This window comes from Schistocerca americana, chromosome 7, assembly GCF_021461395.2.
Source record: "Schistocerca americana isolate TAMUIC-IGC-003095 chromosome 7, iqSchAmer2.1, whole genome shotgun sequence".
Lineage (NCBI taxonomy): Eukaryota > Metazoa > Arthropoda > Insecta > Orthoptera > Acrididae > Schistocerca > Schistocerca americana.
The window spans coordinates 248,767,108-248,911,286 of NC_060125.1; positions in this window are offsets into that span (position 1 = coordinate 248,767,108).

Below are 144,179 nucleotides of genomic sequence, written 5' to 3' on the forward strand. Positions count from 1 at the left end.
TTTTGTTTCTGTTGAATTTTCTTTCACTTCCTTCCCCGAATCTCTGTTCACATGGCTAGAAAAGTGTGGGACGAAAGTGCACCCCTCCCCAGAGCAAGGTTTAGCCAAGCCTGGTACAGAACAGACTGAATCCTATAAAAAGGGATCTATGCTCTTGTGAAGGTCCTCAACTTTACATTACTACATCACCTGCCAGAAAGTTAAGTACTCGGATGTCAATGTAACTTCATGCACACACTACCACCAGTTGGTATTTAAATGATTACAACCACTGTTCTGTGTAAGAGGTAGAACGGCCACCAGGATGCATTAGTGTCGTTCGTCTTTAGTGCTCTTACCAGCTCTGGTAGAGCATATAAGGACGTGCAGGGCTTGAGATGTTGAGTCATCGCTGCCATGTACTCGTATTAGACAGCATTATCAGGACCTAACAGAGTTTGAGACTTCGATCTGGGGCTCCAAGTGGACTTCTGGCCGACTCGAGCAATACCCAGATTGCTGGGGCACTTGGATGTGACAGCGGCCCATTATTTGACTGCATAGAATCGTGAGGACAGGCACCGTGCCAGTTGACAACAGCCAACCACCACAAGAGAGGATCGCCATATGTACGCCAAGAACATCGTAACCCCTTCAAGTCAGCGAACAAGTGATGGACTCCCTGCAACATTTTTCATTACCTTTGGCTGGAGATTAGTAGCAGGCATACTAGGGAGTTATCACCATGCGCGTAGCCTGCCGTCAACACTACAACACATGTGGCTGCGTTTGGAGGGACGCTGTAACCAGGAAGTGTAGGGTGCTGACGAATGGCGTCGCACCGTGTTCAGCGATTACTCACGTTCCTAGACTACCCCAATGACCATCCTCGGTGAGTACGGCGGTGACATGAGGAGAGGTCCTATTTATCCGATGTTTTCGAAAGGCATGGCGTTTCTAGTTACTCATGGCGCCATGGTGTGGGGAGTCATCAAGTGTGACATCAGGTCATGGTCGACAGCGATTCAGAGAACTCTGACAGCAAAACTGTACGTCACAGACATCCTGCGTCATCATATGTTGCAGTATCAGGAACCCAGTTTTCAACAGGACAATGCTCCTCCACACATGGCACGTGTCTCTATGAACACTCACGGTAATGTTGAGGTATTCCTGTAGCCAGTCAGATCCACGGATCTGTCCTGTTGCAACATGTGCTACATAAACTCTGTCCCACCGCCAGTATCCAGGATATCAACGGCCAGTTACAACAATTGTGAACCAGTTTGCCTCCGGAGAGGCTTCAGCGGCTTCTAGACACTCATCCCTACCGAATCAGTGAACATATCCAGGCCACAGAGGATACAACTTCATATTAATTAGTGGGCTAACACTTCAAAGTTCTCTGTAAATTTGACTCGATTTTGTAATACAGATTCTCTAAGGAATCGAACTCCCGTGTATAAGACAGGTTCAAACGTATTATGATTTACAAATGAGTTGATCCCTTAATGCCAAGTGTCGCGAATTCGCATCATACCAATGCTGTGTCATCAACTGGAACGTTAACTGTTTTTGAATGCCAGTGCCGGTAGATACTGATTCTTCATGAAGCTACCAACGCTTCTGACAACTGCTGCACTCTCTTGAGTGTTTCGGGTCCCTCTAAAGCATCACGATTTTTGATTTTTATCTTCCATTTACAAATTTATTCAGTCATTAAGGGATTAATGTGTTAAATATTTGACGTTAAACATGTAGGCGAGTAGAATTTTAGAAAAAGTTTCAAACTTTGTTTGAAATTTTTGGAAATCGCCAAGTGCTCTCACTATCAAACACTGTACATGTAATTTGCGCTCTGCTTCAAACAAAAGCTAATTTTTCACACATCTCAATGTTTATGACATAATATCGTCTGAACTGTGTGCCGTACTATTATATAAGTTTGGGTGTACATTTAGAGGTATATGTAGATACTACGTGTAAAATTTGTTGCGAATGGAGTCATAAATAATAAACTAAAACAACATGCTTTATGATAAAGTTATACTGTATGAAGAGCAAAAATGTAGTGAGCGATATAATTTTTTTTTTCCTTTAATCATTTTGTGGCGGATGACAGTGAGAAAAGCTCTCGTAAAGTTTTGAAATTAGGTGTCAAGTTTGTTAAAACTCATTAAGTGCTTTCACTATCAAATACCAGATGGAAATAACATAACTGCCTGAAGACATATACATAGGACTGCTACTCGGAAAGTAAAGCCAATCGGGCACGAAGTGTAAACCACAAATCCGATGACACTTTGCACAGATGGGTTGGGCAGTGCCTCCAGAATGATCGTCGATTGCGTCACGCTGTTCTTTTCAGTTCTGAGCGCACATTGACCACGTAAGGACGCATAGAAAATAGTGTCTCTCGCCAAGTATGACTGACCGTTGAGAAATTTCGTATGATGTCATGTAATCTCACTTAACGTAACTGTCATGAATTTCTTTCTCCAAGACAATTCTCGGCAGGGGCAATGAAGACGCTGCTGCAGCGTTTTCCATGGGAAGTGTTTAGTCATCCACAATACAATCCGTAATTGGTTCCCTCTAAGTTTAATCTCTGCCCACATAAACCGCTCTCTATGAAGACAACATTTTGGCAGAGACAGCGATCTGTACACCAGCGTAGAGAATTGGAGGGAAAGCGCAAGTGCCTGCCTTCTGTAATGAGGATATTTGGAAGTAGGTACAACGAATGTCAAATGTCTGAGTCGGAGCGGTGGTTATGTTAGAAGTAGATGGAAGATGTAGCTACCTGTTTCAAATAAAACATTTTTAGTTTTCACAATGGTTTCGCGATCCCCACTTACTTACCAAAAAGCCCTCGCACATCCTAACTGTAACACTTGTGTTGAATCTTTGACATAAGGTTATACCTCTTAATGAGTGGATTATGGCAGCATTGTAATTTTAGAACTCGGTCAATAATTATGAGAAATATTGAAAATCGCATTTTTGTTGCCTCTGGAAACCACTAGATAGGCAACCTGCAATAAGGACTTTGGACCAAGTACTATGAACCATGATCACGAATGGTGATAGCCGTTCAGGAATACAGATAAGCTGCATTGTCCCGTTCATAATTAGGCACGCAGCACTCTCTACTCCACGGTCTGAGAATACCATTTTACTTTTACCTCCATTACACAGCTAGTTATATGTGGACATAGCAAATTGTTGTGGTCAAAAGACCATTGGAACAGGTTGCCGACAAAAAACACACAAACATTATATCTCATGAAGGTAATATGAATGGTTTCTTGAACATTTATTAAAGCTATTTAAAATTTGTCTGTGCACCTACACTGATCTCCAAAACTTAAGGACGAAAGTAAGTTTCGCAATTTGCGTCACTGACAAGTAACATAGATCGATGAAACTGGGACCATACGTAGAAAGAACTGCTACAGTGTGGTACAGAAGGTAACTCAGCGTAATAGCAATGAGACCATCAGAAATGTCGCTTTTATTCAAAGCCATTAATTACACTGAAGTCACCACTATTTGTGGTGGTCTACCAGATATTGCAAAAAGCAGAACATGGTTCTTAATAGGGTGCGTGATCGTCACGGACTGCACTGCATCCTCCGCACAGTGCTCCCATTCTGGTCCCAAGGTTGGGGAGGAATTCTTGATGTAGGGCGTTCCATTAGTCCACCAACGCGATTCACACTGCTGCATGGACATTGGTAAATGTGGACGTGCTGCAGTACATGTCCCCAAAGCATCCCATACGTGCTCGAAACTATTCAAGTCGCAGGAACGAGCACGCCAGTCCATTCGCAGAAAATCCCCTCGTTCCAAAATCTCCTTGCCGCAATGGATACACCGGTTCCCGTGAGATCACCGAAGTTAAGCGCTATTGGGCGTGGCCCGCACTTGGATGGGTGACCATCCAGCCGCCGTGCGCTGTTGCCATTTTTCGGGGTGCACTCAACCTCGTGATGCCAATTGAGGATCTACTCGACCAAATAGTAGCGGCTTCGGTCAAGTATACCATCATAACGATCGGGAGAGCGGTGTGCTGACCCCTTGCCCCTCCTATCCGCATCCTCCTCTGAGGATGACACAGCGGTCGGATGGTCCCGGTAGGCCACTCGTAGCCTGACGACGGAGTGCCAAAACCTCCTTCATCTGCACTGTTCGATGCGGCCACGCATTTTCATCCATCCAAGTCAGGGTTGAATGCAACCCTGAAAAGACGCACGTAGGCAAGATGCCTATGTGTTACAACAACATTGACCTCCGAATGTACCGTGTTCAAAGGTCTGGCGGTCAGTACGCCCGTGCAACATTATGCCTGCCACACTATAACATCTGGACCATCAAATGACCGTGTTCCTCTGTGATTCTGGGTACATTGCGTATTCCCACCTCTCGCCACAAGAGCGTACCTCCAGATTATCTACTCAGAATGAATCTACTATTATCTGAGAGGAGCATGAGACCCCATTCCTCGTTGTTCCAATACCTATGCTCTCGGCACCATCACAAACAGTGTCGCCGATGTGCGGGTGTCAACGGAACATAACGTACTGGTCGTCGGGAAAAGAGACCACCCCCATGCAGTCGTCGTGCCACTGTGGGGCGTGACACTGAGTGCCTTACGGTTCTGTTAAATCTGGTTGCTATCGCAATTTGACGTAGGTCTGTTCTTGCCCGCTGCACAATGTGGCGGTAACCTGACCGTGTCGACTACATTCTGTACTTTGGGCAGCAGTGCCTATGGTTCGAAACGCTCCCCACGGACGTGAAACAGTGCTGTGGACAATTGCAAACTTCTGGGCTACACTCGTCACACTCCGTTCTTTTTCCAGTTTTATATCATTCTTCCCCGTCTGAAGTCTCCCAGATGTCGTCCTCGGGTCAGTAATGAACAGCGCCACTACTGTGCACCGTAACTGCTACCTGACTGACCCTCACACTGTCTTTTCCCGTTCCTTCAACTGATTCGTGTTGGGGGCCAGTCACATTTGGCGCCGTTATCACGCTGATATCATCCCATATTACCTCCAACTTTCTGTGGGCGTCTAGGAGACACCTGGCAACGTGCATCCATGCGTTCATTCATTTCCACCGACTGTTATTTTATGTAACTCGTCCTTTACTTTTGCAGAGCAGTGTACTAGAAAATGCTTATTTACACGAATCAGAGGTCCCATATCATTCCAACTGCACACGTCTCACATCACTACAGAGCCTTCACCAACTTCAACAGTCTCCTGTTGACATGCAGGGTCCATCCGTACATGCCCATCCTCTCGATACAATCTGAAACGAGACTCGTAAGACTATGCAACATGTTTCCAGTCAGCGACAGTTCAATGTCGGTGTTGACGACCCCATGCTAGACGCAAAGCTCTGTGTCGTGCAACCAAAAAAAATGGTTCAAATGGCTCTGAGCACTATGGGGCTTAACTTCTGAGGTCATCAGTCCCCTAGAACTTAGAACTACTTAAACCTAACTAACCTAAGGACATCACAAACATCCATGACCGAGGCAGGATTCGAACCTGCGACCGTAGCGGTCGTGCAACCGTCAAGGGAACACGAGTGGGCCTTTCTCTCCGAAAGCCGAATGGTTCGCACACTGACACTAAGTGATGGCCCAGAATTTAAATCTGCAGCAATCTGCGCAAGGGTTGCACTTCCGTCGCGTTGAACAATTCTCTTCACTCATCGTTGGTCCCGTTCTTGCAGGATCTTTTTCCGGCCGCAGAGATGTCGGAGATTTGATGTTTTACCGGATTCCTGACATTCAGGGCACACTCGTGAAATGGTCGTACGGAAAAATACCCAGTTCATCACTACCTCGGAGATGCTGTGTCCCATCACTCGTGGAACGATTATAAAACCACGTTCAAACTCACTTAAATCTTGATGACCTGTCATTGTAGCAGCAGTTAGCGATGTAACATCTGCGCCAGGCACCTGCTGTCTTATATACGCATTGCCTACCGCAGCGCCCTATTCTGCTACATATCCCTGTATTTAAATACTCATTCTTATACTAGTTTCTTTGGCACTTCAGTCTATATAACTATTTACGTTCATTTTATTGATACAAAACATCGCCAGTAGTCTACAATGAATCATGTTTACACTATGCGTTTGCTATCTTGATTTAAAAATATTCTTTACAAAAGATGGGGAGTAATGTTTACTTGCGGCATTTTCTGCTTGATTTTCGCTTACATCAGGAAGAGTCATATGCTTGCACAGTTTTGAGGCGGCTGTTTCTGCGTTCGACACTAATGTTTTTTGCCTGATCTCACGTTCTTTTGCAGCATTACGCATTTACTCACGTGAAATACGACACTGTATGGCACCACTCTTGTTTGTGTGTATACTCCCGGCTAGTCGTCTCTCTGTGTGCCTTTGTGTGTGAAGTGTTGCCAGCTTAACATCTATTTTTGGTTTTCACTTGATCTACAAACGTTATCTTCATCTGTGATTTGCCATATTTGCTCTATGTCGCTTTAATTGTGCTAATGTTATTTAGTAGGTAAGTAAAATGTACACAATTACAGCGATGTAATACTGACTGAGAAACTATGTCAGCGAGCTGAAACTCATCAACGATGTACACTACGTAATCGAAAGTATCCCGACACCTGGCTGAAAATGACTTACAAGTTCGTGGCGCCCTCTATCGGTAATGCTGGAATTCAGTATGGTGTTGGCCCACCCTTAGCCTTGATGACAGCTTCCACTCTCGCAGGCGTACTCTCAATCAGGTGCTGGGAGGCTTCTTGGGGAATGGCAGCCCAATTTTCACCGAGTGCTGCACTGAGGACCGTATCGATGTCAGTCGGTGAGGCCTGGCACGAAGTCGGCGTTCCAAAACATCCCAAAGGAGTTCTATAGGATTCAGGTCAGGACTTTGTGCAGGCCAGTACATTGCAGGGATGTTATTGTCGTGTAACCACAGGCCGCGCGTTATGAACAGGTGCTCGACCGTGTTGAAAGATGCAATCGCCATCCCTGAATTGCTCTTCAACAGTGGGAAGCAAGAACGTGCTTAAAACATTAATGTAGGTCTGTGCTGCGATAGTGCCACGAAAAACAACAAGGGGTGCAAGCTCCCTACATGAAAAACACGACCACACCATAACACCACTGCCTCCGAATTTTACTGTTGGCACTACACACGCTGGCAGATGACGTACGCCGGGCATTCGCCATACCCTGCCAACGGATTGGCACATTGTGTACCGTGATTCGTCACTCCACACAACGTTTTTCCACGGTTCAATCGTCAAATGTTTACGCTCCTTACACCAAGTGAAGCGTCGCTTGACATTTACCGGCGTGACGGGTAGCTTATGAGCAGCCGTTCGACCATGAAATCCAAGTTTTCTCACCTCCTGCCTAACTGTCATTGTACTTGCAGTGGATCCTCATGCTGTTTGAAATTCCTGTGTGATGATCTGGATAGATGTCTGCCTATTACACATTACGACCCTCTTCAACTGTTGGCGGTCTCTGTCAGTCAACAGACGAGGTCGGTCTGTACGCTTTTGTGCTGTACGTATCCCTTCACGTTTCCACTTTACTATCACATCGGAAACAGCGGACCTAGGGATATTTAGGTGTGTGGAAATCTCCCGTACAGACGTGTGACACAAGTGATAACCAATCACCTGACCACGTTCGAAGACCGAGAGTTTCACGGAGCGTCCCATTCTGCTCTTTCACCTCTAACGACTATTCAGGTCGCTTATATGGAGTACCTGGCAGTAGGTGCCCCTAATATAAAAAACGTATGTGTTGTGGGTGTCCGGATACTTTTGATCACATGGTGTACGTCATATGTATGTTTCCCTGCGAAATATTTTTTTTTTTAAATTCCGTGAAGTGTTTAACTTTTTAAGAAACCTGTGACAAGTTCAGTTATTAAGTTGCATCGATTCTGCTTGAATCCAGCAACCTTTGTTTCCGCTTCCTGCAAATAAATAGTTTAATACTCATTTTCGTGGGTCAATTTTTCTAACCGAATTCTGTTACGAATATTCACCCGTCTGTGTTATGAAACTGGTCATCAATCAGCAAGCTGAGACATTGCGTAGGTCGGGACTGCTGAGTCTTTATCGTCTGGGAGAGTTCTTTCCACTCATTGTCAGTTGTTTTCGTAATGACCGCAACGACCGCGTGAGCAGTCGCTCGCGTGTATTGCTCCCTTCTAGCCACTGCCTTGACTCTGGTGTCCGCTTATTGGAAGCCACTTGTGTCATACATTTCAGTTCTGTTTATCTAAAACTTCATAAACACTTACAGGTTTACCTATTTCAATATTTGCGGAAGTGAATCGCGTAATGAGAGAACAACTGAAGAGGCAACGGGAAAATTTATGGATGTCCCTTTTTTGTCGAAAATGAGTTGCACTGTATAGCTGAAGACACGTAGAATGCACATACGGCGTTATATTGCAAGAACACTGATAGTCGTTGTGTAGTAATGACCTTAATATGGTCTGTGAACGAAAAAAAAAATGTTAGATGTCAATTTTGGCTCAGTGAAAAGAGTGACTGTCATTTCCGCATGTCCCCGAGTCTGCTTTATCCTATATTCCCTGCAAACTCTATTGGCAACGCTGCTTTTATTGTTCCCAGTCTTTCGTTTTCATAATTATTGTTATATGGATGTGGTTTATTTGCAGGACGACAATATGGAATGTGTGGAAGATGAAGTAGATATCATTCAAAATGTATCTAACCCAGAGGAGTCCTCTAAGAAGAGAAAAAACTACGGCAGAATGTTCGGGATAATGAAAACACCGCGTTTACTATCTCACGAGACCGGACCAGACCGTAAGTGTAAGAGATTAAAACGTTTTGAAAATTTATCTGCTGAACAGACGTCACAAATTCTTAAAGAATTTAATCAATGAGAAGTTATGACGAGCAGGATTCCTACTTATTTGGACTGATGTCTATAAACTCAATAATGCAGCGTATGCCTAGACAAGATTTGCATCACGAAAGGTTCAATTGCAGTGACTATTCTTATAAAGTGCGTGTCTCAGATGGTCAAAACATGACCAAAGTATCTGTCTGTGTTAAAGCCTGTATTGGTATTCATGGTGCCACGTTGCAAAGAGCACAGACTTTGCAAACATCACGAAAGACTCTAGGTGCAGCACCGAAAATTATGTGTAAGTAAGAAACTGTACCTCCCTGCAGAGTTGGATATTAGAAAAATGCATCAGATGTACAAAGAAAAATGGCTCCATAACGCATCTTATTAGTATTACAGGAATGTATTCAACTCACAGTTCAATATAAAATTTGTTTTCCTATATGCGATCCCTGCAACACTTCTGATGGATTTCAAGCAGGAATGCAAATAATTACCCAGTGACTGAAGAGCACTACAAATTAAGAAGCACAACTGAAACATCAAAGAGAACAAATCCAACTGAAGACATAAAATGATGTACAGAAGACGAAAGCAGAAACATTCTGGAGAAGAAAGAAAGCCGCAAAAATTAGGGCTACGAAACAGAAAGGTTGTTGTTGTTGTTGTTGTGGTCTTCAGTCCAGAGACTGGTTTGATGCATCTCTCCATGCTACTCGGTCCTGTGCAAGCTTCTTCATCTCCCAGTACCTACTGCAACCTACATCCTTCTGAATCTGCTTAGTCTATTCATCTCTTGGTCTCCCTCTACGATTTTTACTCTCCACACTGCCCTTCAACACTAAATTAGTGATTCTTTGATGCCTCAGAACATGTCCTACCAACCGATCCCTTCCTCTAGTCACGTTGTGCCACAATTTTCTCTTCTCCCCAATTCTGTTCATTACCTCGTCATTAGTTATCTAATCTACCCATCTAATCTTCAGCATTCTTCTGTAGCACCACATTTCGAAAGCTTCAATTCTCTTCTTGTCCAAACTATTTCTCGTCCATGTTTCACTTCCATGTATGGCTGCACTCCATAAAAATACTATGAGAAAAGACTTCCTGACGCTTAAATCTACAATGGATGCTAACAAATTTCTCTTCTTCAGAAACCCTTTCCTTGCCATTGCCATTCTACATTTTATATCCTCTCTACTTCGACCATCACCAGTTACTTTACTCCCCAAACAACAAAACCCATTTACTACTTTAAGTGTCTCATTTTCTAATCTAATTCCCTCAGCATCACCTGATTTAATTCCACTACATTCTATTACCCTCGTTTTGATTTTATTGATGTTCATCTTATATCCTCCTTTCAAGACACTGTCCATTTCGTTCAACTGCTCTGCTAGGTCCTTTGCTGTCTCTGTCAGAATTACAATGCCATCGACGAACCTCAAAGTTTTTATTTCTTCTCCATGGATTTGAATTCCTACTCCGAATTTTTCTATTGTTTCCTTTACTGCTTGCTCAGTATATAGATTGAATAACATCGGGGATAGGGTACAGCCCTGTCTCACTCCCTTCCCAACCACTGCTTCCGTTTCATTCCCCTCTACTCTTATAACTGCCATCTGGTTTCTATACAAATTGCAAATAGCCTTTCGCTCCCTGTATTTTACCCCTACCACCTTCGGAATTTGAAAAAGAGCATTCCAGTCAACATTGTCAAAAGCTTTCTCTAAGTCTATAAATGCTAGAAACGTAGGTTTGCCTTTCCTTAATCTATCTTCTAAGATAAGCCATAGCGTCAGTATTTCCTCACGTGTTCCAGTAATTCTAAGGAAGCCAAACTCATCTTCCCCGAGGTCGGCTTCTACCAGTTTTTCCATTCGTCTGTAGAGAATTGGGGTTAATATTTTGCAGCCGTGACTTATTAAACTGATAGTTTGGCAATTTTCACATTTGTCAACAACTACTTTCTTTGGGATTGGAATTATTATATCTTATTCTATATTCTGGAATTATTATATTCGTCTGATGGTATTTCGCCTGCCTCATATATCTTGCTCACCAGATTATAGAGTTTTTTAAGGGCTGGCTCACCCAAGGCTGTCAGTAGTTCTAATGGATTGTTGTCTACTCCTGGGCCTTGTTTCGACTTTTGCTTTTATTAAAGTTCATGACAGAAAGATTATGAAGATATTATCATGGATTTTCAGAAAAGTCTCAATATGCCAAGCTTTTTCACCAATGAAGCGTTTTACAGGCGACAATTATCTCTGTATTCGTTTGTCATTCATATTCTTTCTAATAGTGACTCTTGTTTTCTACTGTTACGATGAGCCCGTTGGAGAGAAAGAATCTGACGAAGTTGTATCTGCGTTGGTCCACTTTACCTGATATATTCACAAAGTTGGCACCAGATGTTAAGCATCTGGACACATTCTGTGATGCATGCAGTGAGCAGAATAAAAATTTTACTATCATCAGAGTCTTGCTTTAAGTTGACAACAACTCAAGAAGACTGTACTGAGTTACAGGAACTTTTCCCGTTAGATGTCACTCTCATATGGAGTGTGAGCTTAATATGGCCTTCATTAACAATAACATACCCGCTGAAATTCCTGAGCACTGCCTGAGCCACTTTTCTGCAACTAGAGTGTAACTTTTTTCTTTTGATGTCATTGGAGTTTATCAAGTACTTCTCAGACCTTGGACCCGTTTTCTATCACCTCTGTAAAAGAAGAAGTGTCGTTTTGCAATTCAGCCAGTGAAGGAGCTTTTGTTACAACAAGAGATGGGATCTCTTGTTCAATTCCGAAGATCTTACAACGGTGCACGTGAGAGTTCATCAATAAAGCAGCCTCTCCGTGACCCATGTTCCCATGAAGCTGAGCGAACAGCTAGTGGGCTAAGGAGAATTCATCCTTAAGGTTTATTTGAACAAAGGTAAGATCGTTACTTTCATTTCACGCTCTTAAAATAGAACAAAATATCTGGCAGCGTGGTTTTAATATTAATCTTTCATGACAAGAAATCAGTTTTTTTACTTATGAAGAAAATAATATCCTTTACCCTCTGTTGCGGATCTCATCCCATTCTCGTTTGAAAAGTTTAGGGACCTCCAACACTTGATGCAGTTTTACGGCCCAGCAGCAAGGGATTTATACACGAAACAGCCATTTTTTGAGACAAAAAAAAACAAAGAGAAATTGTTAGAAAGAAGCGCAGAGTATTGGGTCAGGCAGCGAGAACTAAAGACATCGCCTTAAATGTAACATAACTAACCTTCATCGTTATTTCCAATAACAGTGTGAACCAAACATTGAAAATTGGACATAATGACCATAATATTAAAATCAAAATTACGAAATGTATTAACAATTTGAGACAATAAAATACTCTAACTACTTGTGCACATAACTTCACACTACATACCCAAGCTCTCCTCATAAAGCGTTTCGAACTTTAAATTGCTTCTCCTTAAAAATTGATTCCAAATGACATCTATCTTTCTAAACGTAGCCTCTTCAATTCAAACAAAAATCTATCCATTCATTTTAACTCATCACTTTGTCGCACCAATTTAAACATTATCTACTTGGATCTTTGACTCCTATCAACATCATTATGCAACCACGTATTCAGCATCAGCCCTAGACGTATTTCTCCTCCTTTCCGTTTCACACCTCCACCCACCACATCTGTATAGATGCAGGCAACTGGGATCAGCATTTCCATACTTAAACTCACCGTACAAACTTTTAGATACCTCCAGCGACCACACTCCTCACTTTGCGGAATGTAAAGGACATATAATGATTCGTTAAACGTTCCTGTACAGTCTGTAACCAAACTGATTCTACCCTTTCTGTCTTTGTGGAACAGGTAAACCTACATCATCAACATTACAGGGTTATTACAAATGATTGAAGCGATTTCACAGCTCTACAATAACTTTATTATTTGAGATATTTTCACAATGCTTTGCACACACATGCGAAAACTCAAAAAGTTTTTTTAGGCGTTCACAAATGTTCGATATGTGCCCCTTTAGTGATTCGGCAGACATCAAGCCGATAATCAAGTTCCTCCCACACTCGGCGCAGCATGTCCCCATCAATGAGTTCGAAAGCATCATTGATGCGAGCTCGCAGGTCTGGCACGTTTCTTGGTAGAGGAGGTTTAAACACTTCACCATTAAGAAAAAATGTTGCTTCATCACTGAAAACAAGTTTCGCACAGAAGGCATCCTCTTCCATGAGCTGTTGCAACCGCGCCGAAAATTCAAAGCGATTGACTTTGTCATCGGGTGTCAGGGCTTGTAGCAATTGTAAACGGTAAGGCTTCTGCTTTAGCCTTTTCCGTAAGATTTTCCAAACCGTCGGCTGTGGTACGTTTAGCTCCCTGCTTGCTTTATTCGTCGACTTCCGCGGGCTACGCGTGAAACTTGCCTGCACGCGTTCAACCGTTTCTTCGCTCACTGCAGGCCGACCCGTTGATTTCCCCTTACAGAGGCATCCAGAAGCTTTAAACTGCGCATACCATCGCATGGAGTTAGCAGTTGGTGGATCTTTGTTGAACTTCGTCCTGAAGTGTCGTTGCACTGTTATGACTGACTGATGTGAGTGAATTTCAAGCACGACATACGCTTTCTCGGCTCCTGTCGCCATTTTGTCTCACTGCACTCTCGAGCGCTCTGGCAGCAGAAACCTGAAGTGCGGCTTCAGCCGAACAAAACTTTATGAGTTTTTCTACGTATCTGTAGTGTGTCGTGACCATATGTCAATGAATGGAGCTACAGTGAATTTATGAAATCGCTTCAATCATTTGTAATAGCCCTGTATTTACACTTGGCAAACCACAGTGAAGTGCGTGGCTCAAGTTATTTCTCTTTATACCAGTTAGTAGTGAACCTGTCAGTGCTTTGCAATTGCGAAATATGTGTGGGAATTTTATTTGTATATATGTCCTTGAGCCGTGCTTCGCTCGTTTCCCGCCATCATGTATTTTACACCCTGTTTTTAACGTACTTCCATCTCACTACGTTAATTTAAATTACTACTTTCACTAAGTTGCTGCTTTGCCTGACCGTGAGCGGCGTTAGCAGCGCGTATCGATATATCTCCTCTCGTAGTATCTTTGAAAGACTGCTGCTACTTCCCGCTCGCTGTCTGTCGTAAGGCAGTTCGGGTTGCGAGTTCGGGTCTGCCAGTCAGTTGGAACGCGTCTGAAGCGCAGTCTGGACCTGCCAGTCGGAGAGTTGGAGTGCGGCCCTAGTGCAGTCGGGTTGGAGCAGCAGTGAGGTCTGCGTCGACGTGGTTCGTCCGACCATTGCCGCCACGCATCACTTGAGCCGGACCACGGTCTTGGTGGATCGTCGGTCGGTCGTCCTACCGGAAGACGCGTTTTAGGTCGCCGATCTTTCGTAAGTCGGCTGTGTATGTGTGCATCGACTCCCGATTTGTCTTCTTGCGTGCTTAGTTACTGTTGGGTATCGCTCAGGTCTTCGTGCAAGTGTTTGTCAGGTTGTGTGTGGCGTTATTCCCACTGACGACTATTTTAGACGTTGTCGGCATTCTGAGATAAGTCGGTCGGTTGCTGCGGACCAGCGAAGTTATCTCCGTGCGGTGCAGTCGGCTGGGTCCGTTGGCGGTCCTTGCGCAGTGTCGGAGCGTATGTGGAGCTGTCCGATCGCTACGAGCTTCGTGGTTCACCGACCTAGGACGTCAAAGTTGGGTAGTGGTTTCAAGTACCCAAGCCATGTCAATTCATGTTGTGTGGTTCCTTTCGGTGGTTCGCTGTTGGGGAGGTTTTCCTGTGAGCAACACCGAGTGTTTGTATTGCTGAAATTGAGACGCCATGCGGTGGGGTTAACTATATTGGCTGACTAAAATTCAAGTGCACCAGGGGAATTTTCTGCCTTATGACCGTTAGTGTTCCGGTTACCTGCCCAGGCCACTAACGTAATTTCAGGCAGTGTCCTTTCCTCACCTGTTGTCATTGTCCAACACAGTGCATAGTTTTGACAGCTTAATACATGTACATATCTGATTGTGGATAATTACGTCCGTAACATTTTGGTGTTTGATTTCTCATGTACCGTTTGGAGGCAAGCAAGTCGTTGCGTCAATCGGTCCATGGTTGTTCCCTGGTTGGGTTCTGACAGATCAAGTGTAGTTGCGCTCACCCCCTGTCTCACCTAATTGAACGAGGGCAGACCGATCTCCCTAGTGACTTCTGAGTGCCGTTCTTTATTGTACTTCCCACCGGTGTCTAATTGTCTTTTTATAATCTATCATAGCTAATCATTTAAAGATTCTTGTTTTTACTGGAGCTTATGTACTTTCGTATTTTGGAAAATCAATTGTGGGCCCTAAGCCGCTTAAAACCTTATTCTTGAAATTACCCTTTAAGCAAAAACATTGCGACCTTCTGCCTTGAAAGATTATGGTAATACATTTTAAAATTTTAAAATTTAACACGTTCGTGGGCAATATTATTGAGCAGTTTTTTTAATGAATGGAGAGCAGATAGTAGTCAGCAGATAGGTATATTTATCATACAGAATATCAAATTTGCTCCAATTGTGAAAGTGATGTCACACAACAAGGTGGGAAGTATTCTTCCCATTCTTGGAGTTAAATGACAAAAACAACTTTTTCAATAAATGTCATATTTTTTTGATAAATTTACTTCTCTTGTTACAATGATTGTTCACAATTACTTGCCATGAAATTTTCTGAAACATGGGTCTATGCAAAGTGGTATTTGACAATATGTACACACACAGCGAGTGCTCTTTTCCGCAGCTTTGGTACTACAATGACGGCACGTCCAGTAGGTTTCTCCTAAACTGCGTTGATGCTCCCCTACAGCCACATGACGAAAATCTTCAGGTACTTTACCCCTTTTTGCCAGAAAGACAGGTTTTTGTCTACGTCTTATTTGGGGTTAGAAGCCAGTGATCAATTGTCTGACTAGATGGATCCTGTATGTGAGCTGATCATGCTGTCCACTTTCTCTTTTACTTATTTTCCACAGGATAAAACTGTTCACTGCAGCAACGTCCACCAGGAAATAAAATATCTGTGCCACCATTTTACAGAACGTCTGCCAAAAGCATACCTTTCTCGTAATTGATCAAACTTATCGACACCACCCATTATTTTGTTGTATTCTGCCACAACTTCAGGACAAGAAATCTCTGTACTAGTACCATCCTTGTTTTCCCTTTTCACTGTGGCTGTTCCTGATGGGTCATGAATTGAGGACAGGAAAGTGACTGGACGGTTATCCATACATTTTACTGCAGTAATGGCTCCTTTTGTTTCAAACTGGAATTCCCCTCGTTCTAATTTTACGTTTTCCTTCATAAATTTGGGTAAATCAAAAGTATTTACCTTATACTATAGCTTTGAGGAAAAAATCACAAAATGCCACGCAAACAGCACTGAAAGGCTCCTCTATAGAGCAACACTCAGCTATACAATGTCTCTCCGCGAAGGTACAGCAAAAACGGCGGGAACTTTCGACTGGATTTAGTACCCTATACTGTTCACTAGGTAGTAGCACCATACAGAGGTGGGAACTGTGAATCCCACGGGACTAGGAGCGAGTTCATTGTAGTGGGAAGCATGTTGCCCACGGCTCACGAAAGGGTTAATTGCGGCACTCAGTAGCTATATTGCACCTTGCATATGTTTGTTCTATCTACCTTTGACTTGAGGCTTTCCAGCCTAGCTGTGATACCATATATATTTTAATTATCTTATTTGCTATTTTAACTGCATTTTTTATTTTATTGACTTTTAAGATTTCTTGTTTGGAGGCCCTCAGCCGTGAAATAATTACCTTGTTGAAACTTATAGTTCTAAAGTTTCGGCTATGTGCCGTTATGGTTTAAAGGTGTTATTAAAGTATAATAAATTACAATTTTCAGTGAACCTGACCGACCGCTTATTGGCCCTTTCCACAATCCTAATCAGCTGTTCTGCCCTGCGGGTTTAGTGGGCGTCTCAGTCCTAATTCCCTTCCTCCTGAGCTCACTGTCCATCTCCTCTTCTCCTCTATCTCCTCCTCTAGCTCTCCCTCTTCTCTCTCTCTTCTCTCTCTCTTTCTCTTCCTCTGTCCGTCAGCTCCTCACACTCTCTATGTCCATCTCCTCCTTCACCTATCTCTCTCCACTTCCTGCCCCTCCTCTCTCTGCCTGTCTCTAGCTTTCCCCACTCTATGTTCATACCCTCTCTCCGTATCTCTTTCCCCTCCCTCTGACCTTGATCCTTGTTAATTGTTATAGCCAACAAAGCCCTGATTGGAAATTGAAGTCAGCTAAAATAAATGGGTAAATTGGTTGGGGCCATTGGTATACAGTTTATGAGAGATTCCTCCCCTGCTGCTGGATCTGTGAGGATAGCAGCTTCAATTGCAGTATTTCACACAACTTTAATCTGCAAATGTACAGCCTATCTTTGTCTGAATGTTTGTTAGAAATGTAAAAAACTCGAAACAAATTGGTCAAGAACTTTCCGCCTGAATCGTTATCAGGGTGCTGTGTAAAAATATGAATTAAATCAGTCAAGAAATTTAAGATTTTTTTTTGCTAGCAAATTTTGTATATGTATATTAAAATATATAGCCTATATATGCCCAAATATTTACGAAGATATCGTGCAAAAATTCGTAGGCTCTGTACATTTATTAGACTATCATTTGAAAATTTGAATTAAGTTGGTCAAGATTTTTGCAAACAACCTTTCCCATTTATATAGCATTTATGTTCTTCCATACCATACATTTAAAAAAATGTAGCCTATCACTGTTTGAACGCTTATTAGGGTATCACGTCAAAATTTGAAGTAAAACAGTGAAGAACTTTTCGAGATTCCTGTATACGTTGTATAAACTTATTTATATACTATATAATTTTTAAAAAAAATGTAGCCTACATCCGTATTAGAGCATTGTTGAAAAATATGGAGGAAACGGTAAAGAACTTTTCGATATTTTTGATAACAAAGTTAAAACTACGACTTGTTTTTATATACTACTATAGATGAGGGCTTTATTCCGTACCATTCGCATATTAGGCACAGGCAGAATGTACGATGTAAATAGACTGAGCCTATTTTCGCAAACGCTACGGGAGTGATACATTAGAGTGTAGTATATTCCTAGAATCAAGATGCATGAATGCACGATCTAGCGGTGATACGAATTAATAAAATCTTCTCGGCCTTCCGCCTGGGACCCAGTTCTCGAGAGGTTGAAGCAGGCGCTATGGGTGCAGGACAGAAACATTACCACATTTGGCGAGGAAGACAGCACCAGTGACGTCACAGCCAGCAGCGCGGCTAAAAGGCGAGGACACGGCGACATGGCACTCTTTTACCGCTTGACAACGGCCGAGAGGTGTGCGGTCGAAAGCTCATGGGATTTTAAGCACATGACGCGGATGGAAGCCCCAGAAGATTTTATTAATCACTTAAAAGTGGTTCTCGAAACATCATAAGCAGGCTTTCATGGGCTAGTTTTCGTCTGTCTCCAAGCACCTGCTAGTTCAGTTTCTCCTGTAACTCCCTCACAGGTCAAACATACCTGCGACCTTTTGTGCTGCCATTATCTGTATAAGTTTAGTATCCCATGGTAGTCCTATCTGAATCGGGTGTTACATTTTTGAGTAATATTCTAGAATTGGTCACACCTATGTTTTGCAAACAATCTACTTTGTAGACTGATTGCAATTCCCTAGTATTGTACCAATGGATCGAACCCATGTGATCGTTCCATTTCATATCCATATAAACTGTTACACCCAGACATTTGTATGACTTGATTGATCCCAACTGCGACACATTGATACTGTATTCAAGCGCAGATTTTACATTTTTGGACATTTAAAGGAAGTTGTCAGTTTTCGCAGCACTTTGAAATCTTATCAACGTCGAATGTAACATTTGTGTAGCATTTTTTCCAAACAGAACTTCGCTATAGATAACCGTGTCATCTGTAAAAAGCATGAGATTACAATTAATATTGTGTACAAGCTCATTAATGTACAACATGAGCAGCAAGGGTCCCAACACATTTCCCTGAAGCTCACTTGAATCTACTTCTACAAGTATCGTTGCCTCCCCATCCAAGATAACATGCTGCATCTTCCCTATGAAGAAATTCTTAATCCAGTCGCAACTTTCACTTTCGTATTCCATACCACCGCACTTTCGATTATAAGGCTAGCTGCGGTACTCGATCGAAAGATTTTGAGAAGTTAAGATATAATTTATTTACCTGACTACCTTGATCCATGGGTTTCAACGTGTACGTCCCCTTCCATAGTTTAAACAGGTACGATGCTCACTTTCTTGTGAGCACTTTGATGATTTCCGTTTGGGAGGAGTTAGGATGAGTGTCATATCCTACACTGCTGAAAATTATCTCATTTTGCAAGCGATTCACGGTAAGAATAAAAGTCCCCTTCCTGGGTTTCCTACGTTTCATGCAGACGTCTCTCCAGAAATGGGCTGAAACAATGCATCAGGAGGATGTGCATGTCACCGGAGCTGCATATGCTGATGATGCAAAATTCCATTTTGTGACGACGAAGCGGCTCCTTTCTTATGTATACCTGGATTCAAGGGAGAGAATGGGACCACATTGCCTACATAGCCCCCACCCTCAGTAAACTCACAGGCACTGCGACCGTAGTTGTGGAGTATGGGCAGGTAGTGAATTTTTGGCAAGAGTTCAACATCCATAATTTAAGGGAATATGATGGAGTATATATGAAGACCGATGTACGCCTGCTCGCGGATATTTTTGAGGAATTCTAGCGTACACATTCACACATACACTCTGAATCCTGCCTTTTATTATATCTTGCTAGGGCTTTCGTGAGACACAATGTCAAAAAGAAATTTCATCATCAAACTGTTGACCACAGTTGACTTGCTGCTCTTTTTCTAACGCGACATTTGTGGAGGGGGGGGGGGGGGAGGGGGTATGCAAGTGTGTGCATAGGTACGCCAAGGCAAATAACACGTGAATAGTTGAGGGGGAGTACAGCATCAGAATATTTGAATTACTTGTACACCCTTTATTGGGTGTAAACACCTTATATAGGTACGCGATACAACAGTCTTTGCTGATTGGAGGTTTCCGATGGCTGTCTGACAAGGAAATCGCCAGACTGGGTGAGTTATCGCTGCAGATACTAGTGAAGGATATGCAGTGTAGACAAGCCTTTTATAAGCTACTGATTTACTGATTCACATGACGTATATAGAGACTTGCTGCTTTGTCCAGAGCACCTAGTACCACGCGTGGCTTTATCCCCAAGCTGATGACAACGCTGGAGAATAAACAGAGAAACATTCTGCTTTACGAAACCTCTGGCAGTATCTCAGTTTGAGGATGAAACTTATTACAGTCAGAAGCGCCACCACCTTCAAACACTCACGCTATTGAAGGAATGTATACATGTAAATACCGAAAAGAGGGCTCTGATGACATGTGATTTTTAAAAGGATTTTTAAATGAATGAATAATCATATTTTCGCGAAAACTATGGACAATGTAGGCATCCACCGTGTGGATTGGTGTCATGGTGCACAGGATTACATCGCAGGACCAATTTTTTAAGCAGGCTACTATCTTCAGTCAAGGACTAGTTGCTCTGGAGATGGCTAATATTTCTGTGCTGTTCACGAAGCCTGTCTAAAACTGGACCTCTCCAAACTCAACGTGTACCAATTTCTAATTGTGTCTGTGGGACGTATTTCATTGATCCAGTGTTACTTTATACGGATACGGACAGTTCCGTGTAATGGTTGAAAGACTGTGATCCATCCCAACGAACTGGACACCTATGGGTGTCAGCCAATAATCCTTATGGCATAAACCTCAAAACAAGAACGTTATGGGTCTGATGAAAGATGAGGCGAAAGAGTTGCAGATTGTGGAATTTGGGGGGTCATAGCGAAAATGTACACATACTGTACAGATACAGTTGCAACACAAAGGTGGACTGAGTTAAACCGATAAACCGCGGGGGCAGATTCCTGACTGGAAATAGAGGAAAAAAGGTCCGGTGAACATGTGTCTGGAAAAGTGTCGTTGCCACAGCAGATATGGCGTTCGTGTGTGGCCAAGCAGACTGAAACGGTCGAGGGGCAGCACGGCTATACCAAAACAAGTACCCTCACAGACACCAGCCACATCAAACAACTGCGGGCTTTCAAACAATATGAATGAAATGATAGGGAGGTGTGGTGATGGCCCTCAAATACGTTCGCTCAGACTCATAGAGTTGCAATATTAAAAGTTTTGGCTGGTTTCGTTATCTAGGGGCCGGGGTATGTAGTTGCCGCATCACAGGCCAAATACTGCTGAGTCTACAGTATATGATAAGAATGCACACATGAATCGAATAGTCGAAGCTTCCTATCACTCGGCAATTGCGAATTATGAAAGTAACATATACATTTATAAATGAAAAATTTCAGTTAAATAATATCTGCAAGTACTATCTTAACGATTTTAAATGATGATTACGATCGTTGAAGTACTTTTGGGAATGCGGTATATTTCTGAAAAACCGTTATTGGTGTCGATGGTCCAGCAATTAAATAAAATATAAGTTGAATAACAGGGAAACAATAGATCCCTACAGCACGTAATTAGTTATGAACAACAACACAGCTCGCGAGATATTCACTTCTAAACGCACACTACGTCTTCACTGTAGAAGCCACGGAAGAAGTCTCACAAGTGAACAAGTCGGCATTCCAAAGTATTACTGTCTGCCGCAACCACGTGCTAACCGCCCCACACTCTGCGAGTCTCTGCGGCGACCGAGCGTCCGTCGCGCCGTCACTTCCAGCACCCTCCCGTCTCCTGTGCCCTACCGTCCAGAAGTGCCCCGTGTCCTCTCCGGAGACGATGCTTCTCCCCAGCGTCCATACGTCTCTCTCAGTAACGAGCGCTGTGATTGGCTAGAGCGCTCCCTCCATGTCTCCAAGCCGACATGCACTCACAAACATATTGAAACACATGCCAAATACTGGATTTTCATTTAAATAACTTGAAATCAAATAAATATTCCTACAGCTGGACCATAAACACACTCTAACACACATTATTAAATACATAAACAAATTAAATAAACATATATTGAGAGGCACCCACATGCCTTGCTCATACTGTGGCATCAAGCAGTCAGGCCTGCAAGATGAGTGGTCTGCCAAGCGAGTGGATTCATTCTTATTTATCGAGTAACATGAACTCTAGTACTCACACTTAAGTTACCAGTTATCCTCCTATATGATTAATACGCAACGGAAACACGCATCTGACTACCAGTAATTTACAGAACTCTGACTGTACACTACGCACTGGCAATTCCACATTTTCTTTTTGTCTTTCATTTAACGGCTTTTGTCAACACGTGGCCACCGCACTGAATATGAATGGCGCACACATTATAAATTCGGGACATTATGACAACATACAATTCGAAGGAAAAGTCCGCCAATCTTTTTCTTTTCACTATCTTATTTATTCCGACAAATTCTCTAACCTAAACACACAAATTCTATAACCTACAACAATAACACATGAGAAATTCCGCCCAGTGGGCATGGCTTTACAATGGTGAATCTCTATATTATGGTCTCGTAATTACTTTTAACGCTACAGTGCACTTTCTGGATAGGATGGTGGATCTTTTATTATACCTCACACTTCGACTCTCACAATCATCATCACTAAACTTTCCTCCAGACCGAGCGGTACCGAAGGAACAAGCATAGCCCACTAATCATTTGAAACTACCTCGCTACTCTCCCGTGCAAACCACACATACCCAAATTACATGACATACATCACACTGCAATAAGAAATATAAAACACTAAATAGTCACAACACTATCACTTTCAGCTTTCCCACTTCAATTAGTATTTATCCCAGTTTCACACGACACTGCCCCACTTTGTAATTCTACTTTCCTACTATGAACTCTGGAGATATTTGCACGTCTTCCTGTGCAATGCAAGCCAAGTGGCGTTGCTGGATAGACGGCCGACTCACCTTGCTTCTCTCTCAGAGTTTGAATCAAGCGTCACACGGAATCATATCACGCAAAGTAATGTTAAGAACATCACACACGCGAGTCCTCAACTGATACCATGGACGAGTACTTCTCTTTATCCTTTGTCTCATACACAGATTGAGACTCACACAGTACTCACCACGTGGAAGTACTCGTCTCTAACTTCAAGTCCTGCACACGCTATTTCTTAAATATTTCAACTTATTGTACACACGCTAGTAATTCAGCTTAACTTAAGCACACGGAAGTATTTCAACTTATTGCTACACGTGGTTTCATTGTGACCGTTGGTCACTTCCGAAGATTCCTACAATCCCATTAATATTGCCTGCCTGACATTTCATTCTCCCCACAAAAGTTCCTGAAATAGAGAAATTAATATTTCAAACTACTTTTAAATATTCCACATGCATACCATGTCTCCACTCTTTCGTCATTACGGAGCACAACTAAAACAGTTCTTAACAGCACAAGATCCAGCGGCAGAGTGCTGAAACATGGCTGTTCCTGAGGTTCTCTCCCATCTCTGTCGAGGTGGGGGAAGCACCTTGCTATTGTATTGGTCAGCCACATTTCAGGCGCTCAAAGCTCTGGTAAATTTCATCTCTTTGGTCCCACCAAAGGTGGCCAAAGGATCGACTCAAAGAAGATCATATATTCACATTCACTATCTGCGGTTAGCAGACGACCATACATTCATTCATTTCACAGATCTCACCAAACTGGATGTAGGGATTTACTTTGTGGGAGTGCACATGTGATCAATTAAATAAATAAATTGTCATTCTTTCCCACACTGGTATCCGACTTCGCTGTATTAATTGAAATTGAGTTATTTTACAAAAAAAATGTGTTGTTCTGACAAAATAATGAAGTATTTCGTACCTATTTTGAATGTCGGGCGATATTGTACCCTTTCAATATATCAAAGGAATAGCAACAAAAGGTAGGCCAGTAGCCTACTGTCTCTGTGCTTTCTAACACACAGTAAATATTTAACCAATTTCTTCATGAATAGTATATATCAGATACAAACAAAGACATAGATGAATAAATACATTTATAAGCATACTGCTACAGTTTTTTCGTGTAACTGTGTAGTACTTATGGCCTGATGCAATCGATAGTAATCGGCCACTTTGTCCTCCAATAACTCATGTACTATTCAAGTTATATGCCTGTAATTTATACCAATTTAGGTTTACACTAATAGCTCTCTAAAGACATGTCGATCGACGAAATCGGATGAAGTGTTTAAATTTTGGAAATTCGCTGCTGGGTGTGACTTGTATAATTTACAGTCAGATACTAAACTTTAAACTAATAAAGATATTGAAAATCTGATTACACTATCAGAATCGTCGTGCAAATAATGGTAATGTAGGTGTTTCTTTTTGAGGTATCTTGATTCATCTGGCTGCTATTAATTTCTATACGAACTGTGAAATGTCTGCCGTTAGGGTTTGACAAAGTCTGCCGTCTTTTGCACTCCCGGCGTGTCTCCTTCACTGGCACAGCCGCACCACGCTCTGGCCGCTGTGCGGCATCACGCGCTTGCTAACGAGCCGCGCCTTGCCGAGCGGCCCGAGCGCTGGCTGCCAACTCTGAACTTAGAACATTCCCAGGGCGCCACAACTCGCCCGTTACCTCACACGACTATTGAAGCATCTTTTGGGCGTTTGTGTTATCACAGGGAAGTGGCAGCAATGCGTATACCAGATTTGCAGAACCGGGTTCAACCACGGATAGTGAGACGAACCCTGGTACAAGTCCCAGGCAGGCTGCCTGTCAATATTGTGTAAGCCAAAGTACAATTGTGTGTATCCTGCATGACAGCTGCTACTATCCCTATCACCTGCAATCCCATGGAGGCCACTTTGAACATCTGTTGTGATATGGATGCCATGCAGCTTTGTAGTGTGTTCCGAGACAATTTGTTGGCGTTGCACACACACCGTCCATTTCCAGACACATGTTCATAGGACCTTTTTCGCTCCATTTCCTGTCAGGAATCCGTCCCAACAGTTTGTCGGTTTTGTTAATATTCACCCTGTATGTGCATCTTTAGAGTAAAAGAAATGTAATTTATTGTAAATTTAGTTTGAACATAACTGTAAATGAACCATAAGCCTACTAAACCGCGCAGAACCTCAGCTGGATTCAAAACTAGGCGAATACCAAGGTGGGTTCAGAAAAGGTCGATCATGCGTAGAACAAATCCTTAACTTGAAAAACTCAATGAAATATTTGCATAGTACTTCAAACAAAAGTTACTGCTGTAGTTAATTTGTAGTTATTATCTGTAACAAACTTGATTGTCTCACTATAGTAAAATACCTCAAACGATGAGGCTCATGGAATTGCTCTAGTAAGAATAGGAGGAAGAGGAGTGGGTATCCCTCCACTTGACCCAAGGACAAAAGTGGGGAAGCAGGGGTTTCCCGCCATTTTTAACATACACGATTGGTCTAGATCAGTTGGGAGGGTGATCTTGAATGTACCACATACAATTGCCTTCCCCCAATATTGGGGGAAGTGGCAACAAAACGACTATTCACGTTGGTGTGTAGAATATATGAGTCTGGCGACATACCATCTGACTTTCGGAAAAGCATCATCCACACAATTCCGAAGACGGCAAGAGCTGACAAGTGCGAGAATTATCGCACAATCAGCTTAACAGCTCATGCAGTGAAGCTGCTTACAAGAATAATATACAGAAGAATGGAAAAGAAAATTGAGAATGCGCTAGGTGACGATCAGTTTGGCTGTAGGAAAAGTAAAGGGACGAGAGAGGCAATTCTGACGTTACGGCTAATAATGGAAGCAAGGCTTAAGAAAAATCAAGACACTTTCATAGGATTTGTCGGCCTGGAAAAAGCGTTCGACAAGCTGTTCGAGATTCTGAAAAAAGTAGGGGTAAGCTATAGGGAGAGACGGGGCATATACAATATGTACAACAACCAAGAGGGAATAATAAGAGTGGACGATCAAGAACGAAGTGCTCGTATTAAGAAGGGGGTAAGACAAGGCTGTAGCCTTTCGCCCCTACTCTTCAATCTGTACATTGAGGGAGCAATGATGGAAATAAAAGAAAGGTTCAGGAGTGGAATTAAAATACAAGGTGAAAGGATATCAATGATACGATTCGCTGATGACATTCCTATCCTGAGTGAAAGTGAAGAAGAATTAAATGATCTGCTGAACGGAATGAACAGTCTAATGAGTACACAGTATGGTTTGAGAGTAAATTGGAGAAAGACGAAGGTAATGAGAAGTAGTAGAAATGAGAACAGCGAGAAACTTAACATCAGGATTGATGGTCACGAAGTCAATGAAGTTAAGGAATTCTCCTACCTAGGCAGTAAAATAACCAATGACGGACGGAGCAACGAGGACATCAAAAGCAGACTCGCTGTGGCAAAAAAGGCATTTCTGGCCAAGAGAAGTCTACTAATATCAAATACTGGCCTTAATTTGAGGAAGAAATTTCTGAGGATGTACGTCTGGAGTACAGCATTGTATGGTAGTGAAACATGGACTGTGGGAAAACCGGAACAGAAGAAAATCGAAGCATTTGAGATGTGGTGCTATAGACGAATGTTGAAAATTAGGTGGACTGATAAGGTAAGGAATGAGGAGGTTCTACGCAGAATCGGAGAGGAAAGGAATATGTGGAAAACACTGATAAGGAGAAGGGACAGGATGATAGGACATCTGCTAAGACATGAGGGAATGACTTCCATGGTACAATAGGGAGCTGTAGAGGGCAAAAACTGTAGAGGAAGACAGAGATTGGAATACGTCAAGCAAATAATTGAGGACGTAGGTTGCAAGTGCTACTGTCAGATGAAGAGGTTAGCACAAGAAAGGAATTCGTGGCGGGCCGCATCAAACCAGTCAGTAGACTGATGACCAAAAAAAAAAAAAAAAAAAACAAATGCCTTCAGGGTGTGGGTAGGGCAGGTGGTCCCTTGTGGGAAGAGCGTGGGGTGGGGAGGGGAGTGGGGGGGGGGGGGGTAGCTTTCACAGTTTCCTCAGGTGTAACCCTCCATTATTTTATGACTGGAAGGACAACCCGTCGAATCCATAAATGATACTGCTACCCTATTGACATTGGGTCACAACAGCCTAAAAACCTGGCCAGTGGCTGATCATTGCTTGGCCGGAGGTCATGCAATGCAGTATAATGAGAGTTGCTGCAGTTTCTCGTTACTGGGAATGTGTTATGAACGAATCCACTGAAATTAGACTAATAGTCGTACGAATAGGCACAAGGGCTATCCTATGAGCGAGGTATGAAACCCTGCGCTGAACCGCATTAAAACACAACGTTCTCTATCGCTAGGAGATTTTGACGAACTCTTGCGGCAGAGGCACCTTATTTTCGTTTGTTTTCACAGCCGGTGGCGCTGATAGTATCTTCTGCAATGAAGGAGTGGTGGGGAGCACCAACGGCAGTCCTCTCTACTGACCTATAACTGCACCGGTACTAGCGTAGAATCTGTTTCATTCGATGTCGCGATATGGCGGAGATAGACCGCTAGCGAGCACACAGAGGGTCCGATCTCCGTCAGGAGGACTCGTTCCGCCGGCTGCGCCATCAAACGTTCAGTCTACGACCACGGCTGTGGAAGTGTGAACTACGAGTGCGAGAACAAGGTACGCGGAGATGGACTGTAGGAGAAACAGCGATCTCTCCAATGACGATGGCTTGGGGTAAAACGCGCCAATCGATAACCAACGAGGCAAATCACAGACTCCATCATCACGCGAAGAAATTGTACGACAAGGCGATAAACTCCGATAATATACTAATATGTCGCCTTGGGCGGAGTAATGAATATACTGACCGGTCTACGTGGCCCGTGATGCCACTCGTTCGTTAGTAGCCCCAATGGAAGATGTCAACAAATGCCACCACGGCAACAAGAGAACATACCTAAACAAGCTAATCCAAATAAATACCAAAATTAACTAGAGAGTAATAGGAAATACGGGAAGGTAAAGTACTTTAACACCCACCTAATAGGCCAGTAGCCTAGAGAGAAATAGTCAACGGCTTAGTATCAGTTCGTCGAGACTCAGCAACGAGATCGACCCACCTGAAGACTATGGCCAAGTGGATCGTAGAAATATTTTATTAACTTGACTTAAAGATCCTATTACAAACCCGAGAAGAGTATCACGAGTTATTACGCCAGGAATGCTTACGAAGTTATAATTCTCGTTTGGTTTGATAATCTTAATTTCAACTCCTGTCTCTTCCATGAGTGTCTGTCACTGTCGTTGGTGCCACTAACTGCATTTACATATGATCCCAATTTCTTTGGTTTTTGTTACAGATTTTTTGACAATCTTCTCCCTTGATTGTCACTGAAGCCTTCATTCATTGCTCTCGAGACAGCTAAACACGTATCATCCAGCATCTCTCTATTAATAGCACTATGGTTTGGTTTAAAGTTATTATGCAGTACGTTCTGTTTCTTTAGAAGTTTCTTTGCACTGATTCTATACCATAGAGGGCCCTTCTCACCATTAACTGTTCTACCACGTCGAAATATGACTGAGGTGACAAAAGTCATGGAATAGCGATATGCACATATACAGATAGTGGTTGTATCGCGTACACAGGGTAGAAAAGGCAGTGCTTTGGCGGACATGCCATTATTTTGTATTCACGTGATTCATGTGAAAATGTTTCAGACGACATTATGGTCGCACGAAGGCAATTAACTGACTTTGAACACGGAATGGTAGTTGGAGTTAGACGCATGGGACATTCCATTTCGGCCGGCCGGAGTGGCCGAGCGGTTCTAGGCCCTACAGTCTGGAACCGCGCAACCACTACGGTCGCAGGTTCAAATCCTGCATCGGGCATGGATGTGTGTGATGTCCTTAGGTTAGTTAGGTTTAAGCAGAACTAAGTTCTACGGGAGTGATGACCTCAGAAATTAAGTCCCATAATGCTCAGAGCCATTTTTGAACCATTCCATTTCACAAATCGTTAGGGAATCCAATATTCCGAGATCCACAGTGTGAAGAGTGTGCCGAGAATACCAAATATCAAGCATCACTTCTCACCACAGACAACGCAATGGAGAGCGGCCTTAACTAAACGACCGCGATCAGTAGGGTTTGCGTACAGTTGCCAGTGCTAACAGGCAGACAACACTTCAAATAACCGTATAAATCAGTGTCGGACGTACGACGAACGTATCCGTTAGTACAGTGCGGTGAGATTTGGGGTTAATCGACTATGGCAACAGACTAGCGACGCGAGTGTTCAAATGGCTCTAAGCACTATGGGACTTAACATTTAAGGTCATCAGTCCCCTAGAACTTAGAACTACTTAAACCTAACTAACCTAAGGATATCACACACATCCATGCCCGAGGCAGGATTCAAACCTGCGACCGTAGCGGTTGCGCGGTTCCAGACTGAAGTGCCTAGAACCGCTTGGCCACACCGGCCGGCGACGCGAGTGTCTTTGTTAACAACACAACATCCCCTGCAGGACCTCTCGGGCTCGTGGCCGTATCGGATGGACCCTAGGCAGCTGGAAAACCATAGTTTGGTCAGATGAGTACCGATTTGAGTTGGTAAGAGCTGATGATAGGGTTCGAGTGTGGTGCAGACCCCACGAAACCATGAACCCAGGCTGTCAACAAGAATCTGTGCAAGCTGGTGATGGCTCGATAATGGTATGAGCTGTGTTTACATGAAATGGGTTGCGTCTTCTCGTCCAGTTGAGCTGATTATTGACTGGAACTGAAATAGTTGTGTTCGACTACTTCGAGACCATCTGCAGCCATTCGTGTACTTCATGTCCCCAAATATCAATGACATAACATCGGGCACAGCTGTTCGCGACTGGTTTTAACTACATTCTGCACAATTCCATCAAATGATTTGGTCACCCAGATCGCCCGACATGAATCGCTACGAACATTTATGAGACATAATCGGAAGATCAGTCCGTGCAAAACACTCTGTAGTTTCGTGATTATGGACGGCTGTACAGGCAGCATGGTGCAATATTTCTGCAGAGGGCTTCCAAAGATTTATTGCGTACGCGCCCTGCACTACGCCGGGCAAAAGGAGGTCCGACACGATATTAGGAGGTATCCTATGACTTTTTTCACCTCAATGTATCTGTCCAGTGCGTGGTCAGTTATTCTTTTTACTTGTGTCTCAGTTGTCGTAGTATTCCTGTCCACAGCTAAATATTTCAAGTTCCTGATTGCATGATGACACTACTGCCTCTTTATCTGGTTTGTTGAACAAATAAATCTTTCAACATGTTTCAGACTGCGCCTTGAATCTGAATTTTGTGGCACGTTGTTGTTCCTGCCTGCCAAGCCAGCCGCGGCAGTGCAGCTCTGGCGCTGAGTTTTGGCCAGAGTGCGCGTTTGTCAGAGTTTGGTGCCACACCATCACCGCGCTACATTGTGCGTGTAACATAAACATTATCTCTGAGCAGAATACTGTTGATTTATTGAAAGCTTAAAGTTATCTGATTTCACTGGGTTTATAAGAAAATACTTAGGTTGTTGATAAATGATTTTATAAAATAAGTCCACACCTGCACAACCCCCAAGGCAAAACCCAAACGCCGCCGAAATCCAGAACTACAAATTTCCCTTTGTGTTTTGGGAATCATTGTTGCCACAACTACGACTTGGTCACTGATGACGGTTTCATTGTGGACTTGCCAAAGAGGTCACATCAATTTGTTGCCATTATATCCACTATATTTCCATCATGAGTGGGCTTCCGAACCAGCTGTTATAGGCAGTTTTTAGAGAAGGCATTTAGTAACGTTTCTCTGGATGTCTTGTCGAGACCATCACTTACAGAATTATATTTAACTAAACATTCTGTGGAATGATTTTGGTCCTCTCCAATGAACACGCTATGATCGAGGAACTTATGAACAACCGAACTAAGGTTTTCTCTAAGTTTGCGGTTATATGTGAGCGTGAGCGTGGTCCTCCATGGAAAGATCCTATTACAAGTTTATCACCCTTCACCAACTAGTCTCGAAATGTACATGTCGAAACAACTTTAAAAGTAATTGTGTTAATGCAGGAAGCAGAACAGGGCTTCCACTTTTAAATGCATTCGAGAGAGGGGATACGTGGAAAGAATATATTGAGGGGTTCTACGAGGTCGAGACACTGTCTGATGTGAAAGAAGAAATGGGTGTCCACTTGGAGGACTGCGTGATTCTCAACACGAACTGTCGCAATCGGAATTGATTGTGACTAATTTTTAGCACACTGTCTTAAACAGAAGCGGTTCATCCATGTGGCATATGGCGCACATACCATGGCCCCTGCTTTCCAGGCCAACGAGCTGTCATTTTTTCTTCTTTTTTGTTGGGGAAAAGTGAAAGTTATCAGTTTTTAATAGAAAATAATAATACTGTTTTCGATTACGTGTGCACGATTGTGCAGTATTTAAAAACACTGGCCCATTTACATAAAATTATGTGTGTTTCGAGCGTTTTTAAGAGTAAATTCGATGTAAGCAACAAGCTGTTATTTTTTCTTCTTTTTTGTGGGGGAAAAGTGAAAGTTATCAGTTTTTAACAGAAAGTAATAATACTGTTTTCGATTACGTGTGCACGATTGTGCAGTATTTATGAACACTGGCCCATTTACATAAAATTATGTGTGTTTCGAGCGTTTTTAAGAGTACATTCGATGTAAGCCATTTAATTGAACCACATTTTACGTATTACAACTTGGCACAAGAGTTTTAATATAGTGTGCTATGCATTACTGCGAACTTGCGCGAGAATATAGACTACAGAGATTATTTGCTTCAAATTGTTAGCAAAGTTCGCCTAAAGTTCGTTTGTCGATATAATCTCGGACCAAACGACGTAGGAGATTCAGCGAAATCAAATACCGTCACATAACCGGAATAGTTATTCATCTGAATTAAGATTAGTGATTTAGTGCTGGTTTTTGATACCCAGGTTTAAGTTCATTCCACACGTTTTCATGTTTAACCAGGCGTGATACACTAACGTTCTCCTTCTCTCCTACTGCACTGATACGTTTCCAGCTTCCACCATTCATCACAATTTAGACCGAGCTTTGCCAACCTTTTTGTCGCAATGTCTTACTGATCGTAGATTACTGTGGAGATTGTCACGAGATTTCCTTTTCCCAGAATTATAAACCCTGTAACTTTGTTGTAGACGTGTTTCAATTTTCAACGTGCGCTGACGTAATTTATAAACATTATCGCGACAGTCTGAAGAAGTCAAAGTCAGCTTCGATGACTCAACTATCAGTTCCCCTTCTGGCAGTTCCAGCGATGGTAAAATTCCGGAGCAATCGCTGCCTTACACTTCCCGCTTTGTGAAAACTGGAGTGAGATCACTCTGATCGTTTCGTCAGTGTCATTTTATACATGGTCTACGAACGCAGAGTTACAAACAAATAATTTTACTCTTGCGATGACAAAATTATTCTTTAACAATTCTTTTCCTTTCCTGTGTGAACAGAGCAATCAAGAGTCACCACTGACGAGTAGTTTTTTGTGCCACTAGTAATGTTTATTTTTTTATTTATTTAAGCATTTATGTCACTTGGCAAGACTGGGGCCTTCAAACCCTACCTCACATCTAAACAGCCACCCTTAGTGAGACAACGCTGCAATTGATATACTGCATGAGCAATACCCAGATAGACGAAAGCTCTAAAGCGTATAATTCCGGGAAATGGGAGAGCGAACCTGTCCCGGACCGATTCCGCCTGGCGGGCGAACGACGATGGCTGTGGAGCCAGTCAGCGTGGATGTGGTTTTTGGGCGGTTTCCCACGTTTATCTAGATGATTACCGGGCTGTTGGCAACATCGCGCCTGAGATGCTGGCTACACAACCACTACGAAAACGTTATCACACTTGAACATGAGATCTGCATTAGACGCAAACAGATGGGATACACAGAATCCTTCCACTTGGGAATGGTGGCGTCAGGAATGGTATTCGACCACCAAGTGCCACTAACACAGCCAAACCCATATCTAACAACACCACCCCCGTAGCGAAATGGAAAAAACGCTAAGGGAAAGAAGACCAATAGTAATGAGTACGTGGAATTTAAGGAAAGTCAGTATTACTGACATTACGAAATTTACTCATCATGTTCTTGTCGAATGTGAGTAGTGATATCTAACAAAAACGTGTGACAACAGTGCAGAAGGAAACAACGTGGAGAAGAATTTTACTGGTCAGAGGATGAGAGAGAAATAAACAACAGTGTAAGTTTATCGGATAAAACGGAAGGAATAAAACAGAAATAGAAAGGGATGAGAGAGGCATAGATGAATTATTTTTTTATTATTTTGAGCTTTTCCTCATTACAGAGACTTTTCTCCAACATAATGATTTACTCGGAAATTACTATACAAAGAATAACCGTTCTTAAACTATATTTTCAAAATATTCCTCCAGGTGTTTCGATCTTGTGCGTCCTCTTCCTCTGCGCCCATTCTCCTCATTGTGTGCTGTACATTTTGGAGCCAGGTGGTCATAGGTCGTCCTCTCCTTCTTCTCCCCTCCGGTTCGCATTCCAGTATCAATTTTGGTATTCTGGTTTTCTGCATTCGTCGTATATGCCCGTACCACTGTAATTTCTTCCTATCAAAATGTTCAAATGTGTGTGAAATCTTATGGGACTTAACTGCTAAGGTCATCAGTCCCTAAGCTTACACACTACTTAACCTAAATTATCCTAAGGACAAACACACACACCCATGCTCGAGGGAGGACTCGAAGCTCCGCCGGGACCAGCCACACAGTCCATGACTGCAGCGCCCTAGACTGCTCGGCTAATCCCGCGCGGCTTCTTCCTATCCATTATGTCATATATTCTTTCTTTTATTTCCATTCTCCTAATTATTTCGGTGTTCCTTATCTTCTCTTTCCTGGAGAGTCTTAACGTTCCATACAGAACCACGCACTGTAATATAGATTTCTATATTAATTTTTTAGTTCTGATCATTGCATTCCTGCTCCATAAGACTGAGTTAAGCGTCCCAATGACCTGCCGTGTGCTACTGCTTCTTTTATTGATTTCTGACTCTGATTTTCCGTCGATTTCTAAAAGGGATCCTAAATGACAGAAAGTGTTTATCTTTTTGATTTTCTTTCCTTCAATGTGTAGCCCATCTGAATCAATAATCAAGTATTCTGGTTTTTGGTAATTAACCTTCAAACCCCAAGTTTTGTGTGTTACTGCTAGTTGATTTAAAATGTGGAAAAAAAAACTGGTTCCCTGTTGGACAGAAAGAAAACGGCTGGGGTATGGAGAGAGCGATGCCTATGTTAACAGATAAACCTTTAATCTCCTCTTGAATGGAGAATAGTTTTGGACAAAAGGCAAGTTACATGCTAATTTGTCCACAGTCGTTTGGGTCAAATGGAGAAGGATAAGGAGACATTTGTAGTGTCGTGCAAAGCTACAGCCAGGATGGTACATGTATCCCACCTGGAACTGCAGTTATGCAATGATCATAGCTATCTCAAATGTGAGGTGAAGTACTGAGGACTTCAATGCCTAAGACACCAATTAAGTAAACAGAGCATATAAAAATCACTCCCTGTATCGGGTCGCATCCGACTTAGCTGAGTATAGGTAGGACCACTGTGATGAAAATGATAAAACAAACGGATGTTACAGACATACTTTATGCAAGCGTTCATCGCCGGTTCGAGCCGTCTGGAGTTTTCACTCTCTGTAAACTACAGGATGTTTGCAAACTGTATATACAAAAGTAACCTTTAATTATGAAAAGGCTAAATAACGTACAGAAATGTTTTATACAGCACTGACGAAGTATATTTTCAAGTTTTATTCCTGCCTAACACTGTTAGCTCACGACGTACCAGCTAGGTAGCACGCGCAAATGAGTTATTCCAAAAGTCATTATGGAGTCGTGTAACAGTGCAGAGTGGGTGTAGTGCTGTTTATGATTTCATGAATCCAAATCCGCTATTGCAGTTCAGAGACAATTCAGGACTAAATATTGCAAGCCACCACCTCAAAGACGAACTGTTATTAACTGGTACGATCGTTTCATCGACACTGGCTGTGTATCACATAGTACGCCGGGTCAGGTTCACCCAGCAGTCTCTGATGCAGCAACTGAACGAGCTCGGCAGTGTTCTATCCGTAGTCCAGGTAAATCAACGAGACGTGCCAGCTTAAAACTGAATATGTCTAGCGTTAGAGTGTGGAAGGTATTACGAAATCGTCTGTCATTCAAACACTACAAATAGGAACTGTTTCAAGCTTTACGAGAAAATGTCAAAAGAAAGCGAGCTGAGTTTTGTGTAGAAATGTTTAACAAAATGCAGACTGACGATGTTTTTTTCATAAAATTGTGTTCAGTGGCGAAGCCACGTTCTATAGCTGTGGCAAAGTGAATCGGCATAGTTTTCGGATACAGGCTGAGCAGAAACCGCATCACGTAATAGAACATGTACGGGACTCGCCTAAGTTAACTGTTCCTTTCCCTGTAAGTTGTAATAAGATTTACGATCCTTTCTTTTTTCCGAGTCAGCTGTAACTGGCTATCTGTACATGTTTGAACATTATCCATTGTTTCGTTTACGACAGGATATGGGCACAGACCTCATTTTCCAGCAAGACGGTGCCACCATATTATCAGCGTCAAGCTGTCGCATATGCCCGTAGGAATGCGCCGATTTGGAGTGGACTCTGTGTAACAATATCCTGATCACGTCATTTAACACCAATGGACTTCTGTGTGTGGGGCTACATTAAAGACATAGTGTTTGTTGCTCCCCTTCTGGGAAACGTCCACGAGTTGCGGCAACGGATAACACGAGCACTTGCCACCATACACCAAGACTTGCTTCGTAGGATTTGGCAGGAAGTTGATGGGACATTTTTCGTGTTACAACACGTAGCCACATTAAATATTTGTATACAAAAATTGAAGATATAATGCATTCAGTCCTGTAGCAAACATTTCTGTAAGTTATTTATAAGTCATTTACCTTTTTCAAAATGAAAGATTACTTTTGTATAACTAATTTAGAACCCCCTTTTAGATTGCAGTTTTGGCAAGAATAAACACTCGACTAATATTTATTTGATTTTAGGTGAAATATGTTTCTACATTTTTGTATCGCATATAGACAGAAAACTGATTTCCTGCAGGCTGCAACAGTTTGTTCTACCTAATTTAGATGCCCTTACAAGATTAGGCCTACGTCTTGGAGAACTGTTTCCCGAAAAATCCGCTGGCCAACTTTCGGCATATATGAGGAGAACAATGATTTCTCGGTGTTTAAGATCCAGCTGTCGTGCCCATAGTGATGGCAAACAAAGAAAGTCATTCACGTGTGATACGCTATCAGCGTGGTTGGGAAGGGAGTGAGACAGGGTTGTAGCCTCTCCCCGATGTTATTCAATCTGTACATTGAGTAAGCAGTAAAGGAAACAAAAGAAAAATTCGGAGTAGGTATTAAAATCCATGGAGAAGAAATAAATACTTTGAGGTTCGCAGATGACATTGTAATTCTGTCACAGGCAGCAAAGGACTTGGAAGATGGCTCTGAGCGCTATGGGACTTAACATCTATGGTCATCAGTCCCCTAGAACTTCGAACTACTGAAACCTAACTAACCTAAGGACATCACACAACACCCAGCCATTACGAGGCAGAGAAAATCCCTGACCCCGCCGGGCTATCGAACCCGGGAACCCGGGCGTGGGAAGGACTTGGAAGAGCAGTTGAACGGAATGGACAGTGTCTTGAAAGGAGGGTATAAGATGAACATCAACAAAAGCAAAACGAGGATAATGGAATGTAGTCTAATTAAGTCGGGTGATGCTGAGGGAATAAGCTTAGGAAATGCGACACTTAAAGTAGTAAAGGAGTTTTGCTATTTGGGGAGCAAAATAACTGATGATGGTCGAAGTAGAGAGGATATAAAATGTAGATTGGCGATGGCAAGGAAAGCGTTTCTGAAGAAGAGAAATTTGTTAACATCAAGTATAGATTTAAGTGTCAGGAAGTCGCTTCTGAAAGTGTTTGTATGGAGTGTAGCCATGTATGGAAGTGAAACATGGACGATAAATAGTTTGAACAAGAAGAGAATAGAAGCTTTCGAAATGTGGTGCTACAGAAGAATGCTGAAGATTAGATGGGTAGGTCGCGTGACTAATGATGAAGTATTAAATAGAATTGGGGAGAAGAGGAGTTTGTGGCACAATTTGACAAAAAGAAGGGACCAGTTAGTAGGACATGTTCTGAGGCATCAAGGGATCACAAATTTAGCATTGAAGGGCAGCGTGGTGGGTAGAAATCGTAGAGGGAGACCAAGAGATGAATACACTGAGCAGATTCAGAAGGATGTAGGTTGCAGTAAGTACAAGGAGATGAAGAAGCTTGCACAGGATAGGGTAGCATGGAGAGCGGCATCAAACCAGTCTCAGGACTGAAGACCACAACAACAACAACAACGCAACGCTATCAGCAACGTTCTTATGTTTGGTGCTTTGGTCCGGCGCCCGGGTTCCCGGATTCGATTCCCGGCGGGGCCAGGGATTTTCTCTGCCTCGTGATGACTGGGTGTTGTGTGATGTCCTTAGGTTAGTTAGGTTTAAGTAGTTCTAAGTTCTAGGGGACTGATGACCATAGATGTTAAGTCCCATAATGCTCAGAGCCATTTTTTGATGCTTTGGTACAACTAGGGAACGTCAGCACACAGGTGGTAATTAACAACAATGGAGCACAGATGAAATATCGTTAATACACAGTGAGAGAGGCAATGGACCGTGGACCGAGGACTGGACCATGCTGTTTACCACACGTGTCAATGACGACTTCTCCGACCCACAACTCGTTGATGCATGTTTTGAGGTACCTGTCGAACCACAGTATTGAAACGTTTGGGAAATTCAGCTGTTTCGTTTTAATAAGTAATTATATTGAAATCAACAGTATCAAAAGCCTTGTTGATACCAAGCCGTGTTGAAATGGTCGCTTGTAATCCTCATTACATTGTTCGGATAATGATTGCACGTGAATTGCGTCCGTTAGTGGCTAAAATAGTGAAATTGAATTATATTAGACGTTGATTTCACAAATTATATGGAAAATAACATATCTTGAAAATAAAAGAGTACATATTGCTAAATAGAGACCCGGCAGTCCATCAGTGCTTCGGACGCCGCGCGATTTATTTCTTTCACTACGTGTCATCTATGACAATTCCTTGCTTTCGCAAGCAGCAGTGTTTGTATTGCCAGTAATAAGTGCACACGTCGCACAGCTAATGTGACCTGAAAGGAAAGCCAAATGAAATAGGAAAACAACGACTTTCAAAGATAATCGCGTTGGTTTTGTAGCGTAGAAAACGATAATGTCTCCGTCAGTAACATAATCTTGCGCAAAAAGATACGCAAGCGTCGTAGTATCAAAAGGTCGCCAAGGCGCGAAAAATGGCGTGGAGCAGACGACGGTCGACTGACCCGGACTTGGGGTCTACTGTTGTCATTAACTAACAGCGTCAGGAACGCCTGCGTCAATATAATTCTTACGAGGAATGATTTGTGCACGACAAACATGCGTTATTCTGTCAGTCCACTACTGGATTAAGAGTCCGAAGAACACGGGTACGTGTCCAGTACTCGCTGGGTCTTGCTCGAGTTCTTTGTCCGCAATGGTGTTTCTCAGTCTCTTGAAGTTAACGGCGATACGATAAGCTCTGGACTATCGAAGTGGTTAGGACGGCTGAAGGCCAAAGGAAGACGCGTGAAAAGGTGGGCACATGACGCCTTCACAACTCCTTTGTAGATACTGACACAGAACTGCTGATCTTAGGCAGCAGACTACACACAGAAAGGGGCAAAACGCCCAATCTGTACGGTTGCTAATAAAGATGACGGAAGTTTTCCCGCCCTGGTATAATATCTGGTTTAACAGTTTCAAACATGGCTGTCTCTTAGCTACCGTATATAAGTTTCAACAGAGGAATCTTACAGCCAACCGGTTGAAAATAACTGTTTGGTACATTGACCTAGGTTTCGACACCTATCACAATGAAATTCTTAGAAATCTTAAAGTTACATCGCGAGAAGGCAATGGTTATAGTTCCGAGCACATATGTTTCCGTAAAAAAGTAAAAATTGAACACGATCCATTCTAAAGGCTGCAACGTGTCCAGTTTGCTATAAACTTTGACCATTGCCTTCTCATAATGTAACTTTACGGTTTCTTAAAATTTCATTCTGATGAAGGCATCATCAGAGGTGTCGACACTTATATCAATGTACCAAACAATTATCTGCAACCTGTTGGCTGTGTGATTCCTCTGTTGTGACATATGTGGTTTAACATGAGTATTGGTAGGCTTACTGTGTTCTGCGATAAATGGAGAAGACTCTTACAGAAGGTATCCCTTAACGCAACTGTTAAATAACTTTTTAAGAAAGGTATGTGGCGAAAATAATCTCTCGTCGTCGGCTGATACTCGTATCCGAGTTTTCATTTCTCTCCTGAGATTTCCTTTGTCACGGTTCAGGCGTGGAAGTGTCGTTGATGGCTTAGCAATCCAATCCTAGCGTGGACCAGGCGACCACAGACATTGCAGCTGATGGAAGGAGGAGGACGTGGCTGAGCCTGGAGGAGTTTACATCTCCGGCGTTTGTCATTCTCCATTCTTCGACGTTCCAGCTCAAAGTTTTGAGGAGCATTTGAGGTAACTGAGCGCCAGCGACTTCGATCTTCTGCTATTGTGGACCAGTTACTCGGGTCGATGTTCAAGTTTTTCAGATTTTTCTTGTACTGATCCTCATAACGTTTGAGAGGGGCACCTCGTGGCCTTTTACCTGTGCTCACTTCGCTGTACAGCATTTGGCGTGGAAGTCTGTCATTTTTCATCCGCTGGACATGTCCGACCCATCTGAGTTAATGCCCAATGATAAGAGATTCCATGCTTTCTCAAGAACAGCCGTGTTGGATATGAACTCATCCCATTTCACGTTCATGATATATCTTAGTTTCTGTTGCTTGAAGCGTTCTAGTTTCTTCAGATCACAGCAATATAACGTCCAGGTTTCGCAACCATATAGCAGGGCGGAAATGACTAGAGCTTTGTACACCATCAGTTTGGTGTACAGTGTTAGATCTTTATTCAGGAAGACACGCTTTGTAAGACGTCCAAATGCTACATGGGCAGCACGAAATCTATTCTCCACATCTTTTCCAGATGAGCAGTTAGATGACAGTATGCTTCCTAGGTAGAGGAAATGGTCCACTTGTTCCAAGGGTATATCATAAATGGATACGCTAAAAAAAAAATAAACAAATAAAATAAAAAAAAATCTCTAATATCTCTAATATCTATGATAAAGGATCAAACCACTCGGTGTCTTTCATCTCAGTGAAAAATTGTGTTACATTTATAGTACAGGAAAAGTTTATAAAAGTGGATGGCCTAACAACGAGATGCCACAGTAATCGCCTTAAAATGCCTTAAAAATAAATCAAATGAGGGAGATTATTCCTTATGGTGAACTATCCTTTAGCATGCAATTTTAATTGACCTCTTCGTTCTCTCGATCCAGAAATGTGGCCCTTCGTTCATTAATCTCTAGAAATACGCGGATTTTTCCGCTTATGGAATGATGGTCCACAGTTCTTCGTTTTAACACTACAACGCAGCATCTTGCAGAGAACGATTCGTGTGCAGGTGTAGAGTTGATTGTATGCTGGAAATAGCTGCTTCTACTAACAGGAAACATTTATAAATAATTATTATGACTATATATTAGACTGAGAATCTGTGTTTTTTATCTGAAGTTCGCTATTCTAGATGGTGAGAATTGTTCACATACACGTAAATTTAATTCGTTATTGTGATATAACACATTTTCTGAGAGTCGTCGTAAGTTGACCTCGGGTCATAATGCAGATAAGAGAAAACGAAGTTGCATGATCCACAACCAGAGATGATGAAACTTTGAAAACATGTGAGACGTTGACGTTTGTGAGAGAATTGTGTAATTATATAGATGTCACATTCGTGCATGAAAATAGACTGTGTGAATTTTTAATCATTTTACAGACCATGTGATTGCTAATCGTCGGATAATGTATCACAGACGGTGTACAGTCAATCAAATACCTAAACAGAAAACGTTGTCACTGACTGGCTACAAAATTCATGTTGGCAAAGTTCGAATTAATTACAGATATGTCACGCTAGATGACAGAAAAAGAGTACATTCTCGGACAGTGAATTTCTCTGACAGTGAAGATTTAGATGATGTAGAAAATCTGAATCAATATCCAACAAGAGCTAATTTGCAACCAACTGCAGAAGTTAGGTTTCAAAATTTTGACCATCTTCCAAAATTTCTTGGTGCAAAGAATGTTTTAGAATACAGGAAACCTAGCTGCAGTTCCAAGACAACAATCACATGTATCAATGTGAAATTTATTTATGTATTATGGAAAAGCATTATTTTGAATCTTGTACTAAAAATTAAAGATTTTTTTACTGGCAGTGCCAAATTATTACTTTGTAGAAATTATTTTGATTCCTATATCCTTGCATTTATGGTGGTGGTGGTGGTGGTGGTGGTGGTGGTGGTGGTAGTAGTGTTGGTAAGTTTCTATAGGACCAAACTGCTGAGGTCATCGGTCCCTAGACTTGCACACTACTTAATCTAACTTAAACCAGCTTACGCTAAGGACAACTTTAAGTAGGCTGTTTAGGTTTTTATGTTGGTAACGCCACGTAGTACTCTGTATGAAAATCGCTGACTGTGCTGCGTGCAGTCTGTGACTGGTTGGACTGATTGTTGGAATATTCGCTAGTGTAGCGTTGGGCAGTTGGAGATGAGCCGCCAGCAGTTGCGGATGTGGAGAGACAGAGTCCAGAGTTTTGAGAGGTTACTATGAGAGGACAATCTGGACGTGTGACCGTCAGAAAAAGGAAATTTGTTTAATTGGATGTCACAAATAATGACTTTTGAACGCTATTAAGATAAATAAATTGTTTGTTCTGTATCAAAATCTTTCATTTGCTAACTATGCCTTTCAGTAGTTAGTGCCTTCAGTAGTTAGAAATTTTTATTTAGCTGACAGTATTGGCACTCGCTGTATTGCAGTAGTTCGAGTCACGAAGATTTTTGTGAGGTAAATGATTCATGAAAGGTATAAGTTATTGTTAGTCTGCGCCATTCTTTTGTAGGGATTATTGAAAGTCAGATTGCGTTGTGCTAAAATATTGTGTGTCAGTTTAGTGATGATCAGAATAAGTAAAGAGAAAACTGTCTGTGTACGTTGAGGTTCGCTCAGCTGTTTGAAAATCAAATAACGTAAGAGTTTTTCCAGCACTGTCATTCTTTATACACAAAGGGGAAGTTTCACAACACTCACACCCATGCCCGATGGAGAACTGGAACCTCCGATGGGAGGGACCGCACGACCCGTGGCATGGCGCCTGAGACCGCGCGGCTACCCCGCGCGACCTTGCATTTATGAAGCTATTCCAGAGCATCAACAAAAACCTATATTGAAAATCATACATTTCGCAAATATTAACACATGAATATTAAGAAACCTAATTTCTGTGTACCCCATAGCTTAAGTACCTGACTCTTTCAAATAAAATAAATATTTTACTGTAATAGGATAAAATATAGAAAGCAAAGGTTAGTATTTCACTATAGGTGAGACTTGAGATCCACTCACGTGGACTTTCGTTTATATCTTATTGAGTCGTCATCATAAAGAACTACTGCTTTTGTGTCATTCTTGTGAACTAGTTCGTTGGAAAATGCGAAAAGAAAAATTTCCTGTGAATTTTTTTAACTTCGGGAGTGAAGAGGTTATATCAACCACCGTTTCTGTAGCAACACTTTTGAGTCCACAACTCACATCTTAGTTCTTCCAAATTTTGCTCTTACAAAAACAAAATATAGAGGCGGTAGAGTCAGAGAGAGGCATAGTGTTTTGCGAAGATACACTATCGGATCAGAAGTATCTGGTTACTCCTTAGCAGATATTAGCATATGATGTTTCCACCCTTCACCTTTACAACGGCTTAAATTCTGCTTGGGACACTTTCAATAACGCTGCTGAATGTCCTTGGAGCAACGGCAGCTCATTCTTGACCAAAAAGCGAAACCAGAAATGGTAGTGATGTTGGACACTGGGGTCTGGAGCAAAGTCGACTTCCAAACTCATCCCAGAGGTGCTCCAGCAGGTTCAGGTCGTGACTCCGGCAGTACAGTCCGTTTAGGGAATGATACTCTCCACAAAACATTGTCTCAAAGTTGCTGCCTTATGACAGGGCGCATTGTCATACTTCAGCCTGTTAGTTGACACTTTGGTTGTAGTTTCTTGGAGCGTGTTTTTGACCGCATGGGCAGGCAGTCGGTAACTGTCAGTGAGAGAGAGACAAGAGGCACCCGTGAAGTACGGTGAGCTGTTAACGGAGCTTATGGACCACGATTGTCTACGCGGCCAGTGGCCGACAGAGTTGTGTTGGTTGGCAATACTTGGGCCTAATGTCGACGCAGCCCGTTTACCCTGGATTAAGGAGGCATAGTTGCAGATGTGGGTGTTGTAGTGCTGTTCATTCTTCTGATGCCGCCTGTTCTGCCCTTTGGGGGTAAGATACTCGTTACTTGGTGGTGGTGGTGGTGGTGGTAAGTTCCTACGAGAAAAAACTGTTGAGGTCATCGGTCCCTAGGCTTACGCACTACTTAGTCTGACTTACACCAACTTACGCTAAGGACAACACACTGCCATACCCGAGGGAGAACTCGAACCTCTCACGGGGGCAGCCACGCGAACCGTCGCAAGGCGCCTCAAACCGCGCGGCTACCACGTGCGGAACTCTTTACTTGATTGACGTATGTACTCCCGTGTTTAAGCTGCTCCCGCTACGCTGGAATGCCAGTCATTCTTTGTCACTCTGTCTCAAGTATTAAGTTTACTTTCTTGTGCCTCCTAAATTATCTGAGTGCCTGTCCGCGTCGCCTGTGTACGTGCGCACTGTCGGCGCGCCGCTTCCCCTTCTCACCGTTGCCTCTGAGACGTTGCGGCCTCCTGGCTTGGTACGCCATACCTCATAAGTTGAGTTTCCGTCTCGTAGCAATCAGCCGTTAATTTAACCTGAAGTGCTCGCTGTTGTAGTCATTTTACTCAGACCTGGCCAGCCGTGCCTGCCACTTCCATGTTTTCCCTGCTTGAACTTTGGTTTTAACGTAATAGTTTTAATATTGGTTTAAGATTCCATTTCTTAAATAGTATTTTATTATTTTTCCACGTCAGTAACTTGATTACGCCCAAGGGGCTTCTCTGATTGATCAGATATGGCATATTTGCCTTGAGAATTGTTCCTGTGGTCGTTACATAAAACATTAGTACTTAAAGCGCCTCAGCTCGTCAGATACCTGACTTGTGACATTTCATGTTACCAAACTTCTTGTAAGTTATATTCATTAATCTTAAGCACCCCTTTCGACCAGCCAAACATTGGAATTGTAATCTTTAGCATCATTGCTGTTATTGTTTGGCCAGTGCTAAGCGTGTATTAGTTACATTTGATTGTCTACTTCATTGTTAGTCCTTCCTAAATTTGTGCATCTTGTTCGTTTAAATTAACTAATTAATCATCAATTGGTTTCACTGAAGAAATTTTGGAGTAACCGCCTGAATGCCTTTCCTTAATTATTTTATCTGATTTTCCGCTGAAATATGAGCTGCTGTTCATATTTTAAATCTGTTCAAAAATGGTTCAAATGGCTCTGAGTACTATGGCACTTAACATCCGTTAACATCTGAGATCATCAGTACCATAGAACTTAGGACTACTTAAACCTAACTAGCCTAAGGACATCACGCACATCCATGCCCGAGGCAGGATTCGAACCTGCGACCGTAGCACTCGCGCGGTTCCGTACTGAAGCGCGTAGAACCAATCGGCCACCGAGGCCGGCTTTAAATCTGTCATTCCTTAGTTGCGCCTTGTTAATTATATTCATTGCAAGCAGCTATTATCATTTGTATTTTATTAGTGTTTTTGATATGTGTGCAATAAAAGATTGTTGGACTCTTGTGAAGTAACAAATGACTGTGATAAATGGACTGCACCTTTCCCACGCCCGTTTAGTTGTTCCTTTATACTGGGGTGTCCACTGACATTTCAGTGCTGACGTAAAAAATAATCGTCTCCGAACTATTCCAGCGCTGTATACAGATCAAAAATGCTGTAAAATGTCTTCAAATGCTTCTGCGTTTATTTAATAACGGCACAACTTACTAAAACTCATAGCTAAACACCACCTCCCCTGAACAACATTCGTGACGCAGCACATTGCGGCACGTGATGTTCTCCTGCTGTTCGCGAAACCCAAACCCTCTCCTACTATTGCCACTGACTGATTAGTCTTTACCCGTCATCCACTGTGTAGTGGCGTCCTACTTACACCAAGCGCTGGTTAGCATTCCATTTACTACAGAAATGCGTGTCTCGTGAGGAGCTGCTAGACCACTGAACCAATCCCCCTCCCCCCCACCCCACCCCCACCCTCATTCTTTTTAACTTCCTACGCACGGTTATTGTGCTACACTGAAGCACCAAAGAAACTGGTAGGCGCATGCGTATGCAAATACACAGATGGTAAACAGGCGGAATACGGCGCTGCGATCGCAACGTCAATATGAAACAACTGGAATCTGCCGCACTTGTTAGATCGGATACTGCTGCTACAATGGCAGGTTATCAAGCATTAAGAGTTTGAACGATGTAAGATAGTCGGCAAACGAGCGATGGGTCGCGGCATCTCCGTGATAACGACGAAGTGGGATTTTCCCACACGACCATTTCACGAATGTACCGTTAATATCAAGAATCCGGCAAACAAATCTCCGACATCGCTGCCGCCGAGAAAAGATCCTGCAAAAACGGGACTGACGACGACTGAAGAGAATCATTCAACGTGACAGAAGTGCAGCCCTTCCCCAAACTGCTGCAGATTTCAATGCTAGGCCGTCAACAAGTGTCAGCGTGCGAACCATTTAAGGCAGCGTCATCGATATGGGCTTTCGGAGCCGAAGGCCGACTCGTGTACCATGGATGACAGCAAGACACAAAGTTTTACACCTCGCCAGGGCCCGTCAACACCGACATTGCACTTTTGATGACTGGAGACATGTTGCCTGGCCGGACGAGTCTCGTTTCAAATTGTATCGAGCGGATGGGCGTGTACGGGTATGGAGACAACCATATGAGGCCATAGACCCTACATGTCAGCAGGGGACTGTTCAAGCTGGTGGAGGCTCTGTTATGGTGTGAGGCGTGTGTAGTTGAAGTGATATGTCACCCCTGATTCGTCTAGATACGATTCTGACAGGTGAGACGTAGGTAAGCGTCCTGTCCCACTTCAAACTGTATAGAGCGGATGAACGTGTACATCCATTGTGCTTTCATGAATCCATGGACCCCGCGGGCCAGAAGAGGACTGTTCAAGTTGGTGGAGGCTTTGTAATTGTGTGGGGCATGTACAGTTAGAGTGACACGGGACCCGTGATACGTCTGGATACGACTCTCACAGGTATCAGCGTACTGTCTGATCACTTGCATCCCTTCATGTCCATTGTGCATTCCGACGGACTTGGGCAATTCCAGCAGGACATTGCGACACCCCATACGTACAGAATTGCTAAAGAGTGACTCCAGGAAGACTGTTCTGAGTTTAAACACTTCCGCTGACCACCAAACTTTCCAGACATGAACATTACTGAGCATATCTGGGACGCCTTGCAGCGTGCTATTCAGAGGAGATCTCCACCCCCTCGTGCTCTTACGGATTTATGGACAGCCCTGCAGCATTCATGGTGCCAGTTCTCTCCAGCACTACTTCACACATTAGTCGAGCCCATGCCACGTCGTGTTGCGGCACTTCTGCGTTCTCGAGGGCGCCCTACACGATATTAGGCAGATGTACCAGTTTCTTTGGCCCTTCAGTGTAGATGGACTGCCGGTAGCGCTTCCTCTGATTTCATGCGATTTTTTACAACTACTCCTCGAATGTTCTACAGTTGCCGGCCGGGGTGGCCGAGCGGTTCTAGGCGTTACAGTCTGGAACCGCGTGACCATTACGGCCGCAGGTTCGTATCCTGCCTCGGGCATGGATGTGTGTGATGTCCTTAGGTTAGTTAGGTTTAAGTAGTTCTAAGTTCTAGGAGACTGATGACCTCAGAAGTTAAGTCCCATAGTGCTCAGAGCCATTTGAACCATTTTTTTGTTCTACAGTTCCTGTCAGTCAGAGCGTGAGACCTGGCCTTAATGTTTAGCGTTTCCACTTCAGTCATATCACCAACTGCCGACTTCGACTGCTTGAGAAGGGTTGAGTTGTCACTGACAGATTTGTTACGTAGGTGGCATCCAGTGATTAGACCACATTCGAAGTCAGTGAGCTCACTTGACCAACTTCTGTGGTTACTGCTTCTCTACTAACAACGCAATGTTATACTTGAGGGTTCACATTAAATAGGAGTGTGGAGATACTTGCAAAAATTGTGTACTTCATGTGCCTGCCACACTCGGTTAGCAACTAAGTGCATTTTAAATTATTTAACTGCCTCGTACAAAGAAAAATTCGAAGAGTCACGTGTTCCATTGACCTCAGAGTAATCTCATAAGACGTTTTGCTTCGTACTTTTCTTATCAGTCATTTCTGGACCAGTGTTCCTTACATCATCTTGATACATTTGGCCTTCCCCGTTATCCTTTAGAGTTCGTAACATTTGCACGAAATGGCAAATTTTAGGAAGATTCCTTCGAAAGGTCGCAGTTGTTAGCTCCGTCATCGTCTTCCACCCGAGATAGAGCTCCCTCGGTAATGACTGCGCTGTCGATGAGTCGTAACATCCGCACATAGCCTATATTTATCGGACCAAATACCAAATCTGGTGTCACAACGCTGCGTCCCGAAGTCGGCAATAATTTCTCAAACTGTCGGACATATACCCTCCATGAGCATTAGCCACGTCTTCTCGAATACGACAGAATTTAATCTCGTTGATTCCCAAAAGCTGATCATACTACTAATAAGTGCAGTACTGTTTATTTTTAATTCTGATAGGTTTAGTGTATTCTACAATTTTACCGATGTAAGTGCAGTACTGTTTATTTTCAATTCTGATAGTTTTAGTGTATTGTACAGTTTTACCGGTGTAAGTCTCGTTCGAAACTCCTTTTTTCCCCTTAGAATCAATAGTCCTTTCCACATTCCGTGGTATAAACAGGATATATGCTGAAATCTACCCATATTCAGTTTTTGGTTTGCAAAAACAAGCCTCTATGAGCAAGTTCTCAAATCCGCAGCAGCAGTGGATATACTTACCTTGCGATCGGTGGTTGTCCAGTGTTGCAGATCCATTTTTTCATTGAGGTGCTTTTGATTTTATAAAAACAAACAATATCTACGAGAAATGTTTGTTTATTATTTTTCAGTACATAAACAATGACTTTCGCACCTGATTTGGTATCGCAAATATATTATTAAATAGGTCGAAAAATCAGAATTACTGGCCAAACTAACTTAACACTCCACAAAACTGTCCACAGAACGCCATACCTTCGCCTGGAGCTGCTACTTCTAATCATGTGGTTCGTGACGTCAGACAAGCCGTGCGTCGGAATTGCAACGTGTCTTATGATCCAAATAAAGTTTCACATAACTTTAAATTGTGCTGAAGGCCAATTATACGGCTAATTCCGTGCACATAATTGTAAGTGAGATTCGGAGTTCTTTATAAACTGCCGGTTCTATTCGGATGCAAATTGTATTTATAACACATTTATTGAACCGATTTTAAAAGGGGGTGGAAGCGCTAAAGGCATAACAAAACAAACATCGTAGGCGAAATCTCAAAATGAAAATGAAACAGAATGTTGTTGTGATGTACTGGGTGATCAAAAAGTCAGTATAAATCTGGAAACTGAATAAATCACGGAATAATGTAGATAGAGAGGTACAAATTGACACACATGCTTGGAATGACATGGGGTTTTACTAGAACCAAAAAAATACGAAAGCTCAAAAATGTCCGACAGATGGCGCTTCATCTGATCAGAATAGCAATATTTAGCATAACAAAGTAAGACAATGCAAAGATGATGTTCTTTACAGGAAATGCTCAATACATCCACCATCATTCCTCAACGTTAGCTGTAGTCGAGGATTAATGTTGTGTACAGCACTATAAAACATGTCCGGAGTTATGGTGAGGCATTGGCGTCGGATGTTGTCTTTCAGCATCCCTAGAGATGTCGGTCGATCACGATACGCTTGCGACTTCAGGTAACCCCAAAGCCAATAATCGCACGGACTGAGGTCTGGGGACCTGCGAGGCCAAGCATGACGAAAGTGGCGGCTGAGCACACGATCATCACCAAACGACGCACGCAAGAGATCTTTCACGCGTCTTGCAATATGGGGTGGAGCGCCATCCTGCATAAACATCGTACGTTCCAACAGGTGTTTATCAGCCAGGCTGGGGATGATGCGATTCTCTAACATATCGGCGTACCTCTCACCCGTCACGGTAGCAGTTACCTGCTGTCCAGCGCCATCTGTCGGACATTTTGTGAACTTTGTCTTTTTTTTGTTCTAATAAAACCCCATATCATTCCAAGCACGTGTGTCAATTTTTACCTATCTACGTTATTCCGTGGTTTCTTAAGTTTTCAAATTTATACTGACTTTTTGATCATCCGGCATATCAAACGGTTCCGTTTGATGGGACGATTGTGAAACTGAAACTAGGTTTTATCTATACAAAGCATTACGAGAGTAATCGATTTATCTTTATCGATATTTTTGAACTGCTCTTCTCATTCATATACAAAAAAGAAAATGAAAATATGAGGATTCCCCTAATATTAAATTTCAAACACGTTAAATACAGCACAAAAACAGTCCTACGAATATAGCGCAGAGTCAACAATTTTAAATTCACAACACTTAACTAAACATTATACATCAAATACAGAGGTGTGACCGATAAACACTGTTAATTAGAAGGGATGTTACGACTGGGGCAGCACGCCCCAGACCCCGCATCACGCCATCAGCGGAGCCACGTGCCGTGACATGAACACTGGTCACAGGTCCGTATAGGAAACTTCTAGAAGAAAAACCGAACATACATGTAACAACAAACATAATTATTTCACAGGCGCACAACGTGGCCCGAACTCGAGACTGTGACAAAGTGACTGTAATTAGAATTAACAAAATACAGGGTGATTCAAAAAGAATACCACAACTTTAAAAATGTGTATTTAATGAAAGAAACATAATATAACCTTCTGTTATACATCATTACAAAGAGTATTTAAAAAGGTTTTTTTTTTCACTCAAAAACAAGTTCAGAGATGTTCAATATGGCCCCCTCCAGACACACAAGCAATATCAACCCGATACTCCAACTCGTTCCACACTCTCTGTAGCATATCAGGCGTAACAGTTTGGATAGCTGCTGTTATTTCTCGTTTCAAATCATCAATGGTGACTGGGAGAGGTGGCCTAAACACCATATCCTTAACATACCCCCATAAGAAAAAATCGCAGGGGGTAAGATCAGGGCTTCTTGGAGGCCAGTGATGAAGTGCTCTGTCACGGGCTGCCTGGCGGCTTGAACCAATTTCAGACGATAAGGTTTCATAATTAACCTTTTTCGTAGGACTCTCCATACAGTTGATTGTGGAATTTGCAGCTCTCTGCTAGCTCTGCGAGTCGATTTTCCTGGGCTGCGAACAAATGCTTGCTGGATGCGTGCTACATTTTCATCACTCGTTCTCGGCCGTCCAGAAGTTTTCCCTTTGCACAAACACCCATTCTCTGTAAACTGTTTATACCAACGTTTAATACACCACCTATCAGGAGGTTTAACATCATACTTCGTTCGAAATGCACGCTGAACAACTGTCGTCGATTCACTTCTGCCGTACTCAATAACACAAAAAGCTTTCTGTTGAGCGGTCGCCATCTTAGCATCAACTGACGCTGACGCCTAGTCAACAGCGCCTCAAGCGAACAAATGTACAACTAAATGAAACTTTATAGCTCCCTTAATTCGCCGACAGATAGTGCTTAGCTCTGCCTTTTGTCGTTGCAGAGTTTTAAATTCCTAAAGTTGTGGTATTCTTTTTGAATCACCCTGTATTTTCATAAGAAGCAGTACCTTAAAGTCCAATTTTAAATAAAATATACACGGCGTCATTTAATGACGCCGCAAAATTACTCATTCGTTACATCACTTGAAAAGGCAACATACACTCTAGTAAAAACAGTACGATGGCAAACAGTTGGTGAATGGTTGCTGAATTTAAGGTTATTAAATATGTGTATTTTCCATAAACTCGGCCCACTTAAGATAACTCAATAAAATGGAAGTCACACAAAAGCCTTAATATGGAACTTCACACATATATAAAAATAAAACACGTTTTTTTAAAAAAAGTGATCAGCGCATTGACTTAACAGATTAACATAAGGGTAATAAAACTCAGTGCTGTTAGGAGAAGGGCAAAACACACTGCACAGCTAAAGCACGGGCAATGAACAAAGTTTTACAGACTTGCAGATGCTCCCTCATATCACGCCGCAGCAAAGTTGACTCTCTTCAGGTACATAAAATAGCCTTCCATTAGCGCACAGCGCCTTCCCAATATGATACCAATTAAAGGAGCTTAGCATTGAACGTACTTCACTCTTAGCGAGCCACCAAATGCCGCCTCCAATTATAGTTACAACAGCGATCTCGACCTTCTGCAACAAGGAAGTTCCTTCACGACGAGCGCCATATCTCCATGTCAGTCCGTTCACGGCAGGTTAATAACACGTAACAACATTGCTCGGCTTCCACTGCTCTGTACTTTGCGTTTTTAAGTATACTTCGACACCATCCTAGTGCCTGCCTTAAACGCGACTTCGACAGACACTACATTCCGCTAGCTGGTAAACCACCACATTTACTTGCTTGTCCACAGCTTTCCTTTTCTAACTTTCGGTACCGCAAGCTCGTCACCTCGCCGAGAGGTGAAACTATTTCACATCAAGTGATCTTGGCTTCTAACACTATAAATTACAACGTAAAATAGCTCCAGCAACATCTGTGAATTAAATGCGGGACCGAGCGAGGTGGCGCAGTGGTTAGCACACTGGACTCGCATTCGGGAGGACGACGGTTCAATCCCGTCTCCAGCCATCCTGATTTAGGTTTTCCGTGATTTCCCTAAATCGTTTCAGGCAGATGCCGAGATGGTTTCTTTGAAAGGGCACGGCCGATTTCCTTCCCCATCCTTCCCTAACCCGAGTTTGCGCTCCGTCTCTAATGACCTCGTTGTCGACGGGACGTTAAAAAACACTAACCTAACCTAATTAAATGCGGAAATTTTAAATGAATGTTGCTGATAAATTAAATACGAGTGAAAAGAATAATACTAAAATAATGGATTATTTGAAGCAATTTTATCTACTGGCGACAGTGTTTGTCATGTTACATCAGATCCAACTTCCACCATGTACAATTCAGGTGATAATTTACAAAGAAGTTGTTATCTGAAGGAATCGATTTGGAATGGATACAATGGTAGCAATCGATTTCGGAATTATGAAAATAGCGGCGACTTCAGTAGAATTATATCACATTGTTCGAGTAACAGTCACGTGCTTATCATAACGTGAAAGCGATATATGAGTATATAAGACAGAAAAGTGCTTACTTTCACGAAATCGGACAAATAGAGAAAGTCTATCAGCACCTATTTTCAGCTAGTGCCCTGTCTGTAACTGCCCAGTTGCACTTGTTTTGAGCTGATAGTAGATTTTTATGACTGCAAGTGCTTTGCTATTTTACTTATTCTTCTATTGGTTGATTTCATTGTATTCAACACATGCCTGTTTCACGCTCTTTGCTTAAAACACATCTTGGGATCATTGCTGAAATGCAGCATGTCTACAGAATAAAAGTAGATTCTGATCGCGATTTTCTTCAGTATCATTTAGTGCTAAACAAAAATTGCCCACATACTTCTACATATAAATTTTATCTAATGTAATTAAGGCTTGGTGGATTTTGGGGTAAATACTGTTCGTATTCACAGTTCCGTACAGAACTGCAATAGGAAGGAAGAATGATGAGCCGGCCGCTGTGGCCGAGCGGTTCTAGGCTCTTCAGTCCGGAACCGCGCTGCTGCTACTGTCGCAGGTTCGGATCCTGCCGCGGGCATGGATGTGTGTGATGTCCTTAGGTTAGTTAGGTTCAGGTAGATCTAAGTCTAGGGAACTGATGACCTCAGATGTTAAGTCCCATAGTGCTCAGAACCATTTGAAGAAAGATGTCAAGGATATTAAAGATGGAATGTAATATAATGAGACAGCACAGTCGCCCCATGCGTTCTGTCAATGGAAAGAAAATGATAGTGCCCGAACTCTGTAAAGACATGACAAGAGGAAAAATAATGGTGTTAGGTAATTTCTACGACATTAATCCGTCCAAAGCCATACAAAAACCAATGGCGCGATTAATGGTTTATAAAACTTGTTTCAAGACAGGATACATTTTCGAGAGATAATGTTCATCAGGCATTTTTTACGACGCCTTTTTACTGCAATATGGTTAGTCTGATTTATGTGCAATGATATTTTTCCTTTATTTCCATAGGTGTAACTTCACAATAAACTCTGTTTATGGGAGTAGCGGCGAAAAAATAATTCATGTCCGAAATGTAGCACTTTAGGAGCAATTAAAATTACCGTTACACCCTTTCAGCGTGAGTGTGCTTAAGCTCCGTACTAAAAAGAGACACATTCGAGATCAGAAAACGAAGTCAGAAAAAGGAAAAAAAAAATCCTGCACTCGCTCGAAAATCCTTATACCCCTGTATATTGCGTTGTTTTCGGCGTTAAAGAATCATTTATGCTAGAACTATAGGCTGATTAAAATTATTCGATAGTCGACACTTCATTCGTTGTAGCCGGTTTTCTCCAACCAGTGCACACAACGTCACGCCCGAACCGTTCGCCGTTGCCAAACTAACACAGCAATTGGTCAGTTCTCTTCCAGTTCTTTGTCTGGCTTTCTTTCTTTATGTTTGTGGATCCCGAATCTGTCACTTTTATTTCGTATTTCGTCGCACATGATAACCACACCAAAAACTAAACACACACACACACACAGAACGATGCTTATGAATTACACCAATTTCATACACAGCACCAGCCAAACAATGCTGGATATTTCCGCACAAGACACGATTCAGCGTCAAATATACATTATCATAATCACGGAGACTGTCGTACATTAGATAATCGTCATCCAGCATTGCATAAAGCCAAATTTTTAAGTCTGTAGCTCATTGTTGCGACTACGTCACCACAATCATAAATGCAACGATGTTACCCAACAGTCTGGCGTAGCGCAATGATTAGCGCATAAACCTCCCGTGTAGAAGGTTGTAAGCTCGAATCGCATGAAATGTAGCGAAGTATTTTTTATTTCTAAATCCAACGTAAAGACTATAATTACTATTTTTGTTCAATGAAATGCTTTCAATGCATTTTTTCTAATTTTTTGCTGCATCACTTTGCGTCATCGTACTGATTTTCTTACCTGCTCTTATTTTTCTTCCTATCATTCTGTTTTCATTTGGAATCTGCCTGTGTTGCCTATAACCTGCAACCAAGTGCCAACCAGGACTGCTGATAGGATGGTGACGCAGCAGCGCGTGTAGCCAGTGTGAGGATAGTTTCAGGTAACCAATGACTGGGAGAAACTACAGTCTGCTTTTAGTGCTTAACCCTGCTAGTACCACTGGGGTCAATATGACCCCATAAGGACATTTGAAATATGTATCTCCGTTGTTTTCGAAACGATTATTTTCAAACTTACGACTTTGTCTCTCTAAGTTGCTTGTATGCAATGACATATTGTTCAGTTTTGCATTTACAGCATAAAAAAATTTATTCATAGGTTATGCACTGAGTACCACTGGGGACAGCATAACCCAAATCTAAATTTTGGTTTTGTTTCTTGAATGTAACGTTATGAAAACAGCATGACGATTGTTACGTTGAACATATATTATACGAAACACCTGCAGCAATGAAACTAACATTTACCGCTTATAATTTATACCCATTGTTGCCGTTTCTTGTCTCAGCCGTTGTTGTGTGCTGCTAGTGTTTTGCCTCAGCATGTGCAAGAACTACATTATGACCAGAAAACGTTTGAGTAGTGCTGAAATACAAGCAATTTTGAATGAAGAAGAGAACTTTAGGAGATATATCGTCTGATGACGATGAAGAGATTGGTGCTATTATTTCTGGAGGTAGTGAATCAAATGAAGATTCTGATGAAGATGTTGGAGATTTGGAAACTCTAATTCCTGAAGTTGCTGACATCTCAAATCAGAATGTTTTCTAGTAAGTATTTTAATCTACCATATGTTTTCAACAACAACATGATAGTACTAATAATAATAATATGTAAGTACATATGTAAAATGGTAATCCCATTTTTTTCAGGTCGAGAAATGGAAATGAAACATGGAGAAAAAATCCTGTTAGATCATGTGGGAGACAGCCAGAACGAAATATATTGAAGACGGCCCCGGGTCCCACGGGGCATACTGTGAAGAATGTAAATACTGTGCAGTCAGCATCTGAATTATTTACGAAGCCCAGCAGTTTCCAGATTATTTTGAAGTGGACGAACAAAGAAGGTAACATTACTTTCGGTAACAGATGGAGAGATCTGATAGAGAAGAATTTGAATGCTTTTTCTTGACCGGCTTATTCTTTCGGGAGTGTACAAAGGACACAATGAGGACATAGTGAATTTATGGAACGAAGAGCATGGCCGACCTATTTTCAATAGTTATATGGCTAGGAACATCTTTACAGAAATATCACGCTGAATTCGGTTTGATGAAGCTCAGCACCCGCGACAGAATCATAGCTCTGATGAATTGGCTCCAATAAGGGATTTATTTGAACAGTGGGTAAACACATTACATGATGCATACGAACCACACGAGAATATTACAGCTGATGAACAACTGGTAACTTTTAGGGGTAGGTGTCAATTTCGCCAGTGCATCCCCTCAAAAGCTGGAAAGTATGGTATAAAGATATGGGCTGTATGTGACAGCACTAATTACTATGTCACACACCTGCAGGTGTACACAGGAAAGGGCGTAGGCCAGCCTAGAGAAATCAATCAGGGAAAAAGTGTAGTGTTAGAACTGACAGAATATTTATCCGGGAGTGGTAGAAATATCAGAACAGATAATTTCTTCGCAAGTTTGGAGTTGGCAACGAAACTAGAGCGAAAACAAATGACTCTGCTAGGAACACTAAGAAAAAGTCGTCGTGAACTACCTACAGAATTTATCGAGGCAAGGGGAAGAACTTCAGTTTCATGTCTCTTACGATTCCAGGAATCAGATACAATAGTCTCCTATTTCCCAAAAAAGGGTAAGATAGTGACATTACAGAGTACTATGCATTTCAGAGAGGAAATAGGTGACGGCGAAGCAGCAAAACCTATTGCAATCCTAGACTACAATGCAACTTAATCAGGGGTAGACACAGTGGACTAATTAGTCAGGACCTACACCACAAAACGTATGTCAAGAAGACGGCCCACGGTTATTTTTTATAATATTTTGGATATTAGTGCCATAAATGCTCTTCTAATTTGTCTGGACTTAAATCCTGATTGGAATAAAAAAAGACAACAACAAAAGAAGAGAATTTCTTCTGGAACTGAGAACAAGTCTGGTACAGAAAAACAGAAGTCGGCGCAGCAAGCTTCTCTTCCTTGTCCTCCTCCTTCAGCAGAAGAGCATACGGGGGAAAAACGTGGAGGGTGCTCCCTATGCGAACGTTCAGTGGATAGAAAACACTCAGAAACGTGCAGAAGATGCTTTTCTTTTGTCTGTAAACAACATTCAGAGATTCTTTGTTTCAAATGTAAAGAGTTGCTTTGTTTTAAATGTAAGGATCTATAAGATCAAGGATTAAGAAAAGATCTGTAAGTGCTTATATACATAGTTTACCTGGTTTGAATCAGTAATGAATGCTTTCATGTCGTTTTATTAAAATAATTAAAATACTGCCAATATATCCCGTGTTAATTACTTGGGATCATATTGACCCCAGCGGTACTCAGTGTAACAACACAATTCTAGTAGTAGGAGGTTTAAACTGATTTTTTCTTTTTTTCCGGTCTTGAGCTTGCTCTCAGAGGTTAGCTTCAATCGCCGTGAACAAAGCGGTCGTGATTTTAGTTCAACTGCAGATTGTTAATCGCTCTTTTCTCGGTTACACTGCACATCACGACGTTGTGGTTAGCTTCGCACATGAGTTTAAATTGAGGGTTACAAAACGCATCTTCCGCAGCAAACAGCCATTGGTCACTTAAAAATCAGCTGTCGACAGAGCGTCTCGCATTTTCTTCGTATCTCTACATTGTTCAGCTTTACATATTAACAGACCTTGCGAAGTGACCCACCATGTTTGTGTGTCACCTATAACTGAGCGGTAGCTGGCAGCCGATGTGACAACATTGTAGTGCCAAGTGACAGATGTCAAGTATCAAGTAATTTTAATCCGACTGCGGTTCGTAAACTCTAAAGCGTATACAAGAGGAATGTTATTAATCATAACTTTGTTTCGCAACCTATTCGGCAGAAAAGTTATTTTACCAATGATGACTGAAGAACTCTCCAAATGTTCAGAATTGTGATCAAAAGATGAAAAAATAAGATAAAGTAATGCTAACAATCACAAGTATGCCGAATGTACAATTTATTTACCCCAAACACGACCAACTTATGCTGTTGTTCACTACCTGTCAAGTCTACACTCGCAGACGGAATACTGGCCATTTGGTATTTTAAACGCTGCGCTAGTGTTACAAATATGCATATCGCCGTGTAATCGTCTTGACTGATGATAGACCGTTTTACTTCGAAAGAAGGAGAAGGTTTAACAGAGACAGTTGCCAGCCACGAAATTTATTGACATTCAAATTATGTAATCAAACAACATGTTTCGAGGCATGTACTAGACACACTGAAGACGAAGTTTATATCTCGAAGCATGTCACCGCACTAAACAATTTGAATGTCAGCAAATTTTGTAATAGGTAAGCACTCTGAAAAACCTTTCCAAGTTAACCCTTAATCACAAAAATTGTGAGTGGCTACAAATTTTTCTCGTAATTGTGCAGTCAGTTAAACGTGAAATTCTTGTCTATTGTCACGAACGTATTACAAAAGGAAAATTACTTTTGTATAGATTCAGAACGTATACGACTAGCTGTAAATAGATATATGAGCAGCACAAAATATGTATTTAAACACATCGTTTAGGGAATAGTTATCTCGAGCACCAGCGAAAAGCCTTCTGTAAAGAAACTGAACGTGATTCTGTCCAAAGATATCTTGTTTCCGTCAACATAAACGACAGAAGTATTTGAATGTCAGCAAATTTTGTAATAGGTAAGCGCACTCTGAAAAACCTTTCCAAGTTAACCCTTAATCACAAAAATTGTGAGTGGCTACAAATTTTTCTCGCAATTGTGCAGTCAGTTAAACGTGAAATTCTTGTCTATTGTCACGAACGTATTACAAAAGGAAAATTATTTTTGTATAGATTCAGAACGTATACGACTAGCTGTAAATAGATATATGAGCAGCACAAAATATGTATTTAAACACATCGCTTAGGGAATAGTTATCTCGAGCACCAGCGAAAAGCCTTCTGTGAAGAAACTGAACGTGATTCTGTCCAAAGATATCTTGTTTCTGTCAACATAAATGACAGAAGTTTAAAGATAGCAAGAGTAGGTATTTGATGGGGCTATGGGAAAGGCAGTCGAATGATTAATTAGTAAAACAAGGAAATTGCGTTAGACTGCAATTAATTGCTCTTCTTTTTGATAAAATGGCCTATTTTTCACTAATTTCCAATCAACAACTTTCTTCTCCAACTTTTGTTGACGTCCACCTACATAGGAACAAACGATCATCGTAATACAATAACAGAAATCGACAACAGTAGGAAATGGTTGGCGTTGGGGTTGATTTGGTGGAGGAGACCAGACAGCGACGTCATCGGTGTAATAAGATAAATTTGTGCTTGCACGGAACGATTTAAGTGTTCGTTTCTCCGCGCGCTGTTCGAGAGTAGGACGGTAGAGAAATCATTTGAAGTTGCTTCGATGAACTTTCTGCCAGACACTTAATTGTAGAGCACTCATGTAGATGTGGATGTAGGTTTAGAAAGTTGTATACTAATCATCAGATTTACCCGTTTACAAAAAAACATACGAGTACAATAAGCGAGTGGAGTAATTTCCTAAAGAAGATTAGGCATAGGTTTCGTTTCTGACTGTGACGTGGAATTCTGCAAATGGCGTGACATTCAGTATCCATATCTGTACTCTCGTACTTTATTAACTATATTATTTGCCCTCTTCCCTGTCCCAATTACGAATGGAACACCGAAGGAACGACTGTCGATAACGATCCGTTTGAGTTCTGAATTCTGATTTTCTCGTCACGGTCATTTCGCGAAATGTGCATCCGAGGAACTAAAACGCTGCCTAACTCTTCTTGAAATTCCAACAGTAAATTTCTCCATTCTGCGCAAATCTCTCTTGCAGCATCTTCCACTAAAATTTGGCGCGGATCTTCCTGACATTTTCACACTTCCTAAACGAACTCATGACGCAACACACCGCTCTTATGTGGATGTTCTCTATTTCCTCTCTGGCGAAGGTACTATACTAATAGACAATAGAATCGGTAGGGCAAAATTTGTGTGAGCAACTTTCGTGAGTGAAATACTTAGCATTATTCTTCCAGAGAATGTCAGTCTGGTACCTGCTTTTCCCGCACCTAAAAGCGTGTAGTCGTTCCACTTTACGTTACTTCAGAAGGTTACTCACAGACATTTGACAGTTGTTCCTGCCTCTACCGCTTTATCGCCAGTATTGTAATTCAACAATAATGGGAGATTTCCCTGTTCATTCACTATACATGGTGTTTACTTACATTGAGGGTCAGCATCCAGAACCTGCATCAACCTCTGCAGATCTACCGTCATTAGATTATATACAGGGTGACAATTATTGAACTATACGAAAAAAAACCTAAATTAGTTACAAACTACGGCGTGGACACACTTTATTGAACATGTAAACGTCACTACAGATATTCGGATTTAGTTCATGGCATGTTCGATATGCCAGCCATTATTGGCAATCTGTGGCGCAGACTAATAGTGAAATTTTGCATGACCCGCTGAAGTGTCGGAACATCGATGCTATCGATGACCTCTTGAATGGCTGTTTTCAGCTCAGTTTTTGGGGTTATTTGCTCTACACCTTGTCTTTAATATAGCCCCACAAAAAGGAGTCGCATATGTTCAGAACCGGAGAATATAGCGGTCAGTCGAGGCACATACTAGTGGCCTCTGGGTACCGCAAAGCCAGAACGCGGTTCCCAAAGAGCTCCTCCAAGACATCAAACACTCTCCTGCTACGATGGGGACCGTCTGTATGAACCACATCTTGTCGAAATTGGGGTCACTTTGGCTAATAAGGATACGTACCGTTCTGTAGTCTTCTTGCCACCAAGGAATAAAGCACTGATTATTCCATGATTGTACATTGTACACCACAGGCACCCATTGAGGGTGAAGAGACTTTTCGATCGCGAAATGCGGGTTCTCAGTCCCCCAAATGCGCCAATTTTGCTTATTGACAAACCCATCCAAATGAAAGTGGGCTTCGTTCCTAAACCAAACCATACAGAGGATACTAATTCTCGTCATGCTCCTCGGCCAACCGTGCAGTTTGAACGTTCTGAAGCAAACCGTTCAGAAGTTATGAGGATTTTATTTCATATAGTTCAATAATTGTCATCTTTGCGTTATGGCTTTCCTATAAACGACAGTACCATTCGCAAACAGCCTCACGAGACTTCCAACGTTGTCTACCGGACCTTTATGTACAGGGCGTATCATAATTAAAATGAAAAATTGAAAGTTTACAGTAACAGAAGCATAAACGTTCCACTAAACCTGGAACGCCGGTCGTGGTGGCCGAGCGGTTCTAGGCGCTTCAGTCTGGAACCACGCGAGCGCTACGGTCGCAGGTTCGAATCCTACCTGGGCTGGCTGGCTCTGAGCACTATGGGACTTAACTCCTACCTCGGGCATGGACGTGTGTGATGCCCTTAGGTTAGTTAGGTTTAAGTAGTTCTAAGTTCTAAGGGACTGATGACCTCAGATAGTGCTCAGAGCCAAACCTCGAACACATAGTAACAAGGTGTCAGTGACCTGAGTATGAAGCATCTTCCTAGTTAGGACAAAAGAATCTGAAATGTAAACTTTTCGTGGAGGTTCCATCTAACGAGACTCCAATTTCAACTCCAGTTTCACGCATGACTTGTGATTGGGGAATGTGGTATATGCGAGAAGGAGCGGTGGCACATTTTGCTGGTAATTCCAATGTAGTCCAAGATGGATAGCTCGAGTGGAGTCTGTTCCTTGGCCTCCAAGATCACCTGACCTCTCTGCTTTGGATTTTTCTGTCTGAGATCATCTCAAAAGTGAGAAATACAAATTTTCCGTTGATACTGTAGCAGAACTAGAGCAGCGAACTGTACAGTCTTGTCAAGGTTAACGACATGGTCCAGGGGTGTTTGAAATAATTCGTAACTTATCTGCAGAGACGACTACAGTATTGTATCAGAATGCAAGGACCACAATTGGAAAACCTCCTTTAACTGGCACAAGTGTACCGCTACTTTACAACGTAACGTGCTGAAGCATTATAGTATCTTTTATCGATGTAGGAGGCGAATTAGCTGGGACTACGTTTCCAGCACATCTGTAGTAACTATTACATTATGTCATATTGAAGTCAGTGATAGTTCGTAACCACATTTCCCCAATTGCCTCGCAAACCACTCGTTTCCTGACCCGTGTTCAATAACACGTTTTTGCTTCTGCCATCGAATACTTTCACTGTGTCAATTCTAAAAGTTCATCAATACTCAGCAAGTCACGAGACGGTGTGTGGCATAGGGTACTTCTGGTATCACTAAATGGTGTCCCCGTTTCAGTTCCATGTCGGTAAACCTCCGTATCAGCTCTAATATCTCGGGTTTTGTCTTAGATTAGATTAGATTAATTATTCATTCCATAGACCCATAAAAGAGGGAATCCTCCTGGGTGTGGAACATGTCAGATAAACACAATACAAAAATGTAATTAGAAAAATTTGAGTTTCATTAATTTTAATGATCCTCAGTCAATAAACAGTAAAATTATGTACATGAATTAAATTTAAACTTCTAATATTTACAGGTTTAATACTTAAATCTGCTTTCATTAAATCCATCATTCAGACATTTGCTAGTTTCTTGGCTATTACTACCAAGTATTGTCAAAAATTAAAGTAAATTATTCATTTCAGTGATCCTCAGTTAAGAATAGTCAGATTATGTACAAGATTTAATATTAAACTTCGACTATTTACAGACTTAAGACTTACACCTGCTTTCTAGACATCCATCATTCACACAGTAGGTAGTTACTTGGCTGTTATAACCAAGTACTGTCAAAAATTAAAGTAATAAATTTTCATTAAAATGGTCTGCTGCACTTGTTGAGAAACTCATGGATGGAATAGAAGGAGTTGGTCACCAAAAATTCTTTTAAATTATGTTTAAATTGTGCCTTGTCTGAAACTAAACTCTTAATGGTTGCTGGTAACTTACTGAAAATATGCGTTGCTGAATACTGGACTCCTTTCTGGGCAAGAGTAAGTGATTTTAAATCTTTATGTATATTGTTCTTATTCCTAGATGTATTATTTACAACAAACTTCATTAAGGAATACATATACTGAGAAGCTGTGGTTAATATGCCCAATTCTTTGAATAGGTTTCGATATGATGTTACACTATTCATTACTCTTATTATACGCTTCTGTGCTCTAAAAAATTTTTCTCTGTTTGTGGAGTTACCCTAAAATATGATACCATATGACATAATGGAGTGAAAATAATCAAAATATGCCAGTTTTTTATATTTATATTTCCTATGTCTGACATCATTTGCATTGCAAACACAGACTTATTCAGGTGCTTTAGCAGCTCGTTAGTATGTTGCTCCCAACTGAATTTATTATCAAGTTGTAATACCAAGAATTTTACACTCTCAACTTCTCCTATTTCCATGTCATCATATTTTATAGACACACCAGAAGGAAATCTCTTGGAAGTTCTGAACTGCATATAGTGGGTTTTTTCAAAATTTAATAACACTGAATTGGGTATGAACCACTTATTAATGCCAGTAAAAATTTGATTAGCTGCTCTTTCTAAATTTATATCTGATTTACTATTTATTGCAATGTTTGTATCATCTGTTAATAAGCCAAACTTGGCATCTTGTAATGTAAGAGATGACAGATCATTAATATACATAAGAAACAGTAGTGGACCTAGTATGGAACCTTGGGGAACACCGCATTTAATTTCTTCCCATTCAGATGATGTCTGATTGCCTACTGCTGAAGTGTTACGTAATGGCACCCTTTGTTTTCTATTAGTAAGATATGACTGAAACCACTTTACAGCACTACCAGTGATGCCATAATATTTTAATTTACTTAAAAGAATGCTGTGACTCACACAGTCAAACGCCTTTGACAGGTCACAGAATATGCCAGTTGCCTCTAATTTGTTGTCCAATGAATTAAGGACATATTCGCTGTAAGTGTAAATAGCGTTCTCTGTATCAGAACCCTTAAGGAACCCAAACTGTGACTTTGGCAGTATGTTATTTACACTAAGGTGCTTAAGTAGACGCTTGAACATAATCTTTTCAAAGATTTTTGAAAAAGCTGGAAAGAGTGAGATCGGTCGGTAATTTGACGGCATTTCTTTGTCCCCTTTCTTGTGGAGAGGTATAACTTCAGCATATTTAAGCCAGTCCGGGAATGTTCCTGTGACAAGTGACTGATTACATAAATAACAACTTTTTCTGATCATTTCACGAGACGCGTGTGGGAGAGAGCAACATGTTGCCCACTTTTCCCGGAACGTACTCTTTCAGAATTTCAAAGCTAAGCCCCTCCGTGATGCAAAACGCATCTCTTGTAGCGTCTGCCATTGGAGTTTGTTGAACATCACTGTAACGATCGCACGCCGACTAAACGATCCCGCGACGAAGTGCGCTGCTGTTGGGTCTTCTCCGTCTCTTCTGTTAGTCCTAGCAGGTGAGTTTGCTTTTGATTGCGATACACTGGTAAGTCAAGAACAATAATAGCCCTTCGGTTACACCTGACAACACTCTTACATCCGACAATGTGGTCCCGTTAAGAACGACGCTTTTACGACAATTCGCCGGCTCGTCTGATCAAAGCGGTTCGGCCGCGCTGCGGAGCCCTCGCCGCGGGACTCACGGTCAGGATAACACGGCACGGATAACCCGCCTGTTTCTCCGCGTCCCACTTGCCAGGCGCGGGTCGGTTCGTGCAGAACACGAGTACCGGGTTCGTTGCCCGGTCGTACGCCACGACTACGGTCGTCCCCAGCCACCCACTGAATCCGTTTAACTGGGATATTTTTTATCACGCCCCGCAGTGAACCCCAATTCTTCTCTTCTGCCCTACGTCCGGTGTCAAAGCCACAGAACCAAACCCAAAACTCGTATAATAACGCGCCAGCGTAATATTATCACAGTAAAAAGAGAGAACTTGAGTAGTTGGTTACTTGAACTCGTAGCGTACGTCATTTTACAGTACTCGTTGTCATTCAGAACATGATTTATTGAGCTCATGCATAACTTGTTCGACAAGTAATCCACTGATTACTTTTTTTTTTCACGTTAAACAGAAAATCATTTTCTGTCCGTTGAAACAGATGACGAGCTGTAGTAGCCTTTAACCTTGATTATGTCCTATTTTTTTCTGAACGACAGACAGACACCTTTTCCTGATAAAAAGGGAAAGTGGGGAAAAGCGCACACTTAAGTAAAAATTGTTATTTTGACACTTTCATGACAATAATTTAAAACCAACTGTGTTTAAGATCGTTGCAGTTTCTCTACTTCTTCGTACTAAATGAATTTAAATGAAAAAAATACTACAATGAAATTTAAAGCTTAAATATAACAAAGATGCGATTGCGCATGATTCCCGATTCCATGACGTGATTACTCACAGGGTGGCGAAATTGTGCGCTTGAGAACGGAAGCACATGAGTGAAAATAATCCCAACTCAAACTGTCAGAAAATTTCTCTCAAGAGACTAGAATATTGAAATGACTTTTGAACAGCGACAATGAATTTGCAGCGACTTTCATTTTGAAATGTCAGCACTTTCTAATGTTCATTTTTTTTGCAGAGGAAGTCGTTACGTGCATTGTCGTCTCGGGTGTCTTCTCTAGTACATGCGGCACGATTCCAAACAGAGCACCCAATTCACCTGCACCACAGTTCGTCGCCTGCACACGATTTTCCACAGATGTAACATAACTCGGTAGCTTCTTTAAAAGGTAGGTACTGATTTCATTGCGTCAGTAAAGTGGTTGCTCGAATCAGCGTCATAGACATGCAGGAAATATCCTATAGCTCAGGCGAAGGTTTCTGATCTTTCCACCTTACTTCTGGTTTTCTGCAACTAATTCTCTGGCTGCTTAGTAATGCACTCGCGTACAGCTTTTTCATCCGTGTTCTTCAACCTAGTCTCTTGTTTCATTTCATTCCTTACTGTCTTCTTTATTTCAGCTTCTCCCGGTCTCTTTTCCACGAGTGTGCGAACCTCTTCTCTTTCAGGGTACCATCATCCCGGTCTGTCATTACACACTAACGCGATTAGATTCTGTATGTTAAACTGTTATGCACGACAAAGAAACTGGTATAGGGATGCGTATTCATATACAGAGATATGTAAGCTGGCAGAATACGGTCCTGCGTTTGGCAACGCCCATACGTCACAACAAGTGTCTGGCGCAGTTGTTAGATGAGTACTACTGCTACAATGGCATGTTATCAAGATTTAAGCGACTCTGAACGAGGTATTGTAGTCAGCGCAAGAGCGATGGGATGCGGCATCTCCGAGGCAGCGATAAAGTGTGGATTTACCCGTACGACCATTTCACGATTGTACTGCGAATATCTGGAATCAGGTAAAATATCAAATCTCCGACATCACTGCGGCCGTACAAACATCCTGCAAGAACGGGACCAACGACGATTGAAGAGAATCGTTCAACGTGACGGAAGTGCAACCCCTGCGCAAATTTCTGCAGATTTCAGTGTTGCGCCATCAACAAGAATCAGCGTGCGAACCAGTCTACGAAACATCATCGATATGGGCTTTCGGAGCCAGACATTGGACTGTTGATGACAGGAAACATGTTGCCTGGTCGGACGAGTCTCGTTTCAAATTGCATTGAATGGATGTACGTGTACGGGTATGGCGACAAGCCCATGAACCTATTGACCCTGCATATCAGCAGGGGACTAATCAAGCTGGTGGAGGCTGTGTAATGGTGTGGAGCGTGTGCAGTTGGAGTGATATGGGACGCCCGATACGTCTACGCACGACTCTGACAGGTGACACGTACGTAAGCATCCTGTCTAATCACCTGCAATCATTCTTGTCCTGAGTTTAAACACTTCCGCTGGTCACCAAACTCCCCAGACATGAACAGTATTGAGCATATCTGGGATACCTTGCAACGTGCTGTTCAGAAGATACTCCACGCCCTCGTACTCTTACGGATTTATGGACAGCCCTATGGGATTCATGGTTCCAATTCCCTCCAGCACTACTTCAGATTTTATTCGAGTCGATGCCACGTTGTGTTGCGGCACTTCTGCGTCCTCGCGGGAGCCCTGTACGATACAAGGCAGGTATATCAGTTTCTTTGGATCTTCATTGTATTGAGAAAGTAACTCCAAGCAATGATACTATGAAGTTTTAATTAGGTGGATAAAAGTAAATCAATAACAGCTGTAGCTTACCTTCTTATTTTCTGTTTGCTGAAAATAATAACAGAAAGGCGTGTTTTGTTCGCTAGACACTCACGCCTTCCACAGCTCAAATGGATCTTTGTCTTCCGGTTAATTATAGGATTCAGAAGAAGGTGCCAGTAGTCGGAAGTCGTGAAGCGTCAAATACTGAATGCGTACAATTATCCGCTGCACATGATTTCCCACTTCCCCTTCCAGGATGTCCCAGAAACATTAGGGTCAAAATTATACAGGCAGTAGAGAATTCTAAACTGATTATTTTGACATAACAAACGAAATGGTGTTTGTAAATTGCTTATGATTCATAGCAAACAACTGTCTGTTGCATCGTTGTTACAACCGCTAACACTAAACAATACACAATCGTCGATGATGTCTCCACGATGGTTTGTACCACTGTCCAATAGTTGCTGATTGGTTGTCACAGATGGAGAGAGACTCTTTACAGAAACCTGCAGAACAAACCGTAACAGGCAGTGCCTTCATTCCAAGAAATTTATCACCACGAAGAGCGGCTTACTAGAAGTCGCGTCGTTTGAGGCTACAGAGAGTATTTGACGAGATGATTTTGGGCAGTGTGGGAGATGATTCATCAGTAATCATCCGTCAACTATTTAGAGAAATTCACACTTCGAAAAATATTGTGTGCTGATTACTGGAATGGGATCACATATTATAAACTAGCAGTGGGTTCAAATGATGATGTTTGCAGTTCTGATAATGGACTGTATTGTAATGCTTGCGTCGTATTTAAACAGTAGCTATGAGTTGAAGTTGTTGAGATGAAGTGTAATGTTTTTATATCCCCAAAAGCTAGATATCAGTTACCTAGCATTAGTTCCTTGTATTCTGTTTAGGACAATCTACATAAATGACTTAGTTGACAACATCGGTAGCTCCGTGAGGCTATTTGCAGATGACACGGTTGTCTACAAGAAAGTAGCAACATCAGAAGACTCGTACGTACTCCAGGAGGACCTGCAGAGGATTAATGCATGGTGCGACAGCTGGCAGCTTTCCCTAAACATAGATAAATGTAATATAATGCGCATACATAGGGGCAGAAATCCATTCCAGTACGATTATGCCATAGGTGGTAAATCATTGGAAGCGGTAACGACCGTAAAATACTTAGGAGTTACTATCCGGAGCGATTTGAAGTGGAATGATCACATAAAACAAATAGTGGGAAAAGCAGGCGCCAGGTTGAGATTCATAGGAAGAATTCTAAGAAAATGTGACTCATCGACGAAAGAAGTAGCTTACAAAACGCTTGTTCGTCCGATTCTTGAGTATTGCTCATCAGTATGGGACCCTTACCAGGTTGGATTAATAGAAGAGATAGACATGATCCAGCGAAAAGCAGCGCGATTCGTCATGGGGACATTTAGTCAGCGCGAGAGCGTTACGGAGATGCTGAACAAGCTCCAGTGGCGGACACTTCAAGAAAGGCGTTACGCAATACGGAAAGGTTTATTATCGAAATTACGAGAGAGCACATTCCGGGAAGAGATGGGCAACATATTACTACCGCCCACATATATCTCGCGTAATGATCACAACGAAAAGATCCGAGAAATTAGAGCAAATACGGAGACTTACAAGCAGTCGTTCTTCCCACGCACAATTCGTGAATGGAACAGGGAAGGGGGGATCAGATAGTGGTACAATAAGTACCCTCCGCCACACACCGTAAGGTGGCTCGCGGAGTATAGATGTAGATGTAGATGTAGATCTACCAAACGGGTGTCCAACCGACAATTTGAGAGCCAGGGAAGAAACTCCGGACGAACCTAAAGCGAACGTTTCCCCAAATACACAAGGTTTCAGGCATAATTTGCCGTCGTAGCGTGTCGGGAAAGGGGTGCTATTCATTCCGATGCGTTACCTCATAAACTTTAAAGACACGGACGCTATAATTTTGACTTCATGCACTACGAGAGGTGCTGTCGCGCTGAGACGATGCGGCCTGAAATCTTAAGGCCAAGTTCTCATTCAAAATGCTCGAAAATTTGATTTGTTATTACACTTTTAAAAGGGTGTATGTGTCTAGAATGTTGAGACGAAAAACTTTTTTCGTCCGTGCGTTATAAAAGTTTCTACAGCCAATTGTTCGAAGCAGTGTCATGGCCGCCGTGGGACGCTCTCAGCCGGAGACGCCAGCTCAGGCAGAAAACTTGTCGTGCCGTGACGCACGTTCACAAAATGATTTATATTGCGGTATGCGTGCACACATATTCTCCGACAAAGCTGACGAACAACGTGGGCAGGCTGCCGAATGCAGCTTATCCAGCTCAGCCAGATCAGCTTTTCTCGCCAAGAAGAACGAGCGAAATGCTCTCCAGGAACAATTCGAATTAGGGAACGGGTTGATATACGGTCCTGTAATTGCAGACTAAACGAACGTACACCTCCCCACAACTACACGGAATCCTATAAATTCCACCTTTTTCCAGCGGTTGGTGAACACCCTTGGCCGATTTTAGGTGATCTTGTATCTTCCGTGAGGGTGTGTAAATTACCGTGATGTTCGGCTTTTTCAAAATTTTTCATTAATGAATGGCAGGACAATATTCGATTTCACCTGCGCTTGAATTTCGCTATGATGTCCACGCGGTGGTCTTAATGGTCTTTCCACCTTAGCGAACGAATAACCATCCATGAGCAATGCATTTTAATTTTACGCCAAGCAGCTTTGGTTCGCAAATCTTTCTTGCTCTATTCGCCAACGTTTTTATGATGCTCGCTTTTGTTGTGGGTGGTGGTTCGAATCCCGTTGCAGGTAACGGTATGTGTGCGTGGGTCTTTGGTAAAACGTGTTGCCCAAGTTACCATCTTCTTACTTAAAAATTAGCACATGAAGGAAATTTAATCTTCCGCCTGCCTCCTCCTCCTTGGCAAACTGGATCTTCGCGTTGATCCCGTTCAGATGTTTGTGAAAATAATCCAACTCTCCCTGCCACGCCATCACATCCACGTAACGGAACCAATTATTCAATTTTTTGTTCTCAGTTTCCAATGCCTACTCCTAGAAGTTTTCCACAAAGAAGTTCGCTACAACCCGCCTTAAGAGAACCCCCATAGCGACACCATCCGACCGTTCATAGAACTCTTCGTTCCATTTGAAATACGTGGTCCTGAGGCAATGTTTGAACAATTCTACAACAATGGGAGGAAAAACAGTGAAACCATTGTGAATAGCGACACCACATGAAAACTAACTAATATGTCTACGGCATTTTATTAATTGTGACATTTCCGGACGTGAAAGTTTACATATTACAATTATTTTTACTGTATTATTATTTATCGTAAGGCATATATTAAGTGTTTTTGAATGTCTTCAACTCAGCTCCCTAGCATAATATGTGGTCTAGTCACATTAAAGTGACCACCTCCTCCCATGAACCATGGACCTTGCCGTTGGTGGGGAGGCTTGCGTGCCTCAGCGATACAGATGGCCGTACCGTAGGTGCAACCACAACGGAGGGGCATCTGTTGAGAGGCCAGACGAACGTGTGGTTCCTGAAGAGCGGCAGCAGCCTTTTCGGTAGTTGCAGGGGCAACAGTGTGGATGATTGACTGATCTGGCCTTGTAACAATAACCAAAACGGCCTTGCTGTGCTGGTGCTGCGAACGGCTGAAAGCAAGGGGAAACTACGGCCGTAATTTTTCCCGACGGCATGCAGCTTTACTGTATGATTAAATGATGATGGCGTCCTCTTGGGTAAAATATTCCGGAGGTAAAATAGTCCCCCATTCGGATCCCCGGGCGGGGACTACTCAAGAGGATGTCGTTATCAGTATCTATATCTTTTTCAGACTTCAAGAAGAATATAATAATTCCAATCCCAAAGAAAGCAGGTGTTGACAGATGTGAAAATTACCGAACAATCAGTTTAATAAGCCACAGCTGCAAAATACTAACACGAATTCTTTACAGACGAATGGAAAAACTAGTAGAAGCCGACCTCGGGGAAGATCAGTTTGGATTCCGTGGAAATACTGGAACACGTGAGGCAATACTGACCTTACGACTTATCTTAGAAGAAAGATTAATGAAAGGCAAACCTATGTTTCCAGCATCTGTAGACTTAGAGAAAGCTTTTGACAATGTTGACTGGAACACTCTCTTTCAAATTTTAAAGGTGGCAGCGGTAAAATACAGGGAGCAAAAGGCTATTTACAATTTGTACAGAAACCAGATGGCAGTTATAAGAGTCGAGGGACATGAAATGGAAGCAGTTGCTGGGAAGGGAGTAAGACAGGGTTGTAGCCTCTCCCCGATGTTATTCAATCTGTATATTGAGCAAGCAGTAAAGGAAACAAAAGAAAAATTCGGAGTAGGTATTAAAATCCATGGAGAAGAAATAAAAACTTTGAGGTTCGCCGATGACATTGTAATTCTGTCAGGGCCAGCAAAGGACTTGGAAGATCAGTTGAACGGAATGGACAGTGTCTTCGAAGGAAGGTATAAGATGAACATCAACAAAAGCAAAACGAGGATAATGGAATGTAGTCGAATTAAATTGGGTGACGCTGAGGGAATTAGATTAGGAAATGAGACACTTAAAGTAGTAAAGGAGTTTTGCTATTTGGGGAGCAAAATAACTGATGATCTTCGAAATAGAGAGGATATAAAATGTAGACCGGCAATGGCAAGGAAAGCGTTTCTGAAGGAGAGAAATTTGCTAACATCGAGTATAGATTTAAGTGTCAGGAAGTCATTTCTGAAAGTATTTGTATGGAGTGTAGCCATGTATGGAAGTGAAACATGGACGATAAATAGTTTGGACAAGAAGAGAATAGAAGCTTTCGAAATGTGGTGCTACAGAAGAATGCTGAAGAGTAGATGGGTAGATCGCATAACTAATGAGGAAGTATTGAATAGGATTGGGGAGAAGAGAAGTTTGTGGCACAACTTGACCAGAAGAAGGGATCGGTTGGTAGGACATGTTCTGAGGCATCAAGGGATCACAAATTTAGTATTGGAGGGCAGCGTGGAGGGTAAAAATCGTAGAGGGAGACCAAGAGATGAATACACTAAGCAGATTTAGAAGGACGTAGGTTGCAGTAGGTACTGGGGGATGAAGAAGCTTGCACAGGATATAGTAGCATGGAGAGCTGCATCAAACCAGTCTCAGGACTGAAGACCACAACAACAACAACACCGCTTAGGCTCGATGTCAATGTGCAACAGTCACAGACGACAGGTGGCAACACACTAGCAGTGGCTGGTATATAAGGCGGAAAATCGAGCGATTAATCTGACGTCCAAAAGGGTATGGTCATTGGCCTTCGGGCCAAGGATGGAAACATTTCCGAAACGACGAAGTCTGTAAACTCTCACGTGCGTCACTGGTTAGAGTATACCGTGCATGGCAAAATGGTGCTATCCAAAGCCGGCAACGAGGCAACTCGTGCACCACGCGCCGTAGATTGGAGGTAAACGACGGCTGCGGAGACGCGTACGGGCGAATAGATATTCAAATGTTGAGCAAGTGACCGCACAGATAATCAAGGAGCTGCCAACAGTGTCTCCTCAACGACATTTCAGCGAGCGTTACAGCGTAAAGGCTTTCGCAGCAAGTACGTGGTTCATGCACACATGTTGAGTGCTGTTCATCAGCGTCGAAGGCTGGAATTTGCACGACTTCCATAAAGCGATGACAGATGGCCTCTTCACATGCATCACGTTTTGTTCTCCATGGTACAGATGGCCGATGGCGCATACGATGTGAAATGTCTGAAAGCAAACAAGCACGGAGCACTATGGTCTGGAGAATGTTTTCGTGGCACTTCTTGGGTGGTCACGTCACTGACTAAGTCACAGTAAATCAACATAAATATGCATCTATCCTTGGGAACCATTCTCGGCACGACGGCATCTACCAGTAGGGCAACACAACACGCCATACAGCTCGTAGGGGTTCAAATGGCTCTGAGCACTATGGGACTTAACATCTGAGGCCATCAGTCCCCTAGACTTAGAACTACTTACATCTAACTAACCTAAGGACATCACACACATCCATGCCCGAGGCAGGATTCGAACCTGCGACCGTAGCAAATGGTTCAAATGGCTCTGAGCACTATGGGACTTAACATCTGAGGTCATCAGTCCCCTAGACTTAGAACTACTTACATCTAACTAACCTAAGGACATCACACACATCCATGCCCGAGGCAGGATTCGAACCTGCGACCATAGAGGTCCCACGGTTCCAGACTGAAGCGCCTAGAACCGCTCGGCCACTCCGGCCGGCAGCTCGTAGTGTACATGCGTTATTCGATGTGCACCAGTTTAAATTTACCGTACTGCCCTGGCCTCCAAACGCCCCGGATTTTAACGCAATCGAGAATCTCTTGGACCTCTTTGTTCGAGCTGTTCGCGCCATGGATCATCAACCGAGAAACTTTGTGCAGCTGGCCACGGCAATGCAGTCGGCATGGCACCACATGTCTGTTGGTACCTTCTAGAATCTCACTTTAAACAAAGAGATGGGGCCCCTCCACGCCCGCACCAACGTGGTGACCAAACCAAAAGTTCTACTGTCACCTCCGTAAACATGTTAGTTGTCTAGTATGTGGATCGCAGGATGCTGGGCTGTGATGTTGTCCGTGCGTCTGGGTAAGGCTACGCATTAACACGGTCCATCAGGTGATAGATAGTGGACTCGCACGTCTCGCAGCAGTCCACCATCCAGAAAGCTGTTTTTCAGGATTGGATTGTTTGGGGGAAGAGACCAAACAGGGAGGTCATCGGTCTCATCGGATTAGGGATGGACGGGGAAGGAAGTCAGCCGTGTCCTTTCAAAGGAACCATCCCAGCATTTGCCTGGAGTGATTTAGGGAAATCACGGAAAACCTAAATCAGGATGGCCGGACGCGGGATTGAACCGTCGTCCTCCCGAATGCGAGTCCAGTGTGCTAACCACTGCGCCACCTCGCTCGGTGTTTTTCAGGTTTCTGACAGGTGGTCAAATTAATGTGGTTGGGACCGTGTACAATACAAATGACAAAGGTTATATTCAAAAATCAAAATCTTTTATATAGTTCATCTCTTTATTTGTCACTGTCACGAAATCTTCGAAAGAACGGCTGTAGGCACGGGCGGGACATGTTGATACAACGCGAGCAGATGTCTGTCGTTCCACATGACAGTCAGAAGATGGCGATGAAGATTTTCTCTCACTTATGGAGAGTGTTTACATATGATCTATGAGCTGTTCGGATGCAATTCGGAGTAGTCTAAATTGCCTGAAGCTGGTCAAACCTAGGAAATTTCTCCTGGATGAAGGGTAGTTTCGCCCACCGTGGGGCATTGTTTTGTTAATAGGAGCGTTTCTACTCATCGATGGCACTGAATTCATCTTCAGCAAGAATCCTGGATATGATAACAGTTGAATGTCTTTTTCGCACCACAGAGAAAACACCATTCAATACTGGAAGTTCACGGCTATGAATTATTTTCCGATAATAGCGGAGTAGCGCTGTCTTCAGTCTGATATCAGATGGTGGATAGGTAACCAGTACGCGGGGATTCGTCAGTTACTGTATCTACCTTTTTCCACATATGGATTATTAAGCCAGACCGATGCACAGTACTCTGCTGTTGAGTAGGAAAATCTGATTGCTTTGTGGCACTATGTTCATCATAACAGAATAGAATAAACCCAATGTAAACATTACACCATGTACCCTTGCTCGCTTACTTGAATCTCATGGATTTCATTTCTTGGAAGCCAAGCTATGTCCAGTACAGTCAAGTACGACCATAAGAATACGTTTTATGCTGTGTTACACGCTCACAGACGGAGCGATAATGCCGGACTACAGCTTTACCTGCACGTGAAACGTGGATAGCACTGGCCAGCCAGTGGTCCAATTAACCTGCAATGATGTGTGTAGTTGTAGTTTGGACGTAAAAAAGAGACAAGCAAAGAAACAATATAGCTTCGAATGTCATTTAATTTTAAAAATAATAATAATAATAATATTCGGCAAATCTTCAGTACTACTGCGCTCTTCTTAGGTGACTAGACGGAAAGCATAATACGCTTTCGTTCTTACCTGACACAGTATTCTAATCAAAAACAAGAGTGATGAAAATTCCCATCTTAAACACGGGGTAATTTTTCTGAGCGAGCTATGTGTGATGCAAAAGCATACTGCAAGGATTTCACCGTAGTGTTGAACACTGAAGCCACAAAAGGTATTAATTACAGTCAGTCGTCTCGTAATCTCTTAGCTCCTTCCTTATCGGAATCCGAGAAACACATTTCAGTTCTGGAACTGTCACTTGCTGTACTGATAACGAGTCGATCAACAACAGAAACCACGAAGCCACCCAGGCATTTTCTCCTCTTCTTTTATGACGTGCCGTTTTATATATCCTGCCATGTGAAAAAGCTGCGTGCGTTAGTTCCAGTACATCCGGCAGCGTAACAGTCTTGTTATTTCTCCGGCCGAATCCCTTAACTTGACTCCAGATCGGTTCTGTTGGGTTCATATTGCAATGATACAGTGGAAAATGTAAAAATGCAATAGTTGTATGGTGTGCTCGATACTGTGAAAATGATCCGCATCTGTGATTAAAACAATTCACACAGTCCAAATAAAGAGTATCTGGTTTTTCATTTTTCCATTAAAAAATTAAATTGTTATGTTTTGTTAATTTAAGCAACCTTTATTAACAATCTTTCATAAATTATCGATAATTAGGAACTTATGTTTGAAATTAAAACAGGAATTTCGAGTACAATGTATAATTTGAAACATAAGACGTGCATTATTCATAAAAAATTATGATGAATTTTACAATTACGAGATGTGGTTATTTCAAATTGAACGAGAAAAAAATAACTGAGACGAGACATGTATCAGCGAACCATGTTACCAATCTACTACGGTACCGATTCCGCTATACATCCAATCTGTATCTGTGTCTCAACTGTATCTAATACGTTACCTCTTAAAACTTCGAAGTCGATTATTTCTGTAAATTTATGAAGAAACATTAAAAACAATCTATTTCTTTGCACTTTTTAACAGTGTTCCACACGTGTGTTTCATTACGGAACAGAAAGTAGCCTCAGCCATTTCATACTGCGTATTAACAGCGCGACAATCAGAGCACAACAGTGACTACACGATTTTTTAAATAAAAACTACATAGCTAAAGCGTGATTAAGAAAACCATTGACGGCTGTTAATACCATTAAGATATTAAAGGTTCATTTAACGTAACTTAGTAACAATATATCTAATACATGAGTAGGACCGAACGTAACAACACCAGCGTATTTGGTGCTGCGGCTTCTAACCAATCATCGTGTTTGTAGAATGAAATTTTCGCTCTGCAGCGGAGTGTGCGCTGATATGAAACTTCCGGACAGATTAAAACTGTGTGCCGGACCGAGACTCGAACTCGGGACCTTTGCCTTTCGCGGGCTTGGTTGAGTTACGTCTGGTGCGCTCCACCAACCCCAGAGACGATTTTGTGAAGTTTGGAAGGTAGGAGACAAGGTACTGGCGGAATTGAAGCTGTGAGGACAGGTCGTGAAACGTGTTTGGTAAATCACCTGCCCGCGAAAGGCAAAGGTCCCGAGTTCGAGTCTCGGTCCGGCACACAGTTTTAATCTATCAGGAAGTTTCATATCAGCGCACACTCCGCTGCAGAGTGAAAATATCAATCTGGAAACATCCCCCAGGCCGTGGCAAAGCCATGTCTCCATAGTATCCTTCCTTCCAGGAGTGCTAGATCTTCAAGGTTCGCAGGAGAGCTTCTGTGAAGTTTGGAAGGTAGGAGACGAGGTACTGGCGGAATTGAAGCTGTGAAAACGCGGCGTGAGTCTTGCTTGGGTAGCTCAGTTGGTAGAGCACTTTCCTGCAAAAGGCAAAGGTCCCGAGTTCGAGTCACGGTCCGGCACACAATTTTTATCTATCAGGAAGTTTCATATCGCGTTTGTATTTGTTTGTATCTGGTTTATTCTTATGACGAACGAAGTATAGTTGGGGATCGTAAGCAGAAGATCTTTAAGAAACAGCTACTGGTTTCATCCTCTGACAATTCTGGCATGTAAAGTCTTTGGACACTACACGCGCCTTTGAGCTACCTCTGGTGCACTCTACAAACTCGAGAGACGATTCTGAACCCCAACAGTACAAGCGATTTCGGCTCAGTACATCGCCGACGTACAGATTCGTAAATTTTCTCTGAAAAAATAATCTGCCTGACATACTTCTGGGAGTACGATATACGTCAGGATATATAAACTATTAAACAAAGTACTCAAGTAGTTAAGAATGTCCATCTAAGTGATCACAGAGTGACATTTATGCCACGCTGGGGGTCATGATCTGGTAGCCACATAGGTCTGCTGTGCGTGCCGGTAGAGAGACAGGTTACCCATCTCCTAATGATATAGCGTCACGCCACCTGTACACAGAGTGTGGGAAAGCCCTGACAGTAGAAGAATTAGTCCTTGAGCTAAGAAGCAGCTCCTGCCTCAAAATTGACGGCAACATGCACAGCGCCCAGTAATTACATTTAATACATGACTTACACAAAAAATTGAAGCTGACAGTTTGTAATTGCAATTTCATTTCTTAAACATTAAGAATCAAAAGGTAACAGTTGAATTAGATTAATGAATATCTCGTTGGTGTACCGCGATGTGAACATGTAAGTATTCTAGTTCCATGATCAGAACATGTAATTTGCGATCAAATGGATCAGTTACGTTACTGTCAATATTTTAGTGGCCAGCTTGGCCCTGGTAACATTGAGCTGATAGTAAAAATACTTGAGATACTCGAGATAGTATATGTCATCACAGATCGTGATTGTTGCACTGATTTATGGATTTCAACTGTTTCTCGTGTAGCATTGATTTTGTGATGTCACCAGATATAAGCGTTCCCTTATTTCACTTGGACAAATAAATGAGGTGACATCCACTTTTCTTAAACTGAAGAAAGAGGAATATTATTATATTGACAGTAGCAGCAGTCCCAAAAGCCACGCCGAATTACACAGCTAAAAATCGCAGGGTTTCGAGTCGCGACCAACAGAGAAGCGTTACAATGGGAACAAGGAGATAGTCTTAGACAAGAAGTAAGTAGATCTGTTCTTCAACCATCAACAGACCACCTAGTACAGACTTATAGGATTTGCTCTTGCAGTTAATCGAACGTAAAGTTCCATATGCTACTTCTTGAAAGGGATAACTTAGGGTGTTAGCAAATTTAGATGAATTAACGTACCACTGCAGAAAGATTCCCTCCGTTGATCTTCTTCAGTGCAGGAGACCGAGAGGGAACCGTTACAATCGACCCTGCAGATCCTGCGAGGGAACATAGATTTTCTGTTTGTTCCTTCAGTCAATGTAAGACATTTTAAACCACCTAACAATCCGAAGAGTCTTGCTGCAACATGAGGCCACCTGCGATTGCGTACATTTCGAGGAGTCTGTATTGGAAAAGAGCACAGCTTGAAGCTAAAAAGATCAATGTGAACACCGCCCTGAGAATTGGTACACATTAAAGTACCAAGATAGGAAAATAAATGATCTTAATTTTGCTTCTGAATAGTAATTTTGCTGCTAGTGCGTGAATAATCTTCTTTTAGAGGAAATAAAGTTTAATGGTATTTCATGCACCCACTTTTTTAAATTTTAAATTTTTATGCAGTAAGTGCTTTCAACATTATTTTATAAAGTCACTACTCATGAACCGATAATTTTTTAATCAATAACAAAAATGTCATCGAGACACTAAAACTAAATCCTGTGTCCGGAACTAAATCTATTATCAATTAATCATAACAAACTTCATAAGAGGGTAAATGTATTTTGAAACTTCTGTCAGTGTGCCTGTTTCTTTAAATAGATGGCTACAAACAGTGCGTACACGAATTTCACACGTAAGTATAATACTTTCATTGGAGTAGTGAACATACTGCGAAAAGTTTCCATTGCATGAAAAAATTTGTAAAACATGTTGTGACCCTCCAATATTTATTACGCTCTGTAAGTAACTGTGTGAAATGAATTATGGGCATGACAGCTTAGTCCTCTAAGCAGTACGTAGAAATATAAGTCTTCGTATACTTGAGTTAAGAGGGAAAAGCTCGAAACTGCACGGACAGATTCTGTTTTTCGAAATTAGTATCGAATTTATATCGAGATAAACAGACACTAAACATAACTCTATTTGAAGAATGTGGGTAGAAAATATTTAGTGTATTCTTTGGAGAGGCCTCCGTATGACCTCCTAAAATCTTCTTCTTCAGATTTTGACAAGTCTGTGGTAGAGTCAGCTAACGGTGAGCAGTCGGGCGTCTGCGATTTGTCCATTATTTAAACGCAGTTGAGTGACCGGATGCTCTCAGTAACCACAAATGTCAGTCACCGTTTGGGAAGAAGTTACTCTGTGACTCCCGTACTCCCGTAAAAGTGATGCTGTATATTCTGCATTCGCACTTTAAAGGCTTTTTTATTGTATATGTAAAATATATGGGGAACAAGTCCAATTTGTGCTTAGCCAAGTGCGAAAAACCACCTAAGACCGTATGTCAGGCTGTCCCTTTCACCAAACCACCGGATTCAGACCAGCACTTGTTCCCCTTCCTGTGCCTCGAGGTACAGCATTGTGCGTTAAGCTGCTCCAGCATGTCACGACAACAATGCGCCAGCTCCTTATCCACTCTGGTGTGTCCACACTAGGAATGAGCTTATTAAATTCCAGACAGTCGCCTATCATATTGGCAGAATCGCTGCAAGCAGTGGATTTCAGCGTGAGCAGGAAGTGGTCAGAAACGTGGACCAGCAGTTCCCATGAGAAATATTATAACCTCATAAGACCTGGTACAAGACCAGCCGGTACGGAATTTTGCGAAGTGCTTGGAAGACAATTAACGGGATTCGTACACAAAGCCCGAAATGATGGGGATAGGTTTCATCTTCTCAGTGTGACTGTGATAATGAACATCTGTCTACCAAACACACTTCGAAACTGCAGCATACTAGCCTACCCTGGAAAGCTAGAAGATTTCATTGAAGTGGCATAGGCAGTCCTTGAATGAATCAAAAATTTAGTTTGTAGATTTTAATGTTTTTTAGTTCTATTTATTTTGTAAACTTATGCACTGAATGTATATTAGCTCCAGTTTATGTTGCATATGATAAGTAAGTAAATAAACAACCACCGAAATCACGTACGCGATAGTATTAGATGGTGTTTAACTCATAGCGTTTAATTCATATCTCGTGAACACGGTTTGGCATTTACAAACGCGCCAGTGAAATTTGTGAGATCGTAAGCTATGTGAGAGAGAAAGTTATTTCTAAAAATTACCAATCGGTAATCACTTACGATTACTGAAGAATAGCAAAAATGTTATTTACAGCCGAAAAACTCTACGAGAATGCTGATAAGACACTTCCTGCGTAAACACGACGGCAGATAAGAGCAAGGAGTAAGCGTTTAGGTTAAGCTTGCAAAACTTGGGTCAGATACACACAAACCCGTAAACATGAATATCAGCACGACTACTCTACAGATACCTGAAAGAAAGCCACGTACCGCCTGAAGGTAATATCCAATGGAGGCCTACTTTCCCTTAAAGAGGTCTGAAGCATTACATATATTTTTTTTATTTTTTACTTTGTAACATGCGAATGAGAAGCATGACTGAACTCAGTTAACTGATGCCTTCCCTTTCCTCGGGTCACGTAAATTCTTCACACTTTCTGTGCGATATATCTTGTTTTCGTTAGTCCAAGCCCATTGGCTGAACAAAGGGTAGTACACAGGACGAAATTAGGGGGCGAAGCACGTTTTTGTGAAACCAGTTTCGCGTAAATTATCTCACAGATGATTGTAGACACTACGACACCAGTGTACACTTAAGTTTTGTCGTTTTGTACATGCCGAAGTCGCGTCTGAAATGAAAATTTTATACTTCAAAGGCCTTTGTCTCTAGTGTCTGATATTTCGCCATCATCCCTATGCAATTTATGAACTTTTCTAAATTCATTGGCAAGACATACAATGCCACTTTTTATTTAGAAGGAAGGACGTTCAGATTCTGCTACTCACATTTAATTAAGATTTTCGCACTTTACCACCCGGGACGGTTCTTCTAATGAGTACAGCACCGAGTTCTTTCCCCATCCTCCCTTATAGCTATAGCTTCGTTTGCACTTCCACATCTATACTCTGCAAAAGACTTTGAAATGCACGGTGGAGGATACTTCACATTGTACCTGTTATTAGGGGTTCTTCCCCCTCCATTCTCGTATGGGGCTCAGGAACATTGGTTGCCTAAATTTCTCTGCGTGTGCTGTAATTGGTACCATCTGGTCTTCGCAGTCCCTGAGCGAGCGATATTCAGGAGGTTCAGGAGGTTCTGAGCCCTGCAGCCAAGGAGACTCTGAGCCCTGCAGCCAAGCGACTAGCGCGAGGTTTGGTGTTCTCGTAAAGATAAGTTATTTTAGATTATAAAACACATAGATTAGTACTGATTACGTGGTAAATAAGTGTATTAGTGTGCCGTTTAAGTGTACCATTAAAGGTTTCATTTCTCATTACGTAATATAGCAGAAAACGCGAAAAGACCGTACAGTCGTATTTTCTGTTTACGTTCTGCTGCAGCAAATCTATAGAATTTCGTTTAGTTGTTCCTTGCTCTCTCCAGCAATTTAACTTAGCGTACCTCTTCATTATTTAACTAGCATTTCCGGAAAGTAGCGTAAAGTTTAACTTGTTGTTTCAGAAACTTTGCACTTTTGTTTTTGTTTACACACAGTTGCGTATAGGCCAAATTTGTGTAACCATATTTTCGTGTTTATCTGTAATTTAACTGACTTATTCTTAATAAATTATTACGTTTATCATGAGTGAAAAGTGCTTGACTTGCCGTAGAATTGTTAGGTCGGGGCTTTGGTGTGATGGGTGCTGTAGTTTTTTCCATGTGGGTGACTGTAGTGGCGTGGGAATAGGGGAAGTAAATGAGACTCATCAGTGGTTTTGTAGGATTTGTAGTAGAGATAGGAAGATACTGGAACAGGAGGGGAAAATTGCTGCCCTTCAGGCTGAGTTAGACAAGGCCAGGGGAGATCTTGACAGGTTAAGGAGGGAGAAGGGTAAAGAGAGGTGGGAAGTGGCAACAGGCAACAGGAGGAACAGGCCTAGAACTTTGTCTGACAGCTTTATGGTGAATGTGGAAAATAGATTTGACCTGTTGCTTCAGTTAGAAGCTGGTGAGCCTCAAGCAGTTACAGGTGTAGACAGGGCACAACAAACTTTCAGCAGCAAACTGAAAAGTAAGAATGTAGGGAAATCAGTAAAGAGAAAGAAAGTGTTGTTGTTAGGTAGTTCCCATGGAAGAGGTATTGGCCAACTCTTGCAGGATGAACTAGGATCAGAATACCAGGTCACCAATTTTTTTAAACCTAGTGCTGGTCTGGAGCAGATGACAGAGGATTTAGGATCACTTTGCAAAGATTTCACTAAGGAAGACACCGTGGTTATAGTGGGTGGGGCAGGTAACAGTATTGACAGAGATCCTGGGTACAGCATAGAGTGTGACCTGGCGAAGATTGCATCAGCATCGAGGCATACCAGTGTTGAGTTTGTATCTGTTCTTGGGCGCCATGACCGACCTCATTTGAACTCTTCTGTCAAGAGAGTTAATTTGGAGCTGGAACGGCTGCTCATGTCGGGTGCGGGGTCACACATTGGTGTGGTTCATGTTGATTCTGTCAGTAGGTGGGATTATACTAGGCATGGCCTTCACCTCAACAGGAAGGGGAAGGGTAAATTGGCTGGGGAAATAGCAGGAAAGTTAAAGGGGGGAAGCACTGTCATGAGTGGTAAAATACCAGTGGTTATAGGATTCAGAAAAGACCCTTTTTTAGGGTAGGGAGGACAGAAAGAAAACAAATTTTAAGAGAGGTTAGAACTGAGACAAACCTTCAGTTTGAGAAAGAAATCAAAAAACATAATTCCAGCTTATTACATCAACATAAACAGCCATTGGTTAAGAATTTTCAACTGTCAGCAGATATTTTAACTCCATCCAATTTTAAGTCAGTCAATGTGAAATGTCAGCTATCTTTATTGCATCAAAATATTCGAGGACTGAGAAATAAAATTAATGAATTAACTATCTGCATAGATGAATTAGAGTCTTCAAACCCAGCTGACATAATCTGCCTCTCTGAACATCATGTGACCACTGGTATAGAACTTTTAAGTGTTACAGGGTTTAGGTTAGCATCTCACTATTGTAGATCAGAAATGGAGAAAGGAGGAGTTGCCACATTCATCAGGAACTGTCATAAATTTAAGAACATAGACATTCATAAATTTTGCCTAGAACAGCATATGGAAGCATGTGCAACAGAATTAGATTTTCACAAAAAATCTTTCATAATATTAAGTGTATATCGAGCACCTGCAGGTAACTTTAATCTGTTTGTAAACCACCTTGAAGCTGTACTGACCCATTTAACAACCAAAAACAAAGAAATAGTGGTTGCTGGTGATTTCAATGTAGATTTCCTTAAAGACTCTCCCAATAAGAACCTATTTGAGTTAGTAACACTATCATTCAACTTAATTCCCACAGTAAAGTTCCCCACTAGGATAACCACTTGCTCACAAACAGCCATTGATAATATCTTTATAGAAAAGTCAAATGAACAAAATTGTATTACAAAACCAATAGTCAATGGCCTCTCAGACCGTGACATGCAGTTCCTTCTGTTAAATGTTAATACTGAACAGGATATAAAATCTGTTAAATCTGAGCTCAAGAGGGTAATCAGTAAGCCAAAAATTGATTATTTTAGGACACTCCTCAGAGACATTCACTGGACTGATGTTTACAGTGCTCATGGCATGAATGAAAAATATAACATTTTTGCTAATAAAGTGCTTACCTTATTTGAACACTGCTTTCCCCCAAAACTTACCAAGGTTAGAGCAAAGTCTACAAAGAAGCCATGGATTACTCGAGGAATAGGGGTATCTTGTAAAACAAAAAGAAAACTGTATCTGTCAATCCGAAACATTTCCAATGTTGATGCTATAGCACATTATAAGAAATACTGCAAAATATTAAAGACTGTAATACGGATGTCAAAGCAAATATATTACAAGGAAAAGATAGTCATATCAGATAACAAAATAAAGACAATATGGGATATAGTGAAGGAGGAGACCGGTAGAACCAGACATGAAGAGGAACAAATAGCATTAAGAGTAAATGATGCATTGGTGACAGATGTGTATAGTGTTGCAGAACTTTTTAACAAACATTTTATAACTGTTACTGAAAAGATGGGGTTGTCAGGTTCGGTAGATGCTGCTATGGATTACCTTAGACCAGACATTTCAAGTAACTTCCATAATATGAATTTGACCCTCACTACCCCAACAGAAATAATATCCATCATAAAATCTTTAAAATCAAAAACATCTAGTGGGTATGATGAAATATCAACAAAGTTAATTAAAGAATGTGATTCTGAGCTAAGTAACATATTAAGCTATCTGTGTAACCAGTCGTTTATCAGTGGAATATTTCCCGAATGGCTGAAATATGCTGAAGTTAAGCCACTGTTTAAGAAGGGAGATAAAGAAATAGCATCAAATTTCCGTCCAATTTCACTGTTGCCAGCATTCTCAAAAATTTTCGAAAAAGTAATGTACAGTCGTCTTTATAACCATCTTATCTCAAATAACATACTGTCAAAGTCACAGTTTGGATTTCTAAAAGGTTCTGATATTGAGAAGGCTATCTACACTTACAGTGAAAATGTACTTAATTCATTAGACAAAAAATTGCAGGCAACTGGTATATTTTGTGATCTGTCAAAGGCATTTGACTGTGTAAATCACAATATCCTTTTAAGTAAACTAGAATATTATAGTGTAACAGGAAATGCTGCAAAATGGTTCAAATCTTATATCTCTGGCAGGAAACAAAGGGTGTTATTAGGAAAGAGACATGTATCAAGCTATCAGGCATCATCCAACTGGGAACTAATTACATGTGGGGTCCCACAAGGTTCCATTTTGGGGCCCTTACTTTTTCTTGTGTATATCAATGACCTTTCATCAGTAACATTACCAGATGCCAAGTTTGTTTTGTTTGCTGATGATACAAACATTGCAATAAATAGCAAATCAAGTATAGTCTTAGAAAGATCAGCCAATAAAATATTTGTAGACATTAATCACTGGTTCCTAGCCAATTCTTTGTCACTAAACTTTGAAAAAACACACTACATGCAGTTCAGAACTTGTAAGGGGTGTCCCAAGAGTATATGTCTAACATATGATGACAAGAAGATAGAAGAAGTGGACGGTGTTAAATTCTTGGGATTACAGCTTGATAATAAATTCAACTGGGAGGAGCACACCACAGAACTGCTGAAGCGTCTTAACAAATCTCTGTTTGCAATGCGAATTTTGTCAGACATAGGGGATATAAAAATGAAAAAGCTGGCATACTATGCTTACTTTCATTCCATAATGTCATATGGGATTATTTTCTGGGGTAATTCATCAAGCCAAGCTAAAGTTTTCCGGGCACAAAAACGTGCAGTAAGAATTATATGTGGTGTGAACTCAAGAACATCCTGCAGAAGCCTGTTTAGGGAACTAGGGATACTAACTACAGCTTCCCAATATATTTATTCCTTAATGAAATTTGTCATTAAAAATATATCACTTTTTCAAACCAACAGCTCAATTCATGGAATCAATACTAGAAATAAGAATAATCTTCACAAAGATTTAAAGTCACTTAGTCTTGTACAAAAAGGTGTGCATTATTCAGGAACACACATTTTCAATAACTTGCCAGCAGCCATAAAAAGCTTAACAACCAATGAAATTCAGTTTAAGAGAAGCCTAAAGGATTTATTGGTGGCCAACTCCTTCTACTCCATTGATGAATTTCTGAGGAAAACCAACTGATTTGTATATAAGTACAACTTCTGCACAATTTCAGTGCAGTAATGTGTTCACTGAAAATTTGTGTGTGTGTGTGTGTGTGTGTGTGTGTGTGTGTGTGTGTGTAAGTATAATCTAACTTCTGCACCATTTCAGTGCAGTAATGTGTTCATTGTAAATAAGTATTACAGTAGTTGTATTACATGTTTCTTACCTTATAAATAAATATAAAACTTTTTATTTTAAATTCAGTGCAATAGTATTTGTAAAATGACTCTTAGTGTTCATTAAAAAATGACGATCATTCCACTTGGGACCTGTGGAATGGTACATTAGCTTATTTGTTTTAGTTTAAATATTTGTCATGTATTGTTGTTTTTCTGACATGTTCCACATCCTGGAGGACCTCCTCACTACGGATCAATTGGAATGAAAGTAAATCTAATCTAATCTAATCTAGATTCTCCACTCAAAGCTGGTTCTTGACCTTTGTAAACAGGCTTTTGTGGGTTAGCTGACGTCTGTCTTCAGTTGTCTGTCACTCCAGCTTTATGAGCATCTTCGTGACCCCCTTGCATGCGCCTGACAAACCTGTGGACGTACGTGCTGCCCCCTTCGTGAACATTCGTACTACCCTATTTGTATCCGTTCAATAACCCCTCTAATGATATAGTCATTAATGATACGTTAAACCTTAATCTCCCTTCCTTTTTATTTATCGAAGTTCACTTCATCCAAACAATGTTAAATACACTGTCCAGTCACATTAATGTAATCACCTATCAAAAGCCTGAATAACCACAATTTGTAGTCCGCCCCGATAACTGAGTGGCCAGCATGACGGATTGCCGTCCTACGGGCCCGGGTTCGATTCCCGGCTGGGTCGGGGATTTTCTCCGCTCAGGAATTGGGTGTTGTGTTGTCTTCATCATCATTTCATCCCCATCCGGAGAGCAGGTATGTAATGTAATGTAAGAAGACTTGCACCAAGGAGGCCGGACCTGCCCCGTAAGGGGCCTCCCGGCCAATGACGCCAAACGCTCATTTCCATTTACCACCTTTTGCAGCAAAGACCACAGCAAGACGTGCAGGAAGACATTTTCTGAATGGTATCGAAGGGATGTCATGTCGATTCCAATGATGTGGCGAGCCGCGCTAGGTTTGTAAGTAGGCTGTTTAGGTTTTTATGTTGGTAACGTCACGTAGCGCTCTGTATGAAAATCACTAACTGTGCTGTGTGCAGTCTATGGATGGTTTGCATTGTTGGAATTTTTGCTATTGTAGTGTTGGGCAGTTGGATGGCAACAGCGCTTAGCGTTGCGCAGTTGGAGGTGAGCCGCCATCAGTGGTGGATGTGGAGAGCGAGAGATAGCAGAATTTTGAGAGCGGACGATCTGGACGTGTGTCCATCAGAAAGAGTAAATTTGTAATATTGGATATCACGAACTGATATATATATGATGACTTTTGACATTATTAAGGTAAATACATTGTTTGTTCTCTATCAAAATCTTTCATTTGCCAACTATGCCTATCAGTAGTTAGTCCCTTCAGTAGTTAGAATCTCTTACTCAGCTGACAGTATTAGCGCACGCTGTATTGCAATAGCTCGAGTAACGAAGATTTTTGTGAGGTAAGTGATTCATGAAAGGTATAGGGTATTGTTAGTCAGGGCCATTCTTTTGTAGGGATTATTGAAAGTCAGATTGCGTTGCGATAAAAATATTGTGTGTCAGTTTAGTGTTGATAAACAGCGAAATGTCTGAGTACGTTCAGTTTCGCTCAGCTGTTTGAAAATCAAATAACGTAAGAGGTTTATCAGCACAGTAATTCATTAATTTTTCAAAGGGGACGTTTCAGGTTTCTCTGCTGAGGCTCCATGGCGCGAGTAGCCCCATGGCGGTGGTCCCACAAATTCTCGATCGGGGTTTAATTCTGGACGTTTAATGGCCAGAGGAGTACGGTAAATTCATCCTGGTGCTTTTCGACTACTTATGTACACTTCGAGCTGTGTAATACGTTGAATTTTCCCGCTGGTAGATGCCATCGTGTCGAGGAAAAACAAACTGCATGTACTGGTGGACATGGTCTCCAAGGATAGATGTGTACTGGTGTCGATGCGTTGTTTCTTCCAGAATGACGAATCACCACCCATACAATGCCACGAAAACTTTCCCCAGACCATAGTGCTCCCTCCTTGTTCGCTTTCAGACGTCTCACGCCGTACACGCCAACGGCCAAGTGTCTGATTTTGAGCAAAAGGTGAATAGTCTGAAAAGGCCAACTGTAACCAATCATTGGACGTCCAGTTGCTGTGTTGGCGTGCAAATTCCAGCCTTCGTCGGCCATGAACAGCGGTCAGTATGGGTGCATGAACCAGGCGCCTGTTGTGTAGGCCCGTACACAGCAACGTTCGCTGAACCGCCGGTGGGGGGAAGCTGCTGGTAGCCCCTTGGTTCATCTAGACGGTCAGTTGCTCAATAGTTGCACTTATATTCGCCAGTACACATCTCCACAGCGGTCGTTCACCCTTGTCATATGTGACTCACGGCGCAACATACATTACTGGCCATTCAAATTGCTACACCACGAAGATGACTTGCTACAGACGCAAAATTTAACCGACAGGAAGAAGATGCTGTGATATGCAAATGATAAACTTTTCAGAGCATTCACACTAGGTTGGCGCCGATGGCGGCACTTACAACGTGCTGACATGAGGAAAGTTTCCCACCGATTTCTCATACACAAACAGCAGTTGACTGGCGTTGCCTGGTGAAACGTCGTTGTGATGCCACGTGTAAGGAGAAGAAATCCGTATCATCACGTTTGCGACTTTGATAAAGGTCGGATTGTAGCCTATCGCGATTGCTGTTTATCGTATCGCGACATTGCTGCTCGCGTTGGTCGAGATCCAATGACTATTAGCAGAATGTGGAATCGGTGGGTCCAGGAGGGTAATACGGAACGCCGTGCTGGATCACAACGGCCTCGTATCACTAGCAGTCGAGATGACAGGCATCTTATCCGCATGGCTGTAACGGATCGTGCAGCCACGTCTCGAACCCTGAGTCAACAGATGGGGACGTTTGCAAGACAACCATCTGCACGAACAGTTCGACGACGTTTGCAGCAGAATGGACTATCAGCTCGGAGACCATGGCTGCGGTTACGCATGACGCTGCATCACAGACAGGAGCGCCTGCGATGGTGTACTCAACGACGAACCTGGGTGCACGAATGGCAAAATGTCATTTTTTCGGATGAATCCAGGTTCTGTCTACAGCATCATGATGGTCGCATCCGTATTTGGTGACATCGCGGTGAACGCACATTGGAAGTGTGTATTCGTCATCGCCATAGTGGCGTATCACCCGGCGTGATGGTATGGGGTGCCATTGGTTACACGTCTCGGTCACCTCTTGTTCGCATTGACGGCGCTTTGAACAGTGGACGTTACATTTCATATGTGTTACGACCCGTAGCTCTACCCTTCATTCGATCCCTGCGAAACCCTACATTTCAGCAAGATAATGCACGACGGCATGTTGCAGGTCCTGTACGGGCCTTTCTGGATACAGAAAACGTTCGCCTGCTGCCCTGGCCAGCACATTCTCCAGATCTCTCTCCAATTGAAAACGTCTGGTCAATGGTGGCCGAGCAACTGGCTCGTCGCAATACGCCAGCCACTACTCTTGATGAACTGTGGTATCATGTTGAAGCTGCATGTGTAGCTGTACTTGTACACGCCATCCAAGCTCTGTTTTACTCAATGCCCATGCGTATCAAGGCTGTTATTACGGCCAGAGGTGATTGTTCTGGGTACTGATTTCTCAGGATCTATGCACCCAAATTGCGTGAAAATGTAATCACATGTCAGTTCTAGTATAATATACTTGTACAATGAATAACCGTTTATCATCTGCATTTCTTCTTGGTGTAGCAATTTTAATGGCCAATAGTGTAGTTGCATCGGTGCCGGTTTTGGATAGCGCCATTTTGCCACGCACTGTGTACTTTACCCACGGTAGCATGAGAATAATTTAAAAACTTGGCCATTTCGTAATGCTTCCACCCTTGGTCCGAAAGCCAATGATCACGCCATTGTGGACACGAGATACATTGCTGCGTTTCCGCATTACGGCAGTGACTGCACTGTTGTCCGCGTTCCTCCGACTCGCTTTATATACTTCCACCGCTGATGCTGCCACCTGCTCTGTGTGAGTAGTTATTGAGCGCTGACGTTGAACATAGACGGCGGTCACATTAATTTGACTGGGTCGAGTATTTACCTAGTATGTTTCTCAGTTTTCTATGTCTAAAATAACTGTTCTGACTCCAATAATCAAGGTTTGCGAAAGAATTCCCCGTACAACTGATAAAAGCTATACGTCCAACCTCCCAACCTGGTAGAAGATTCCATTCTGTTGCATAATATTTAGCGACTGACCTCGCTGTCATCAGCTACAACAGACGTCAAGAACTGATGCATACAAAACAACGGGCGTGTTGTGGGTTGTGTATTGAGTTCGCTTGAACATAAACGCCGCAAATAACGCAGTAACCCACAAGCTGTTTAGCTTGCAGATGGTAAAGATGACTTTAACATCCAGCAGAGATCATCACTGACAATGTACGGCGGTGGTTGAAGAAATGACCACCAGTCTCTGATATTTAGCCCAGTGTTACGTCTGAGCTACATACCCTGAGATTCTGCAGCAACTTGATTGTCTTCCTGGGCAGTCGCAACAGGATTAGACCTGTATGGTCCCTGTATGTTGCTGAGTGCACACTGTACAGCAGAATTTAACAAATATCGGATTGCTCACAAGGGTTTTTTTTCAGTTGGTAGCTCTCTCTCTCTCTCTCTCTCTCTCTCTCTCTCTCTCTCTCTCTCTCTCTCTCTCCCCCTCACTCACTCAGACGAAACGTTTGCCCAGAAGAAAAAGTATCCATATTGTAAGGGGTCCACTACCTTGCTGGAGCAAATGTAATTTCGATATATTGCTCACGCGCTGCCTGCGACAGAAAATATCTTTGCTGCAATAGAATCGCAGGTCAGAGCAGTCTCTGCAGCAGTTGCAGTCGCTCGCTGCTACAGAGCAGTTGTAGTCTGTCGCTAGTACAGCGCAAAAAAATTGGTTCAAGTGGCTCTGAGCACTATGGGACTTAACTTCTAAGGTCATCAGTCCCCTAGAACTTAGAACTACTTAAATCTAACTACCCTAAGGACATCACACACATCCATGCCCGAGGCAGGATTCGAACCTGCGACCGTAGCGGTCTCGCGGTTCCAGACTGTAGCGCCTAGAACCGCTCGTCCATGCCGGCCGGCGGTACAGCGTAGTTCATAGCCATGTATTGTAAGGTAAATTTTATTATATTTATTGGCATGCGCGTAGTTAAGTCACTTGTCTGTGATGTTAATATGAATTTGTTTCAATCTTTGACCCAGATTTGTAATATGCAGTTTTTCATATAATGGATTGCAGATCTTTATCAATAATGTAAAAGATTTTTAGAATATAATTTTTACCAGTCAACAAAAAGGAAGGAATATTTTGCCTTAAGTCATTGCCAGTCCCTATCCAGTCATTTATTTAAATTTAAATATTTCAGAAATTTTCTCAGATCATAGTCATGTGTTCTTTAGTAATCAGACGACCAGCTGTGCAGCTATGTCAATAAGCAAAGTTACTTTTTCTAATAATACAGATCTCAGACAAATGTTGTCCAGTATTAGTAGATAGGCCAGCATTGCACTAAGCTGTGCCATTTACGAGCAGATATATAGACAGCGTTATCCGGCGACACCATCACGAGGCAAGAATTTTTCAGTTTATTTCTCACGGACAGATTCAGATTGATTTCACAGGGCCACGGTGTAGCGCTGCTTACTTGAAAATTTATCAGTTTTCATAAGTTAAGATATTCAAAAAAGTTATCATTTTTATTTTTATACGGGAAGGTTACAATATGAGTTACATCATTGTGAAATAGGTAAAGTTAATGTTGACTGAAGATACATTACAACATGTGTAAAGCTTCAGGTACCTACTAAGCATAATAGAAAACAGTTTGAAGCACAACGCAGAAATAAAAAACGTGACAGCTAAGCAGAAAAAACTTATAGCTTACTGTAACAATATAGATAAAGAAAAAGACTACGAAAGTGTTTTGTATGTCTTGTCCTCCTGAATGGAGCTGGAATATGAAAAATGAGGAAGAAAGAGCAAGGCTGAGGCATTCGGAGATGTGAAAGTGGTGGAGAATGGAAAAAGTAGGATGGTTGGGGTGAAAATTTATGAAGTGCTGAGAAAACTGAGGAGCACAAAAATTACTGAACGTAGTAAAGAGAAGGAAAAGAATCTGGATAAGGCGTTTATTAAGAAAGGAGGGCGTAAGAGGCCTGGCTGGAAGAATGTAAGGGAAGTTCTCCGCTGCTGCTATTATTTTAGTCTCTTACCTGTTTCACTTCTTCTCAATGCTGCTCAGGTGGACGATTGGTAAGTTTTTGAACGACCGTGTCCTAAAGAACCTACAAGAAACTTCAGCACGGGCTGCTACTTTCCCCGTGACACTGTCTTTCGTAGAAACACTGAAATATTTCAACACAATACAAAAGTTAGGCACGAAGGGAATGGGAAACGCAAATTAAGTTAAAACAGCTCTAGTAATAAAACACTATTCTGAAAATGGTTATTTCACAAGGCTGCATAGTTCACATACTATTCTTGTAAACAACAGGGAATCGCTTCACTGCAAATCTACTCAATGTTATCTATCCTTTTTTCCTGAGCATTGTCAAGCCATTGCGATAATCACTTGACTCGTGGCTGGCCGTTGTGGCCGAGCGGTTATAGGCCCTTCAGTCTGGATCCGCACGACCGCTACGGACGCAGGTTCGAATCCTGCCTCGGGTATGGATGTGTGTTATGTCCTTAGGTTAGTTAGGTTTAAGTAGTTCTAAGTTCTAGGGGACTGATGACCTCAGATGTTAAGTCCCAAAGTGCTCAGAGCCATTTGAACTTAATTCGTTTCTAAATATCGCAATGATACATTCGCAGGTCGCATACAATACACAGTATAGTATTTTCGCAGCTATTTTTGGTTATGTGGTTCACTTTTCAAACAAATGGCTCAGTAACGCGGGGCGGTAGATATATGCGAATATAACGTGTTCCAGTTGTCTTAAATTGTGTACTAATATGTATCGTATGGACTATTACGTTGTAAATGAAGTATCAAGGGATTCCCATTCAAAAACTGAAAATTTGGGAATAAATGTATAATATGTATTTATAGTGAAATCGCTATAGTTTTTGTTTATTTATTTACTTATTTATTCATTTATTTTGCTTCACCCGAACCACTGTAGTGCTAAAATATTATGCTGATCGAATTTCGTCGTATTATCTGCTTTAAACAACAGGCTTGATTTTGCTAAACTAAACTAGCAAACATTATTGACGGTTGCAATATCTGTGTTTGTATAGTATCTGTATCTTCATGTGACAATGTCCTTCAGGCATACATCCATGTATGAAGGACTCTGTAATGCGAAGATACACTGTATGAACACAGAGATTTTAACGATCAATAATGTATCCATGCCTCGACGGGCTAAAATGACGATAAAACATTTCTCTCCGTGTGCCTGTATCACGAAATCTGGGATCGTAGGGGTTGTGGACTCGGTGACGTACGGAAACTTGGATAGATCCTGGAGGCTTGGTAGGATAGCCGAAGTGGTTAGGGGAATCGCTCGCGATGAGTGTGAAGTCCGGGTTCGAGTCGCGTTCCGGCGCAAATTTTCATTTATTGCAAACAGCTGACTTCAATTCGTAAATCTTAGTTTCCGGGCGGTAATGACTGAGCTTCCATGCGTCCTTAACATCATAATTAACAACAACAACAACAACAGAAGTCAGCATGTCTTTTCGGGTGAAATTAAAACACCAAGGGAATTTACTTTGGTGTATGGTTACGTCTCACTGAAAATTACTTGTAAATCATAGTCATATTCATTTAAACCCCTTGTGGAAGATGGCGCATTTGCCATCCGACGCCGGCGATTTCTTGTGTGAGTGAACAAGCCTTCAATAGAAAAGAGAAGTTTCCGACGTTGGATGCCTTCGAACTGGAGAAGGTCTTCTTCGTTTTACCCTTAAATCCTTCGGATGTCACAAAAGTATTTGTCAGATACGATCCTTATTTGATCATGATACAGCTCCGCAAAACAATACATTACTGAAATATTAACGATGGTTGGATAATACAGAAACCAAAAAGTTATGTCATGGTTGTTGGTAAGACTGCACATTCAAGTAAAGAATGCCGCCGACATTCAAGTAAATAATGGCCCGGCTAGACTTCTGCCGCTATTGGAGGGCACATATCGTCAGTGATGAACAGTTTGTAGAGCCTGGTAAGCTGCCAAGGTTAGTCATACAGTTTTAAATCGGCGCCTCAAAAAAATAAGCTGCATCCATGCAACTTTATGATGACGTTATTCCGTCTCTACAGTTTCACATGTGGCAGTCTTATCCCAACGACGGACGGTTTAACTGAGGTCTTCGTTGCAGAAATCTGCATTTCGGCCGTTCAGGACGTTTCAGCCCGAAATGGTCTCGTTTTCATTCTGAAATGCCTGAGAGGTGAATGGGTGAGGAAAATTTTGATAATCCAAAGAAGTGTGACTGTGTCCCATGCAGAATGGGTTGGGGCGTTGTCTTGGAGCAAACACACCCCGTTTGTAATGTTCCCCAAGTGTTAGCGAATTTCGTGACTGTGTTTTCGCGCAGTAGCGCTGAGACGATTTTATCGGTGCTTAATAGACTCCGCGATTACAATAAAACCTCTCTGTAAATTACAGTATCTATGTAATGTTACATGAACCGGACCGGCATCCTTTGGTTCTCTCGCTTTTTGATCAGCCATTGTCCGGTACGGTCGCAGTTGTGCTCATTTTGCGTAATAATAATAATTATTATTATTTAATTTCATTGTGTTTGCAATTGAGAATAACCATACATTTATTCCAAAGCTTCTTTTTTTCTCATGAATTTGAAAAGTAAATGTGGCTTACTTTGTGTGGAGATGTCTGTTGCTGAATGATTGCGTATTAACGGCACCAATCACTCTAATACGATTGCTTTGCTTTCAAAATAGAACCTGCAACTAAAATTTCACTTTTAGCAAAACAAAGTCCGATAGCATTTAGGCGCAAATCGCGTCCCAAAAATTATCCTCGCCAACTGACAATCCTGGTAGAGAGGCCTAGCTAAAAACTATGGTGCTAGTTATATTCCAAAATTTCAATAGTTAATTAAAATAAGGTAAAAAATAAAACAAATAATAAAAGAAAAATACCGCCACCATAAAATGGCTCCCTTAGTACAGGACTTATTTATGTACACTACTGGTCATTAAAATTGCTACACCAAGAAGAAATGCAGATGATAAACGGGTATTCATTGCACAAGTATATTATACTAGAACTGACATGTGATTACATTTTCACGTAATTTGGGTGCATAGATACTGAGAAATCAGTATCCAGAACAATCACCTCTGGCCGTAATAACAGCCTTGATACGCATGGACATTGAGTAAAACAGAGCTTGTATGGCGTGTACAAGTACAGCTACACATGCAGCTTCAACATGATACCACAGTTCATCAAGAGTAGTGGCTGGCGTATTGCGACGAGCCAGTTGCTCGGCCACCATTGACCAGACGTTTTCAATTGGAGAGAGATCTGGAGAATGTGCTGGCCAGAGCAGCAGTCGAACATTTTCTGTATCCAGAAAGGCCCGTACAGAACCTCCAACATGCGGTCGTGCATTATCCTGTTGAATTGTAGGGTTTTGCAGGGATCGAATGAAGGGTAGAACCACGGGTCGTAACACATCTGAAATGTAACGTCCACTGTTCAAAGCGCCGTCAATGCGAACAAGAGGTGATCGAGACGTGTAACCAATGCCACCCCATACCATCACGCCAGGTGATAAGCCGGCATGGCGATGACGAATACACGCTTCCAATGTGCGTTCACCGCGATGTCGCCAAACACGGATGCGACCATCATGATGCTGTAAACAGAACCTGGATTCATCCGAAAAAATGACGTTTTGCCATTCGTGCACCCACGTTCGTCGTTGAGTACGCCATCGCAGGCGTTCCTGTCTGTGATGCAGCGTCAAGGGTAACCGCAGTCATGGTCTCCGAGCTTATAGTCCATGCTGCTCAAAACGTCGTCGAACTGTTCGTGCAGATGGTTGATGTATTGCAAATGTCCCTATATGTTGACTCAGGGATCGAGACGTGGCTGCACGATCCGTTATAGCCATGCGGATAAGATGCCTGTCATCTCGACTGCTAGTGATACGAGGCTGTTGGGATCGAGCTCGGCGTTCCGTAATACCCTCATGAACTCACCGATTCCATATTATGCTAACAGCCATTAGATCTCGACCAACGCGAGCAGCAATGTCGCGATACGATTAACCGCAATCGCGATAGGCTACAATCCGACATTTATCAAAGTCGGAAACGTGATGGTACACATTTCTCCTCCTTTCACGAGGCATCACAACGTTTCCCCAGGCAACGCCGGTCAACTGCTGTTTGTGTATGAGAAATCGGTTGGAAACTTTCCTCATGTCAGCACGTTGTAGGTGTCGCCACCGGCTCCAACCTTGTGTGAATGCTCTGAAAAGCTTATCATTTGCATATCATAGCATCTTCTTCCTGTCGGTTAAATTTCGCGTCTGTAGCACGTCATCTTCGTGGTGTAGCAATTTTAATGGCCAGTAGTGTATGTATAGATGTATGGATATGTATTATTGTAGATTTGGTATCTAAAAGAAATTGTATATTTCTGTTACATGAAAAACCACAGTGTGAAGATACGAGACAATTTCTAACGAGCAAGTTAATACGAGACGTGGAGCACGATCCTTATAAGAAAAAACCACGATTCGAGACGTTGCTGAAGCGCTGTAAGAAAGGAGGTAAGGACGTTACTGTTTTCTTTGCCCTGGCGTGCAAAAGTCAATTAGAGAGTGTTAAATTCTAAAAAAAGTTACACGCAATAGCATGCAAGATTTTTTGTGAATTTTGCAAAACGTAATGTCGGCAAGATGGCCGCTTTCTAGAACGACTGAGAATCGTCGCTGGATTGTTTTATTGTAAATCGCCGTACATTAACAGTAATTCTTACTGAATAATATTTGACGTGTGTAAATTGAGGAGAATTAACGGTCAATTTTATTAAATTCAGTGAGGTGTATTTTTTAAATTCATGGACAAAGTTGGTAGGAAAACTAAAATGACTACACCGCCCGGAGTAGAATCAGACGTAGACAGTGACGAGCAAAATATGCCGAATCAAGAAACTCAAAATAATGAATTGTTAGAGGATGAAAATGCACCTACAACCGAATATACTGAAGAACCCACCCAAAGTGAATCAGTACCTACTAATTTCGCCGAACTGTTCACATTTTTCAGAGAATAGGTGCAAGGTTTACATCGCGCTGTTCATGAACAAAATGCACACTTTATAGAAGTACAGAAAAAAGTAACAGAGAGTTTAGATGTAAAACTGCAAACTACAGCCACTGAAATCAAAACTAGTGTGAGTGTTAGTTTAGACGCAAAATCACAAAATGTGACCGACAATTTAGATGCAAAACTGCAAACTGCAGCCACGGAAATCAAAACTAGCATGAATGGTAGCTTAAAAGCAAAACTTCAAAATGTGACCGACGGTTTAAATAGAAAACTTCAAACTGCAGCCACTGAAATTCAAAATAATATAACAACATTAGTGAACGAAAATATGAACGCCATAGCACATCAGATACAATAAAATGTCGCCACACAAATTAGTGACGACCTTGATTGAAAATTCAGTAAAATTGAAACAAACTTCAAAAATATTAGTGATGAATTTGACGAAATGCGAAAAACATACAAGCACTTACCCGAAGCTGTCAATGATGTAACCAAGAAGGTCGTGCAAGTTAATGCAGCAAATAGCTGCACAGGTACAGGCACTCGCTATCGAACATGAGAAATATGTAGAAGCGAAGTTTGTAGAGAAAGGCAATCAGTTTACTCTTGACTTTTTAAACTGGATGAATATGAAAGACGACCAATTTCAAGAATGTTTACGGAACGAACTGCTTGTAACCGTAGAGAAAGCGACAAACGAAGCTTTGTATGCAGCAAACATGTTAGGTGAAAACACCGAACAGGTTTCGGAATGGAAAGACACTTACACAAGAAGTAGACACGTTAAAAAGGGAGCTGGCAGCGATAAAAAACGCAGCAGGCGAGGCTGATTTACGTGTCAATAAGTTGCCAGAGGCGCTGTCTGTGATATCTCGAGCAGCAAACACCTATCAGCTGTTCGGCAACAATGCCCAGCCAGCAACCCGTTCACGTAGCTTGTGAACAGGGGGCTGCCAGTTCTCCTTCTAACATACTTGTGGAAGAGAGTTTACTAAAATACAGACAGTTCCAAAGTTTTACACCGGATCGCAAAACCACACCCTGTCATTTTTATCAAAAGCTTCCGCGGTATACTACCAAAGTCATGGAACGATAAACAGAAAACACAGTTTGTCCCTACCCATATTCAAGGTGATGGAGCCTTACAGGCAAATGAAGTAATAGATTATTGCCATACTTATGAGGAATTGTAAAAAGCTTTTCTAAATAAGTATTGGTCAGCAAAAACACAAGAACGTTTAAGGCGTGAGGTATATAATCCCGAGGTGTACAATAGTAACGCAGGTACACTGCATAAATACTTTGAGAAGTATATAAATAAGGCGAAATTTGGGACGAACCAATGCCCAAACAAGAAGTCATATGTCTGGTACCGCGCGCCGCGAAATTTGAATCCTCGCCAGACGTCATGGACGTCGAAGAGCCTAGAGGTCTCTGCACCATCGCACCGTAAGCTGTGGCAGCGCGCGCCTCCTGGCTAGCATTTAGTGTGAGGGCGCCACAGTGGAACACGTGGTTCCAGCGGCCAACAGCGGCGCCCCCGATAGACTACTTAAGCGCCTGCTTCTCGCCTCCTATATCTCCCGTACACCAACGATCTGCCAAAAGAGCCGGGCGGCAACATAGCCCTGTATGCAGATGATACTGCACTGTACCACAGTGGCAGGAACATCAACTATCTAGCGCCCGCATCTCGTGGTCGTGCGGTAGCGTTCTCGCTTCCCACGCCCGGGTTCCCGGGTTCGATTCCCGGCGGGGTCAGGGATTTTCTCTGCCTCGTGATGGCTGGGTGTTGTGTGCTGTCCTTAGGTTAGTTAGGTTTAAGTAGTTCTAAGTTCTAGGGGACTGATGACCATAGATGTTAAGTCCCATAGTGCTCAGAGCCATCAACTATCTAGCCTACAGCCTGCAACGCCACCTAGATAAAGTGACGAAGTGGTGCAATCTGTGGAAGATAAAGATAAATGCTGACAAATGCCACACAATCCTATTCAGTCCCAAAATCAAACGCCCCATAATCAACATCACACACAATGACCAGGTACTACCCTGGAAAGAAGTCGTTACATACCTGTGGCTGAAACTCGACAAAAATCTGACATTCACACACATCAGGGAGGCCAGAAACAAGGGCTCGGCCCGGTATCATCCTGCCTGCGATTCTCTATGGCTCAGAAGCGTGGAGCATGGCAGCAGACACCAATCTCAAATAGCTAGAAATTGTTCAAAATAAAACCTTCCGAATCGTTACAGATGCTCCGTGGTTCTCGAGCAATGAGGAGATCAGAGCAATGCTAGGACAGCCATCATTCTATCATCTCATTAAGCAGAAATCATGAAAAATTCTATGAAACATCTAAGGCATCACCACGTCATCTCATCAACTTTCTGTGAAGGGATGACAACCCTGACCAGAGAGCACCAGTCACTACAATCCACCGCTAATTCAGGCTCTAGTCATAAGTAACTCGTAAGCAAGCATACAATTACATCATCATAGCCGCCCCCTCCACTACCATCATCCTCCCCTAGCCAATACTTGCATAATCCGCGAATCCGAATCAACAAGGATCATCTCGAATGACAGAGGGTTTCCAAGGACGCTGGCTCTTCAGTTGCATCATGAGTAATGGACCCAGCCATTTCATGTCAGCCGGCGAGTCTAATCTTGCGTACGTCTCTGGACATATCGCCTCGCCTTAGACAGCGTATTTACTTTCTTGTTCTATGTACGAGTGGACGTAGTTGTTAGGTTTTCTTGTGACTCCGCTGTTTCGATCTTGTTGTTGTTCGTTAGGTCCTTCGTTGGTCGTGTCCGTCCTCTTCCGTTGTGTTGTTGTTCGCGGGCCGCTCCGGAGGTCCCGCCGCGCTTTCCGTCACTTCAATCCCGCGACCGTCCGTCACTTCAATCCCGCGACCGTTCCGGTCGCCGTTACAACAATATGGCTTTTAAAATCAAAACTGCCAGTATTAATAAAAGAAAAACTACTTCATGTATCAGATTCAGATGTATAAATTTTCATGTCAACGCTTGATTCTATTGACCTGTTGCATGGAGAAGCAGTAATGCTCAAGTATCGAGTAACTACAGCAATAACTATTACCAATATCACAACAAAAAAGGTAATGGTAACAAAAATGGGAATAGTTTGCCTCAAACTTACAATGGTAATAATAACCTCCTTTTAATAAGAGGCATAGGCAAGACAACAGGTTTCATCCAGGGTACAGTAATTATAACAGTAATAACAGTAATCAACCAAGCCGTTGGCAACCGATACCACAGCAGTAATACAGTATTTGGCATCCTAACACAGGAACCAATGCACAATCATCTGGCGCTCCTGCACCACCGAACAGTGCCGCTGAACACAATGGTTCTGGAAAAACTGGAGGCCACAGCCACCAGTAGGAATTATAGAAGTGGTGGGCAACACTAGGCCCAACACTTCAGAGGCTTTAAACTAAATGCGACCTCTTACAGCCCTCATATGGCGGTCGCGGAAGAAGCAGGGGGCAAATGTCGTGAGAGCGTGTATTTAATACGTAATAATCAGGGCAAAAATCTGAGTGATGACCTTTGCGAAGAAAACCATTTGTGTAAACTAACAGAAAAGGAAACAATCCAAGCTTTATTTCACGCAGTAGTAGGTGGGATACCAACCACAGTTACTGTTGACACAGACGCGGCTACAAATTGTATGGCTTTAGAATTCTATAATAATATCTGTGAACTTCAGACACCACATACGCTGCCTGTACACAATTGTAGGACCATTGGTGCGTTTGAAAATAAGTCAAAGGGAGTAGTGCAGACCCATGTATTAGTTGAGGCAGGTAATGGAGCTATAGAGAGCACATTCCTGGTTTGTGGTTTATCAGTGAGCTGCATATGGGGAGTAGATTTCTTACAAGAAAGAGATGCAGTAATTGACCTTTCTTGTGGCAAATGTGTGTTAAAAGTGAATGGGAAGGGGATAGACCTACCACTCATTAAAAGCAAGCCAGTTCACAGTAAGTTATGTCAAGGAGTCAGAATCAAATACATAAAACCAGAGGTAATTTTATGTGGCAATCAGTTTCCTATGTTGCCAGATCAAACACAACCTAGTCAACAGGAATTTGATGTACAGTCCTGCAGACAGGAAATACGAAGCAAAGTTTATGAATAAGTTTATTTAAACACTGTACAACAAAATGAACTGATTAACCATTTAAACAAATATATATCTGTTTTTGATGAAAAGCCTGGTATAATTAAAGGATATGTGTTGTATACAATGCAAGTAAGGCCTCACGAAACATTTTGCCACTCTACCTGTTCTGTCCTGTGAGCCAACGGAGGAGCTGTAAGTAAACCCTTTGCTGAACAACAAACTTTCACACTAGTAGTAGATGTTCAGAAATAATCTTTTAAGTAAACTCATTTCATTAATATTATGAAGAGAAAAGTACAGAGTGTTAACTGTAAGACGGCAGCGTTGTGAGGGAAGAGCGGGGAGAAGAGGAAGCAAGCGTTGGCTGGCGAGGGGAGAGGAGCCGTTGTGGTGGGGGGGGGGGGGGGGGGGGACAAGGCACGCCTACCAGTTGCAGTGCTGGCACTACTAACTGCGCGTCATGCTTACACGAAAGCAGACGAAAGGCTTGGAAGTAAAACTCGTTTTAAATGTTGTTCGTAAACGAAACTGAAATCGTCATGTACATTAAAATCTATATATATATATAAATGAATGTATGTATGTTTGTCTACTATGCGCTCACAAACCATTCATCCGATAATTTTGTGAGCATCGCTACGTAATACTGGTTTCTTTCTAACCGTAGACCTACCGGTAGGGGTTGTTGGCGACTCCCGAGATGGGCCAGCAACTGCCTCTTCACTCATTTTGATAATGTTTAGTACAACTGCACAATAAAAACAAGCAGAACAGTACAGCGCGAAACAATAACGAAGCAGACGACAATGGCTACCTTGTACAACACAGGGAGCTACGTAATGTTGGCAGCAGTCGGAACTGCGTGTCTACCGAAGCCTCCCGACGTTTACCGACTTCTACCGATTCAGGACTAGGGAGAGGTCTGCCATCTAAAAGTTTACACACTGTAACAAGAATCTCATTTGATGTAATCTTAGCACCATTCTCATGGATGCAATTATTCCATTTCATTTGCTGTGCAATTCTAAGTAAATAAAGTAAGGCAGAGGCCATACAGATGATAAAGTTTTCCTACTAGTAGATTTTTCAAGTTTTGTTCAGATGCAATGATTAGCAGGATAAAGTAATTTTCTGTTTATGCCTAGTGTGGTGTCACCGCCAGACACCACACTTTCTAGGTGGTAGCCTTTAAATCGGCCGCGGTCCATTAGTATACGTCGGACCCGCGTGTCGCCACTGTCAGTGATTGCAGACCGAGCGCCACCACACGGCAGGTCTAGAGAGACTCCTAGCACTCGCCCCAGTTGTACAGCCGACTTTGCTAGCGATGCTATACTGACAAATACGCTCTCATTTGCCGAGACGATAGTTAGCATAGCCTTCAGCTACGTCATTTGCTACGACCTAGCAAGGCGCCATTACCAGTTTATATTGAGATTGTTATTAATGTATCAACAAGAGCGATGTACACCAATTATGGATTAAAGTTAAGTATTCAAAGAGCTTCGTACTTTATTTATTAGACTCAACTCCTTTAATTGTTCCAGACCTCACGCCAGTCTGCGTGAGCTTAAAAGCGTGCATTTCGGCCTCCTCTAGCAACACGGTGTTGGCTCTTCAGCCAACACTTCACCTAGCATTAGTTTGCAAACATAAAGAGCAAGCTACTGTGGGTCTGTTTTAAAGTGAAATGGTAAACCTATTGACATAGTCCGATAGTAGTGATATGGCAACATAGTGCCATTAGCAGATTCGTATTCTGCACTAATCCTCGCGACTAATTTAAACGGTACACACCAGTCTGTGTGAGGTAAAAACAGTCAGTGATGTCCTTAGCTCCAGTAGTAAGGAATAAACTCGCATTACATACTGACAAAACACTGTAAAGCTAGGTTTCACTAACGTTAATAGCCACACAACGAAATTAATGTTGCGAAGAATTGTAAGAGGAAAAAGAAAATTATAGAACATAAACACTATGTAAATGATACAGTTGGTACCAACAACAAAGTACATAAGCTGTGGGATTTTTCTTTGTGCACATCTGTAAGTAAGATGACACGTACCGACATGGCCTGAGTAATAAGTTGTCAATGGCAAACAGGACTGTCTGTAGTGCACGTAAATTTTGCATTTCACGGGAGAACTCTTTATGCAAGAGCAAAGAGAATTATGTGTTATCAAGAGACCCTATACGCCTCATAATAATACGATTTCGCCTGGTGAAATAAATACATACACTGTGCACTAACATCGATTGGACGGCACTATTAGTGGCAAGTGAATTTAATTTGTGTTCTCACCCAGACGACAGCACTGAAGTGATGTGATGATCCGCTGAAGTGGAACACAGTGAAGTGTTGTTACTTTAAATTCAGATAGTGTGTATCGCGCATAAACTGTGGAACAGACTGTAGTGCTGGAATTTTATGAATGTGACGTCACGTGTAGCCATTACACGCCGACGCGAAGCTAAGCGCTTAAGAAACGGCCGGCCAGTGTGACCGAGCGGTTCTAGGCGCTTCAGCCTGGAACCGCGAGACCGCTACGGTCACAGGTTCGAATCCTGCCTCGCGCATGGATGTGTGTGATGTCCTTAGGGTAGTTAGGTTTAAGTAGTTTTAAGTTCTAGGAGACTGATGACATCAGATGTTGAGTCCCATAGTGCTCAGAACCATTTGAACCATTTGAGCTTAAGAAACGAAAACTTTGATAAACACTTTGCAAACATGTGTAATGTACGGTATTCTGCGGACATTAATGAATGTGAGGAAACCGTAACAAACATGAACGTGTTTGTGCAGTAACGGTGTTGATGTCTACTGACAGTACAGCGCATTAACAAAAACCATATATTAGACCTTTCGTATAATAACGCAAACATGTATACTACGTAACCCACAGCTATCACCGAACAAACTGATGAAAATTAGTGTTGCAAGTGATAACAACTACCTACCAATAAAATTCTTTTAGGGAGTGCGTATTAAAAATTGTGTTACTTATCCCAGTCTACGAATGTTTCATGTAACCCCGTATCCTGAGCTGACTGTCGAGCACAACAGGTCCAGAACACTGCATTCTTCTTGCTCCATCGCAGATCGCCGTAGCTCACACGTATGCAGATTTGTCAACATCGCAAGCACGCCGCCGTGACCGCTCTACACCACAGCATCGGCGAATACTGCAGCTCGACTGACTACAATTCGTCGCCTTTACAACCATCGAGCAAGAAAGAATAATGTCCAACTGAGTGATTATTGTAAACAGTTTCAGAAAACCCACGTATTTCTGTAACTAAAACCCATACGATGATTCCTAAAAATTACTACGGTACCGTAATGTTTTTTCTATCGATGTAATTTGTTCATCCTGATTAATTGTACTAAATGATCCGATTTTGTCAATGTGTAACTTTATTAAAGTCTATGAGAAAGGAACTGGATGCCTATGCCTTTTCTGTCGTTTCGCCAGGTTCCAGCAGGATCACACCCGAATGGGAAGGCAAATTAGATTCCTGGCAAAGCTAAAAATGGCTCCAGCTCAAACGAATAAAATGAAAGAAAAAAAAATAAAACAGACAATCTACAGACAAAAAGTTAATGAAGTGAGCATTTTCTTAAAGACTTGAAAAACTTTTAAAAATTTAGGGGATTGTGTAATGTTCCCCAAGTGCTAGCGGATTTCGTGACTGTGTTTTCGCGCAGTAGCGTTAGACGATTTTATCGCTGCTTAATAGACACTGCGAATACAATAAAACCTCTGTCGATTACAGTATCTATGTAATGTTAAATGAACCGCACCAGCAACCTTTTGTTCTCTCTCTTCTTGATCAGCCATTGTCCGGTACGGTCGCAGTTAAGTAGAGATTCTGTTATTTGTGCTCATTTTGCGTAATAATAATAATTACTATTTCATTTCATTGTGTTTGCAGTTGAGAATAACCATACCTTTTTTCCTCAGCTTTTTCTCATGAATTTGAAAAGTAAATGTGGCTTACTTTGTGTGAATGATCGCGTATTAACGGCACCAGTACAAGACGGTGTCGAAAGGTTTTCTGAAGTCAAGGAACACGGCATCAACCTGACCGTCGTTGTTTACAGCGCTATGGATCTCATGGAGGAACAGAGCTAGCTGCGTTTCGCAAGATATTTGTCTGAGGAATCCATGTTGATTTTTATAAAGGAGAGTTTTGTTCTCCAAAACCGTCATAATTCTTGATCATAAAACATGTTCTGTAATTCTACAACAGATTGACGTCAATCATGTAGACCTATTCAGTACTATGCTCCCTTGACGGTTTGTCCCTTATGATCAAGACGACACTGCAGTCGTAAAACACACAGCACTACAAATTACTCTACGATGGTTGGCTCTTCTCGTTTCTTCGTGTTTCCACTGCTTCCTCTCCTCCTTCGTCTCTGTACCACAGTAATGCACCTATAGTAACTGGTTAGGTAAGGAGCTCATCTCGATTTCCTTATGCAGTTGTGAAACTTATGCTTCTCCCTCGGTTCAGCGGGCGTTTTGAGTGGGTCTGAGCATTTGTTGAATACAGCTGACGAGAACATTTCTTGTACGAGGATGTGTTGAGAAGTAATGCCTCCGAATTTCTTATGAGAAAATTCTTAAAGCTGTTTCAATTAAACATACGTTACTTATATTCTACGTCTTTATTCATCAGGTCTACATATTTATTTCTCAGCGTAGTCACCGTGGTGACGAACTCGTTCTGCCAAGGAGAGACCAGTTTGTTGACACCGTCACTGTAGAGCGTCTGACTTTGTTGACGGAGCCACAGCATCACCTCTGCTTGTCCCGTTTCATCACCATCAAAGTGAAGCCCTCGAAGGTTATGTTTAAGAATGGCCATCTTCCACAGCAAGTGTTAAAATCAGTTACCATTGGTTATCCGTCTTGAACTTACCGCAATTTAATTAAAGAGAATTACACCAGACGATATATATATATATAAAGCACCTTTCGTAGTTTTTCTGCAAATTGGATACATACGTTTGTACATTTTCGGTTGTGTTAGGTTAAAAACAGCGTTTTGTTTACAAAGTTGGTTTGCAAATTACCTACGGTGTTTCTTTACATATTTTGCTTCTTCCCTCCTTGCTAGCACATCTTAATCTTACGAGAGTTCTGAGTAACATCGCTGGTTTCTCTCATCTTGTTAGCAAGGTTGAAAATCGTTAAGATGTCAACTGCTGCTAGCAAGGAGGGAAGAAGCAGTATATCTAAAGAAAAACCGTAAGCAACTTGCACACCAACTTTATAAGCAAAACGCTGTTTCTAACCTAACACAACCAAAAATGTACAAACGTATGTATCCAATTTGGAGAATAACCACGGAAGATGCTTTATTAAATAAAAGCGAAACGCGTCTGGTGTAATTCTCTTTAATTAAATTACAATACGCTCAAGACTGATAACCAGTAGTAGCATTGGAAACATGTGAAAATCGTATGGGGCCAAGTCCCGACGGTATGGAGGATAATCGATGACAGTGAACCCAAGGCGTCGGATTGTTGCAAATGTCATAGCGCTCGTGTGTAGTCTGGCATTGACACGCTGAACGAGAGGATGCTTTATGTCTGGACAAACTCTTCGAATTCGTACTTTCAGTTTTCTGAGTGTCTCGCAGTACTTTTCTGAGTGATGCTTTTAGGCGTAAATTCGAACTGCACCACAACTTGAACATCAAAGAACACTGTGAACATCACTTTGCCTGCCGATTCCATGATCTTGAACTTTTTTGTATCAGCGACTCTTTGTGGCGGAACGCCATTGATTCTCTCTTGTTCTCCGGCTCAAAATGGTCAACCCAGCTTTCTTCACCTGTCTCATTTTTGATAAGAACCCTCCCGCCATCACCTTCACGCTGAAAACGCACAAGAAATTGTTTACAGAAGTCCAGTCTCCTCTGTTTCACATCAAGAGTGAGCATTCGAGGCACCCACCGCCCACAAGTCTTCTGAACGGCAGTTCTGCAAAGATGGCCTGTACACGTTCTAGTGATATGCCACACTTACATGAGAGTTGTGTCTGTGTTCTCAGACGATTTTCTCTGATGAGTTCATCAACCAGATTCCGCTGAGTCTCGTCGGCTACCGTACACAGTCGTCCACTCCGAGCTCTCACACACGTCGAGGTTAGCACCACCGTTTTGAACCCACGTCGCATATTACCGATGACGATACAATAATCACCGTGCACAGTCCTCATTCTACTGTGGATTTCAATTGGACGCACGTTTTCTGCGGTGAGAAACTCAATTACAGCACGCTGTTCCTCATGCACGGATAGAGTTAAAGTTACATACTGCCTTGTTATACGCTGAAATTTGGTGCCTCTTGATTCAGCGAAGCGTGAAAGTCGATCGTTTAATATGCATGACATGCAAAAACTCAACCGATATTGGGGACAGAATAAACAATTCGGAGGTATTACTTTTGAGCGCGCTCTCGTATAAAAAACGTCGTAGAAGATGAGAACATGTCCAAGGACGAATGAAATTTTCACTCTACAGAGGAGTGTGCGCTGATATGAAACTTCCTTGCAGATTAAAACTGTGTGCCGGGCCGAGACTCGAACTCGGGACCTTTGCCTTTCGCGGGCAAGTGCTCTACTGGCGGAATTAAGGCTGCGAGGACAGGGCGTGAGTCGTACTTGTGTAGTTCAGTTGGTAGAGCACTTCCCCGCGAAAGGCAAAGGTCCCGAGTTCGAGTCTCGGTCCGGCACACAGTTTTAATCTGCCGGGAAGTTTCATGTCCAAGGCCAATTTCTGGTTTTTCCAGTGCTGCCTCGATTGTAATATGCTTGTCTTCGAGCACAAGGGCCCACTCATCTCTTGTGATTCATGGCCACACTGAAAGCTTCTGCGCCTCCGAACCACTGTGTCATATGATGGTACATTGTTTTCATACACCTCCACCAATTCAGCATGGACTGTTGCTTCTTTGTTTCCTTCGAAACTCAGAAAATGAATTTCGGCACGATACTCCACTTCAGAAATGGGCTGCGCTATTTTCTTTTGGGTCCTTTAGCCGCGTGCTTCGGTAATGTGCTGCGGAGATTTCTGTGTCTACCAGGGCTGCAGACACACACACTACAGCTCAAAAGTTTGCGATCACTTATCGAAACTACTGTCTTATGGTTAAAACAGGTATTTAGTTTCGAATATTTTATTAGATATCCATTCTGAAAATAAGATAAATATAAACGTATTGCGTATTTGACTGGCTGTTCGCGTAGAGCGGGTGCCGATGAGTATCCACAACAACCCTGCCGTGCCTTTCCTAATATGGCTCTATTTAAATAGGTCTCGTCCTTTCAGCTGTCTGTGTAACAGTTGATATTAATTTACAGACCATTGCGTTTATCCAGCGGTGTTTTGGATACTGATCGGGTTCAAACCATATTACCTCCTGATGGTACGGAAGCAGGAGACTGGAATTGGAAAACGAGCTGTAATTATTGTAGCTCTACATCAGGAAAGTTATTCTGGTAGGACAATAGCAACAAAAGTTGGTAAAGTCCAATCTACACTCGTGTATACATTGCAGTGGTCCAAACAAACTGGTGCTAGTTCAAGTGTTAAACGATCTGGAAGACCCCGAGTAACACTGCACAGGAAAGATCAGTTCGCATGCGTAAAGACTAAACATCAGAGAAGTAGTACTCCATCTGAAATTCGCGAGGAAGTAAACAGTATGCGAGCAGCTCCAATCTCTGTATCAACAGTGCAACTCCGTCCTAGTGAACAAGGTTTAAAGGGGTGCATAACGGTTAAAAGACCTCTATCACACAAACAGGTAAAAAGATTGCAAAGGGCACAGCATCATAAAAACTGGAGCATGCATCAATGGTCCAAGGTGTTATTAATGGACGAATCCAAGTCTTAAGTATCCGGAAGCCATCATCGAATGTTTGTTCGTCGACTTCGTGGAGAACCTATGAAGAGTCAGTGTGTGACGCCAACAGTGAAGCGTGGTAGAGGGTTCTTTATGTGTGGGGATACTTTAGGGTGATAAAGTAAGCGATGTCGTGGAAATTAAAGGGGCATTAATAAAGGAAAGATGTCACAGCATGCTGTTCAGTGATGCAGTTCCATCTCGCAAGAGACTTATATGTCATGCGTATACTCTGTAAGAGGAAAATGACACAAAATATGCTTCTGAATTGTGTAAGAGGTTATGTCATTATAAAAGAGAAATGTGGGGAACTGAATAAAATGATTTAGCCAAGTCAGTCGCCTGACAAATCCCTTTCAACTCTTACGGGACGAACTTGACAGATAGGTCAGAAAAGAGAGGTCATCTAATGTTGAAGACCTGTGGAATAATTCACAGACGTGTCGGCTGCAATATCTACAACAACGGTACGAAATCTTATCTCCAAAATGCCAAGAGTTTGCGCAGCTGTTCTGAGGGAAAAGGTTGAATTCCTTGAAGAGGCTAAAATCTAAACCATATTGTATTTTAGTTAATGACAGAGAGAGGAAACGTACGTTTTGTTGGTCTATTTAGTTTCTACGATGAGTCTGCGCAGTGAAATAGAGTATATAGTTTTTATCATTGGTGAGCGAATAATTTTCATAGGTAGTGCACCTGCAAACAAAGAAATAATTAATTACATAACTTCATTTATTCGAACTTATAATTAAAACTTTATGGCTACACCTTGCAGATCTACAAGCAGAAGTGTTTTGCTCGTGCAAGCCGATGAAACGTGTTGCTAACATGTTGGACCAAGAAACCGGTGACTGTAGCTCAGTAACTGGAACACGGCCTCCAGGAAGTCTATCACGTCGCCTGGTGCCGCGTCGTACGTGGCTACACGTAAGTGTCCAGCTTCTACTGTTAGTTGCCTGAGTCACGTATACACAAAAACTGCCACATTTGGCACAATTTAACCCTGTGGCACGTCGTGTCCACTGCAGTGAACAGCTGTTAATGGTCTCTTCTCTGGTGTTTTCTATCAGTCCTGAGACTACAAATGCACGCAGTCAACTGCAGTGGACACAACCTACCAGTGCTGTGCCCCGCGTGCAATTGCAGCCTCAGGACTGACTGAAAACACCAAAGAAGCGACCATTAACAACAAAGGTTAAATTTCTTTTGTTTATTTACTGCTGTTGTAGTCCCTCATGGTAGGGAGAATGCAGATTGTTCCGTTGGATGGAGGGTCATCGATAAATCTCGGGCGTGCCTGGAAGAAGTCTGCTGAGATCGCAGTATTAATGTTATATCATAATGCAGATGATATTAATAGCAACCTTGGAGTTTTCGCAGATGATACTGTGGTGTCACCGCCAGACACCACACTTGCTAGGTGGTAGCCTTTAAATCGGCCGCGGTCCGTTAGTATACGTCGGACCCGCGTGTCGCCACTATCTGTGATTGCAGACCGAGCGCCGCCACACGGCAGGTCTAGTTTGGAGAGACTCCCTAGCACTCGCCCCAGTTGTACAGCCTGCGTGAGCTAAAACGCGTGCATTTCGACCTCCACTAGTAACACGGTGTTGGCTCTTCAGCCAACACAACAGATACAGTTATCTACAATTCTGGCTGAAAAAAGCTGCACAGATTTTTCATGCCTATCATAATGAGATTTCAGAGGGGTGTAAGAGATTCCTAACAGAAATATAAAACTGCGGCTTCATAAGACGAAAAAAAGCTGTCTCCTAAGGTCAGGATCTGTCAGCTTGTAAAATTACTTTTGTTTAATACTTTGTAGAGATATGAAATTCAACTATCACATTGGTCAGATAGGCTCAGTCACAGGTAAAGGAGGTAGCAGACTTCAGTTCACCAGTAGCATAGTGGGGAAACGCAACGAGTCTACAATCGTGATCGCTTACAAAAGGTTAAGTCGACCCATCTAAGGTACTCCTCAGTTGTGAGTAATCCGTACCAGACAGGAATACCAAGGGATACTGAATATATAGCAAGACGGCCCGTGACAGGTTCTTTTTTTTTTTTTTTTTTTTCAGGAAAGAGAGTCAGGATAGATGCTCCAATACAGCTGCAAACTACTCGTGAGAGCCAGCTTACAAAGTTTCAAGAATCAGTGAGCAATCTAGGAATGTAAGAGTATACTACAGCCCTTACACACTGTCCCCGTAGGGATCGCGAAGACAAGATCAAACTAATTACAGGGAGCAGAGGCGCTTCAGTAATCATTCTTCCCTCACTCAATAAGTGAATGGAAGCCGATGAACCCTTAAGAACTGGTACAAAAGGAACTACCATCGACCATGCTCTTCACAGAGGTTTGCAGAGGATTTATATGTAGATGAAGATTGTGCATTATTTTAACTAAAAGTGCTCCTTCTGTTACCGACGATTAGGTTAATTAACTTGACCAGACTGGACAGTGTGAAAATGGCTGCCTACTGATGCCATCGACATAAATCTACGAAGGAGAAAACTACCTCCATAGCCGAAATCGCCGCAAGTGAAGACGAACTCTTTGAAGAGGATTTGTGGACACGCAGCTCATTACTTGTTTGCTGATGGGGAGAAAATATCCTTGATTTTTGGCAGTTCCTTAATGAACGCCATTGTGCAGTTGTCCTCAATCCAAAATACAATTTTTCTTCAATTTACTTTGCAGTTTCTCCCTTAACCCACTCCAGAGTTAGGGTGTTCTCATAATGAAGAGCTGACCCCCCGCCTCTTCCACACTTAAAAAACCGATATTTTCTCCCGTCATCGGAATGTTCTTCTCGGAAAAACTTGAAAGCCTCCATGAAGCTGACGTCTTGCTGCGCCCTCCTCCTCACGACGCAGGTTTCCTGCCATTCTCGGTGGTATTAATGTTATTAAAGAAAAGGGGGAGAGGGGAGTAGAGTCTTTGAAAAAAAAATCTCTAACGCACGCTTTCGTGGTGTCGCGCGGCACGGAGGAAACCGGTTCGAGTGTTGGTGGTGGAAGAAATTTTGACCAGCATCATTTGGCCGGCAACGAGAGAACAGGGTATGGTGTAAAGTTATTGATCACTAGACTTTGCATCAGTGACTTCGATTGAACTCTAAACCTCTCCGCCATATCTCATGGAATCAAAGTATGTGAGACGTTGACCGTCTAAGGCTAACTCCAAGCCCGCATCTCGTGGTCGTGCGGTAGCGTTCTCGCTTCCCACGCCCGGGTTCCCGGGTTCGATTCCCGGCGGGGTCAGGGATTTTCTCTGCCTCGTGATGGCTGGGTGTTGTGTGCTGTCCTTAGGTTAGTTAGGTTTAAGTAGTTCTCAGTTCTAGGGGACTTATGACCACAGCAGTTGAGTCCCATAGTGCTCAGAGCCATTTGAACCATTTCGAGCTAACTCCAAGGTAAGATCTAAGGGTAGCATGTTTGTCCGCCGAAGTCACATTTCTCTGCACTTTATCACAACAAAATGAATTAATGGAAGCGTTTCGGAGAGGTCTTTAATGCCGTGTATGTTACCTTCGATTTACGCCTAATGTTTTTCGTGTTTTTAATTCCAAACTTGAGACGTTTAATGTTTTGTGTGTGTTTACTCTACGACTTTTAGGAACCATGGGCTGAAACTGTAATGTTTCCATGATGTCACAGTTTTTGCGCCATGATTGATTTCTGGATGAATAAATAAATACTGAATGGCAATCGAATCAGGCACTCCAGTAGAAAATAATCTTGCAGTTCGTTGTTCCCTGACATATTCACGCAATGGAACACGCGCAATCCTGAGTGAAAGAGAGAGAGCTCGTATGGAACGTGAAGATGAATATAATGCTTTTTTGGGAAAGCACGACCCAGACCAACTAAGTTTGGTCCACATTTCTTAAATGGTTCAAATGGCTCTGAGCACTATGGGACTTAACTTCTGTGGTCATCAGTCCCCTAGAACTTAGAACTACTTAAACCTAACTAACGTAAGGACATCACACACATCCATGCCCGAGGCAGAATTCGAACCTGCGACCGTAGCGGTCTCGCGGTTCCAGACTGTTGCGCCTAGAACCGCACGGCCACTCAGGCCGGCTCCACATTTCCGTCCACTGCACCACCGTATAAAGTTCGGGTCATACATGTCTTGCACTATGTCGTCTTCTGAAGGCATTAATCATCAATATGTCATTACTAATATTTAATTGTAACAAATCGTACCAAGAACGATGATTTTTGACACAGCTTAAATGCCAGAAAACTGGTTGCTAATGGCAACAGGGGGCAGGACTGGAGGTATCCAATGGTGAGCACAGCATAAGGTTCGGAGATAAGTTGACCTCCTTAGTCAACGAGTAACTCACAACAATGATACAGTAATCACAACAATGCTAGCGTTATTGATACAAAAGCAGAGAAATGGCAACGATAAACAAAGCAAACATTTCGTTATATCTACAACAACAGTTGCCGAAGTTGACATTTCGTCAGAAAGGAACCCGAGGAATTTCGTAGACTGAGAAAGAAGTGGCAGACGAAATATTGCGTTCCTACAAGATGATCCAGTGGAATATGCGGTGTCATACGTTCGGCTGTGCGGACAATGTAGATGAGGAGTACAACGATGACGATACGTGCTTATCAAATGAAAGTGATACTGAAGCAGGTGTCGAGTCATTCACCGTCCTTGTCGGACAGGGAGCGACAAATCCACCTCCAGTGAAGGAAAATAGTTGTCCAACGAGCGGGTATTAAACATAATTACGTAAATGGAAGATCATAGTAAAAACAATTATGAACAGATTTCGAATAAATTCGCAGCAATATGACCGTGTAGTGCATAAGATAAACTACGGTTGTTCAAGGGACGACAAGGTGCACTTGTTTCCTCGAGACAATTTACAGGGTGTTCATCAAGTGACCTACTACATTATGTACATCAAAAGGTGGGGGACATAAATTACAGTGATTTCAAGAGATGCCGTGGACGGTTGTAAAACTTCAAATAGTGCTACAGAACTGGAAGACATAAGATGGTGAAATTTCAAACAAAGCGTCAACTTGACGATGCACGGAAACTGCTGAATCGGTCTGAATATTTTTGGGACGAGGTTACAAAACCTTAATTCATCGACCAGTAAGGAATTTGTTTTCATCTCCAACCAATAGGGATTTGAATAGTAAATGAAAATGAAAGGAACACTGTAAATTAGAGGTACCAAGAAAGTTGTATCTAGATCAACTAACATCGGTGCCTTAATGGATTCGCATACAATTATACCGGCTGTTAATCAGCACTGTAAATTGGCTGGAAAGTAATTTATTGTGCTGCGAGAAGTTTGAGGTGCTCTGCCTCCCACGATGTTGCTCGTGTGAGCGATCTTGCAAGGGCAGTAGGGAATATTGACGTCACAGCAAGCAAGAGTGAGCGTAAGAGAACAACTACGGTATGAGCTCTGCTTGTGGCTAACAGCTGCTCAAAATAACTTGCTTTTGGTTGATTCCTGGTTTGTATACAAAAACCACACTCTTTTATAGCAAAAAGTGTATGACATTTCAGTTCATACCACCTGGAACCATTGAACAAATTCAGCCTCCGGATGGTTATTTTTTACCCTGCCTATAAAACATATTATCGCTCTCTCTCCTGCTACACTTTAAAGAATATGCAGTTTAACGATTAGCTGTTTCGCATTTGGTATCATTCCATCATTTCCATCATTTGTCATCAACCCGTTACACCAATGTGATTCTATATGCATTCCTTAAGAGTGGATATCTTGCTGAAGGTACTGTACGGTTTGCAACTCCCAAGCAGTTTGCCTTCGATCTTGATGATGCGAAACCTTTGTGATCACTGTGATCAGTTTTCATTTGGTGTACATAGTTCAAGTTAATGGTTTGTTTTGAATATTTCTTGAATGTCGACGATGTCCATTTTGTGAAGAGTAATACATTCATCCCGTGGAAGTATGATCTCTGCACCTCCCGAACACTCATTTTCTGTCACCCTCCTGATAGACTTGCGACCTCGCTTTCGAGGGGCTCATTGTCAGTTTTTAATGGTCCCATTGCCACTCCTACCTACACTCGGTAGGGATGAAATATCATCTGGACTAACATCATTCAGACCCAGAAATTCTTTGGATGTGTAACTAATATTAACAATTTTTGGTGATTTCCCTTGTCATCACGTCACCAACTCAACACCTAGGGTGCTAGCATCTCTTACACTCAATGAAGCTCCAGATATTAAGTAATATGTTTACTACGTTTGGCTGAAATTGTTCCACACATGCCACACTTCCACTACGCAGCCATAAAATTGTGACCACTGACCTACTATCGATATAAACCCATCCAGGCGATAGGAGTGTCACCTGGGGAGGAATGACTGCTAGTCAGACGCACGTTTTTTTTTTTTTTTTTTAGAATGGCGAAGTTGCGCGATCTTTCTGGGTTTGACCGAGGGCAGATTGTAATGGCCCGGAGGCTGGGCACGAGTTTCTCGGAAAATTCACGACTTGTCGGATGCTCGAGGAGTGCTGTAGTGAGTGTCTTCAACATGTGGGGTTGGGCGACCACCCCTCATTACAGATGTCGGACGTCGCTGGCTGGGCACACAAGAAAAACAGGACAGGTGACAAACTGTAGTGCAACTAACATCAGACTGTAATGCTACGCTGAGTATAAGTGTGTCTGAACACACAGTGCACCGAACAAGCCTAAAATGAGCACGTGGTTGTCAATACTGGGCGTTGACGCAGTGGCAGAGCGTTGCATGGTCTGATGAATCCCAACACCTTCTTCATCATGCCGATGGCAGGGAGTGAATCCGTCGTCTTCCAGGGGAACAGATCCTTGATACGTACATGTATTGCGGGATGGAGACAAGCTGGCGGCGGCTCCACTATGCTCAAGGGAAAACTCACGTGAGCATCCACGGCCCAGTGGTGATCATGCAAGGCGCCATGACGGCCAAGGAGCATCGACACTGGTTACCAGCCACGTACACCCCATCATGTCCATAATGCTTCCCGACGGCAGTGGCATTTTTCAGCAAGATGATAGCCCATGTCACAAGGCCAGGAGTGTGATGGAGTGGTCCGAGGAACAAAGTCGCGAGTTCCAGTTGATGCGCTGGCTCTCCAACTCGCCAGAAATGAAAGCGATCGAACACATCTGGGATGTGATTGAACGTGGCGTCGGAGTTCATCATCCCTCTTCCCGGAATTTACTGGAATTAGGTGACCTGTGAGTGTAGATGTGGTGCCAGCTCCCTCCAGCGACCTACCGAGGCATCATTGCTTCCGTGACTAGACGCGTCGCCGCCGATATCCGTGTTAAAGTTGGACATACCGGCAATTATGTAGGTGATCACAATCTTCTGGCTGATCACTGTTAATTTTATGGGTCACCTCACACTCATCGCTGTGGGTCGCTTGCCGTTAGGACTGGTACCATCATCAGACAATCATCTCCGAAAGCAATAGATTAGAGACAATAATATTACACTACTGGCCATTAAAAGTGCTACACCAACAAGAAATGCTGATGATAAACGGGTATTCATTGGACGAATATATAACACTAGAACTGACATGTGATTACATTTTCACGCAATTTGGATGCATAGATCCTGAGAAATCAGTACCCAGAACAACCACCTCTGGCCGTAATAATGGCCTTGATACGCCTGGGTATTGAGTCAAACAGAGCTTCGAAGGCGTGTACAAGTACAGCTGCCCATGAAGCTTCAACACGATACCACAGTTCATCAAGAGTTGTGACTGGCGTATTGGGACGAGCCAGTTGCTCGGCCACCATTGACCAGACGTTTTCAGTTGGTGAGAGATCTGGAGAATGTGCTGGCCAGGGCAGCAGTCGAACATTTTCTGTATCCAGAAAGGCCCGTACAGGACCTGCAACATGCGGTCGTGCATTATCCTGCTGAAATGTAGGGTTTCGCAGGGATCGAATGAAGGGTAGAGCCACGGGTTGTAACACATCTGAAATGTAACGTCCACTGTTCAAAGCGCCGTCAATGCGAACAAGAGGTGACCGAGACGTGTAACCAATGGCACCCCAGTACCATCCCGCTGGGTGATACGCCAGTATGGCGATGACGAATACACACTTCCAATGTGCGTTCACCGCGATGTCGCCAAACACGGATCCGACCATCATGATACTGTAAACACAACCTGGATTCATTCGAAAAATGACGCTTTATCATTCGTGCACCCATGTTCGTCGTTGAGTACACCATCGCAGGCGCTCCTATCTGTGATACAGCGTCAAGGGTAACCGCAGCCATGGTCTCCGAGCTGATAGTCCATGCTGCTGCAAACGTCGTCGAACTGTTCGTGCAGATGATTGTTGTCTTGCAAACATCCCCATCTGTTGACTCAGGGATCGAGAGGTGCTCGCACGATCCGTTACAGCCATGCGGATAAGATGCCTGTCATCTCGACTGCTAGTGATACGAGGCCGTTGGGATCCAGCACGGCTTTCCGTATTACCCTCCTGAACCCACCGATTCCATATTCTGCTAACAATCATTGGATGTCGTCCAACGCGAGCAGCAATGTCGCGATACGATAAACCGCATTCGGAATAGGCTACAATCCGACCTTTATCAAAGTTGGAAACGTGATGGCATGCATTTCTCCTCCTTACACGAGGCTGAGCATTATGGGACTTAACTACTGTGGTCATCAGTCCCCTAGAACTTAGAACTACTTAAACCTAACTAACCTAAGGACATCACACACATCCATGTCCGAGGCAGGATTCGAACCTGCGACCGTAGCAGTCGCAGGTTGGAATCCTGCCTCGGGCATGGATGTGTGTGATGTCCTTAGGTTGGTTAGGTTTAATTACTTCTAAGATTTAGGCGACTGATGACCTCAGAAGTTAAGTGACATAGTGCTCAGAGCCATTTTTGAGCAACGACGGTCAACTGCTGCTTGTGTACGAGAAATCGGTTGGAAACTTTCCTCATGTTAGCGCGTTGTAGGTGTCGCCACCGGCGCCAACCTTGTGTGAATGCTCTGAAAAGCTAATCATTTGCATATCACAGCATCTTCTTCTTGTCGGTTAAATTTCGCGTCTGTAGCACGTCATCTTCGTGATGCAGCAATTTTAGTGGCCAGTAGTGTAGTTTTTTATTATTATTTTCGTGCTACCCTCTTCCCGCCACTACCCTATATCTGACCAACCTGCCACATTAGGGTGCCTCACCTACCAACTCCCCTAGTATATTTTAAATACGTTTGGTCATATAGGTATCAAGTTTGATAGAAATTACTCCACGAGTACCAAAGCTATGCTTTCATGCACTTACTTTCCCACTCAAACTCCAATAAATATGAGTGCTGGGGGTGTTTCGCGCCCACAATAATCTTACCCTGGTTCAAAGTGTTCGAGGTGCACCAGAGCTATCGTGCAACACACCCACAAATGCATCCTTTTCTTAATAAAATGAAGAACACACCCACACATGCATCCTTAATAAAATGAAGGCTTTCACGGGTGATTGTCTTCCTTGCTGGCGCATCTTCCAGACTGGACGTTACCTCCAGAGCCACGATGGATGTCGTCAGAGGTACTCCTGGTTCCGTTTGCTCTTGGTGACTGACGGGTCTGACGTCGGAGCGTGAAATAAATAGCCTCAAACTTTTACAGAAGCATAACATCAGAACAAGGAAACCCCAACACATTATCACGCCTAATAAGATGTGGAAAAACCTCTGGTATTCAAAACAGCTTCCAATCGTCTGGGAATGGATGAGTATAGATCTTCTACTGTTTTCAATGAAATCTTCTAGCAACATAGTGGCAAGTTCAGTCAACGATGACGGAGAGGGCTACCGATCACTCGCGTTTCTCCCCAAAAGGCTTCATGATATTGAAATCTGATGACTGTAGTGGTCCGGGGAGATGCGACAAATCATCCTTGCTGTCTCAAAACCAGCCCTGGGTGATGCGAGCTGTGTGAATAGGGGCTCTGTCGCCTTGGAACACAGCATCGCCATTGGGTAACAAACATTGAATTGTGGGATGGAACTGGTCAGCCTCATATTCCTTGGTATTAATGCGACCTTACAGAGTAACCACAGGGCCCATGGAAAACCATGTTATGACTGCAATATTATCACCGATCCCGCGCCATGTTTCACTCTTTGGACATAAACTCGGCCAGAAGTTGGATACTGTGTGAAACAGAAGTCATCCGACTGAATGACACTTTTCTTTGCTCTATATTCCATGTTTTACTTTTCTGTTGTATGTTAACCGGAGACCTAGAAACGACGGAGAAGCTCCGTCCCCGCCGCAGCCGCAGTGGTCCACAGTCCACTCCAACCCTCCGCCGCTCCACACCGAACCACTCTTTCAGGGTTATTGTGCGGTTCGGCCCCCGGTGGAATTGGGAAACATTACGTCCTTTGTGGAGGATTCTGACCTCTATGAAATTCCAAGATTCGTTGAGTCGTAAGATGTTAATCTACATATAATCTTTCCTGATTAATGGTGTGTTAACAACTTTTCTTAGAAAACAAAATACGAACGGCGCATTGAAAGTTAATTAACCTTAAAATGACGACTAAGAAGCTCCATTTAGTATTTCTCAGTTTCGTGAATAATCATTGAATTGCTGTGTTTTGAAATTCACAATAAATAGTTCAGACTGGTATATAAGTCGCCGGTTACTAGCTAACTAAATGTTATCACCAGACTCATCGATGCATCTTCCAAAGCAAAAAACCTAAAATCTCGCTGTGACCTCCTTCTGCAATTTGCAAACGAAATGTTGTCATTTTGTACTTCTCGTAGCTCTGTTATTTAAATACTTCTTTACCCACAGCCGCTTTTGCCTCTTCTTTTTTGTCGCCTTTCCATCACAATAAATGCAGCACTAGCTGCCAAACAAAGAAGGGCGTCCGTAGCAGACTGCTAGCACAAAAAGGCTTTTGTATCCCGCCTGGTAGGCGGGGCGTGGGTCTGCTCCTGTAACCTAAAGGGTAGGCCAAATGTAGGAAGCTAGGAGAAGCAGGTGAGGTAGAACTCTCGGTATTGCAGTGTGAATTTAAATCACCTTTACTATAGGAAGAATTAGGATTACATTAGGCTTACGTAATTTTGGCTGAGATGAGCACGTGTGGACACGAGAACGCCCACGTGTACATGCGTTCTTTCCAGAAAGTTTTGTGCCTGCCCTTTTATTCCTATACGTCTGTGATTGCGAATAAGGAAAGAGGCATCGTGCGGAAACCTTTATTCTCAGATGCGTGACGACGAGAAACTGGAGCTAACACGGAGGTTTACCGCCAATCATTCTGCGCACGCGAAAGTCGCGAATGAGACAGGGAAGAGGGGAACAAATAGTGGTACCAGGTGCACCCTCCACCACACACACCATCAGTTGGGTTCGTTGATATACATGTAGTGCAGTTGTGTAACTTTGGCAACGCAAATGTAACACAGTGCTGCTTCTGACTTTTGCCAAAAAGAAAAACAGAAAAAAGCACTTCATGGACCTTGTTTCGCAAGTTGAAAGAAAGGTGCCCTTCTAATTGCACAAGTATGTTATGTGGAAACAATCGCCATTTAGGATGCATGCAAAATGTAAATCTCTTTCAGTGTAACCTAAGACAGCGTCTTTTTAATTAATTCACACGACTGAAAAGAACACAAATATACAGACTACAGCGGCGACGTAGCGGATTCGTCCTTACATAGGCCCAGCGGTGTGACCTCCGCTAATGGCGTTCCCGTATCGGGAATAATATTTGTTGGGGAACGCTATCGACTTCTCCCAGGTACCGGATGGAGGCTCTCCGCTGTGCAGTCGGCCGTGTTTGTTGTCACTTTGTGGAGCGCCGCACGCAGTATCGGGTGTCGAGTGATAGCGTATCACAGCACAGTGGGCGACTTGCCGCGAAGACAACCACTTCGACTAGATGCGTCTGCTTTATCAATGTGCGGCTCGGTTTCGCTTGGGATGGTGCTCATAGCACGAGCCCTTTAACATCCTACGAGTAGCCCAATAATCCATAAGTAAATTCGATATCTCAGACAAGTCTAAAAGTTGAACACAAAGTTATTACTTGTAAGAAACGATAAGAGTTTCTAGACTATCGATAAAGCTGGTACAGTACACTATGACTTTCTGGGGATCTCGTGACGCTTTCAGACGAGAACACTATTTACGCAGTAGAATTTACGGTCATAAAGTAAATTGGTTCGTGACGTACGAGAAATAAAGGGATGATGGAATCAAGTAATAGGAGAAAAAAGGGAATATGCAGGAAGACTTCTGAACGAACGAAATGAAAATCAGCGCACAATGTTTCAACTTACCAGCAATCAAAAGCATTTAATGAGTCGAAATTCTCCAATTGTTGTGTACATTTCTTTGAGAACCCACAGAATACAAGAAATATCGAAAGTAGTATTTCAATGTAAACTATTGAGAATCCCCTGTCGCCTCAATTTTTGGTACCAAGATTATACGTATGGGAGGTGTCGTTAAACTGAGCAGCTTCTTTTAGATAGAAAACTGAAGGTCGCAAACGAAAATTTGATTTTTTATTCTTATAAACAAGTTGAAAGTAATCTGTAATTGAGGTTGTGAGGTGAATTACTGATTAAACTATCGTGGTCGCGTTGCCGAATGAAGGTAATCTATAAATCAACTTGTTAGCTTGAAAGGTCTATTCATATATCTGTCACAGGTATGCAACATGTACGGTATTAGTCACTTGCTCATTGTGTAGCACTTCATTTCGAAAAAGGATGCGAAAGAGCAGCTGCGTCCTCTCCTTGAAAATTTATAGCGTAAATATCAAAATTAATCAGTCTATTAAATATACCAAATGTAAAATTCCAGAGCAGCTAGCCACCCCATACAACGCTCCCCCATTTCTTGTATCGTCGTGTGAAGAACGAATTCGATAGGACTTACACTGAGGTGACAAGTCATGGGACAGCATACACACGTATACAGGGTGGTCCATTGATAGTGACCAGGCCAAATATCTCGCGAAATAAGCACCAAACGAAAAAACTACAAAGAACGAAACTCGTCTAGCTTGAAGGGGGAAACCAAATGGCGCTATGGTTGCCCCGCTAGATGGCGCTGCCATAGGTCAAACGGATATCAACTGCGTTTTTTAAAATAGGAACCCCCATTTTTTATTACATATACATAGTACGTAAAGAAATATGAACGTTTTAGCTGGACCACTTTTTTCACATTGTGATAGATAGCGCTGTAATTTTTGTTACATATTCGTGTAGTACATAAAGAAATATGAATGATTTAGTTGGACCACGGTATTTGCTTCGTGATACTTTACCCGTGTTAAAATGGACCGTTTACCAATTGCGGAAAAGGTCGATAGCGTGTTGATGTATGGCTATTGTGATCAAAATGTCCAACGGGCGTGTGCTATGTATGCTGCTCGATATCCCGGACGACATCATCCAAGAGTCCGGACCGTTCGCCGGAAAGTTACGCTATTTAAGGAAACAGGAAATGTTCAGCCACATGTGAAACGTCAACCACGGCCTGCAACAAATGATGATGCCCAAGTAGGTGTTTTAGCTGCTGTCGCGTCTAATCTGCACATCAGTAGCAGACAAATTGCGCGAGAATCGGAAATCTCAAAAACGTCGGTGTTGAGAATGCTACATCGACATCGGTTGCACCCGTACCATATCTCTATGCACCAGGAATTGAATGGCGACGACTTTGAATGTCGTGTACAGTTCTGCCACTGCACACAAGAGAAATTACGGGACGATGACAGATTTTTTGCACGCGTTATATTTAGCGACGAAGTGTTATTCACCAACAGCGGTAACGTAAACCGGCATAATATGCGCTATTCGACAACGGAAAATCCACGATGGTTGCGACAAGTGAAACATCAGCGACCTTGGCGTGTTAATGTATGGTGCGGCATTATGGGAGGAAGGATAATTGGCCCCCATTTTATCGATGGCAATCTAAATGGTGCAATGTATGCTGATTTCCTACGTATTGTTCTACCATGTTACTACAAGATATTTCACTGCATGACGGAGTGACGATGTACTTCCAACATGATGGATGTCCGGCACATAGCTCGCGTGCCGTTGAAACGGTATTGCATAGCATATTTCATGACAGGTGGATTGGTCTTCGAAGCACCATACCATGGTCAGCACGTTCACCGGATCTGACGTCCCCGGATTTCTTTCTGTGGGAAAAGTTGAAGGATATTTGCCATCGTGAACCACCGACAACGCCTGACAACATGCGTCAGCGCATTGTCAGTGCATGTGCGAACGTTGCGGAAGGCGCACTAGTCGGTGTTGAGAGGAATGTCGTTACACGCATTGGCAAATGCATTGGTATTGACCGACATAATTTTCTAAATTTATTGCATTAATGTGGTATTTACAGGTAATCACGCTGTAACAGCATGCGTTCTCAGAAATGCTAAGTTCACAAAGGTACATGTATCACATTGGAACAACCGAAATAAAATGTTCAAACGTACCTACGTTCTGTATTTCAATTTAAAAAAACCTAGCTGTTACCAACTGTTCGTTTAAAATTGTGAGCCAAATGTTTGTGACTATTACAGCGCCATCTATCACAAAGTGAAAAAAGTGGTCCAACTAAAACATTCATATTTCTTTACGTACTACACGAATATCTAATAAAAGTGGGGGTTCCTATTTAAAAAAACGCAGTTGATATCCGTTTGACCTATGGCAGCGACATCTAGCGGGACAACCACAGCGCCATCTAGTTCCCCCTTCAAGCTAGACAAGTTTCGTTCTTTGTAGTTTTTTCGTTTGACGCTTATTTCGTGAGATATTTGGCCCGGTCACGATCAATAGACCACCCTGTATAGATGGCGGTAGTATCGCGTACACAAGGTATAAAAGGGCAGTGCATTGGCTCTCATTTGTGCCCAGATGATTCATGTGAAAAGGTTTCCGACGTGATTGTGACCGCACGTCGGGAATTGTTAGACTTTGAATTCGGAAAAGTAATTGGAGCTAGACGCATGGGACATGCCATTTCGGAAATCTTTGTTGTTGTTGCGGTCTTCAGATGCTGGTTTGTTATAGCTCTCCATGCTACTCTATTCTGTGCAAGCTTCTTCATCTGGGTTTATGGAATTCAATATCCCGAGAGCCACGGTGTCAAGAGTGTTCTGAGAATACTAAATTCCAGGCATTATCTCTCACCACGGACAACACTGTGGCCGACAGCCTTCACTTAACGACTGAGAGCAGCGGCGTTTGTGCGCAATTGTGAGTGCTAATAGGCAAGTAACACTGCTGACATTACCGCAGAAGTCAATGTTGACCTACGACGAACGTATCCGTTAGGACAGTGCGGTGGCATTTGACGTTAATAGGCTACGGCAGCAGACGACCGAAGCAAGTGCCTGTGCTAACAGCAGCTGTGGCCGTGCGGTTCTAGGCGCTTCAGTCTGGAACCGCGCGACCGCTACGGTCGCAGGTTCGAATCCTGCCTTGGGCATTGATGTGTATGATGTCCTTAGGTTAGTTAGGTTTAAGTAGTTCTAAGTTCTAGGAAACTGATGACCTCAGATGTTAAGTCCCATAGTGCTCAGAGCCATTTGTGCTAACAGCATGATACTGCCTGCAGCGACTCTCGGGCTCGTGACCATATCGGTTGGACCCTAGACAACTGGAAAGCAGTGGCCTGGTCAGATGATTCCCGATTTCACTTGGCAAGAGCTGATGGTAGAGTTCGAGTGTGGCGCAGAACCCACGAAGTCATGGTTCCAAGTTGTCAGCAAGACACTGTGCAAGCTGGTGGTGGTTCCATAATGGTGTGTTGTGTTTACATGGAATGGACCTATCATTGCCCTTGCATTGTTCGGCTACTTAGAGACCATTTCCAGCCATTCATGGACTTCACGTTCCCAGACAACGATGGGATTTATAGATGACAATGCGTCATGCCACCGGGCCACAATTGTTCGTGATTGGTTTGAAGAACATTCTGATCAGATCGCGCGAGCTAATGATTTGGCCACCAGATCGCTCGATATGTATCCTATCCAACATTTGTGGGACATAATTGAGAGGTCAGCTAGTGAACAAAATCCATTATCGACGGCCATAGAGGCAGAGTGGCTCAATCTTTCTGCATCATAGGATGAGCAACACTTTGTCTTCGGGCATCCCTTCTAAATGAGGTAATTAAGCCTTTAGTTCCCGTTCCGTGTACAACCAAGTGTGCTTTTATTTAGAAAATCGTAACAAATCGCATCGTAAATGGACTAACAGCCTTTTATAAGCTTTCCTGTTTCGAGGAAATAACAAAATATCGCAAATAAGGGCAGAGTGGTGTAGAAAATGGGGCGTGCACTGTGCATTGGATAAAGCAAGATGGGTTTTACATTATTCTCAACATCAATTAAACTCTGAAAACTGGAGACAATATTTCTCACGTGTTACAGAATATCTGTTAGCAAAAAAGTCTCAACATTTTATCCAATTTTAGATACATCCCCTCTAAAGTGGGACCTCGCTTAATCAGAAATAATACCCACGTACTTGGACGATACCAACGGTCTTGCCGCAGTGATGACACCGGTTCCCATAAGATCACCGAAGTTAAGCGCTGTCGGGCTGGGCTAACACTTGGATGGGTGACCGTGCGGTCTGCCGAGTGCACTCAGCCCTTGTGAGGCCAATTGAGGAGCTGCTTGATTGAGAAGTAGCGGCTCCGGTCACGAAAACTGACAATGGCCGTTAAATCAGTGGGCTGACCACATACCCCTCCGTATCCGCATCCTGTGACGCCTGTAGCTGAGGATGACACGGCGTTGGTCGGTACCGTTAGGCCTCCAAGGCCTGTTCCGAAGGAGTTTAGCTTTTTAGGTGGACGATATCGTAACCTTACCTCTTACTCCTTTTGCTCTCTTTTCTCTCTCTCTTTATCCCCCCTCTCTGACTTCTACACTAAGCTGTGAAGGAATACAGAGGATTACACAATAAAGAGACAGTAGAGAAACTATCAGTTATAGTTGGCTGGCTTCTCCCAGCAGACTCTTTCTTTCTAAAAGACGCGCACTTCCTTCAGTGAACGTGAGAGATTTCTGGGATAAACAGATTTTGAAAGCGAACGGTCCCACATTTCACTTCTTTTTTGGCGTTCCAAACTGACAGTGCTTTATAAATGGTCTAGATCTTGGGTATTAATGGTATGCTTATAAATTTTCAAGCGAAGTTTACTTTGGACCGCTTTCCACTGCTTACGTTCTGCGGTATTCCGGCAAAATATCTCTAGTGGCCGGACGTTAAATTTCGTTAGATGTCTAAACATCTGCAGGTCAGCTGGGTACTCATCGTCTCTCAGAAGCAGATGCGCCGAATTTACGTCGCTCGCTCCTTGGGAGTGTCTAGCGCCAGAAAAACGCCTGGCTGCGTTGGCGTTTTGGACCGAAAACCGGCATCACGTGACTACCAGATGTACGCCGAATCCGCCTGTCTGCAATGACAGACGAACAGCTGACCGCGAAACTCTGTGTTCGAGTGGAATATATTACTCCATTCGTAGCTATAAAATTATAATATTTGTATACTTTTCCTCATTTTATCGAGTATACTGAAATAGCTGACTGCTATAAAAGGGGAAAATATGATGCTAATTACATTTCGGCTGTGCTTAAGAACTTTCGCATGATAAAAAAAAAGCGTTCAGACGTGTGTGACCCCGTTGTTGAAGACGACTCAAGATTGAACAGTAGTCAACAATTGTTGTAACGTAAGTGATCACGTCAATTGTCATTGTGCATTAAATACTGAGAAATGTATTACTGAAGCTTTTCTCGCAAAATTAATGCAAGAAGACCATACTATACACCAGTGGCACACTGGGGATCACTTTAAATACATTTATATGGCTATGTTAAATGTAATTATTATTCTATGTTCATAAATTAGTGTTGCGTAGCCGGCCGCGTTGGCCGAGCGGTTCTAGGCGCTTAAGTCAGGAACCGCGCGACTGCTACGGTCGCAGGTTCGAATGCTGCCTCGAGCATGGATGTGTGTGATGTCCTTAGGTTAGTTAGGTTGAAGTAGTTCTAAGTTCTAGGGCACTGATGACCCCAGATGTTAAGTCCCATAGTGCTCAGAGGCATTTGAACCATTTTAATGTTACGTAATTCTTTGTCTAGACCAAGTAAACAACCTTAAAATTTCATAAACACTTCTCTGTTAGTGTTGGATGTAAGACACGAAACACTCGTGCTTTTCTATGTGTCCGTATAACTGTTAATGGTAGTTCACTGACATCTTCATCCCAGCGAAGTTAAAAATATTAAGATTTATTCACAAGCAGTCTAAAAGCGAAATCTGGATTACTACCAAAAGCAGAGTCAAGCCTGTGTACATAATGTCTTTCTGACAATGACTCACCCAACTTTCGTTTGCTTTTGGAATAAGTATTTTTTTATCGTACAGTGGACATACAGCTAACGTTGTAAATCACTGAAAAGTATAACCCGTATGATTCCATCACGTAATCAGTGCTCCGTTCATAGCTCTGGTCGTTTTTTCTTGCCACGGGAATACTACACTCCTGGAAATTGAAATAAGAACACCGTGAATTCATTGTCCCAGGAAGGGGAAACTTTATTGACACATTCCTGGGGTCAGATACATCACATGATCACACTGACAGAACCACAGGCACATAGACACAGGCAACAGAGCATGCACAATGTCGGCACTAGTACAGTGTATATCCACCTTTCGCAGCAATGCAGGCTGCTATTCTCCCATGGAGACGATCGTAGAGATGCTGGATGTAGTCCTGTGGAACGGCTTGCCATGCCATTTCCACCTGGCGCCTCAGTTGGACCAGCGTTCGTGCTGGACGTGCAGACCGCGTGAGACGACGCTTCATCCAGTCCCAAACATGCTCAATGGGGGACAGATCCGGAGATCTTGCTGGCCAGGGTAGTTGACTTACACCTTCTAGAGCACGTTGGGTGGCACGGGATACATGCGGACGTGCATTGTCCTGTTGGAACAGCAAGTTCCCTTGCCGGTCTAGGAATGGTAGAACGATGGGTTCGATGACGGTTTGGATGTACCGTGCACTATTCAGTGTCCCCTCGACGATCACCAGTGGTGTACGGCCAGTGTAGGAGATCGCTCCCCACACCATGATGCCGGGTGTTGGCCCTGTGTGCCTCGGTCGTATGCTGTCCTGATTGTGGCGCTCACCTGCACGGCGCCAAACACGCATACGACCATCATTGGCACCAAGGCAGAAGCGACTCTCATCGCTGAAGACGACACGTCTCCATTCGTCCCTTCATTCACGCCTGTCGCGACACCACTGGAGGCGGGCTGCACGATGTTGGGGCGTGAGCGGAAGACGGCCTAACGGTGTGAGGGACCGTAGCCCAGCTTCATGGAGACGGTTGCGAATGGTCCTCGCCGATACCCCAGGAGCAACAGTGTCCCTAATTTGCTGGGATGTGGCGGTGCGGTCCCCTACGGCACTGCGTAGGATCCTACGGTCTTGGCGTGCATCCGTGCGTCGCTGCGGTCCGGTCCCAGGTCGACGGGCACGTGCACCTTCCGCCGACCACTGGCGACAACATCGATGTACTGTGGACACCTCACGCCCCATGTGTTGAGCAATTCGGCGGTACGTCCACCCGGCTTCCCGCATGCCCACTTTACGCCCTCGCTCAAAGTCCGTCAACTGCACATACGGTTCACGTCCACGCTGTCGCGGCATGCTACCAGTGTTAAAGACTGCGATGGAGCTCCGTATGCCATGGCAAACTGGCTGACACTGACGGCGGCGGTGCACAAATGCTGCGCAGCTAGCGCCATTCGACGGCCAACACCGCGGTTCCTGGTGTGTCCGCTGTGGCGTGCGTGTGATCATTGCTTGTACAGCCCTCTCGCAGTGTCCGGAGCAAGTATGGTGGGTCTGACACACCGGTGTCAATGTGTTCTTTTTTCCATTTCCAGGAGTGTATTAGCGCACAGCCGTCCGCGGCTCGTGGCCTTGAGGTAGCATTCTCGCTTCCCGCGCACGGGGTCCCGAGTTCCATTCCCGACCGGGTCAGGCCTCGAGATGACTGGGTGTTGCGTATCTTTCATCATCATTTCAGCCTCATTCACTCCCAAGTCGCCATAGTGGCGTTAAGGAACCGCCCCGCGAGGGGTCTCCCGGCCACCAATGCCATACGCTCATCATCATTAGCGTACAGCCAAGTTTCCACAGATACTAGTACAAATAAGAAGATTTTAACAAAAGAAAGTGTAACATACAGGCAACTATTCTTCACTTACAATTTGTAAAGGATGAAACCACTTTTAATAGCTTGCTCTACAGGATAGTCCATTGATCGTGACCTGGCCAAATATCTCACGAAATAAGCGTCAAACGAAAAAACTACAAAGAACGAAACTTGTCTAGCTTGAAGGGGGAAACCAGATGGCGCTACGGTTGGCCCGCTAGATGGCACTTTCATAGGTCAAACGGGTATGAACTGCGTTTTTTTAAAATAGGAATCCCCATTTTTATTACATATTCGTGTAGAACGTAAAGCAATAGGAATGTTTTAGTTGGATCACTTTTCTCGCTTTGTGATAGATGGCGCTGTAATAGTCACAAACATATGACTCACAATTTTAGACGAACAGTTGGTAACAGCTAGGTTTTTTAAATTAAAATACAGAACGTAGGTACGTTTGAACATTTTATTTCGGTTGTTCCAATGTGATACATGTACCTTTGTGAACTTAGCATTTCTGAGAACGCATGCTGTTACAGCGTGATTACCTGTAAATACCACATTAATGCAATAAATGCTCAAAACGATGTCCGCCAACCTCAATGCATTTGGCAATACGTGTACCGACTTTCCTCTCAACAGCGAGTAGTTCGCCTTCCGTAATGACATGCATTGACAATGCGATGACGCATGTTGTCAGGCGTTGTCGGTGGATCACGATAGTAATTATCCTTGAACTTTCCCCACAGAAAGAAATCCGGGGACGTCAGATCCGGTATTGTTTATTCAACTGACTGCCATGTTTTAAATAACACCGAAGCCGATGCTGTGTACTTCAGAAAGTCAATAACGTACGAAAAAACTGCAAAGAACGAAAATCGTCTAGCTTGAAGGGGGAAACCAAATGGCGTTATGGTTGGCCCGCTAGATGTCGCTGTCATAGGTCAAACTGATATAAACTGCGTTTTTTTAAAGTAGGAACCCCCATTTTTTATTACACATTCGAGTAGTACGTAAAGAAATAGGAATGTTTTAGTTGGACCACTTTTTTCGCTTTATGGTAGACGGCGCTGTAATAGTCACAAACGTATAAGTACGTGGTATCACGTAACATTCCACCAGTGCGGACGGTATTTACTTCGTGATACAATACCCGTGTTAAAAAGGACCGTTTACCAATTGCGAAAAGGTCGATATTGTGTTGATGTATGGCTATTGTGATAAAAATGCCCAACGGGCGTGTGCTACGTATGCTGGTTGGTATCCTGGACGACATCATCCAAGTGTTCGGACCGTTCGCCGGATACGTTATTTAAGGAAACAGGGAGTATTCAGCCACATGTGAAACGTCAACCACGACCTGCAACAAATGATGCCCAAGTGGGTGTTTTAGCTGCTGTCGCGGCTAATCCGCACGTCAGTAGCAGACAAATTGGGCGAGAATCGGGAATCTCAAAAACGTCGGTGTTGAGAATGCTACATCAACATCGATTGCACCCGTACCATATTTCTATGCACCAGGAATTGCATGGCGGCGACTTTGAATGTCATCTTCAGTTCTGTTACTGGGCACAAGAGAAATTACGGGACGATAACAGATTTTTTGCACGCGTTCTACTAAGCGACGAAGCGTCATTGACCAACTGCGGTAACGTAAACCGGCATAATATGCACTATTAGGCAACGGAAAATCCACGATGGTTGCGACAAGTGGAACATCAGCGACCTTGGCGTGTTAATGTATGGTGCGGCATTATGGGAGGATGGATAATTGGCTCCATTTTATCGATGGCAATTTAAACGGTACAATGTATGCTGATTTGCTACGCAATGTTCTGCCGATGTTGCTACAAGATGTTTCACTGCATGACTGAATGGGGATGTACTTCCAACATGATGGATGACCGACACATAGCTCGCGTGCGGTTGAAGCGGTATTGAATAGCATATTTCATGACAGGTGGATTGGTCATCGAAGCTGTTGTGATCATCAGTGCGAAGAATCGTTTGATGCAGCTGTCCACATTATGCCGTGCAAGAATAACTACTGCAAACTCCATCATTTCGAATCTACTTACTGTATTCTTCTCTTTAATAGCAAGCCAAGGTGGCTTAGTCGCTAACGCACCTGCCTACTAAGCAAGGGACCCGTCTTCTCGGCCTTGGTACAAGTTTTCACTCAGCGCTTCAGTGTGTATGTATACAATCATATATTTATATGAGACCAGTGAAGTTTATGAAATTGTGTCGTTTCATTCGTATAAGTACCTGCAACTGTGTTTCAGGCTGGATCCCCCACTTACGTTCGATGCTGAGGTGCTATTCCAGAGCCAGCCGGAATGGCCGTGCGGTTCTAGGTGCTACAGTCTGGAGCCGAGAGACCGCTACGGTCGCAGGTTCGAATCATGCCTCGGGCATGGATGTGTGTGATGTCCTTAGGTTAGTTAGGTTTAATTAGTTCTAGGTTCTAGGTGACTGATGGCCTCAGAAGTTAAGTCGCATAGTGCTCAGAGCCATTTTGCTATTCCAGAACATGGAGAGCTTCGTCAATTCTGTTCGTGTGTGAGGGGAAATTTAAAGTAGACTGGGGCGGCAGTGAGAATTTGTTTCGCGGAGGGAGGCGTGCCAGGGTAATCCGTGCAGTTGTGCGAACGGCTGTGCAAACGTGGCTTAGTGGCTAACGCACCTGCCTAGTAAGCAGTAGATCCGGGTCCGATTCCCAGCCTCGGTCCAAGTTCTCACTCACCGCTTCACTCTGTATGTATAAAATCATATCTATATGAGACCAGTAAAGCCTCTGAAAGTGTCATTTCATTTTTAAATAAAAATAAGTAAATTTCAGCAGAAAACACAAAATAAAAAACAAAAAATAACAAACCGAAATGAGAATAAGCAAGCGATATGTGGCTAGGCAAGCGTAGTACACGTTTTAGCAGCTGCACTACTGGCCATTAAAATTGTCACACCACGAAGATGACGTGCTACAGACGCGAAATTTAACCGTCAGGAAGAACATGCTGTGATATGCAAATGATTAGCTTTTCAGAGCATTCACACAAGGTTGACGCCGGTGGCGACACCTACAACGTGCTGACATGAGGAAAGTTTCCAACCGATTTCTCATACACAAACAGCAGTTGACCGGCGTTGCCTGGTGAAACGTTGTTGTGATGCCTCGTGTAAGGAGGAGAAATGCGTACCATCACGTTTCCGACTTTGATAAACGTCGGATTGTAGCCTAACGCGATTGCGGTTTATCGTATCGCGGCATTGCTGCTCACGTTGGTCATCCAATGACTGTTAGAAGAATATGGAATCGGTGGGTTCAGGAGGGTAATAGGGAACGCCGTGCTTGATCCCAACGGACTCGTATCACTACCAGTCGAGACGACAGACATCTTATCCGCATGACTCTAACGGATCGTGCAGCCACTTCTCGATCCCTGAGTCAGCACATGGTGACGTTTGCAAGACAAAAACCATCTGCACAAACAGTTCGACGACGTTTGCAGCAGCATGGACTGTCAGCTCGGAGACCATGGATGCGGTTACCCTTGACACTGCATCGCAGACAGGAGCGCCTGCGGTGGTGTACTCAACGACGAACCAGGGTGCACGGACGGCAAAACGTCACTTTTTTCGGATGAATCCAGGTTCTGTTTACAGCATCATGATGGTCGCATCCATGTTTGGCGGCATCGCGATGAACGCACATTGGAAGCGTGTATCCGTCATCGCCATACTGGCGTATCACCCGGCGTGATGGTATGTGGTGCCATTGGTTACACGTCTCGGTCCCCTCTTGTTTGCATTGACGACACTTTGAACAGTGGACGTTACATTTGAGGTGTGTTACGACCCTTGGCTCTACCCTTCATTCGATCCCTGCGAAACCCTACATTTCAGCAGGATAATGCACGACCGCATTTTGCAGGTCCTGTACGGGCCTTTCTGGATACAGAAAATGTTCGACTGCTGCCCTGGCCAGCACGTTCTCCAGATCTATCGCTAATTGAAAACGTCTGGTCAATGGTGACCGAGCAACTGGCTCGTCCCAATATGCCAGTCATTACTCTTGATGAACCGTGGTATCGTGTTGAAGCTGCATGGGCAGCTGTACTTGTACACGCCATCGAAGCTCTGTTTGACTCAATATCCAGGCGTATCAAGGCCGTTATTACGGTCAGAGCTGGTTGTTCTGGGTACTGATTTCTCAGGATCTATGCATCCAAATTGCCTGAAAATGTAATCACACGTCAGTTCTAGTATAATATATTTGTCCAATGAATACCCGTTTATCATGTGCGTTTCTTCTTGGTGTAGCAATTTTAACGGCCAGTAGTGTACTTTCAGAATGGTAAAATACGCACAACCAGGTGGTGTCTGAAGCCTTGAGGATATGGTCAATTGATGTCAGTTTTCGGACCGAAAAGTCAGCACAGCCAGGCATTTTACTGGCGTGAGACACTCCCCTGGTTCCCTGCACGGACTGCCGTACCTCACATTCCTGCTCGGCTCGGCTCCTCCAACTGCGGACACCGGTACACTGGGCGCTGGCAGCCGCCACTGCGCGGGTCCCCTTATTGCCACTCACACCAGCGATCGCTATCTTATCGCTCCAGCCCCTCGCATCTCTGAGCAGCGAGCCGTTACGTCCTTTCACCTGATGAGACTATCTGATCGCAGCCCCTTCGCCATAGACAATGTTCTCAACTTCCTGTACGTAGACCACCAACCTTGCTGGCATTCCCTTCTCCGCAATCTATAGAGCAATTTATGTAGACGAAGGAATTTGAGAGAGGTGTTCTTAATAGAAAATGAACCAGAACTCCACCGAGAAACTTTCAGAGGTTGTTCAGGGACAACTTCTACAATTACATCTACGTCCATACTCCGCAAGCCACTTGACGGTGTCTGGCGGAGGGTACTTTGAGTACCTCTATCGGTTCTCCCTTCTATTCCAGTCTCGTATTGTTCGTGGAAAGAAAGATTGTCGGTATGCCTCTGTGTGGGCTCTAATCTCTCTTATTTTATCCTCATTATCTCTTCGCGAGATACACCTAGGAGGGAGCAATATACTGCTTGACTCTTCGGTGAAGGTATGTTCTCGCAACTTCAACAACAGCCTGTACCGAGCTACTGAGCGTCTCTCTTGCAGAGTCTTCCACTGGAGTTTATCTATCATCTCCGTAACGCTTTCGCGATTACTAAATGATCCTGTAACGAAGCGCTCTGCTCTCCGTTGGATCTTCTCTATCTCCCCTATCAACCCCATCTGTTACGGATCCCACACTGGTGAGCAGTATTCAAGCAGTGGGCGAACAAGTGTACTGTAATCTACTTCCTTTGTTTTCGGATTGCATTTCCTTAGGATTCTTCCAATGAATCTCAGTCTGGCATCTTCTTTACCGAAGATCAACTTTATATGATCATTCCATTTTAAATCACTCCTAATACCTACTCCCAGATAATTTATGGAATTAACTGCTTCCAGTTACTGACCTGCTATATTGTAGCTAAATGATAAAGGATCTTTCTTTCTATGTATTCGCAGCACATTACACTTGTCTATATTGAGATTCAATTGCCATTCCCTGCACCATGCGTCAATTCGCTGCAGATCCTCCTGCATTTCAGTACAATTTTTCTTTGTTACAACCTCTCGATATACCACAGCATCATCCGCAAAAAGCCTCAGTGAACTTCCGATGTTATCCACAAGGTCATTTATGTATACTGTATTGTGAATAGCAGCGGCCCTACAACACTCCCCTGCGGCGCACCTGAAATCACTCTTACTTCGGAAGATTTCTCTCCATTGAGAATGACATGCTGCGTTGTGTTATCTAGGAACTCTTCAATCCAATCACACAATTGGTGTGATAGTCCATATGCTCTTACTTTGTTCATTAAACGACTGTGGGGGACTGTATCAAACGCCTTGCGGAAGTCAAGAAACACGGTATCTACCTGGGAACCCGTGTCTATGGCCCTCTGAGTCTCGTGGACGAATAGCGCGAGCTGGGTTTCACACCATCGTCTTTTTCGAAACCCATGCTGATTCCTACAGAGTAGATTTATAGTCTCCAGAAAAGTCATTATACTCGAACATAATACATAATTCTACAACTGATCGACGTTTGAGATATAGGTCTATAGTTCTGCACATCTGTTCGACGTCCCTTCTTGAAAACTGGGATGAGCTGTGCCCTTTTCCAATCCTCCAACTTACGGGTATATTCGTAAAAGGGATCCACAGATGGCTAGTTACAGAGTTATAATATTATTTTGATTTATTCGCTTGAATTATATTTCAACATAAAAATAAGAAAACTTCTGTCTTTTGAAACAGAAATTTATTCTTGAGTATTCCCCAGCCCAACAACCCACTCCATTGCCCCAGAATCCCTCAGTCAATTCTCACGATCCCTCAGTCAGCTCTAAATCATGTGACCAGGAGCACTACAACCATGAGGAGTTCTCTACAGTATAGGTTATGTACAAAGAAGAGTTCGATGCCATGTGCATTTATCACATACACTGAGGTAATAAATGTAATGGAATACTTCCCATCTCGTGTCGGACCTCCGTTCGCACGGCGTAGTGCTGCAACTGGACGTGGCACGGACTTAACAAATCGCTGGAAGTCTTCTGCAGAAGTATTGAACCGTACTGCCTCTATTGCCGTCGATAATTGCGAAAGTGTTGCCAGTACAGGATTTTGTGCACGAATTGACCTCTCGATTACGTCCCATACACGTTAGACGGGATTCATGTCGGTCGGTCTGGGTGGCCAGATCATTCGCTCGAACTGTCCAGAATTTTCTTTAATCGAATCGCGAACAACTGTGACCCGGTGACATGACTTCATTGTTTGAACACATGAAGTCCATGAATAGTGCAGAAATGGTCTCCAAGTTGCCGAACATAGCCGTCTTCAGTCAATGATCGGTTCAATTTTACCAGAGCGCCCAGTCCATTCCACGTAATCACAGCCCACACCATTATGGAGTCACCACGAGCTCGTACAGTGCATTGTTGACGCCTTGGGTCCAGAGCCGCGTGGAGTTTGCATCACACTCGAGCCCTACCACCAGCTCTTACCAACTGAAATAGGGACTCATCTGACCAGGCCACTGTTTTCCTTTCGTCTAGAGCCGAACCGTTATAGTCACAAGCCCAGGGGATGTCATGCTGTTAGCAAAGGCCCGCGTCGATCGTCAGATGCCATAGTCAACTAATGTTAAATTTCGACGCACTGTCCTAACGGATACTTTCGTCGTGCGTCCCACATTGATTTCTGCGGTTATGTCACGTAGTGTTGCTTGTCTGATAGCACTGACAATTGTATGCAAACGCTGCTGCTTTCGGTAGTTGAATGAAGGCCGTTGGCCACTGCGTTGTCCGTGATGAGAAGAAATGTCTGAAATTTGTTACTCTCGGCACACTCTTGACCCTGTGGATGTCGCAGTACAGAATTCCCTCGCCGTAATCAAGCCGGAAACCTTTTCAAATGAATCACCTGAGTAGAAACGACAGCTCCACCAAGCACTTCCCTTTTATACCCTGTGTACGCGATACTACCGCCACCTTTATGTGTGCATATCGCTATTCCATGGCCTTTGTCACATCAGTGCATAAGACAATGAATGCCCGCATGGAGAGTACACAAAAATGAATGTAAACAAGAAAGACGAGCAAACAATTGTAAATAGAAGTGCTACATCTAAGCAGTCTTCAAAAGAATAACTACAAATCTCATGTTAAAATATACGAAACTAACTTAACTCCTCCCGAGCAGGCCGTGAGGGCCAAACGGTACCGACCGGTCGCCGTGTCATCCTCAGACCACAGGTGTCACTGGATGCGGATATGAAGGGCCGGCAGACCGATCTCCCGGCCGTATGTCAGTTTAGGAGACCGGAGCCGCTACTTCTCAACCAAGTAGCTCTTCAGTTTGTCTCACAAGGGCTGAGTGCACCCCGCTTGCCAACAGCTCCCGGTAGATCGGATGGTCACTCATCCAAGTGCTAGCCGGTCCCGACAGCGCTTAACTTCGGCGATCTGACGGGAACCGATGTTACCACTGTGGCAGGCCGTTGGCACTTAAAATATACGCAATCAAGTGATTTTATATGTACTATAGACCACTGAAGGTGTCTAACGTGAATAGGCGAAACATATCCGGTACTCAAGAACGAATTTTAACTGTAGAAAATGGAAGTTCTCTTATCTTTATGATGAAACATAATTCAAATTCAAATGGTTCAAAAATGGCTCTGAGCACTATGGGACTTAACTACTGAGGTCATCAGTCCCCTAGAACTTAGAACTACTTAAACCTAACCAACCTAAGGACATCACACACATCCATGCCCGAGGCAGGATTCGAACCTGCGACCGTAGCGGTCACGTGGTTCCAAACTGAAGCGCTTAGAACCGCACGGCCACACCGGCCGGCAAACATAATTGAAGTGATAAATAGCAACTGAGGAAAATGGCTGCAAATATTAACAATAAAATTTGGTTTATTCTGTTTGTTACCGCAGTCACCTTTGTTTCTGTGTAAACATCTTCAAACAGTCAAGAAGACTGTTACAAGTAGTTATCAAAGAGGACAACACGCAACAGAGTGTAATGCAACAACCCTCGGATGTGAAAGTGCGGTGATGTGGTTGGGTTGTCAGTGCGGGAACAGTTCAGGATAGCGTATTTGTACTGCTCTCGCATGACATTCACTGAACCCATATGCGAGGTGCATCAGTAAACCTATCCATAGCACTGCTACGTATCAGTGTTAACACAATTAACACTACTGGAAAACAAAACACAAAACAGAAACGAGCAGTAGCGAATGCAAACTAAACTTGAAGGTTTAGAGTGAAAGAGGGCGTTACTGTTGTCAATAGTAGATGCTGTGAGCGAATGAAAACAAGATACACAGCCCTTACCATCGCCATATTCTCCACTATTTTCATCGCAATACGGCTATAAAAGTAAAGGTAGCAAGAAACCAAATGAAACTTTTTGTAACTTTGCATCTGGCCGCCGGAGACTGTCGGTCCCTTATATTACAGTATGGAGAAGATATGCCTCGGCAACCATTGAAAGTTTGTCAATGGAGTGCTATTTCATCCTGTAGATCGCATGTAACACTTTTATGATGGGCTGTTGCTTGACAAGCTGATTAACTCACAGCTCCGTTGCTTAACATACTTGGCTTCGAAGTATACGTACGAAAAATACACCCGATTCATTCACAGATTGTTAGTGTCTTCCACTCCTAAAAATGACAAATGCGCTTCTGCCGCTCCTGGAGGAATTTCAAACCAGCTCACTTTACCTGTTTCTCTAATAGTGTGCATTTTGAAGAAATATTAAACTATAGCCGGGCGGTATAAGACGCCTTGTCACGGTCCGCACGGCTTTCCCCGTCGGAGGTTCGAGTCCTCCTCGGGCATGGGTGTGTGTGTTGTCCTTAGCGTAAGTTACTTTAAGGTAGATTAAGTAGTGTGTGTAAGCTTACGGACCGATGACCTCAGCAGTTTAGTCCCATAGGACCTCAGCTAAAATTTCCAAAAAATTAAACTATAGTTCACAATATTTTCATGTCAAGTGTCATTTTCATTGTACACATTCCTATTAAATCAATGAATGGAAGATCAGTTTGGGTTCCGAAGAAATATAGGAGCACATGAAGTGACATTGATGCTACGAGTTGCCGCGGTGCATAGATTGTAGAAAGATTTTAAGTTTAGTAAATGGCTTTTAACAGTGCTGAAACACACTCTTTGAAATTCTGGAGGTACCAGGGATAAAGTACTTGGAACGAAAGTTTATCTACTACTTACAGTGTAACCAGATTGCAGTTATGAGTCGAAGGACGTGAACAGGGAGAAATAGTTGAGAAAGTAGAGAGACAGGATTGTAGCGCATTCGACCATGCTATTCAATATTTAAATCTAGCAGCCAGTGCAGGATACAAAGAAGAAATTTGGAAAGAGAATTAAATTGAAGGCAGAAGAAATAAGAACTTCAAGGTTTGTAAATCAGGAAAGGATGATCTGTTGAACTAAGTGGATAGTGTCTTTAACAGAAATTGCAAGACGAACATAAATGAAAGTAAAACAAGGTTCATGCGATGCAGTCAAGTTAAGTAAAGTCATGCCGAAGGAATTAGGTTATGAAATGAGACACTAAAAACAATATACGATTTTTGCTGTTTGGGAAGCAAAATGCGTGACTATGGCAGAATAAAGACGATTTAAAATGCGGAATGGCAGCAACAAAGAAAGCTTCTGTGGAAAATAAATTTTTCCAACATTTAATATAAATTTAAATGTTATCTGGTGTTTTAAGAAGGGACTTTTCTGGTGAGTAGCCTTGTACAGAAGTGAAATTTGGACGATAGACGTAACAGACACGAAAAGAGTGGAAGGTTTCGAAATGTGGAATTACAGAAGTAAGATTAGATAGGTGGATCGAGTAGTTAATGAAGAGGTCCTGAATCGAGTCAGGCCCAAAACAAATTTATTGCACAACTTCACTAAGAGGAGGTACAGGACAAACTGGAGCGTAGTTGGTACTGGAGGGAAGTGTGTGGGGTAAACGTTGCAGAGAGAGACCAAGACTTGAGTACAACAAATAGGGCTGGACTAGTGTGAAGAACTATGTGAAACCAGCCTTCGGACTGAAGAACACAGCTAAATGAAGGGCAGAAGATGCTATGACAGAACTAATTTAACATATTGGGTGAGAAGACGATACGGGTGAGGTTAAGGAATGCTTGCAGCTTGACAGAGACACTGAACACTACTGGAGAAGGGGGGAAGAAAGGAAAATGAAATGTTGGTCTCATTTAAGTACTGAGAGGATTCATAACAGGAATAAAAAGAAGCATAGGGGGCTAAGAGGGAGACAGAGAGAGAGAGAGAGAGAGAGAGAGAAAGAGAGAGAGAGAGAGAGAGAGAGAGAGAGAGAGAGAGAAAGTCACAAAGGTGCCGAACGGAATAAAGAAAGGTTATGACTTCGTATCTCAGAAACGACTACGTCATTAGAGACTCAGGAAACATCCGGGCTGGACAAGGCTCGGGAAAGAAATAGGCTGTGTTATTTTCAAAATAAAAAGCTTGGCTCTGGCTTTAGTGGTCTAGGGAAACTACAGGAATTCTAAAAATGGGTAGCTGGACACCCTAATGCGAGTCCAATATAAAAACCGGTGCGTTACCTTGCTCGGTCTGCTCTGCCCACGATTAATTTTACGTGGTCGTTTCACTTCAGATTGCTCCGCACGCATACTCATAGGTATTTTATGGACGTAGCTGCTTCCAGTGATTGTTCTGCAATAGTGTTATCATACAATAGTAGATCTTCCTGTCTCTACCATTCCCTGTACCATGTGCCGATCGTCTGCAGGTCTTCCTGCAATTCGCTACCATTTTGTAGCGTTGCGACTTTTCTGTACACCAAAGCATCATCTGCGAAAAGCCTCATGAAACTTTTGATATTGTCTACTACGTCGTTTAAATATATTCTGAAAAGTAATGAACCTATAATACTCCCTTGGAGTACGTCCGAAGTCATTTTTATGTTTGAAGACTTCTATCCATTAAGAATGACTTGCTGTGCTCTGTTTGCTAGGAGCACAACTGGTCTGATATTAAGTACGCTCGTATTTTTTTCGTCAGATTTAGTTTGGAACTGTATTGAATGATTTTAAGGAAGTCTACCTGGGCGCCGGAATCTACGCCTTCTGGATCTCGTAGACGAACAGAATGAGCTAGGTTTCACACGGTCATTGTTGTCGGAACCCATGTTGGTTTCTACGGAGGAGATCTTCATCGTCTAGAAATGTCACAATACGAGAGCATAAAACATGTTCCAAAATTCTACAACATACCGACTTCAGAAATATAGGCCTACAGTTTTTTGCGTCTGTTCGCCAGCACTTCTTGAAAACGGGTGCTTTTTACCCAGTCGTAAGGAACACTTCGCTCCTCTAAAGACTTACGGTACACTACTGCTACAAGAGCGGCAAGTTCTTTCGCATACTGTATATAGAATCGTACTGGTATCCCGTCAGGTCTAGTGGCCTTCCCTCCGTTGAGGGATTTCAGTTCCTTTTCTATCCCATGAACACTTAATTTCGATAAAAGCCATTCTGTCTTTCGCGCGACGATTTAAAGAAGGCACTACAGTGCGATCTTGCTCTGTGAAACAGTTTTGGAAAAAGACATTCAGTATTTCGGCCTTTTCAGTGTCGTTCTCCGTTTCATTGCCATTATGGTCACTGAGTGTCTGGACGGATGACTTAGATTCGTTTACTGATTTAACATAAGACCAAAACTACCTAGGATTTCCAGTCAAGTCGATAGACAGAACTTTTACTTGCTCTTACAACACGCAACACGACAATTCGAGTTCAGTACTCTTTGCTTAGATCAGACATTCATTCTCTGTAATCTTAAAGTTTATTATTTCATATTAGTGTTAGTAATTCAGAATAATCAGTACCGCCTCCCTTTCCAGGTCATATATTTCTCAAAGAAGTTGGATTTTGTTAAATATTTTCGTTTATCAGCCAAATGAATTTCATGTGCATTTCAAGTGTTATGGCCAGCATTACACACTGCTGAGCCTGTAGATATCATATTTATGTTTTTCATGAGAGACCAGAATACATCACGTTACTCCGTTGCTGTTCTAGGGGTAAGACAATTTAATTTATTTGTTATGTGCACAGGGACCACAGTTATCTGTTTTGAACAGGGCCAGATGATTCAGTGCCTAAGGGGTTGAATGCATTTTGCATTGACTGTACTTCTTTATTGGTATCGAGAGTTGCATTGCCCAATCAATTCGTGTAATGTTTTGCTAACACAGAGTAAGCACACCACTTGCTCTTACAACACGCGACACGACAATTCGAGTTCAGTACTCATTCCTTAGATCAGACATTCATTCAACGTAATCTTAAAGTTTATTATTTCATTTTCTGAAAGAAGGTTGCACTTGGCAACAGCTCTGCCATTCGTTCGAGTTGTGAAATTACTGGTATTAAAATAGTCAGGTATGTATATTCTGTTCTCTCAACCACTCTGTAGAGATAATAGTAAACTTCATGGCAGATTAAAACTGTGTGCCGGACCGAGACTCGTACTCGGGACCATTGCCTTTCGCCGGCAAGTGCTCTACCATCTGAGCTACCCAACCACGCATCACGACCCATCCTCACAGCTTCAATTCTGCCAGTGCCTTTTGCGGCCAAGTGCGATACTATCTGAACTACCCAACCACGACTCACTACTCGTTCACCCAGCTTCAATTCGGCAAGTACTGGCAGAATTGAAGCTGTGAGGACGGATCCTTGGTCGTGGTTGAGTAGCTCAGATAGTAGAGCTCTTGTCCACAAAAGGCATTCTTTTACTCCGCCAGTTTTCCATTGATATTATTGTTCAGTATTTTTTCTTTGGATTTGCACCAGTATGTGATTTACGATGCCGTGCAAAAGTGTTTAGGTTCCGGCGCGTAATCTCACAATTAAAGATACCGAAATAGACGATTTTCCGATTATGGACAACAATGTCGAGAACGATAGTAACCACTCTGCGGTGCAACAGACGCAAAGCACCCACAGAAAACGTGTGTTCCGTTGGCTAGAGTAATGTACATTTTCCTGGCACTGTAATTTTACCCACTAATTTGACTAGTAATCAGACGGTAGATTCCGGTACTGCAGACACCGCAGATCTGCACAGGGCTGCTGTGCACAATTCAAAGCTTGATTGTTTACCGAATGAGGTCAATAATTTACCTTCTTTTCACACAATTAATCAGATTGCCAATAGTATACCAGAGGACACAGTAGTGTATTCAGTCTGCTTTTAATCACCCGTCAGATTCCATTACCGGTAATTATGCAGATAATGTAACAAACGAGACGTCCGCGGTTGTAGATGATCTCTCCACGTCACAAAGCACAACACAGGTGACATCCAACGCATCAATTCAAAAGAATATGGAAGGAATGCTTCAAAATCTGATGCAAATGATGGTTGAACAAAATAACAAAACTGATGCCAGTTCAAAACGTCTTTGCGATAAAATTGAAGCCATAGCCAGGTAATGCGCAGATAGTGCCAAACCTTAGAGAGATGGCATTAATGCTTTAAGACATCAA